A 141,655-nucleotide genomic window follows, 5' to 3' on the forward strand; every position below is an offset into this window, starting at 1 on the left:
GCAGCATGGATGCCGGTGTTTCTCACCTTCTCTCTGCCTCTTACCCCAGTGGGTGCTTCTATTCTCTTCCCGTCCTGGGTTGGGGGATCCCCTCTGAGGGCAGAGTGGAGAAGGAATCACAGGAGGACAGCTCCTACCAAGGGCACGATCCTTGAGTTGGGTGTCAGGGGTATTCCTTCTTTGCTGGGACCCATTTCCCCTCCCTGGGGTGGGTTTCCTCCCACCTGGATTAGGTTTTGGGCTCTGGCCCTTCAAGTGGGATACTTCCTGTGCCAGGGTCCGAGGAGGGTCCCTGGACATGCCAGCTCTTCTTCTGCAGTCAGCCCACAGGGAGACCCTTGCAGGAGCCAACAGTTTCCCTGGGGGAAGTCTCCCCTGCCCCCCCAACTGCCACGGTGGCGTGTCTGGGACCCCACAGCCAGTGTCCTGGCTGCAGAGCCTGATCGCTTTTCATCTACCTGTGTACTTAGAATCTGCAGAGCTGGCAGGGCCAGGCCTGGGCCCACAGAGGTGCAAGACGGCGGAAGGTGTGCCCGGTCTCGGGACAAGTTCACGTCTCCCTCTTTGCCCCCTCCTCCCTTAGGAGACTGGCCTCCTCCCCACCCTCCTTCTTCCCCTCCATCTCCTGCTTCTCCCCCTCCATCCTCCCCCCTCCCCACTCCTCCCCCGCAGCCCCCGTTAGACTTTTGGGAACCGCGGGGACGCGGAGGCCGGCGGGGTCAGCCGTGCGCGCCCAGGCTGAGCACGGAGAAGGCGGCGCGGTGCTTCCGGAGCAGCAGCCGGATCTTCTCATCGTCTGAGTCGGGGTCCAGCGGCTTGTTGTACTCGTCGTCATCATTCTCCGAGGCCGCGCGGTCCCCTCCGGAGGCCCGGGGCGTGGAGGACGAGGGTTCCAGGGCACTCTTCTTCCGCCACTTGGTCCTCCGGTTCTGGAACCACACCTGGGAGGAGAAGGGCCCTGAGGATCACGCTGGCACGCAGCGTGCACAGGGCCCCTTTGGGGAGGGCGGCTCCACTCGGTGGCAAGTATCCCCCTAGCCTCATCTTTTTTTGTGTGTGTGTGCGGTACGCGGGCCTCTCACTGCTGTGGCCTCTCCCGTTGCGGAGCACAGGCTCCGGACGCGCAGGCTCAGCGGCCATGGCTCACGGGCCCAGCCGCTCCGCGGCATGTGGGATCCTCCCGGACCGGGGCACGAACCCGTGTCCCCTGCATCGGCAGGTGGACTCTCAACCACTGCGCCACCAGGGAAGCCACCCCACCCCACCCCCCCAGCCTCATCTTGATCGTAAAATAAATGGTTCAGCAATGGACTAGGCTGTCATAGTCACACTAGTTTTTTTTTCTGAGGGGGGCAATAAAATAAAAATGAATGTGAGTGCAGCAGCCCTTTCATCTTAACTCTAACCCTCCCTGCGGTGTATCTGCCTCTCCTTTGCCATCTGAGTACTTGGGTGGAAGGGTCTGACGTGCTTTTAACCTCACAGACCTCCACTGAGCTTCATGAATCATTGCCCCCCCAGCTATACAAATAACACATGCTCATTACTGGAGACAGAAGCGTGCAGAAAGGACCCAAAGAAGCGGAGTGGTACGGAAAGGGCTTCCTCTTAGACTCGGCGCTTCCTCTCCTTGGGAGTTAACATTGGCTGGAGGGAGCTGCGTGGGGGGGTGGCCGGCTGGAGATGCAGCGCCCTGAGGGAGCCCAGGCCAGGGTCCCCGGCTGCCCCTGTGCTTCCTTCTCCCCTCAAGCCCGTCGCCTTGTCACAGTGCCGGGCAGTTACAGCATAGCCCAGAGCTTGCTTCTTTTGGTGCCCCCCGCCAGAGCCCCTCAGGGAACAGTGAGCCTCAGAGTTGCCAGGGGTCCCCCCGGGAGCCTGAGGGGACAGAAGCTGCCTTACCCACCGAGCTCAGGCCCGAGGTGTGCAGTATGAGAGGCAGCCTTGCCCCGAGCTGAGCAAAGAGGCTCAGACTTCATGGGCAGGCGTGGGGGGGAGTTATCTTCACTTTCGAGTTTGGTGAACCAAGGTGGGCTCGTTTGCCTGGCTAACGGAACAAGCCTGAAGCCAGCTCTGATCCGGCCCAGAGGCTGCCATCAGCTCTTGAAACTTCTAGCCTCGACCGTGCGGAGGAGGGGAAGGCATGAGGTTAGAGCCCTCTAATCCAGGGTACTCACTTACCAGCCGGTGACCTGGGGCAAGAGGCTCGGCTGAGATTGTCTCTTCACCTGTGAGATGGGTAATAAGGCCCACCGCCAGGTTGCTGTGAGGTTTAAATGGGCTGCTACACATAAGGCTCTCAGAACAGGGCTCAGGAGATGACAGCCATTTGGCGTTAGGGTCATTATCACCGTCTCTAGGGTTAGGTGGGCAGGCAGTGCCCAAACACCAGGACGGCCTCCCACTGAGCGGCAGTTGCCAGGAGAGTGGGGCTTCTCGCTGCCAGGCAGACACCTTCTTGTCCCTCACACACTCACCTTGACCTGCGACTCGGTCATCCCCAGCGAGTATGCCAGCTGCGCCCTCTCGGGACCCGCCAAGTACTTGGTCTGCTCGAAGGTCTTCTCCAGGGCAAAGATCTGGTGCCCTGTGAAGGTGGGCCGGGTGTGCTTCTTCTTGTGAATGCTGTCGCTCAGGGGGTCCGGGGCTGGTGGGAGGAAGGAAGTGTGCGGTTCGCGGGGTTGGGGGTGTCAGCCCTGCCCCGCCTCTCCCACAGGGTAAGCGCCCGTACGGAGAAGCTGCTGAGGTTGCAGGGGCACGGTGGCACCTCTCACCCAAGCAGCATACCTCCGCCATGTCTGGGTGGGCGGGGACCCCGAGGGCGCCTGCCCCAGGTTTCAGCTGATTAGGGCCAGAGGATGCTTGGAACTGGGTCTCCTTGTGTAATGCCCTCGCTACGCAGTGATGCAGCCACACCCCGAGGGGCGGTAGGAGTTTCCTCTGGGTCTCAGGGATGTTCTTTCAGGTCACCGAGAAACGGATTTAGCACCTTCCACCCACCGTCAGGGCCCCAGGGGCCTGGGAGTTCCCCCACTTCCTTGCTCTTGAGATTCCATTTTCCAGGTTTTTGGGAAACTAGAACCATAAGCTCCAAGTTACTGCTCTCCCCTGCCACCAGGCCTGGGAGTCGTGGCTTCAACCCCATGGAGAGTCCGGACGCGGAGCCTCAAGAACTGACCCCTGCCCGGCCAGGGCAGCCTCTTGGGAGCTCGGCGGGGGGGGGGGGGGGCGGGTAGGGACCAGGGGAAGCAGAATGCCCACGTGCAGGGCCTTGTGCAGTGCAGCCGACCCTCACACCCCATGTCCTCACTTTACAGGTGAGGAAGCCGAGGCACAGAAAGGAGATGAGGCCTCCTGAGAGGCTGTCACCCTCAGTCCCCTCGCCTTGTGTTAATCCAGCCACTGACTCAGATACTTCCCTGTGTGTATACGTGCATTCAGGGTTGAAGAGCAGGGGTGTGGAAACGGGGTGCGTGTGGGTAGGGGGACATGGAAGTGAGAGACAAGGACAGCTCAAGACCTAAAGCACCCACAAACCAGGTTATAGAATAGCTTCCAAGAGATGAGGTCTCGGCCCCCTGTGGGACTCGCCATGTTTCAGGCTGACGAGGGGTGTGAGGGTCCCGAGCAGCATAGTGGGCAGAAGGCAGGTGTGCTTCGGGCTTTCCTGGGCCGCCCCAAGCCCCTGTGCCAGTGGAGGAGCCCCGCGGTGGGACAAAGTGGAGGGCCCCTCTGCCCCTGCCTGATCCGGGCCCAGGGGTGGTTCCTGCAGCCACTGTCACTCCCCCTGCCTCCCGGGTGACGTTCCCCTGCCTGTGCACGACCTGCCACCTCCTCCAGGTCTGACTGGCATCCTGGGGGCCCCGGACCAGCTCTCTGAAAACCATGGTTTGGGGATGGGTGGGTGAGGTCCCCCGACAGCAAGGGCCCAGTGGGGCTGGACTCAGCAGCTGCTTGAGGAGGCTGGGTGGTACGGGCGCTGTTGTTGACATAAACCCCGAGGAGGGAAGCAGGCCCCCTTGAAGGCAGCGGGACCGAGATGGGTTCAGGGTACATTCTGTGTCCCCGAGTGCTGCCGGCGCACGCGCGGGGGGCTCTGGGAAGGCGATGCAGTGGCAGATTCTCGCTGGGGACGGCATTTGCCGGCTTGGACGAAGTGGTGACACGGGCTCTGGGCGGGAGACGGAAGGTGAGCAGGACCGTACACAGGGTGGGGGTGAGCCGTGTGGTCTCCTGGGACCCCGGCTTCCCCAGGAGGGCAGCTGGTGAGGAGTGAGGGCGGGGGTCAAGACGCCCATCCGAGAGAAGCCGGGGTGGGAGGGGGAGGGGAGGAGCCTGTGCTGCGCCAGGTGGAGGGCCAGACCCTGGGGTCTGCCCCAGGCTGTCGGATGGCGGCCGAGGACCCCTGTGAGCATCAGTTCCCGTCCCCCGTCCTCCCCCTCCCCGTACTCACTGTTGTCACACGGCCGCCCACCTCGCCAGTCCTGGCCCGTGTCCGCCCAGCAGTTCCGGGTCCGGGTGGGGTACTCGTTCCCCGCCTTGGAGAAATTCCCCACCTGGGGACCGTAGTAGACCCCCTGGGAGCCGAGCCCACCGAAGCCGGCCACGTGGGCGTAGCCGGAGAGGAGGCTGCTGTTCGGCGCGGCCACGGGCCTGCTGAGGATGTCCGTGATCCCGTGCGGGGTCCCGGCGGGCAGCTGGGGGCCCAGCCCCTGGGCGCTGAGCTTGTAGAAGGAGTTCTGCACAGAGTACTGGCACACAGGGGCCTTCACCTCCGAGAACTGAGCCAGCGGCGCGTTGTTCAGCAGGAACGGGCCCTGCAGGTTGGACTCCATGGCCCCGCCAAAGGGCCAAGGGGAGGTGGGAAGCCCAAATCCAGACCCCTACAGCCCCCGAGCTCCGGCCCAGAATCCCATGGCAGCTCCGGAGGGTCAAAGCTGCCCGAGCCCCAGGCTGCCCTCCCACCCAAGCATCCAGCCCAGCCCTTGCCCGGGGCCGCGACCACGTCAGCCGCGGGAAGTCAGGTGCTCCCAGGGCAGGTGCGAGCCCTCTGTCCCTGCCCGGCCTGGGGAGAGGTGCCTCCCCCCGCCTCAGCTCAGGCCCCTTCTCTGCCTCAGAGTCTAGGGATCCTCCATGAGAAGTTTCAAGTTCAGAGAAGCAACATTTCCCTGATAAAGATGGGGCCCATTAGAATACAGACCCGAGACTGGCTGAGCTGCTCGAGCCGCGTCGCCATTGGTGGAAACACTCACGGGCCTCACATTGGCTTTTCCTAGACAAATTGCACTTTGAAAGATTGACTGTAAAATCAGCCAGCGTGTGTGTGTGTGTGTGTGTGTGTGTGTGTGTGTGTGCGCGCGCGTCAGAGAGAGAGAGAGGGAGAGAGAGAGAGAGAAAGAGAGAGATGGGGGGTGTGTGGGGAGACAGAGGGGGAGAAAGAAAAGAGAAAGTGCTCTGGAACCTATGTTCATTCTCAGAGGGTCCACCAGCTCCTGGTCCCCCAAGTGAGCATCTAGGAAAAAGCGCTCCGGGGGGCCCCCCCTGCGGGCTCAGGGGATGCTGTTCTGAGGTGTCCAGGCCCCTTTCTGTGCACATGCCCAAGCCTCTGGGGGAGCGTGCAGTCTGGACACGATGCTTCGCTTCCCTCCTCCGTGCTGGGCCGGGTAGGTGGGGAGGCTGGACTTTGGGACCTAAGAGCCTGGGGGTGGGAACCTGCCCGGCAGCCTGGGGCAGGGGGTGGGAGTGGGGCATCTCTGGGAGTGCTGGCTGTGGGTGCTTCCTGGCTCTGCCTCTGCCTCTGGGCAGCCTTCCCTGATCCCTCTGTCCTCCCTTTCTCCTCCTCTGAGGACTCATTTGTGCCTCTGTCATGTTCTGCCTGGCTGGGCACCTGGGATGGAAACCTCTGAGGGCTGAGATGGCCGCTGATTCAGTGGCGGCACCTGTGCCGGGCTCTAGGTTGGTGTTCAGTAAATATTTGACGGATGAGACTAGGTTGAATCGCCGAGCACCCATATGACTTTCTTTTCCTAATGAATTTTTACAACATACAAGGCTCTACTGGGGTCTCTATCCTGTTTTAGCAACAGGGAAAATGCAGTAAATAACTTGGGTCATTTCTGCATGGAACAGCATCCTTTCCTACAGTTTTTTTAAAAATGGCAATCAGCATGTCGCTGGTCTGGACATGCAAAATGACAGGAAAAACAGTGGCTGCCTGACAGATGGACTTCTGTCCCTCCTCTGCCTGGCAGTCCCAAAGCTGCTTCTGACCAGCCCATGGTCACCCTCTGGCAGGTGGAGACAAGCCTGCTCCTGGGTTTCCTGCAGGAGGCCAACGGCCCAGGCTGAGGGGAGGCTCCCCTCTCACAGAGAGCCGGCTCTCCCCATGCTGCTGTTATCTGCTTGGGCCGGAATTGGCCACGACCCTGTAGCGTAGATGACGTAGGTTAACACAAGAAAGACCCCACCAAGGCTATGGACCTTGTTTTTCTGGAAGTTTGGATTAAAAATGAGAAAATTTCTTTTCGGTCTAAATTGGCCGCACTCCGAAGCTGCCCATCACAACCATTTGGGAAACAGCTCCAGTTCCCAGTGTTGCTGCAGGAATCACCTAGGCAGTTGTGATCCTGAACCTGTGCTTTACAAAAGCCTCTGGGCGAGGCCAGTGCACAGCCATGGCTGGTCCCTTGGCCTGGATGTCTTTTCTGATGCTGAGAGAGAAGCTTCACAATCAGAGTGAGGGCGGGGAGTGCTCCTAGGACCCTGTGACTGTGATTTGGCCACCCCCCGACCCCCCACCAATGATGGGAACTTGTGAGGAGGAAAACCTGCAGTAAATAATTTTATTCTTATTTATTGCCAAGCTTGACAAAGGCATTTGTGTTCAGGACTCCCAGGATGACAAACTGAAGAGACTTTCGCAATCACTTAATCCCTTCCCCCATTTGACAGATGAGGAAACTGAGGCCAGCTTGGTGACCAGCCTTGCATGAAGTGTTAGGAGCTAGTTAGGAACAGGGTGATTTTCTTGGAAGTTCTTGAACTCTGAATGGCATTGCCTGCAGGGGCCAGATGCCTTCACAGGGAGCACTGTGGGGGAGAGTCCCCCTTAGTGTATGCCCACTGTGGGCTCAGCCACGTACCCTGGTGCTTGTGGCGCACCCCCCTCCCAACATCTTGGACTTGCCCCATCACATGGTTCTCAGGTGGGACAGAAATCTGCTCTACCATCTGCGGGGTGGGGAATGCCTCTCCTAGAGTGGGTGGTCCTGATTAAGGGGCTATCCAGGTTTCCAGAGAAGGTGGACGCCTCCCTGCAGACTGATCACCCCCAGACTCCCCCAGCGCCCCCTCTCCACACTCCCCAAAGATGCGCCGGGAAGGAGAGATGGAGGCCTGTGCCATGAGTCGAGTTCTTTATTAATTTTGACATTTGTTCAGCTGGTGTAGGGAGAATGGTCTATACATCAGAGTGGAGTGGGGTGTGCGGTGGGAAGTCCCTCCCAAGAACAGAGCGAGTGGGAGTCAAGAAAAGAATCATTTTCATAACAATTTAAAAAATCAAGGTGATTCCAAAACGTCTAAACAGCGTCTAAGGTGCAGACTGCAGCATTCTCTAGGCATTGTGTGGCGACCCCAAACCTCTCCCCTACAGCTCCTACTAGCAGCGAACGCAGCATGCCGCCGAGGCCCGCGGGCCGGCGGGCCAAGCAAGACAGAGCGACGAGCCAAAGCGCAACCGGGGCCGGGGCCGCGGCTCTACAGGAGCTACTGGGTCGGCGGCGGCAGATCGCGGCGGGAGGCGGCCCTGCGCCTGTCTTCCTCGGCCTTCACTGAGTCCGGCCGGCCGCGGCGGGGCGGAGGGACCGGCCGGCGGGGATGCTCTGCGCGCGGCCCCCGCGGGGGTTGGGTCTGGAGCTCGCGGGCCGACGCGCGCGCTCAAGCTCCCACTCCCCGCCCGTCCCTCGGGGAGCCCGGCCAGCCCCGCCCGGACCCACCAGAACACTTGTGCGCCGGGGCCAGCCGGGGCCTCGGGGGTTGGGGGCTCTGACGTCGAGGGAGCTTCTGTGCTACTTGTAAGGTTCGGATGTGTTCTGAGGACATCTCGGCAGAGAAGCAGGGAGAAAGGTGACGGGACATCCACACACAGTGGCCCTCAGGCGGGCGAGAAGAGCCTGCAGTCTCTCCCCTGGCCCGGAGGGTGCCGCGCGGGGCAGGCGCGTTGTGCTGATTCGGGCCTCCCCCTGCCGGGGGCTCTGGTGTAACTTAAGGCTCTTCCCCGATGGCACCGAGGCGAGGAACAGCCAGCCGCCGTCTCCGTCCGGCCCTGACGGGGCCCTGGCCCAGGAAGGTCTCCTTCCAGCCGTTTCTCCCCCTGCGGTGCCTCTCCAGGGGGTTCAGGGTGGGGTGTTGGTCAGATGGGGGCACTGAGGCTGCCCAGCCCGGGCCCCGCATCCCGCGGCTGCCTGGACGTACAGCACCAAGTTCGCTCTGGGAGACCTCGGGGCGGCGGCTGACCTGAGAACAGGCAGGTGCATTCCCTAGGCCTACTCCCTTCCTTCCTCTTTCACTGAGAGACAGGCTGTGCTCCTCCCGCAGCCCGGAGAAGTCCTCAGGAGCTGAGCTGTGAGTGCTTTGTACATACTGCTAAAGTGTTTCTATTGGTTTGCATAGTATTTATTGTTTTTCATATACACAGGCTGATTACTGTACAGCTGACACTTTGAACACGGACTATGACATAAGTGCTTGAAGATATAGAAAACCTCTTCTCTATTGAACATGCTGGTGCAATCCTGGGACAGCCACCGGCCTTCCCCCAGCTGAGAGTGAAGACCCTTTCGGATGGGCACTGGCTCCCTTGGAGCCCTACAGCTAAGCCTGGGGGTCCTCGCCTCAGAGTCTTAAGTCCCTAACACGAGGAACCCCGAATGCACTCTGAAGGTAATGATTTTCCATTGGAAGATGATTAATACTGAAACTGGCAGAGAGAGAGAGAGAGCGACAACATAAAAAATTTCCAGTTTATCCACAGGAGAGTCTATACAACTTCGGATGTCACAGTAAAATCTGTGTGTATACTGAGCAGAGGGGAGAGGGGTGTGTGTGTCTGTGTGTGTGTGTGTGTATGCGTGTGTGTGTCCTGACGCCATGTAGAGCGTTCTGGAAGGTTCGGTCCACGGGGCAGCGGCAGGGCTGGTCACACGTGGAGCGTGGAGGTGTGGGGAAGGCTGGTGGATGAGGGTAAGGGATTAAGGTGTGGAACTGATTTCATGTCTAGTTTTCTTTTTTTTTTTTCCTTTCCAGGAAGCTCACATGGATTTCTTACAGATGAGGTTGAAAAAAAAGTACCCTGTAACAAGTCGAAATTGAAATGATTTAAAAAAAAATCTCATCCCAGCCACAAAAGAGCCCTTGTTTGCTGTTGCGTTCCGTGCTCTCCTGCGCTTGTTTTACGTCCCCCTCTCTCTCTCCCCCCTCTTGCTGCTTCCGTTCAGACTCCAGAAAGAGATCCACCGTCGCCAGAGGCAGGATAGAGGACTGTAGGTCATGCGTCTACAGTCGGTCGTTCATGCGAACAGGTGACTAAAGGACGTCCCTTACAGAGGTCATGCCGTAAGCCTCCAGGGACGTGTGCGCGGCTTCCGGGGCCTCGGTCCAGCTCTCGGGTGCGTGGCAGAGTGTGTGGAGTTCAAGGGTTGGGTGTCGAGGTGTGATCCTGAGGGACACACAGAGAGGAGTCACTTAGAATTTAGAGGCGCAACTCCCAGCCAAAACCCACGATGCACGGTTTTGTGCTGGCGGCTCAGGCAGGGGTGAGTCAGGAAAAGCAGCCTCCCTAAGCCAGGCAGGAGCTGAAAGGGACTGGGCTTGGCCTGGACCTTCCTGAAACACCAGCCATCCTTATCGCACTGCCCGACGCAGAGGCTGCCACTAGCTCCGTGCCCATCGATGAGCTCCCCGGGAGACCCTCCTGTGGGGTACTCTGTGCCCGCGCAGTCACCTGGGGAGATGTCCCCGTGTACCCAGCACCTAGGAGAGGGGCCATGTGCTGGAGCCCAGCAAGGGCCAGGCTAGGCGGTGGCAGCACCCTGGCTTGTTTGGTTTGGTTCAGCCAACATGCATTGATGTCTCCTGTGTGCCAGCCTGGGGACCCGGGGATGGAGCAGACATGGCCTCGGGAACTCACGGCCTCAAGGGACCTTAGCGCCTCTTTGGCTCTGGTCCACAGCCCTTACTGTCGGGGCCTCGGGCTCCTCTCCTCGTGCCCTTTGGATGGACAACCTCTATTGGGGGCAAAGAGATCTTTGAAAACCAGATGGCTTCTCCCCAGGGGACTACGTATGTTAGGCTGGAAGACAGCAACTTTGCCAGAGTGAAGTTCAACTCTGCAGCCTGGGAATCACAGCAACACGGGGCTCCTGCCACCCCGTGGGGCCTGCTCTTCCAGCCTGGGGGAGATGGGGGGACAACCCCATCTCCAAGCCCAGCCACCCAGGGTTCTGTCTGCAGGGACTTAACATTAAGAGGAGCTGACAATCTCCTGGGTGGGGTGGGAAGTCATTTGAGGCACAGCTGTGTCCCCGGACAGGGAGCTCGTCGTGGGTGCTACAAGTGCCAGGGCTGGGGAGGAGGCTGGAGGTGATCAAGGGGAACTCAACCCTGAGTGGTTCCCCAGGGATGGAGGGTGGGGCTAAGCTCCTCCCCAGAGCAAAAGGCCAGGCCTTCTACTGCCAGTGGCTTGAGCGAGCAGTTGCCCGGGAGGGGACTGTCCCATCACTGCCAGCCAAGCCCCTCCTCCAAGTCCAAAGCCCGCACGCCCGCCTTTGTCCTCGGCTCCCCCGTCAAGGACACCATCCAGTCTCCACTTGGCTGAGGTTCTGCCCACCACCCTTCAGACCTCTCCTCCACAAGGCCTTCCTGAAGACTTCAGCCTCCCCTTCTCTGTCCTCTCCTGCTGCTGCCTTGCGTGAGTGCAGTTAAGAGTATGAACTCTGAAGCCGGTCTGCCGGCGTTCATATCCTGTCTCTGCCAAGTTCCTGCTGTGTGGCCTCGGTCAAGTTACTTACACTCTCTGGGCCTCAGTTTCCTCTGCCGTGAGACGAGGGCAGGAGCAGGACGTACCTCGTTTGTCTGTTGTGATGCTGGAGCGCTAACGACCTAGGAAGCGCTCAGGATACTGAGCGGTACTGGATGCCGCTGTGCTTGGGCTCCAGAAATGCCCTGTCCTGTCTGTCCTCTCTCTTGTCTGCTTACTTCCCTGGCTAGAGTATAAACACTCTGAGGGCAAGAGCAAAGCCCTTACCCTTCCTACCAGTCCCACAGCGCCTACCCCAGCACTAAGCACGCCACATAGGAGATGTTATGAAAGCTTGAGCCTGGGGAAGACAGGCTACCATCTCCCTCCCACTCTTCTGCCCGGACACAGAGGAGAGGAGAAGGTTCAAGGCTGCGAGATCATTCTAGCATAACCGTTCTTCCCGTCTCTGGGTGAGCTGAGGTTCCAGGAGGAGCAGGGCCGGGCCCGGCGGGAGCACCCGGGCAGCAGCAGGGGTGGGGATACAGTACGTCTCTATTAGTCTCTAATAGAGCCGCAATCTCCAGCTGCGTCCAGTACCCTGCCACCGCCCTGGGTGCCCCCGGACACGGTCTCACCCTATAAACGCTTAGAAAATAGCCTCCTGCCACTTCTAGTGGCTGTGCCGGCTGGGCTTTTTTCCTCGTGTCATCTCTCTGTGCTGTGCCACCTGCCCCATCCCCCGCCAGCGTCTGCGGCTCTCGCCTCTCTCCCCTCTCCTGCAGCCCCAGACTCTGATACACCTGCCGGGGCTGGCGAGTGAGGGTGGGCTGTCACTTAAAAGAGCAAAGTAAAACACGACCCCTGGCCTCCTTGCCCCTCCTATTGAGATCACTAATAGACGAATTTTCAAATTTGCTAGAATACTCTATTTAGTCAGAGCCAACACAGGTCTTGCAATCACAGTGCCTAAATGGAAAGTGTCTCTTAAAAAGGGAAACAAAACAACAGCAGCCGTCTCATGGGTGGTGCCACCCAGCGCCCGGCCAGGTGCCTCTAACCCAAGGACACAGGCTGCCTGCTCTCCACTGTCCTCTGGCAGCACTGACACCCTGGTTCTTGGACCCATGTACTTGGGCACAGAGCAAAACCCACCAGCTGCTACTGTCTGCTGCACCCCATCGGGCTTGACTCCACAGCTATTTTCTAACTGCTTAAGTACAACCAGAAAGCACCCCTCACGCACACGCCGGGCCTCCTGCAAAATCCTTCCCGAGGTTGGGCGTGATTGCGGGGGAATCAGAACAGGCGCCTAGGATTGGGGTGTTCGGCCCTTTGGGGCGTTCCACGGCTTTGAACACTGTCACCATCACTCATCTCTGCTCACCCTTTAGGTGTAAATTCTACAACTGTGCCACGGCACCTCTGGGAGGTTTGGGAAGGAAAACCAGAATTGGTCCTAGTAACCCACTCTTCAATCGGCATCAAAATCACTCAAGCTTACGGCCAAATCCTGAGTTCCAGAACTGTCACGCAGCAGGTGTGGGTCAGGGGCCAGGAGTCGGCATCCTAACCGGACTCTCGGGTGACTGTGATGCGGATGGCACTTTGAGAATTGGTGGATCAGGACTTGGCAATTCAGAAAGCCCTCTCACGAAGAGAAACCCATCATCGATCGCCGTACGAAGGGAATATCAGCGTTACTGCCATTTCACAGCTGGGGCGCCTGAGGCTTGGGAGAGGTCAGCTGACCCGCCCCGGGTCACGCTACAAGGAAGACCTGCAATTGGTTGAGCGCCAGACACCCCGTTCTCCTTACCCCTCTCAGCCATCCTCACAGTGACCCAGGTTCTTTTTAAGCCTTTTTACACCAGTGTGACACACAGAGGGACTAATTTCATCCTCCCTCGAGGAGAGGGAAGCTTAGGGAGTGAGACAACAAGGTAACCTGGGAACTGGAGGAGCCAGGCCTGGACCCTGGGCCCCAACCCACTTTCACTCTCTCTGAAACAGTCAATTCCCCTTGTTCGCAGGAGGCGTGTTCTCTCGAGTCGCCAGGAGCCCTGAATTAGCCAATTCTGGGACCACTGCTCCCGAGGAAAGTAAGTGCAGGGTTCCTGCCAGCCTCTGGTCACAACGGTTTTGTCAACCAATGAACACACAACCTCGTGTGTCTCTCTTTAAAGACAACGTATTTCATGGACAATTGGCCCTTGAACGATGTGGGTTTGAATTGCACGGGTCCCCTCATACCTTGTTTTTTTCCAATAAATACAGTATCTGCGTTTTCATTTTACAGATCTTTAAATGAACTAAGTGTGGGGACAAGTTTGTATTGGATTACAGATCACAACACATAGAAATAAAAGAACTAGAGTTTGAGCCCAGGATTCTATCCAAGCTGTTTCAGCTTCCCGCCCTGGGGGTGAGTCATTCATCAATTCCTTTACTTTTGAGGCAGAGAGAGCAGTGCTGGGATTTTCAACTGCCTGGGGGTTAGCGTCCCTAACCCCCGAGTTGTTCAAGGGTCAACTGTATACTGTTGCTTTATTAACACTGAACTCACGTCCGACAGAGCTATAACTCGTGCCTGAACGAAGCTCCTCGAATCACGACTTCCCACGCACGGCCCATCACGGCCCTGCCGTGAAATAGACAGCAGGGCCATTTCAAACAGCGAAATCACCAACAAACAGCATAAAAATGCAAAAAAAAACCGCGACACTGAATAGACACTGAATAGACCGCAAAAAGGGCAATTGTTCAGAGTGTGAACTGAAACGGGGACAGAGAAGGCCTCCTTGTTCGACCTCAGCTGGGAACAGGCACGCAGGGCATTCAGTGCTTCACCACTGTGCGCGCGTCCCTGAAAGGCCACGGGAGGGAGGCGCTGGGAGTGCTGCGTTTGGGGTGACAATAAACTGTAGCTAGTAGGCGAATTTGCAAGTTTGCAGTCATTTGGAATCCATCAATGCTGGGGGCCGTGCATGCTTGCGAGTGGCAGGCAGTGCGTCTGGAGGACCAGAGAGCCCTCGGCGGTCTTTGTCTTGTTCAGAGGGTAGAGCACGGCAGGCTGTCCCCTGGGCTGTCCCTCCCGAACGCTGGCTTCCGCACCATGGTCCCCACTGCACGCTCCCCTGGCCTCTTCCTGGCAGAGGCCCCGGCCCTGTGCTACAGCCTGGCTGCTCTGCTCCGCGTCCCCTAACACCCACGCCCGGTGGTCTGGAGCCACATCCCCTGGGGTGGGGGGTTCAGCCACTTCGCAGATCACCTACAGAAACATTTTTTGAAAAATGTCTGGGTTCCTCCCTTCCCCTCGCCTGGCTTCTGGGCTGCCTCTCTCCTGTTCAGGAACATCAGCAAAACCTGAGCCAAACAGAAGCTGGAATTTAAAGCTTCAGTCTCTGCCCTAAGGAAAATAAGGCCCAAGAGTGTACTTTTCCTTCCACTCTCTGGTTTTTCAAATTACTTGCACCTTTGGACTATTTCCAGGACTGATCACAGCTGATGTCCTAAACCAGCAGCCCGGCGGACCCCTGGCAGTGCGGGGGTTAACACTGTGACCTCCTTAAGCTGCTGAGAAGTCAGGTCTAATTTTATCCTATAACTGGATAGGCCAGACCTTTTTCTTTTGCCCGAGTGCTGAGGGAAGCCCGGAGTCAGCACTTCTGGGGGCTCGGGAGGCAGTGGCCCTGCTTTTTGCTGAATGCGGAAGGGGAGGCTGCTGGCCTCGGGCCCAGAGCCAGGCCCTGGGGGTGTAGGTGACAATAACCCGGTGCGAGCGGGAGCTGGGGCCGCGTGCTTCCTGCTTCCGGCCGACTCCCACCCCGACGCGCCCGGTACTGAGCTGGCCCGAGCTGGGCACAGCGAAGGGCCTCGGGGCAGCTCAGTACAGGACCCCTCAGGGAGGACGGAGGTCCGAGCTGGCCCCGAAGCCCCCAGCGCTGCTCAGCCCGCTGAAGAGCCTTCGCCGCGTCTTCTCGGCCTCCCTCCCTCCCTCACTGCACATCACGCCCCTGCCCCCCAGCCATCAGTGCTCCCACAGCTTCCTGTTAACTTTGCCTCTTCCTAGAAAGCGAGGGCGCGCATGCTTCAGGAAATACCAAGGAGGTTGGGAGCCTTGGGTTCAAGGTTCAAGGCACAGCTGGGGTCCAGGCCTCTCCCTGTCCAGCTCTTCCTGGCCACGTGCACTGAAACAGCACAGCCTAGCAGACCCCACTGCACCCTCCAGGGCCCCGCCCCTCCTCCTCCAGACCCCCTTGCTGGGCTTCCAGGATAACGTTCCTACTGAGATGTACCGAGTGCTTCGCACTCACGGAAGCACTTTTTCAAATCTGTATTTTTGCGCTTGCCGAGGAACAGGTCAGCAGGTGCTGCTGTTTTCTCTCGGAGGCAATGGAGCTCAGAGGCACTGTTAGCAGGTGGGAGTCTGTGCTTGGAGCCCGCAGCGGTGCCTGGTCCTCCTGCGTCATGCTGGGCAGCGGGGAGGGGCTGGGAGGGGAGGGAGTTCCAGGAGGAGGCGGGTAGGGGTGCGCAAGTCCGCAGCCTCTCGGCGGGGCGTCGCGGGGGACCAGGCCATGCAGAGAAGATGGAGAATGACGGCGTTACCTCCAAAGAGGCCATTCCACTGGGAGGGGCTCGAGATCACTGTTTCCCCCTTTTGAGGCTGGCCCGCTTCACTATCTGAGCCCCCTTCCTGCCCTCTATCAGGTCCGGCTGCAGGCTACTGTACCCTCTCAGCTCCACCTGGAGACAGCATTGCAGACACAAGGCAGGACAGATCACACACAGAGATGGCAAGAGAACACAGGCGCCCTACGGAGGTGGGGGGAACAGTGCCACCAGGGGCAGGAGGCTCGAGGGGGAGCAGAGAGGTGAGAGGTGAGCCCCAAGGGGGCTGGCGCAGAGGGCAGCAGGAGTCATGGGCTGGCCCCTCGGAAGAGCGAGGGCCTGGGAGGCTGCAGCTCGGGCAGTACCTTGGCGTGAGTCATAAAGTAATCAACATCGGCCTCCATCTCACTAGGGTCCTCCAGGGGCCCCCCAGAAATCACCTCCTCGGGCTCCTGGGTGCCATCGGCTCCGGATGGATCGACGTGGAGAACGACTTTGCGAGTGATCTGCAGAAGAGAGGGAGGGCAGAAGGGGCTGGGGAAGCCGGCCAGACAGCTTGAAAAGAGCAGGTCCCGGAGTGAGCTGGGGGTTAGAAGCAGCCTTCGTCCCCAGGTGCCCTTCCCTGAGCGGTCAAGATCGCGGACGGCCTCTCACCCCCCATCGGGTGGGGAATTCGCACTGGGCAGCCTCAGAGGGGCTGGAATTTGCGGGGGGTTCTTACTGAGGCTCATGGATGATCGGGGTCTCGGCACCCCCCCCCCCCCCGACTTCTATCTCTAGCCCAGGGCGGTCCATCCCGCCTTCTGGTGTGCTGGAAGTTTACGCCCTCCGTCTTCCCCTTAGGACTGGGAGCCCCCGAAGGGCAGGGCGTTCCTGTCCCTGGGGTCCACCTGTTCCCTATTCACGCATCCAGATATTCCAACGACAGTCTGCTCTGCACCTACCGTGTGCAAGCAGTGGGAGGTGAGAACACACACAAGCAAGAAGCTCCCCGTGCAGGAGGGAAGACGGGGTCCTGCTCTGACCTAGCATGAGCCCCGGAGCAACACAGGTCTGCCTCCTGCCCACACCTAGCACCGTGCCCAGCACCTGTTAGGCAGAATCACGTCTCCTGGTGTACACCTACTGCCAACCCCATGCATTCCCACGTCCTTTGATCTCAGGAGCCCACAGGGGCCCCCGTACGGCTGTCACCCAGCTGTTTTCAGGGCCAGGCACCACAGGACTAGGTTTGGGGTGTTCCACGGGGCCCGGTCATTCTGGACCCAGTCGGAGGAGCTGAATTCAGGCTGAATCAGGCGAAGTGGCTGTAAGGAATGTCACGTCCGGACTGTGACGGCTGCTTACCCCTCTGCTAGGGCAGCAGCAAGAAGCTGGGGGTGAGTCCACCGCCTCTGTAAGCTTCTAGCCCGCCTGCCTCTGCCCAGCTCAGGGGGACTCTGCACCCACCTTCTTGGTGACGACGTTGCCCTGCTCATCCGTGAAATGCTCCTCTGTCACCTGCTCCCCTGGAATATCCTGAAGCTCATTCCCCTGGAATTAGAGAAAGGGAGAAAACTTGAGATTGATAAGCGGGAATTTGGGAATAAGGACAGAGGATGAAGAAATAAAGTAGCGCCCGCAGTAGCCACAGTCCCACAAGTCCCCATCCTGGCAGGAAACTGCAACTCGGCCGCCAAACCAGGCTCTGCATGAGGGGCACCCCGGGGGGTCCTGGGCCCGAGGACAGGAGGGAGCCCTGGGCTCCCAGGAGCGCTGCCACGGCAGCGGGGCTGGGCAAAACAGGGGCGATTATGCGGGATTTACAGAGACGGAGGGAGGCCCCCGATTTCTACTCCAACAGCACTTGACAGGAAAGAACCCCCTGCCCCAGACGCCTTTACCCAGAGGGTGACTTGCTGCCTCACTGGGCTGGCTGGGGACAGAAGCAGGAGGGGGCCGGCTTCCTAAGTCCCGGAGCCGAGCTTCCTCTGCCATGTCGGGGAGTCGGGGGTGGGCCGGGCAGGGAGTGCCGCCCGAGGCCCGCCCGGCCTCTTCCAGCAGGCGTCCTCACCAGCGTCCCGCACATCCCGGCGCTGCCCCCGCCTGGGTTACCTTCAGGAGGACCCGGCGCCGGACCACCCTGGTGGAGATGGTCTCCTCGTCGTCGCTCAGGCCCTCGCTCTCCCCCAGCTCCTTGTCCAGCTCCTGGTGGACGTGCTTCAGGACAAAGCACAGGGAGCCCCGGACGATGTGCATCACGTTCTGGCAGCTGACCAGAAAGAAGCCCAGCAGCACCAGGGTGACCAGCAGCTGGGTGATGAAGGTCCACATCGTCACCTCCTCACGAGTCTGGCCCTCCAGGGCCTGCGCAGCCAGGGGGCCACCAGGCGGGGGGCCAGCCTCTCATTCTCCTCTGGGACTCTGGAGGCCCCCTGGGACACCCTCCATTTTCTCCCCGCGAGGGAGGCTGCAGGGCCCCTAGTGGAACTGCCGCCAGAGTGCCCTCCTGCCGAGAGCCCAGCTCTGCCCTCGGCCCGGGTGACGTCAGGCTCCAGTAATTTTAGCTCCCAAGCCAGCTGCCGGGCTGTCCGGCAGGGCTAGAAGGAAGCAGGCAGGTGTGCATGTCCTGGGCGCTGGAGGCGCGTGTTAAAGTCACCGTGTGCGACACCAGCCCTGAGAGCCGGTGGCCCTGTGACAGCTAGAGGCAGCTCCGCCCAGGAAAACTGTCCCATTCGGACTTGGGAAAATAAGATGTCTCCAGAACGTGGCTACTTGTGTGTGTCCCTGGGCTGCTACTGCCATGATCAGAATGATGTCACCCGGCTCGTTCATGGGATGGGGCCGGCTAACACCCTGGAGGGTGCAGGGTTTGTTTCAAAAATAGCCCCTGGTGAGTGATTTGCTCAGGCCCAGCTCTGGGAGTGCAGGCGTCCAGGGAGGGGCCTGGGAGCCCGTGCAACTCCATCAGCCCCTCCGGCCTCGGTCCCCGCTTACGCGGCACAGCAACCCCAAATGCAAGCGTGTCACTGGTGTGTCTATTTAAGGCCTGTCCTTAAAGGCTCTTCCCAGGCTGGGCTGTCAACACCAGGGCAGGAACCATGCGCATTAAACTCAGCTTTGCAGAGCTGACTCCCTAATGCAGCCCAGCAGCTGCGGCTGAAAGGAATTCCCCTCTTGGGATCAGGCCGTTCCTCTCTGGCCTGCAGCCGGCGTGGCAGAAAGAACCAGGAACTGGACCCGGCACGCTGACCCTACGGCTTCCCGCTGAGGGGCTCAGGGAAGCGGGGCGCCTTCTCTGGGCCTCAGTTTCCCCGGCGGTCAAACAGGGGCAGGTTCAGGAGCTCTCCTCCCGTTCTGAGAGTGCCGGGGGGTCGCACGGTTTGTGAGCCCACCGCTAGGGGTGGTGACAGCAAACACCCCACGCAGCCCGCTGCCCAGGAGGGGCTCTGTGTGCGTTTCACACACTAACGGTTACGCCTGCAGCACCCCCCACCGCGTCTCTGATTTTCCCATCTCACACAAAAGAAATGGAGGCACAGAGAGGTTGATAACTTGCTACGTGAAAGAGTAAGGAAACGAGGGTCAGATTTCCAGCTCCGACCCCGGCACAATCCTGCCTCATCTCCACAAGAGAGCACTTGGGACACAGAAGCCACACGTGCGAGGGGGCACGAGAGCCCTGGGTCTGAGCCCAGCCTAGGAGTTCAAGGTCAGATGCTGCCCACCGGGGCCGCAGAGAGGGACTGGCTGCCTTGCAGGTTCAGGCCCCCAGTTATACCCCACTCCCCGACCCCGTGTTTTTTGAGACTCACTAGAAATACTAGCAAACAGGTGCTCTGCAAACCGTCACCTTAAACAGGGCTCATTATGATCCCCTGGAGCCCTGGCAGGTGATTAGGAAACAGCTCACCTACCCTCCCGTCCGCCCTAGACAGGGAGGTGCTGGCTCACTGGGACTGGGGGTCAGGAGGTCCCAGACTCTCCTGGGCCTGACGTCGGCCTCCTGGGCCTCAGTTTCCCCATTTGTAAATGAGGCAGTTGGGCCAAATGACCTAGAGGGTTTCTCTCGCGGTCCCCTGGGGAGGTCCTGCTTCCTCTCCAGGCCTCCCCTCACCAAAGCCAACCGCAGAGACGCTCCTTCCCCAGGACTCCGGGCGGGGGGCGGGGGCACAGACCCGGAGTGGGGCCATCTGTGCTATGGGACAAGCGCTCACTACCGGGAGAGGCAGCAGAGGCTCCTGTGGAACAGCCCCTCGGCCAAGAACGCACGGGGTGGCCGGGGGTTAAAAAATGGGTGCAGCCGCCCAGCCGTCGGTGGTGCGGGTTCGGCAGGGACGCCTTCTAAATACCACCCTGTTTAATTCCTGGCTGCACTTGGCAGCCAGCAGCCCAGGTCATCGTGGAGTCCGCCTGGTCCTGGGGTCCTCAGAGGTGCCTTCGAGGCTCGGGCTTGGACAGGAGCGAGGGGAGGGGAGGAGAGGGCAGTGGAGGGGAGGGAGGGTGAGGAACCGATGCTGACTGAAGAGAAGAAGCCAGGGAGGGCGGAGCACATTGTTACGTACGCGTTAAAGCCACACACGCACAGAGCAGCGACGCGAACTTTATAAGAACGCACGAATTAAAAATACACGTTCGTAAGATGTCCGGGATTAACGTCAAGATAACGTGGGAGGACCCCTCGGGGGTGGGGGGGGGCGATGAAACCAGGGGGCCGCCAGCAGGCAGTGGCAGCGCCTGGGCACTGGGTGCGCGCAAAGGTCACAGACTGTTCTGTCTGGTTTGGTATCTATTTGCAATCTTTCATAATAAAACTGTTTCCAAAGCCACATTAAAATGATGTCTATGGGAATGGGGAGGGAAGATAAAAGCAAATAAATAAGTAGGGAGGACCGAAGGGAGGCCAGGAGGGCGGAGGGTGCAGGCAGCTGGAGCCTGCGCTGGGATCGCGCCCTCGGTCCCAGCCTGTTCCACCCAGGGAGCCCACCCGCACGGGCAAGGAGTCCCTAGTGAACCCTGGCGACAATCCTTTCTCTACCTTGTTTACACAAGGGAACCCGGGGCGGGACAGTGGCTGGTCCTCGTCCCTACAGACACGGTGGGACCCGAGTTAACCTGGCCTCCAGGTCTCTGGTGCTAAGCCCTTCTTCCTAAACCACGACGGAAAAAGAAAGCAAACAAAACTACGGCTTTGGGGCTTCCCTGGTGGCACAGTGGTTGAGAGTCCGCCTGCCGATGCAGGGGACACAGGTTCGTGCCCCGGTCTGGGAAGATCCCACATGCCGTGGAGCGGCTGGGCCCATGAGCCATGGCCGCTGAGCCTGCGTGTCCGGAGCCTGTGTTCCACAACAGGACAGGCCACAACAGTGAGAGGCCCGCGTACCGCAGAAAAAAACCCAAAACACAAAAAACTACGGCTTTGGCAACGGCCCTGCAAAGCCAACCTCTGACCCTGTGACCCTGGGCATCTGGAGGGCAGTGGAGGGGAGGTGCCTGGCAGTCTCATCAAGGTGAGCCTCTCCCCTCCCTCTCAGGGATCAAGGAGGCAGACACGTGGAAAGAGAAAAAGACAAGCCACTGCCGCAATTTTTAAAGCCGGAACACACGCCCGGCTAGGGGCCTGGGCAAGTAAGCAGCTGCCCCAGGCCTGGCCCTCTGGCTGGAGAATCAGTGGCGGCTCCCCGCGGGCTCTCACCTTTACGTGGTGGGAGAAGGTGCTGACAGCCTCCTGCATCCACTCGCTGGGGCCCTGTGGTCTCCGGTCGCTGCCGGCCTCGGGCTGCTCCGTGTGTGCGCGCTCCGGTGCAGAGCCCAGGACCTCTTCGTGCTCCCAAGACCTGCTGACGGTTCTCTGGAACAAGTGTGGGCCTTGCAGGGCCTCCTCCCCCCAGGAGCCTTGTGTGGCCTCTTGCAGATAGGAGACGATGGAGCCTTCCGCATCCCAGTCCTGCAGTCTGGGGCCCAGGAAGAGACCGAGGACACCAGTCACCCCCAGTCTCCGCTCTCAGAGACTCTCCCCCTCCAGAGCCCTGGCCCATCCAGGACGGGTCCTGTACTGCCCACTGGAGGTCGGGAGGGCGTGAGCTATTGCACAGCGACTGCCCTGTCCAGAGAGGCCCGCGTGGGCCATCCTTGCTGTCCCGGTGGAGAGGGCCACGGACACCGGTGGCGCTGGGCCCCACCCTGTGAATGGATGGCTCCGCGCTCTGGGCTCCCGAGGCACGTGGCTCACGGTCCCGTCATCGGGGTCCCCACACCCGTCATCCCACCCACCACCCTCCAGCCCCTCAGGTCACTCCCACCGCACGGTCCTCATGCCTGGGCTGAGCTGGCAAAATGATCACCCCTCCCCCTTGAAGCAGGCTCTTCCACGGCCTCCGGGACACATTTGCCTGTTTTTCCCTCCCTCTCTGGCCGTTCCTTCTCAGCATCCTTTGCGGGATCCTCCCAATTTCCCTGGCTTCTGACCCTGGAAGGCCCCAGACTCAGTTCTTCTCTGTCTATACCCACGTGCTCTGCAAGCTCATTCAACCCGTGGCCTTAACCCCAGATGTGGGTCCCCAGCATCTCTTCCTTGAACTGCAGGTGTGCGTGTCCAACTGCCTCCTCAACGTCTGTCCTTGGGGTTTCTGATGGGCATCGCATGGGCAGCCCGGCCAAGTTCACACTTAGGGTCTTCTCCCCGGACATGTTCCAGCCGTCCTCCCACTGCAGTAGATGGCAACCTCGTCCCTCCAGGTGTCAGGCCAAGGACACCCGTGTCGTCTTGGACGTCCTTCTTTCTCTCACACTCTATATCTTATTTGCCAGGAAACCCTTTTGGTGAACACGACCACTCCTGGCCACCATCTTGGTCCACGTCACCATCGACTCTTGCTTCCAGTTCATCTTCCTGCCTCCACCCTTGGCTGTGGCCGGCCGTGGCCAGATCACCTCGCTCCTCTGCTCAAAACCCTCCAACGGTTCTCCATCCCACCCAGGAAATGCCGGTCTTTCCAGGACCCCAAGGCCTGACATGTCCAGCCCCATCACTTCCCTGACCTCATCTCCCGTGATCACCCTGCTCTAGGCACGGGCACCTTCCCGCCGCCCCTCGAATGTGCGGGCCGCACTCTGCTCCGAGGCCTCTGCCCTGGCTGGGCCTTCTGCTGGCTCCGCTCAGGTGTCCACATCGTTCATCACCTGCATTCCTTTATGTCTTTCCCGCGAGTCACTCTCAGGTGTCCCCGCCCGCCCCGTCCATGATTTCAACCACCCCCTTCCCTGCTTTATTCTTCTGTTTAGCACTTAGCATTAATTAGCATCTCTCTCTTAATTACTTTTAATTCCATTTACTTTATCTGCTTTTATTGTCAGTCTCCCCACTAGAACATAAACGTCTTGCACGTAGAGACTATCTGCTTTGCTCAATGCCACACCCATGCTCCAAGGCACTTCATACAGGGGCCTGGCACACAGTAGGCATTCAATACACACTGTTGAGTGAGTGAATGAAATTCATCTGTCCCCATGGGAGAGCTGCCCCAGGTCACAGAGCCATCCTGTAACGTTCTGAGGTCCGGCCCCCAGGCCTCTGGCCCCTGTCTAGGGACCCTGCTGTCACAGTGGGTGGCACACAGGAACATCCAATCAGTGCTTGTTGAGTGAACGGCCATCGCCAGAGGTTGGAAGGTTGGATTTCACTTTGAATCCTCACGGCTCAGTGTGCCCAATTTTCCCGAAGCATCGAAGGATTCGTTTGGGACGCTAAATGAATCCTTGCTGTCTTGTCTCCTAAGCGACTTTGTTTTCCCTCCTGCTGGGGGATGCAGGCCACACCGAGTAGAGCCTGGGGAAGGGCCGTCTGCCCGGGCTTCTGGGAGGAGGATGCGGGTGGGAAGAGGAAATGAGAATAGATTTCCCACGGCCTGGCTGGATCTGAGCTCCCTGGGTGGCCACAGCCTTCTGGGAGCACAGGAACTGTCTCCTTGCTTTAGGGAAGTTCAGGCAGCAAAGCGACACAGAGGAAAGGGCCTTTGCCCCTCCCTTCCTGTGCTAGCCCCGGAGGCCAAGGCGATACCTGTCACTGTCTGTCTCTCTCGCTCCAAGCCCCACTCTGCACTCAGCCCAGCGCTGGAGCGTGGCAGATGTCCACTGCAGGCACGTGGCCTGGGGACTCTGTGTCTCAGAGGGGCATCAGGCCATCTGCCTGCACTGCCAACAGGCACCCTGCTGCTGGACCTGTCATCACAGGCCTTCTCCTCGCAGGAAGGGTGGTAAGGAGCTACCCAGGAGAATAACCGTCTTCAACAGCTGAAGCTCTGTCCTGCCCCTGATAAGCCCGCTGGCCTCACTCCTTCAAAAGGGTGTAAGTAGAAAGGGCAGCGTTATCAGCTCTGTCACACGCAGGCTGTGTGACTGCACACATAGCTTCCCTGGGCCCTGCTGCTTCTAGGTTTCCAAATACGGTTTGATTTCAGCAATCAGCACACAACAGCGACAGGGGCCCAGAGCACCCAGCTCAGCTGTACTTCAGGGACGTGGCTTCTCCCAGCCTTACAATCTCTCTCCCAGGGATGCTCTCCCCTCTCCCAACACCCTCAGCCTCTCTCCTGCTGGCCAAAAGATGGGGCTGGCGAGGTGGGTGGGGTGGGGGGTGGTTCTGGGGGAGGGACTGGCCTTTGCAGACACAGCTCCACTCTCACAAGACAGAGGCCTGAGCGCGGGCTGGGCGGCTTCAGAGGCGAGCTGGCGCCTTACTGAATTTATTTGCGCCAGTGTGTTTAGAACACAGCGTCGGGGGACAGCAGCGCCCGAGTTCCCTCTGTACTCGCTGCCAGAAGCCCAGGACGGTAAAAGGCATCCCGCGCGGCGGCCCAGCCCTTACCTGTCCTGGCTGGAGTCCATCACCCGACTCACGGTGTGGGATTCTGTGATGTGGGCTTGTACCCTCTGCTGGCCTGAAACAAGAGACACTTCATTCCCTGAGCCCTGCCCTGCACCTGTCGAGTCCTCCTGCCTCTCATGACCTGGCAGCTTCTCTTCTGACCTCTGACCTTCCTCCTGGTCAAGCAAATCGATAAGGCCATTTGCGGCATCTGAATCCACTGTGTCGTCCTCCACGAGGTCCAGAGAGCCCAGCATGGGGCCCTGGGGTCCCTCGGAGAGCGCCCCCTCCAGTTTCCACTCGTGGCCAGTGGCGTCCGAGTCCTCGGCCTTGCTGCACTCCAGAGAGGAGTCCTCAGCAGTGACCAACGAGGGCGTGAGGCCCGCGGACCACACCTGCATGTCAGACATCTCCAGCATGGCGTCATGCTCCGTGCCCGCCAAGGGGATGGCGTCTAGGACGGCCACCTCGTTCCAGTACTGGTCTGCGCGCAGCGGAGAGGGGAGCGCGTAGTGCAGGGAGGCGGGGGACAGCAGCTCGTCCTGCAGCGAGGAGTAACCTGGATGGGCAGACAGAGGGCGACATGCTCCAGCTGTGACCTTCCATCACGCGCGCTCACGTGCCGGTCACGCGCGCACAGGCACGGCCACTGACGTGCATGCGCATTCCGGCGGTGCGGGCCTTCCCAAGCCTTGTGGCTTCTGCCCAGGCACCCGGGCAAGAGAACAAGGCTCTGGGGGCTAAGGAAGAGGGGGCAGCCAGGGGTGAGGGCGGGGAGGGGGCTCCTTTGCTGGACGCAAAGAGAAGAGGTTGGAATGCTTTCTTTTCCAGTCCAGAGCGGGGATCAAGACGTCTTGATCCAGAGGCTGGAGCTCGAGCCATCCTCAATCAGGTGAAAGCCCCACTGCTCAGCGGCCGCACGGAAGGCAAGGCTGCTGTCTCTTTGCACCAGCATCTCTTGGGCACAGCCCTTGGGGGCTCTGTTAGGAACGCACCTCCAAGGGAGGGGGCAGCCCCAGAACCAGGGTCGCTGACCAAGCCCTGGCGGGGCTGGCGAGCACACTGAGCACCCACAGACCTCGGTGCGGTGGTCAAACAGGAAACTGCTCGGTTTGGGATGAAGTCGCTTAGCCGCAAGCAGTGTATGGGGTTCCCGGAACTGTGAATGAGCCAAAGTGGCACGAGGGAGGGTCCTCAGGGCGCACGAGGTCCCGGGCACAATGCTGTTTCCTCAGAACTCTGCCTGCCGATCCCCCCAGGTCAGCTGTGACCCGGGGGAAGGGAGCCAGTGGGCCCAGGCCCCTACCGCGCAGCCCTGTGGTCAGCAAAGCCTGTTCCCAAGCCTGTTCCCTGGGGACGGGCTCGGACACGAGTCGGTGATAGTCTCCTGGTTGGGTCTGGTGTGCAGACCAGGATGCTGAGGGAGCAGCAGGTTTAAGTGTGGGATTAGTGTGCGTGTTCTGGACGGGGTTCCCTTCGGTGGGGCCTCTGCTCTCCTCCAGCTTGTGGGGAGGCGGTCCCTGCAGCAGGGGAAGAGGGCCTCTGCCTCCCCTTCACAGCAGGTGCCAGTCTGAGGGGGGCCTAGAAGGCAAGATTCTCCACTTGGCCCAGCCTGTCTGGGGACCCGGGGGCAGGTGTGTGCCTACAACCTCTGAATATCCAGCAGAGCTGAAGGGGACCCTGGGCATGGGTGGGGCTGCCCCTGCAGGGTCTCCAGGGACCTTCCTGCCACGTCCCGAGAGGCCCCTAACCCAGTGCCCGCAATCTTCATCCTGCCATTCAGCCCTCACTGCTCCCCACCCCTGCATCTGGCTTAACCTCTCTCCTGGCCAGACGGGCCCTCGTCACTCCCAGCTGGGCCTCAGCTCCTGCCCTCCAGCTTCTCTGCTTCTGATAGAACTCAGCTGTCCTCCTTCACTCACTTTTTCAACCAGAAAATATGAAATGAGGTCTGCTTCCATGCCAGGCACCATACATGCTAAAGGGTTGGGGATTATAAACACACACAGACACACACACACACACACACACACGACAGGTTCTCTTTGTCCTCTTTCTTTCACAACGTTTTCCCAACGACTCCAGCTCACCTTGGATTCCCCCATCTTTGAGCCTGTCCTGGTTCGCATGACTGTCAACTCCAAGAACAGGGAACCTGTCTATGCTGTCCCAGTGCAGAGCTTTCAGATGTGAGGGGGACACGGGAGCCAGAACCGATGACCTAGCCCATATGCAGTGAAACCGAAATTGCCAACGATTACAGGTGTTCAAGGTGCCGGCAATCAGGCCACGTGCTTGACATTCATTCTGCCTTGTAATCTTTCCGGAGAGCTTTCCTCCTGACTGATCTCTACAAGTCTACGTGGTTCCAGATTCCAAAATTAGGAGAACGAGAAACAGACCATGGCGGGGGGGTTGGCTGGGGGTAGGGCTGTGCAGTGACAGGGACCAAGGGACCCCTCCAGCTCTGGCCAAACGAGGAGGGACAAAGAGAGGAGGGTGGTGGGGGAAATGGGTGGGTCAGATCTTCCCACGACAGTAACACCAAGTCACTGCACGTGAAACTGTGACCTAACTGGGAAACCAGGGCAAATGGCCTTCCAACCCTCTACAGAAATCTCTCCAGATATCTGCGAGCAGAGCATTTAAGAATCACATAATTTTTTTTCTTCTTGAAAGCATTATTCTATTATTACCATTACTAATTGAGCTCTCTTTCATATGAAATATATCCAACATGTTATTTTTAATTGTCACGACAACATTATTCCTACTTTATAGATTAGGAAACTAGAGATGGAGCAACTTGCTTAAGGAACACAGTGAGAGTGGTCCTTTCACTAGATTTTGCTATTAATATATTTTAAAGATAGCGTCACGGAGGTATAGTTGGCATACAACAAATCCACATATTTAAAGTAGATAATCTGATCATTTCTGATACAGGGAAACACCCATGAAACCATCACCACAGTGAAGAGAAGGGCCCTTCATCATCCCCGAAAGGTTTCCTCAGGATCCTTTGTACTCCTTCATTCTGCCACACTCCCAGGTAACCACTAATCTGCTTTCTGTCACTATACAGTAGCTGCATTTGCCAGAATTGTATATAAATGGAACTATACAGTGTGGAATCTTTTTTGTCTGTTTTTTTTTTTTTTCACTCAGCCTAATTTCATCCATGTTGTTGCAAGTATTGTTAATTCATCCATTGTTATTGCTGAATGTCTAGATCACACTGTAGGTATATGTTTAACTTTTTAAGAAACAACCAAAGTTTTTCCAAAGTGACTGTCCCATTTACATCCCCACGAGCAGTGCATGGGCTCCCAGTTCCTCCACATCCTCAACACTTGGTATGTTTTTCGTTTTTTATTCTAGCTCTTCTTATAGATGTGTAATGTATCTACTTATAGTTTTAATTTGTATTTCTCTGATGACTAATGATGCTGAGCATCTTTTTGTGTGCTTATTTGCTATTTGTCTATCTTCTGGGTTAAGTTCAAATCTTTTGCTCACTCTAAAACTTGGGTTGTTTTCTTATTATTGAGTTTTGAGAGTTCTTTATGTATTGTGGATACAAGTCCTATATCAGATGATTATTAGCCAATACTTTCTCCCAATCAGTAGCTTTTTTTTCTTCTTCATTTTTTTAAACAGTGCGTTTTAAAGTGCAGAAGTTTTAAATTTTGATGAAGTCCAACTTATCCATTTGTTCTTTTATGGATTGTGCTTCTGGTGTTGCACCTAAGAAATATTTGCCTTATCCAAGATCTCTAAGGTTTTCTCTTATGTTTAACCAAGAATTTTTATAGTCACAGGTTTTACATTTAATCTGTGATCCATTTTGTGGTAATTTTTGTATGTGATGTAAGGTGTGAATCCCAGTTCATTTCTGCATATGAATATCCAAGTGTTCCAGCACACATATTGTAAAGATTATCCACTGAATTGCCTTTGCACCTTTGCTGAAGATCAGTTTTTCCTATATGTGTGGTTTTATTATTTCTGGATTCTATTGTGTTCCATTGACTTATCTGTCTTTATGGCAATACCACACCGTATTGATCACTGTAGCTTTGTAATAAATTTTGAAGTCAGTGTAAGTCCTCCAACTTTGTTCTTTTTCAAAGCTGTTTTGGATGTTCTAGGTCTTTTCCATATGAATTTTAGAACCACTTTGTCACTTTCCACAGAAAAGCCTACTGGGATTTTGACCGGGGTTGCATCAAATATATAGATTGTTTCAGGGAGAACTGACAAAGTATCGAGTCTTCTCGATACACCCATGAACACGGGTGTATCTCTACATTTATTTAGGTCTTTTAAAATTCCTCTGGGCAACGTTTTGTAGTTTTCAATGTGTGTCTTTCACATCTTTTATCAGATTCAGCTCCAACTGTTTCAATTTTTTTCAGTGCTATCTTAAAGGGTATTCTTTTTTCAATTTCAATTTCCACTTGTTCATTCCTAGTATATAGAATTCAATTGATTTTTTTAAATATACTGAAATTGTATCCTGCAACCTTACCAAACTCATTTTTTAGATTCCATTGGGTTTTTATATATATCATGTTGTCTGTGAACAAAGACAGTTTACTTCTTCCTCTCCAATCTGGCTGCCTTTTATTTCTCTTACTTGCCTTATTGTACTGGCAGCACCTTTAGGACAAGGTTGAACAGAAGCCGGGGGAGAAGACATCATTGGCTTGTTACTGCACTTAGAGGGAAAGCACTCGGTCTTTCACCATTAAGTGTAATGCTAGCTTCAGGTTTTTTGTAGGTGCCCTTTTAGGGCTCTGCTATCAGACTCTCCAATGTGGGGGACAGCGATTTGCCCTAAGTCCTCACTTCTCTTACAGACCCTAGAAGAGTTACTGATTTTTCAAACCGTGTAGCTTTTTACTTGTTAGCATGGAGTGGTGACATCCAAGCTCCTTACATGCAGAACCAGATACTGATTTATTTTATAATATTCAACCATTTTGCATTCCTTGGATAAACCCCACTTGGTCATGATGCACTTTTATATAGTGTTGGATTTGATTTGCTAAAATTTAGTTTAGAGATTTTTGCGTGAATGTTCATGAAGGATATTTGTCTGTAGTTTTCCTGTAATGGATTTCTTTTTTTTCACCAAAAATGTAATGCTGGCCTCATAGAATGAGTTAGGAAGCATTATGTCCTTTACAATTTTCTTAATGAGTTATTTCTTCCTTAAATGTCTGGTAGCATTCACCACTTAAGTCCTCTAGGCTTGGAGTTTTCTTGGTGGGAATATTGGTTTTTTAAAAAATTTATTTTATTGAAGTATAGTTGATTTACAATGTTGTGTTAATTTCTACTGTACAGCAAAGCGATTCAGTTATACATAAATATACATTCTTTTTCATAGTTTTTTTCTATCATGGTTTATCACAGGATATTGAATATAGTTCCCTGTGCTATACAGTAGGACCTTGTTGTTTATCCATTCTATACATAATAGTTTGCATCTACTAATCCCAGCCTCCCATCCACCCTTCCCCCACCCTCCCTCCCTCCCCCTTGGCAACCACAAGTCTGTTCTCTATGTCTGTGAATCTGTTTCTGTTTCATAGATACGTTCATTTGTGTCATATTAGATTCCACATATAAGTCGTATCATATGGTATTTGTCTTTCTCTTTTTTTAAATAAATTTATTTATTTATTTATTGGCTGCATTGGGTCTTCGTTGCTGTGCACGGGCTTTCTCTAGTTGCGGTGAGCGGGGGCTACTCTCCGTTGCCGTGCGCGGGCTTCTCATTGCAGTGGCTTCTCTTGTTGCAGAGCACAGGCTCTAGGTGCGTGGGCTTCAGTAGTTGTGGCACGCAGGCTCAGTAGTTGTGGCTCGCAGGCTCTAGAGCGCAGGCTCAGTAGTTGTGGTGCATAGGCTTCGTTGCTCCACGGCGTGTGGGATCTTCCCGGACCAGGGCTCGAACGCGTGTCCTCTGCATTGGCAGGTGGATTCTTAACCAATGTGCCACCAAAGAAGCCCCCTGTCTTTCTCTTTCTGACTTACTTCACTTAGTATGATAATCTCTAGGTCCATCCACGTTGCTGCAAATGGCATTATTTCATTTTTTATGGCTGAGTAATATTCCATTGTATATATGTACCACATCTTCCTTACCCATTCATCTGTCGATGGACACTTAGGTTGCTTCCATGTCCTGGCTATTGTGAATAGTGCTGCAGTGAACATTGGGGCGCATGTGTCTTTTCGAATTATAGTTTTCTTCAGTCTTTAGTGATGTTGCCTCTCTCAGTCTGGCTGGATGCTTATCAATTTATTGATCATTTCAAAGAATCAGCTTTTGGTTTTATTAATTTTCTCTAGTGTTTTCTGTTTTCAACTTCATTGATTTCCGCTCTGATCTTTATTATCTCCCTTCTGTTTACTTTGGGTTTAATTTGCTCTTCTTTTTCAAATATCTTAAGATATTATAAAGCGGAGGTCACTGACTTGAGAACTTTTCTCTTTTTTAATGTGGACATTTAGTGCTATGAATTTCTCCCTAATACTGCTTTACTGGCATACCATACATTTTGATATCTTGATTCAAAATACTAATTTCCCTTTTGCTCTCTTCTTTGACCCATGGGTTATTTAGAAGTGTATGATTTATTTTCCATGTTTGAGATTTCCCATGTAGCTTTCAGTTATTGACTTGTAATTTAATTTCACTGTGGTCAGAGAACATACTTGGAATGACTTGAATTCTTTTATATTTATTGAGACTTATTTATAGTCTATAACATGGTCTATATTGGTTTGTTCTAGGGGCAATTGAAAAGAATGTGTATTCTGTTGTTATTGGGTGGAATGTTCTACATTTTCCAATTCCTAATATCAATTAGGTCAAGACGAAGGACAGTGTTGTCAAATCTTCTATATGGTTACTCATTTTTCTACTTGCTCTATCAATTATCAAGATGGAGTATTGAAATCTCCCACTGTAGCTGTGGTTTTGTCTATTTCTCATTGTGCTTTTCTGTTTTTGTTTCATGTATTTATAGCTATATTACTGGTGCATAAACATTTAAAGATTGTGATGCCCTCTAGATGAACTACTTATTATTATGAAATTATTGTCTTTATCCCTGGTAATATTATTTGTTCTGAAATCTACGTGTCTGATATTAATATAGCCACTTCAGTTTTCTTTTGATTAGTGTTAGCACAGTTTATATTTACTCATCTTTTTACTTTTAAGGAATTTGTGTTTTTATATTTGAAAGGCATTACTTATAGGCAGTATATATTTGAAATTTACCTTTATATCCAGTCTATCTCTGCCTTTTTTTCTTTAATTAATTAATTTTGGCTGCATTTGGGTCTTCGTTGCTGTGCTCAGGCTTTCTCTAGTTGCAGTGAGTGGGGGCTACTCTTCGTTGCTTTGCGCGGGCTTCTCATCGCGGTGGCTTCTCTTGCTGCAGAGCGTGGGCTCTAGGTGCACGGGCTTCAGTAGTTGTGGCACGTGGGCTCAGTAGTTGTGGTTCACGGGCTTAGTTGCTCCGTGGCATGTGGGATCTTCCCGGACCACAGATCGAACCCGTGTCCCCTGCATTGGCGGGAGGATTCTTAACCACTGCGCCACCAGGGAAGTCCCTGTCTCTGCCTTTTAATGTGGGTTACTTAGGTCATTTACATTTAATGAGATTATTAATATGGTTAGGTTTAAACCTCTCATTTCTACTTTCGTCCCATCTGTTCTCTTTTTCCTCTTTTGGATTAATTGAAATTTTCCACTTAATCTATTTTGGTTGCTTATTAGCTATAATTCTTTGATGATTTTAGTAGTTACTTTAGGACTTTTAGTATACATCCTTAAACTATCACAGTCTACTTTTAAGTGATGTTATATAACGCTTGGCATATAGTATAAGAACCTTATAATAATATACTTCCATATTTCTCTCTCAAATTTTTTGATTTCTGTACCATTGTTGTAATATATTTTACTTTTCTACATACTATCAACCCAACATTATATTGTTATTTTTGTTTAAACAGTTATCTTTTAAAGAGATTTAAATAACAAGAAAATTATGTATTTATTCTTATAGTTAACATTTTTGGCAGTTCATTCCTTCACGTAGATCTGTATTTCTGTATGGTGTCGTTTTTCTTTGGCCTGAAGGATTTTGTTTTTAAACTTTTCTTGTAGCAGGCACCTCCTGGTGATGAATTTCCAGGTTTTGTGTGTACGGAAAAGTCTTTATTTGCCTTCATTTTTGGAAGTTATTTTTGCTGGATATAGAAGTCTACGTTACTTTAGAGATGTGTTTCTTTCAAGATGTGTTCTACTTTAAAGATATTGTTCCACTGTCTTACTTCCATTGTTCCTATGAGAAATCTTATGTAATCCTTATCTTTTTCCCCTTGTATATAACAGGTCTTGCTTTTTTACTCTGGCTACTTTTAAACCTTTCTCTGTCACAGGTTCTGACCAATTTGTTTAAAATGTGCCTTGGCATAGTAGATTCCATGTTTCATGCAGTTAACTGAACTTCTTGGATATGTGTATTTACGGTTTTTGTCAAATTGTAAAATTCTGGGTCATTAATTCTTCAAATACATTTTCAGCCCCCCTCTCTGCTGGAAACTCTAATTTCACAAATATTAGGTCACTTGATTTCCCCACAGCTCACTGATGCTTTTTATTTTTCTTCCTGTGTTTCATTTTGGAGTTTCTATTGCTATGTTGCCAAGTTCCCTTCTTCTGTAATGTCTAATCCCATTCAGTGTACTTCATTCATCCTATACCTTATAGTTTCATCTCTAGGAGATTGGTTTGGGTCTTTAAAAAATATCTTCCAGGGCTCCCTGGTGGCACAGTGGTTAAGAATCTGCCTGCCGCATTGGAGGGGACACGGGTTCGAGCCCTGGTCTCGGAAGATCCCACATGCCACGGAGCAACTAAGCCCATGCGCCACAACTACAGAGCTTGCGCTCTAGAGCCCATGAGCCACAACTACTGAGCCCATGTGTCACAACTACTGAAGACCGTGAGCCTAGACCCCGTGCTCCACAACAAGAGAAGCCACCACAATGAGAAGCCTGCGCACCGCAACAAAGAGTAGCCCCCACTCGCTGCAACTAGAGAAAGCCCATGCGCAGCAATGAAGACCCAACACAGTCAAAAAAAAAAAAATCTTCCAAGTCTCTACTTCACTTTTTAAACATCTGAAATAGTTATTAACTGTTTTACCATTCTTGTCTGCTAATTCTAATATCTGCGTCAGTTTCAGTCGATTGCCTTTTCTCCTTATTATGGGTTGTGTTTCCCTGCCTCTTTGTATGTATGTCTGGTAATCTTTAATTGGATGTTGTGACTTTTATCTAGTTGGGTGCTGGGTATTTTTGTATCCCTATAACAATTCTTGAACTTTGCTCTGTTAGGTAGTTGAGTTCCTTGGAAACAGTTTGATCCTTTTGAGTTTTGCTTTCAAGGTTTATTAGGTAGGAGTATTGATCAACCTAGGGCTAATCACTCTCCATTTCTGAAACAGGACCATTCTGTGTTCCCTATGCAGCGTCTGTGAACGATCAGTCTGCCTATTGGGAACAGATGATTAATATTCAACCAAAACTTGCGGGGAACCTTCTGGAGGTCTCCAGAGCTCTCTCTGTGTGCAGCTGTCTCTCTAGGGAACTCTAGCTGCCCTGGTCTCCTTGGACTCCCAGCGACTTCTCCTGAACCAGGAAGTCTTCTTGGATTTCTCTTCCTTCTGCCATGACTTAGAAACTCTTTCAAGGCAGTGATCTAGGCAACCGTAGGGTTCACCTCATTTATTTTCCATGTCTCATAGATCACTGTCCTTTGCTGCCTGATGTCCAATGTCTCGAAAACTGTTGTTTCGTATAATTTGTCCATTTTTTGCTTGTTTCAAGCAGGAGCGTATATTCAGTCCCTGTTGCCTCATCTTGGCCAGAAGTGGAATGCATCACAGACAGTCCCTCAGATACGGCCGGATAAACATGTTCACTCCTGGGAATCTCAGTAAGACTTCATAAAGGCTGGGAGAGGGTAACTCTGCTGGTCACAGAACACCCGGGGCTCATTCTTGGTGACTTTTCCACCTTGAAACTTCCTGGGGTTCATGTGAATAGAATTTCACCCAAGCAAAAATGTGTCCATGAAGAGAACTTGTGCAACCCTCCCCCAGGACTTCTTTCTGCCTTGTGTTTTGTCCTGGAGGCCCTCCCCTGGTCGCAGTGTTTCTCCCTCTCAGTCTCCAGAAGACCCCGCTGACCCCACTCTCACCCCCGAAGCGTGGATCTGGGGCTGTAGGTGTCCATACTCAGTGGAGTGGGGATTACTGCTGATAGGGGCCATGCTCAGCGGGGGCCATCTCACACAGTCTGGGGTGGACCACAGCACAGGAAGGTTTGCTGAGTCCCCTGGGTTGAGCTCCAGAAGTGCCTGTCTCTCTGGCAGTCTCACGTGGCCCTGCCATACCTGGGTCACCAGCCCATCCCTCAGTCTAGAGCTCTCCTCTCTGGGGTTGCCTTTTGGGGAAATCAGGTAACAGGCAACCAAACACACAGCTTTGGAGCAGAGCCGTCCAGCAGTGGCCCGCCCCCCAGCCTCCCCTCATCTGGGCTGTCACACTGGGTCTCTGTTAACCTAGGCCTAACGCTGCCCCCACTAGTTTGATGTCAGCAGCAAACCAGACAAGGGTGGACAGACAACCCTAACTCAGGCAGCAGCCGCACTTCACTAGCTGTGTTCACTAAGAGTCCGTAGAAATGAGACATATTGTATTTCCAAGTAGACATTGTGTCCAACTCATCACACCAAATGGAGTTGACCAAACAGGATGTGAGATGTCCATTTTTTCCTTTTACATGAGAAATCTGTTTTATTTTTAGGAACATGCTTTTTTTTCGCTCCACGGGCAATTTTTTTTTCATGTTTATTCCAGGGGCCTGGGGTAGTTCCCTCCTGTGCAAGAGAAGCAAACTGGCTTTTTGACTTAAAGCCCCTTCTGCTCTGGCCAGTCCAGGCAAACACAGCAAGAAGAGCCAGGAAGGAAGGACAAGAGACCTCAGGTTCCTATCTTCCTGACACCACAGAGCAACCAGTCACTGCCTCGAGTGCCCACAGGGAGGCTGAGACGAGCAGAGAACGAGGTAAAGCACAGAGGAGGCAAGGTGCCGCCGTGGCCATCGGCGCAGAGGCCTGGGCCGGCCCAGGACAGAAAGCCAGAGGAAGCGCGGGAGGCTGCTGTCCCCCTGTCCTTCCACCTCTGATCCCTCCTGCTCCTTCTCTCTGGGCCAGAAGGGCACCCACATGTGGGATGGTCTTCCTGGGACTGCAAAGAAGGCAGGAAACGTACACAGAAGCCAGCTCTGGTGCCCAGAAAGGCAGGATGGACCAAGCGGGCGTCTGTTTCTGAGCATCTGCTCCGGCCTGGGGGAGCGTGCACACAGGGCACACGGCCTGCGTTTGCCGGGACACCTGCTGGACGAGGGGGTTCAGAAGGGCTGACAGGCGACAGAGCAGCCAGGAAGCACAGAAGCATTCAGAGTGTGACGTCTGCAACCAAAGCAGGGGAGGATCCCTTGTAAACTTGTTAGATCTTGTGACCCCTCTGCTCCAAACCTACAGCTGCTCTCCATCACTCTCCCAGTAAAACCAGTGTCCTCAGGAAGGCCTGGAAGAGCCGCCCTCCTGCTACCCCTGCCCTTTCTTCCTCCCCTCTGGCCCCTCACTGTGCTGTGGATGCACCAGGCACGCCCGCTCAGGGCCACTGCCCGGGATGCTTGTATGGGTGCTCTCTCCCGAGTTTGCACACCCACTCCCTCCTCTCCCTCCAGCCTTTGTTCAGATGCTACCCACTCCCACCCCACTATTTAATCCCCCAAGCCCAGCACTCTGATCCCCCTTGCTTGAGTCTGTTTTTTCCCAGCATCTACTTGCTAGCGCAGTATACAATTCACTTACATATTATATTTTTGTTTGCCTCTCTACACAAAAGGTAAGCTCCATGAAGGCAGAGTTTGGGACTTTTCTTTCTTTCTTTCTTTCTTTTTTTTTGTCTGTTTGAGAACTGACTTATCTGCCCCGCTTAGAACAGCCCCTGGCATGTGGCAGGTGTTCAGAAAATATTTGCCAAGTGAGCTGACCAACTGCACAGCCTTTCCACAGTCACGGAGCACAGGACCCAGGCCCACGGGCGTTCGAACTCTGCTCAGGCGTTAGATGAGAGTCTCCAGGCCCAACTGGAATCCAGAGGCCAGCGGAGACGTTCATAAACACCTGGGTCCGTAACTGCCCTTTTAAACAGTGTTTTTTATCGTGATAAGAACACTTGACATGACTTTTTGATTGTTGTAACTGCCTTGTTTATACTCATGTAATTTTATGGGCCTGGTGTCCGTAGAACTGGGGGACAAAACCCCCAAAACTTGAGTTGACTTGATTGAAACAGATCTGGGGATGTTAAGAAACCCAACCAAGTCACCGGTTATCACGTAAAAAAGGGAGAAGTGTTCTGTCACTTGACTTCTCCCAGTTTGCAGCAATCAGCCCCCTTCCCTCGCTCCTAGTGAAAGGGAGTTGGTCACTTAGCAGTCCCTGCTGTGTCCGCCTAGTACCCCAAGAGCGGAGAGAGGGCCAGCCTGGGAGCCCTCAATGCTGGGTCTGAGGGGCAAGCCTCCTCCATGGGAACAGCCCTGAGGGCACACAGGTCCCAGCAGGCAGCGAGGGCGCCCCAGCGTCAGGCCGGGGGCCCTTGGTGACATGCATCAGTGGAGGCTGAGGGCCCCTGAACACCTGGCCCAGGTGAGACAGTGGAGACAGGCAGTGGGGGAGAGAGTGGACTTGCAGGCCAGGTGAGGTCAGAGGCAGAAGAGAAAGGCCACAGCACGCGGTCAACAGATGAGCCCTGTGCCCAGGGGCCCTGGACGGCATGTTTCAGGAGACACAGGATGTGGGAGAGTCACCCGTGTCAGGAGCGCAGCATCCCCCTGGACAGGGCCCCTGTCCCCACCCTCCACTCAAAAGACCCCCACCACAGGGCCCCACACGGCGCACGCACGTGCGCATGGCCAGGAAGGCTGGTGACCTAGGACCTGGGGGAGGACAGCGACGCAGCTGTGGGATGGGGCACGTGCCGGCCTCATGGAAGCCGGTTCACAGAACCGTATTGCTTTTCAAGGCCTGTGAGGAGCCTCAGGTCTCTAATCCAACTTGCTGATTTTAGAGAACAGGCTGATGGCTCAGCAGTGGAGTCAGGAGGAAAGGGGATAGAAGCCAGCCTCCCGGCTCCCACTGCAGGGTAGGGCCTCCACCCTGCTTCTGCGCCCCTGGTCAGTGACAGAGATGGAGGGGCAGAGGGGGTCCCGGCCCTGCTCCTCACTTGGCCGCTTCCCCTGCTAAAAGGAAGGTGTCCTCAAAGGCCGCAGGGGTGGGTGCCGGGGGCAAAGGTCAGGGCCCCCCGGGGCCCGGTCACATGGGGGCTTCTTGGCATAACGAACCACATCAAAACGAGTCAGGGAAAGAGATGGGGCGAGAAAAAAGGGAGAGAAAAGCAGAGACCGGGCTGAAGAAAAGATCCCGCTTAGTCTCAGAGAAGGGGCGGCAATAGGGCTTCAGGACGCCCCCTGGCTGGTCCCCACGGGACCTGCGCCAGAACCTAGCGCCCTTGCGTCTCCCCACCGACTGGGTCGTCGATGGGTCCGCGCATGCGCAGAGCTGGGGGGCGTGCGGCACGCGGGGTGTTGAGCGGGGCCTCGGCTCCTCCCGTCCTGCCTGGGCCCCGGGCGCCCCCCACCACCTCTGCGTTCACCACCGCCCGTCCAGAGAGAGACTGACCTCCGGTCACCGGGAGAGAAGGTTCCAGGGAGGGTCAGGAGGCGGCGGCTCGGCCCCTTCGTCCAGGAGACACTCACCATTCATCTGGGAGGGGTACGACGAGTAGTCCCGGTCCGTGGGCCGGCGGTCGGGCTTCAGGTTGCGGCCCTGCCTGCCCGAGCCCTCCAGCATGTTCACGATCTCGCCGCGGTCGATGTGCCGCAGGGCCGCGTACAGGTTCTCCACTGCGGGCAGAGGGGAGGAAGGAGGGCGCTGGGGGGACCACTACCCATCGCAGGGCGCGCGGGACGCCCGGCTCTGAACTCTGGTGGGGTGGGGGGAAGACTGCGAGGAGGGGAATTGCAGGCCTCCGCTTTTGTCAAAGTCAAAGCAAACTACCTCTTTGGAAAAGACGGCAGATCTGGGGACACTGCGGTTCCCGTCTGGCCCACGCAATAAAGCCAAAACCGCGGTAAAGCGAAAACACGAATGTTGTTTTCCCAGTGCATATAAAAGTTATGTTTACACTACACTCTAGTCTAAGTGTGCAGTAGCATTCTGTCTAGAAAGACAAGGCATCTACCATACCTTTAAAATATTTTATGGCTAAAAAACGCTAACTGTCCTCTGAGCCTTCAGTGACTCTTAATAGTCACATAAGGATCACTGATAACAGATCAGCGTAACAAATGCAATCATAATGAGAAATTCTGAAATATTGAGAGAATTACCCAAATGTGACAGACACGAAGTGAGCAAATGCTGTTGGAACAGACCTGCTGAATTTGATTGGGAAAAAAACACAGTATCTGCGAAGCGCCGTAAAGTGAGGTAGACTTGTGTTTTGTTACCCTTTAACAGATCTTTCCCAGACCCTAACAGCGGCGAATTTCAAGGCATGGGAAGTGTTTTTTTGTAACCTAAGAGGAATACTACAAGAAGATGAGTGAGAATGATTGGATTCTGTCTTCTGGAAATCCTTGGTCCTTGCCAGTTGATTTGCCATGCAAATGTAAACACTCAATTTCCTCTTAGCGCTTTGTATTCGGGAATGGGGTGGAGGAGGGGCTGAAAAGAGTGAGACAAATCTTCCCTCCCCCGTTAGAGACAATCCTGGAAGAAGAACTCCATCCGAGGGGGGACTCCTCACTGGGCTCTGTCCCGAGGGGACAATCCTCATTTGTTTGAGAAATTCAACCGGAAGGCACACACCCTACACAGATGCCGTCTAGGGGTCCTGGTGCGCTGTGAACTCATTCTGAGGATGGGAAGAGATCACGGCCAAGATTCTCCGAAATCCCCTCCCGGCAGCCTTGCCCAGAAGACCAGGGATCCTGAGAGGTGCATGTGTGCGTGACTGTGCGTGTATGTATGTGTGAGACAGAGTGTGCAGAAGAGATTGGTTCCAAAGGCCAACACCACCCAGGGAATTTGGAGGGAGAACTACTTGGTGAGAAGAGGTCCTGGCACAGGCTTTGGGGAGAGAAGGCTCCCCAGCCCATCGGTACTGACTCTTTGCATCTTGGCCTTCACGGATGACCCAGAGGTTCAACAAGGCCACGCTCTGCTCCAGCAAGGAGTTGGGGTTCTCCACGCGGATCCTGTTGATGTCATCCACGCTGAACTGCAGCTCGCGGGCCAGCTCTGCGCACAAAGAACCAAGACCGGGTGTGAGCCCAGCCAGAGCCCAGCCCCGGCCCCCGAGCCCGCGCATGGAGTGGGGCGCCCGGCAGGGACCAGGAGATAAAGAGCAGTCTCCCTCTGGATTCGGTATTTCTTCTTCCCAAGGAATACCTAGTGAAATGCTGACACTTACACTGTTGTATCCCCAGGGAACGAGCCAGGAGGAGGCATGTGCCCAGGAGAGTAAATAGGTATTGAATGAATGAGACTGAGCCACTTATCCAAGGTCACAGGACAGGCTGCGGCCACAGCGGGAGAGGGACGGACCCACTGACTCCCTCGGTGCTGTCGGTGCTGCGCTGCATGCCACTGCCTTTCCCGGGAGAAGCAGTTATAATGGAAATGCATTACTGTGTTTACGTTTCTTCCCGGAAAGGCGGTATTCACATTTAAAATGAAAATACAATTTCCCATCTAAATGCAAGGCAATAACACAGAATGCTAGCTCTTCCCCTCCCGTGATTTTTATTGTTATTTCTCGCAGGTGCTTTAGATGAGAGAACAGCATCGGAGTCTCATTTCAAGGATGAGGAAGACTGGAGGGGAAAGTGATGGTGAGACTCAGCATATGCATGTACCCTCTCCACACACACACACACACCACACATACACACCACACGCATCACATACACACCACACGCATCACATACGCACACCCACACACAACACACAAGCCACACACACACACCACACATACACACACTCACACACCACATACACACCACACGCGTCACATACGCACACCCACACACACCACACAAGCCACACACACACCACATACACACCACACGCATCACATACGCACACCCACACACAACACACAAGCCACACACACACACACACCACACATACACTTACACACACCAAATACACACCACACGCATCACATACGCACACCCACATACAACACACAAGCCACACACACCACACACACACACACTCACACACACCACATACACACCACACGCATCACATACGCACACCCACACACAACACACAAGCCACACACACGCATCACATACGCACACCCACACAGAACACATAAGCCACACACACACCACACATACACACACACACCACACATACACACACACACCACACATACACTCACACACACCACATACACACTCACACCACATACACACCACACGCATCACATACGCACACCCACACACAACACACAAGCCACACACACACCTCACACACACCACACGCATCACATACGCACACCCACACACAACACACAAGCCACACATACACACACACATCACATACACACACCCACACACAACACACAAGCCACACACACCACACACACACCACACGCATCACATACGCACACCCACACACACACAAAGCCACACACACACACACCACACATACACACACTCACACACACCACACGCATCACATACGCACACCCACACACAACACACAAGCCACACACACACACCACACATACACACACACACACCACATACACACCACATGCATCACATACGCACACCCACAAACACACAAGCCACACACACACACCACACACACACTCACACCACATACACACCACACGCATCACATACGCACACCCACACACAACACACAAGCCACACACACACCACACATACACACACACACCACATACACACCACACACATCACATACGCACACCCACACACAACACACAAGCCACACACACCACACACACACACTCACACACACCACATACACACCACACGCATCACATACGCACACCCACACACAACACACAAGCCACACACACACCACATACACACCACACGCATCACATACGCACACCCACACACAACACACAAGCCACACACACGCATCACATATGCACACCCACACAGAACACATAAGCCACACACACACACACCACACATACACACACACACCACACATACACACACACACACCACACATACACTCACACACACCACATACACACTCACACCACATACACACCACACGCATCACATACGCACACCCACACACAACACACAAGCCACACACACACACACCACACATACACTCACACACACCACACGCATCACATACGCACACCCACACACAACACACAAGCCACACACACACACCACACATACACACACACACACCACATACACACCACACGCATCACATACGCACACCCACACACAACACACAAGCCACACACACACATACACACACACACCACATACACACCACACGCATCACATACGCACACCCACACACAACACACAAGCCACACACACACACACCACACATACACACACACACACACACCACATACACACCACACGCATCACATATGCACACCCACACACAACACACAAGCCACACACACATACACACCACACATACCACATCTCTCACACACACCACATACAAGCTACACACACAAACACACACAAAACCAAGAAGCAGCAGCAGATGTGCTTTTCGGGCTTAAAGGAGGAGCCGTCTCTGAACTTCTGTTGTGAGCTCCGCCACGCCGCCTTCCAGGAAGTTACTGCTAAGGTTTCCGAGCTTGTCTGAAGCCCTCTCTGCAGGTGGCTGAGTGAAGGGGGCCTGTTCATCCAAAACCTCACAGGAAAGTGGGGATTCAGTCACAGGGCCTGCGACTGAGTAGAACGCAGCCTGAGCTGTCACTGCCTCAGTTGAGTCAGGTCTCCCCTCGTGGTGGACGGGACTCGTGTATGACTTCAGCCACGGCCAGAGATGACAAATGAAAAACGTCCAGACTTGATCTTCTTCCCTCCCTTCCCTCAGCAACGCCAGCCTGTGGGGACGGCGGCGTGTACGGTGCCGGGAGCCCTGGGCAGGCAGTCGGGATGCACATTTTTTGTTTGCTTGTGTGTGCATCCTTGGTTTGCTGGCTTTGCAGGGCTCTGTCACTAACTCACTGCACAACTAAAGTCACCCCAGTTATCTAGGTCTCAGCCTCCCCATCTGTAAAATGGGCAGCCTGGATCCATGCTAAGGTCTCCTGTAACGTCCGAAGTTGAGTTTCTAAAAAGGAAAACCAGAGAGAAGTGGGGGAGGGAGGGAGCCCCCCTCTATTGGTAAACCATGGCGACAATCCCAGATCAGGTGCACACCGGTGGTGGGAAGAGGTTTAGAAATGCCTTCACCAGCTGGCCTTTAGCGGAGAGGAGGTGTAGAGGTAGGTGTAGACAGGCAAAGTGCTCTTCTGCCCCAATTGCCCCACTCACCGGCCCAGCTGAGGCCCAGGTGCTCTGATATAATAGCCATCTTCATGTCAGCCCGGTCTGCGCCGCTGAGGAAACCTGGGGGGAAGCATCGCATTCCATTTAGTAGCCTTGGCGGGACACAGAACCGACAGGCGTGGGCGAGGGACCTCAGAGGGTGCTCGGGGCCCACTCCGTGTCCACCCGATTGGTGGCTGAGCCTGAGAGGGTCAGTGGAGACCCCAGCCAAGGGCTGAGCCAATGGTGTCAGCTCGGAGCTCCCGTCGGGCTGAGGGGACGCTGCCTCCCTCACCGTCCCCGGGAAGGGAGTGAGCACAGAGAGTCACAGAGAGGTTGGTACCCAATGTGGACTCGCTGAGGATGCTGTATCTCAGGGCCAGCGGCGTCAGGGTCCTCCTCCGGTCATCGGCTCCACTGCCCTGCCGGAGAGAGACCAGGAAAGGGTGCTGTGGGTGCAGGCGGGGAGGACGCCCGGCCTGGCAGACGATGGGCAGCTGCACTGCCTGGAGCCTCGACACACAGGGTAGAAGTGTGGGCAGAGGGGGGGCAAGAGGGAGTCTCATGTACTTTATTATTATTATCATTAAGGATAAGCTCACATGGCCCTTATCACGTGCCAGGCCCTGATTGATGGACACAATCCCCTATGAGGTAGGTACCGTCATTCCTCCCATCTCACCGGGGAGGAGGAAACTGAGACCCAGAGGGCGGACTAACCCGCCCAAGTTAACTCAGCCAGTAAGTGGGTGGAGCTGGAGTTTGAATTTCAAAAAAAGTTTTTCTTTTTGGATTCCTTTCTGCTCAAAAGACCGGTTTTTGATGCCCAAGCCTTCGCATGCTGTGGCAAAGCACTGGGATGCTTGTTCAAGGCTGTGGGAAACCCGCCTGTGAAAGAGAAGTCGGTTCTCCCTAGTCCTCAGACAGAAAGGAGAAAACGAGCCTCGGACGTCTGGATGTGACCTTGTTTGTCTAGTTCGGCATGAAAGGCTGATGATGAAAACGACAGGACGACACCAGCAAAAGAGACCACCCCCTCCAGTGCAGTGGAGACTCAGCTGCTCCCAGGCACCAGTGATGCTTGGTGCTCACACCTCTGCTGACCTCAGAGCCCTGGGCGAGCACAGGGCTGACACCAGGCTTCCCTTCTCTGCGGGCCTGGGCAAGACAAGTAAGTAGAGGAAAAAGAGGCTCCAAAAAAGCCCTGACGCGGCTGGGACACCTTAAGCCACCGGCCACCGGCTGTCAGGCCTCGCCTTCCAATGTCCTGGAAGGGCGTCCTGGGGAGCTCGGGGCCTCAGTGTGAACACGCGCGTCACCCTCACAGCCTGATGTCTGTCCCCAAGCTTTGCGGGAAGGGCTGGGCCACAGCCCGTGTCGGGGAAGAGCCCAGGGCCTTTCTCCACCTGTTCGGCTGAGAGTCCCAGCAGGGCGCTCACCTTGGTGCAGGGTGGCATGGTGACGTTTAGGTGGCAGAGGATGTGCTGCGTGTCCTCGTACTTCATCGCCTTGCGCAGGAATGACAAGGACCCTGCTGGATCTCGACTGCTGTCCCTCACCTAGACTCGGTCACACAAAAGGGAGAGTCAGGGGCCGCCCCACTGGCCACCAAGCCCAGCTGGCTCAGAGCTCTCCGCCTCCCGGACTTCTAGACCCGGGCGAGGGGTGGGCGAGAGGAGGCCGCACCTTGACAGGAATGGCCAACCGGCTCTCCCGGAAAGACTGGAAGAGGAAACTCCGCTGCTGGGCGGCCTTCTTGATGGGCACCAGATTCCCGGAGAGCTCTGCGAAGAGGGGCATTCCTTCCAAAACCTGCAGGAAAGGGAAAGCAAATGCAGCTGGTCAGTAGCAATGCCCAGATGCCCAGTCCCGCCTGTCAGCTCCCGCCTCTGCTTCCCCACGACCCCCCACTGGGTGTTTCGGAAAGGTTATGGTGGATGTTTCCTTACTTTAAAGGAGTTTATAATAAGCAGAACTCTTCATATATCCCTGCGTGGTTGATCAGCGTTGCTATCAGAATACTCTAGAATTCCACTAGGAAATCATAATATGGCTTCCGAAAAACATTCATCTCTTTGAACACCATCCAACAATATTTACTTTATATGAGTGCCAGAAGGACCATGTTGTGGTTTAATCTCACCCATAATATAATGATCCCTACGGTGTATATAATGCTTTCAACTGAGAAGTTATCGTGAACCCATTTGACAGTGGAGGAAACCGAGGCCCAAGGAGACTGGTTAGTGCCCCAAACAGCATTAGAGGCAGGTCCCAGCCCTGTGGTCCTTCTTCCGGGCCCTCAGAGCCCCCAGAAGGCTCAGCACAGCCTCTGAGGCCAGATCTTCAGAAAGGTCCTGCTCTGTCACACATCTTAACCTAAGTGAGGACCCTGGGACGGGTAACAGGTTCAAACCTAGTCCCCGTTCTTTACTGCTCCCCCATCTGCCCAGTCCCTCCCCTGCTTCCTCATCTGGGTGCTGCCAAACCCCCGGCGTGGCAGGGAAAGTGGCTCTGCGGTCAGACTCCTGGGACAAATCCTTTCTCTGCCATTTACTCAGCTGTGTGACCTTGGGCAAGTTGCTTAACCTCCCTCAGTCTCGGTTTCCTCATCTGTAAACGGGGGATAACAAAAGGACACACAGTTATGAGAATCAGGGGAGATGACGCCACTCAAGCACTTTTTGCTTTTGGGCCACACGGTGCGGCACGTGGGATCTTAGTTACCCGACCAGGGATTGAACCCGTGCCCCCTGCAGTGGAAGTGCGGAGTCTTAACCAGGGGATGGCCAGGGAAGTCCCACTCAAGCACTTTTAAAAGTACCTGGGGTGTAAGAACTTGAATAAATGTCAGCTCCTAGCACCACAAATCACTGGGCTGACAGCCTGTTCTCTCCTTGACCCACATGGTGTCCCTCGGCTCTGGGGAAGCTTCCCGCTGATGCTTTTTAAAGGGACATGGCCCAGGAGCCCCTCTGCAGAGGCCGCCCTCCTGACAGCCCTGGGTCCCAAAGGCACCGGCTGCCTGCGAGGCGGGAGCCCAGGGGGCCCAGGCCCTACCTCTGTGTCCCTGCTCCGGGCCACGAGGCGGGAGCCCAGGGGGGCCAGGCCCTACCTCTGTGTCCCTGCTCCGGGCCACGAGGCGGGAGCCCAGGGGGGCCAGGCCCTACCTCTGTGTCCCTGCTCCGGGCCACGAGGCGGGAGCCCAGGGGGGCCAGGCCCTACCTCTGTGTCCCTGCTCCGGGCCACGAGGCGGGAGCCCAGGGGGGCCAGGCCCTACCTCTGTGTCCCTGTTCCGGGCCACGAGGCGGGAGCCCAGGGGGGCCAGGCCCTACCTCTGTGTCCCTGCTCCGGGCCACGAGGCGGGAGCCCAGGGGGGCCAGGCCCTACCTCTGTGTCCCTGCTCCGGGCCACGAGGCGGGAGCCCAGGGGGGCCAGGCCCTACCTCTGTGTCCCTGCTCCGGGCCACGAGGCGGGAGCCCAGGGGGGCCAGGCCCTACCTCTATGTCCCTGCTCCGGGCCACCTCCACGAAGTTCTCGTGCTGCTCCAGCGTCTTGTCCACCCTGTCATCCGTCGTCATGCAGTAGCAGCGCAGTCGCCCTTCTCGGGGGTCGTTCATCTTGGCGAAAATGACAAACTTGGCCATGTAGGGCACCGCGGTGAGCTCCTTGTACAGCAGGGTGGCGAAGTTCACAGCTTCAGCCGTCCGAGGGCAGTCCGACAGCCAGAACCTGAAAAGGGGGCAGCCGTGAGCCTGTCCCTAAATGCCTGAGGGGGAGCGTCTCCCCCATCCAATGGCCTGTAACCCGAGTGGTGGCCTCTGACAGCCCCGGTGGTGGGGTGGGCAGGTGACGGCCTAAGCATGGCCACCCATGGGGATGGCGCTGCCCCCTCACGCAGGGCCCGGGGACCCGTGGCACCGGGCAGGCGGGGTGTCACCTGGCAGAGACGTTGGTGGTGAAGGTGGCGCACTCATTGGCGTACATAAGCTTGGTGGTCCCCGTGATGTCTTCCCACTGGGCCTGGTCTGTCCCTCCTGTGACAGCAGTAGAAAGGGCTTGGGGGACCGTCTCCAGAGGCCAACGTGGGACGTGCACACCTGGCTGTGGCCCCGAGAGCACACCTACCCCTCCGCCCCTCCCTTCGGAGCAGCCCTCCTCTGGGGTTAGAGGGCTCTTCGGGGACAAGGCAGCTCTACTCGGACACAGCTGCTCGTCCCTCCGAGGAGCCCATCACTCCCTAGCTGTGTCCTCCCGTCTCCCCAGGTGTCGGTGGAAGGAGCTGCTGCCCAGAAGGCAGGGCGGGGCGGGGGCACCGCTCACCAATGACGCTGCAGAGCAGCCGCAGGCTGGTGGTGTCTCCCTCCCCGCTGTCCCGAGGGTTATCTGTCCAGGAGGGAGGGAGTGGGACGCGAAGCCCGATGGGGCGGTGGAACTTGCGGCGCCTCGGCTCCACGGTGACAATGGGGCTGAAGGTGGCCTGGTTGCCCAGGAGTTTGGTGACCAGCTCATCGGGTACAGGCTGGGCCTGTGAAGTGCCGAGGGGGTACACTCAGCCCCGGAGCAGCAGAGGGGCTCATGGACGGAGGAAGAGAGCAGCTGTCTGGGCAGGTGCGAAGGCTCCCGGGGCGGGGGGCGGGGGGGGGGGTCCCGCTCCTGCTGACGGCCAGCCCGGCTCTCCTCTCTGAGCCCCCATCCCCATTTCCTTGCTGCTCCCCACTCCCGGGGGCCTTGCTCTGCATCAGGCACCTCTCCAGGAAGCCAAGTGGCTTCCCCTCACGCTAAGCCTGTGGTTTAACACGTTATCTGGGGTTTTCTGCAAGTTACCAGGGCGACTGCCCTATCTCACCCACCCAACTTTCTTCTGAGCTTCAAGGTCAGGGCTCTAATGGGACTTTTCAGGCCCTAGACCAATGGGTGGAGATGTCCTGGGGAGGAGGGTCATCTCTGAGCGCCCTGACGCCTTCCATCCCTGAACCCGGTCCAGGTGATGGGGCCCCAGCAGGTAAGGAGAGGCTGTGTCACCTGCAGGGCCAGCTTCACTTTCTTGGTGACAGCATTTTCTGGGAAGGTGGCCTGCACCAGGGGGACGAGTGTGCTTTTCAGGGAGCCCCCCTCGGGGCCGATGGTGTCGTAGTCCTGGTAGAGCCTTGACATAATCACGAAGTACAAGGGGAAGTCGGTGGTAACGATGCGGCAGACCCTCTTCTTCTCCAGCTCCTCCAGGCTCCCCAGCTCTGCAGCCACAGGCCCGTGCGCACCCGTCACCATGGTGGCTTCCCAGGGCCCCTGATCCCCACTCTGGCGGCCCTCCCCAGGCCCCGGCAGGGGCAGGAGGCTGGGCCACCTGGAAGGAGAAAGGTCCTGGCCCAGGGGGTCCTGCATAGGACACCAGGCTGCAGGGGCCCGGGCGCCGGAGCTGGGCCACGTCTAGCCTCTCAGGGGGTCCCACACTCCGGGAGACCCCGAGAGCCCACCCCAAAGTGCAACCCCAAACCCCGTCCTCCAGGAGGAGGGCCGTGCTCCGGATCCCTGGGGCTCGCGCACCTTCGTCCATCCCGTTGAGGATCTGATCCAGGTAGCTTTCTCCGTAGCGGTTCTTGTGTTCCTTCCACACGGAGCCGTTTTCACTCCGCAGCACCACAAGCTCGCGGTCCCCACGGCCTTGGGAGGCGAAGTGGGGGACCTCCACGATGACAGGGCTGGGGGGACAGGGGACAGTGGAGAGGGGCCCGGACGCAGGTGTGCATGCCATGTGGGCGGCAGCCATGGGCTCAGTAGGGAAGAGTAGCCGGGTCCTGCCTGGAAAGAGGCTGTCCCGTCTGCAGCCTGGTCCTCACAGACGGACAGACCTGCCTCAGGTTCCAGAGAACCCCCACCCCCGGACCCTCTAGCTACCCACCAGGCCTCAACCTGAGTTCACAGGGGGCTCTCCTGCCATGGCCACACAGCCGAGGCTCAGCAGAATAAAGCTGCCCCTGGACCTGACCCCGAGGGCCCGCCTGACATCCTAGATGGGGGACCCAGCCCCTCTGAGCCTCAGCTTCCTCCTGTGTCAGTGTGTGAAAGGACATTTCCTTGGGAGGATGGCTTTGAGGACTACATGTGAAGGGGAAGTCAACATGAAAGCGTTTTACAGCTGCTTTACAATCGGTGGATGAAAGCTTGGCAGCGGGGACAGGCTGTGGACGGAGACGGGAGGGCAGGGCCTCCTGGGCAAGACCTGTTCCAACACAGAGCCCGTGGCGCCTGAGGGATGCAGAGCTCCAAGGAGAAGCCCTTCTGCTGCGGGAAAGGTGAGGAGGGAGGCTCTGAAACCATCAGTCCTGTCCTTGGGGGCCATGCTGCAGGGCCGCCTTCTAGGAAGACCGTTTCAGAGCTTAAATAATCAAACCCTGGGGGCCCCGAAAGGGGCCATCTTCATCCCCCCTCTAGTGTCATACAGGCGCTGAGGGCATTAAGTTCCCCCTGGGGAACAGACTCCTATGTGTACCTAGAACAGGCCGTGGAAGGAACACATGGACCCCTGGCTTTGACCGGTCAGGACACAGAGAGCACGGGTGCGGGCTGCAGGCCTGCCTCCCCTCTGCCCGGGCTGGGCTGGGGCTGGGTGGTCGCAGCGCAGCAGGGACAGGTCGGGGGCATGGGAGTGACCTCTCACCTCAGGAATTGAACTCCTGTGGGGCCCAGGGCGATGACCCTGCTGGCCAGGCCCTCCTCCTCGGCCAGCGGGGGCGGCGTGGGCAGCTTCTGGGGCTTCACCAGGCGGCAGGTGATGCGAGTGGGTGCTGCGCACGTCCGGGGCGGGACCACCACCCTCAGGCCGTTGTGCCTGCTGCCCCGCATGGAGCCCCCGCGGGCGTCCACCATGAAGCTCACCAGGAACCTAGGGCACAGCGGGTCCGTGTTGGCTTCTCCTGGGTGGGCGAGCAGGGCCAGAGCTGCCAGCCCCTCCCAGGCCACTTACCCTGTGTGCACAGGGCTGGCCACCGGGCTGATGTTGTCTGAGGTCTCTGTGGCCGGGCTGCTGGGGATCAGTGAGTCTTCATCATACTCCTTAGATGCCTGCAGAGGGGAGAAAGGCCAGCTGTCCTATCACCCCCGGGCCACGGCTGATGGTCTCGGCCAAGGTCGGGGAGGCTCAGCCGTGAACCAAGGGGCCCAGGGTAGGAGGCGCTCCCCACTCCCTACCAACCCATTGGGACAGAGCTCACCCGGAGTCTAAAAGGAAGCACGGGCTTCCTCATACCGACACGGACGGCCTCTCCTTGGCTCGGGACCCTGGGCCAGAGCTTTGGACGATGGAGCGAGTCCTCCGTCCCATCTGGCCTCGGTCTCAGCTCCTACACCACGTGCGCTCCTGACCTGCCCGCGTCCTCCAGTTCGTCCCCACCGCTCCGCCCCTGACGCGAACCCTCCGCTCTACGCAGCTCGGTTTCACACTAGAGCTGGCGTTGCTTCCCCCACACCGTCGCCTACGAGCTGTTCGGCTCTGGGCAAGCCACGTGTCCTGGGGCATCGAGGGGCACGAGGGAAACAGACCCTCGTCCCGGGGGTTTTCCCTATTCCTCATCTGCAAATGGGACAGCCCCTTCCTCGCAGTGACGTTGTGACTTGGGGACCACGGGGCTGCCTCGCCCCAGGCCTCGTACGTGGTGAGGACTCACGAAGCCAGCAGGTCCCCTCCAGGTTTCTTCTCAACTCTGCCCTCGCTCTCGCTTCCCCGTCGGTCCAGACACCCACGTCCCTCTCCTTCGCTGGACGCCCCTGTTCATTTTTCGCCTCTCGCCTCCTGTGTGAAGCCTTCCCCTTGACTCTGATCTGGAAGGGCTCCCGCCACACAGCTGGGCCCTGCGGTAGTCACCCTCCCTGCATTCTGAGCCCCTCCCCAGCTGGACCGTCTCCTCCCACATCCTCCCACCCCACACGGGGCACAGCGGGACGCCAGGAGACTCGGGTTCATGCCTCGGCTTCATGACTTAGGCAAGGACTCAGGGCACGGTTGGCCAGGGAACAGCAAGACCCGGGTCCGCTCGGAACTTCTCACTGTCGTCTTCAGCGGCCCCTGGGGAACGTGCCACAGCAGCCCCAGGGCCACGTTTGACCGGGTCTCCCAAATGCCACCCGGGGCGTGACACCAACGTCACACCACTATGATGTGCCCGAGGGTGGAACGGCGGATTGGACGGCGTCACAGCCGCCTCCGCCTGGTGCCACTTTCGGGTCGAGGGGACGCGCGTGCCTTCAGCGGCAGGGGAAGAGACCAGCCTCATCTGGAAAACGGACAAGCCCGGCTCGGTGATCGGGCCTCAGGGTGGCCAGTCCCAACCTTCAAACACCACACTGCTTTCTTTTTACCCTAGAAAACCCCTTTGCCCAGGTGAATAAGTGCCAAATGGCCTAAAATTAAACCAAGAGGAATTACATTGTTTTAAACCATCCCACCGATCTTGGAGACAAATTCAGGTGGCATCCAGGGAAGCCACAAAATAGGGTATTGTAATCAGTAACAGCCCACGCCGGGAACAGCTCTCCTTGACGTCCTCTTTCCATCTGTATTGGTATTTTAAGCACCCGGTAATCCCTTGAGGAAGGTGAGGCAGAAACTGTCCCCTTTTTTTATGGACGTGAAAGAAAAAAAGTTCAGAGTTCCAGAGTCGCCCGCAGCTTCACAGAAGAGCAGATGCAGCCTCAGGCTCCCTCTCTGGCGCCGGGACCCTTGGCCCCAACAGGTGCATAAGGCGTGTGCTCAGGGGCTGTGGCCCCGAGAACATGGGCATCAGAGCCAAAACTTCTGGAGTCAGTTCTCAGCCCCACTGAGACCAGCGTGAGGGTGTCCCACGCGCCCTTGGGCTCTCGGAGACCCAGATCATCAATAGCTAGGATAAGAGCACTGACAGCACAAGTGCCACCAAGAACACGTGGAATCTGGGACCTGCGGGGCTTGGTAAACGCTGCCAGCTTTCAGCTATGAGTTCCTATTGTCCTGCAGGTCGTCTCAAAACAATCACTGTCCAGGGGACCTGCTCCCTGCCGAGGCGAAGTAAGAGAAAGGATGCTTCTTACCTGCTCTGGCTCTTCAGATCTGATCACCACTGTCTCGGGTGTGACGCAAGGAATCCGAGGGATGGCTGGGGATTCCACCCTGTGTGCCGAGAACATTGGGACATCAAGGGATGATCCTTATGAGTAGGCCCCCTCTCCCATGGAAGGCCTTAGTGAAACACTTCTGTACCCCCAGGATCACCTATCCGATCGGACCGCTCGCCACCACTTGAACCCCACTGGCACATGTGGTACACCCTGGCCTTCACACACTGACCAGCCTCCTCCCTCTGCCCCCATGCCTGTCCCCAGAGCCTGACTGTCCTGGCTGAGCGAAGGACCTGCCTCCTCCAGGAAGTCTTCCTGCATGCACCACCCCTGTTCTGCAGCCTTCGACCCCTTGGTGAGGGAACCCTCGCTCTGGCCATTACATCTTATTCTGCGCCACGATCTGTCCACTGGGTGTGTGTTTTGATTCTACCAATATATCTGTAGGTTCTCCATGGTCAGGGTCCGAGTCTCAAGTTTCTTTCTAAACGAAGTTCAGTAAATACTAATCATAGTTTTCCTTCTCCTTGGTCCATTGCCCTATTTTGTATAAGCCCTGGGACCAAGCTGGCACACGTCTGTCTTTTCAGAAAATACCAAGGGCTCAGTGTCTCTAGAAAGTTGTCGCTTTTAGATTCATCCACAAAGTCCCCGGGTGTGGCGATGCACCCACATCGCAATAGCTCACAGCATCTCAGGGAGGAATGAGAAACACCGGCAGACACAAACCCTCCGTGGGTCTTCCCTAATGGACAGGCCGACGGAGGGACGTGGCCGGCCTCTGAGGCCAGCTTGGCAAAAGTTCCTTTCTTTTTTTTATTATTTAAATTCTTTTAATTGAATGAAAGCTTTTAAAAATTCTGTAGTGCTTTGCAATTTTCAAAAGTTTCCCACACATGATTTCATATAATCCCACAATGACACACACCCCCTTTTTTGGCAATGGTTTCTAATCGCAATCTCCCTTGGTGGATTTTTTCTGGTGAGAAGCTGAGTGTGTGAGAGGGGGAGGGGTATGGAGACTGAGCGAGGAGAGAAAGAACAGTGGTGGGCAGGGACCCCTGAGAGGGTGGCTTGCGGTAGGAGAGACCTCTGCGCCTGTCTGGCACCCCTGGTGCAGGGCTAGCTCATCCTAAGGTGCTGGACCAGCACTCCGTCCGGGCTCGGCCTTCCTGGAACCTTCCAGCTCTGGAATCTTCCTACTCAGTCCCCGGGGTGGACCTTGACCTGCCCCGGCGTGAGCATTACTTACACTTGGTCCAGCTTCGGCACAAAATCCAGCAGCTCTTTCTCTTCATCTATATCCCTGGAATCCTGCTTCTCAGCCTTGAAGCCAACAAGTTCTTCCCCTGAAACCGCACAAGTTTAAGTGAGTGACAGGACGGAGATTCCCTCTTTCTTTTTCAAAAGAAAAGAGGGAATCTGCTGCTCTTCTCAACGCTCACCCCCGAGGAGTGGGGGAAGGTCTCAGATGCTCCAGGAGGACCATAGCAACATCTTCAACCAGCCCTGACCCTGTTCCTCCAGCCCTGGTACCCGGAGTGGGGCAGCCAGCCCCTGATATCTTAGTCTGCACCAGGCTTTGGAGAAGAAAACAGTTCCCTCAAAAAAAAAGAACTTTTTTTGCCTGACAAGTTCCACTTCAAAACAGCCCTTGTGGCGTGTGCAGTGACACCAAAGAAAGAGGTGCTTCTGTTCTTTTCCACACCACACGCGACAGAAGAATAAACGACTGTGGAACCAAACCCATCCATTTTGAGAGGCTCTAGGAACTTTAATAACCATGGCGGCTGAACCCTCATTATTTCCTAAGCGCATCACCAGGAGGTTCAAAGTCTGTCTGCAAACCAGACTGCCTCTTTGTTTCTCTCGCCTCCTTGAACTGGAGTTGGAGCCCTGGACCTTGCAGGGTCCCTTACTGCCCCTCAGCAGTGTGTGTCCTGGCGTTGTGATCTGGAGCCGACAGGATGGAATCACAGCAGCTCATGCAGTTATGATCACAGACACAGTGGCATGGGCACAGACACAGACATGGACAGGTTGGAGCCGCCCGCCAGGGCAGGGATTTACGGATGGAAATTTCCTGTTTTAGTCAAGCTCTGATTGTTATGAAAACCAGGGATGGATTAGTGAGATCTTGGATTGCTTAGAGTGAAATGCACTTGTGAGAATGGACCACAGGGAACAGAAAGTGTTTCATACCCATTATAGTTATATGAGCAGTTCCTGGAAAGCAAAGAAGAGCCAAGTTTAAGGATGGATAGGATTGAAGTCACTTAAATTAAGAGGCATATCATCAAAGGGGATACAGGAGAGCTTTCATCGCCTAGTTGACAAAACTACATGACCCCTGGTTTACTGATATGCAAGGGGCCAGAGAGAAATCTGACCCAGCCCCACCCTTTTTTTTATCACGATCTTTCTCTTCCAAGTTAAGTGGGAAGACAGGCTTGCCTGGGGCAGGAAAAATGCCATAAGTACCGGTGGCCACAGAAGTTGAAACTATAGTCATTTCATAATGACTGACTGTCGACCCAGCGGGTGGTTAGAAGAGCAGCTTATGAAAAGCAATTCTTCCAGATTTTAAATGAAACAAGCTTTGTTCAAAGCACAAGGAACACACCAAGTGGAATTTTATGACAGTTCCTTACAGCTCTGAGAGTTGACTGAGTTGAATCACAGTCCTTGTATGATATAGGCAGACACACACGTATTTGTGAAACTTTGTGGGATTTTATATTTTAATGCCTGCGATGTAGATTTCCTTCTTCTAAAATCACATTAAAGGGGTCTTTTGGATAATGGACAGCATCTTTAGAGCGTGGTTCTGTCCAGCTCCGACTAGGTCGGCAGAGGTGGGCATGCTGTCAGGTGCCCCGGGGCGGCAGCAGGGGGTCCCCCCCACCCGGAGTGTTCAGAGCCCCGACCACCCCTTTCAGCCTGACTTGACCCGGACGCGGTGTTGATCCCAGCCTGTACCTTCATCTTCAGAGACGTCCAGGATCTCATCCACCGTCTCGGGGAAGCTCATCCGGTGCTTGTCGCTGACCAACTAAAAGGAGAAAAAGCAAAGACTTCAACCCAAACACAGCAGTGGGCCCTTTCACCCATTCAGCAGTTACCTGGTTATGAGTGTGGAGACAGGAAGGAGACGGCAAAGGATGTTTGTCCCAAATGAAGAAAATGGCAGCTAAGAGGGTCTCTGGGGTCTGGCAGGAACCGCAGAGGGATGAACGGAACCCCAGCTTCCCGGCGCCTGGTACCTGCCCCCAGTCCCATCCAGGGCTGCCCGCTCCGGTCTGGTGGCGGCCCCTACTCCTCCGGCCGCTAGGTGGCAGTAAAGACCCGCCTGATGAAGGAGGAGGCCCGCCCCCCCGTGCCCCGTCCCCAATTCTTTTGGCTCTGAGCTTCCCGCGGGAATCCTAGGACACCTAGGCTCCCTTTCCCGGGGTACCCCAAGGGGCGCCCTGCGGCCAGGCTGTGTGTGTCCGGGGTAGGGGTGCAGGGGAGGAGCAGACGTACCGCGACACTGGTTTCATCGGTGACAACCTTGAGCACGTCTGTTACAGAAATGTAGCCCAAGCGCTTGGCTATGGCCAGAGGTGTGGTTCCATTCTGGGGAGAACAGTAGAGGGAGGGCGAGGTCAGACCGAGCTCACGCCCCAATCGTTCATACCCAGAGCAAGACCCCTGCACACGCGTGGGCCCAGATGTGTGTCGCCGACGCCCGCAGCGACGCTGCAGGGTGAGAGGAGGCCACGGTGCGCGAGCCTTGAATGGGAGCAGGGGAGATCTTACCACCAAAGTCAAGGGTGGCCAAGAGGAGAGCCAGAGGGAAGGTCAGGGTCAGGGGGGCACCAGATGCAGTTGTAGGAATAGGAGGGCACCGGGCAGTACTGCCCATGGCTCCCAAGGCTGGTTCTTTGGGTGTCAGTTACTGAGCATTCAAATAGTCAAAGTAATCCACATACTTCAGTGAACTCTTCTCAGGCCAATCAGAAATCACGAGTCACCAGAAACAGGGGAGGGGCCTATTTCTACTCTGATTTTAAAAGGCAGAGCTAAGTGACACTAAACGGATACTGAGGCTTTCTCTTCTTCTAAGTTCTCTGGTCCCAGGGTGTGCCCCGCTCCGATTCAGCCCCATCCACAGTTACACGGTTTCAGCAACCGCACCTACAATCAAAGGCCTGCATGCTTGCTGAGCTGGAAGCGGCCGCGGCGATAACCTAGTAAAGCTGACAATCGCGTTATCCAGGGCAGGAAGTTCACCCTGAACTGTGACCACGGACATGGCTGAAGACCCCGAGGCCCCCAAACCTCACACACCACTCAAGACATTTGGCTTTGTTCACTCCCACAGATTTCAGAAAGGGTTTTGACAATATTTTAAAAAACATAAAAAGGGGGAGGGGAAACAGTGCTACCAGGATAACCTTCTGTCTTCCAGAAGGAGGAACTAATCCCAACAGCCCACGCCCTGGGGAGCCCCAGGCCCCAGACGCACAGGAGGATGACCCGAGCTTCCCTGGTGAAGGGATATCGCATGGGGCTGCCCGTGAGAGCAGGTCTCTGAAATCAGGAACCGGGCGGGTACTTACCGAGCTGACCTCGTTTGGGGAAGCACCATTCTTGAGAAGCAGTGTCACGATGTCTGTATGGCCTTGTTGAGCTGCCTGGTGCAGGGGACTGTATCCGAGCTGTAAAGCAGGCAGACGTTTGGCAGGATGAGCTAGCTACGAGAGAAAGCACTGCCCACCTGCCACAGAGCGAGTGCGTCTTCTGTGTGCACCGTAGAAAGGCATTTTCCCCATTTCCTCCTCCAGCGTCAAAGCTGAAAGTTGTGGTGGGGCCCCAAGTGCGCCCGGAGTGACCCTGGCTGCATCTGAACTTGGCACTGCTCTCAGGCATCCCAGTACCTTAGTCTTGGCATTGACGTCCGCCTGGTGCTGTAGCAGGAACTTCACCAGCCTGATATTCCCATAATGGCTCGCCACGTGGAGTGGAGTGTAACCCATCTGGAAAGCAAGAGAGGAGACAGGGTGACCAGCAAGGCTTCGGGGGACACCACGAGCCATTCTGAGCTGGACGGGAATGAAAGTCTCACGACAGCGGTGACTGAAAGAGAGGATGGACGAGGAGGCCCTTTGCAAGGTCGGCAGTGGGGCACCACGGGCCTGGGAGGGACAGGGCTCGGTGTCAGTCAAGTGCAGTGTGAGATGACTAGGAGAGACCCAAGTGGAGAGGTTAAGTAGGTGACTGGAAACCCGACACTGAGCCCGGGGAAGAGGGCAAGGCAAGGAGGCACCTGAGGGGAGTTGAAAGTCTTGGAGGTGAGAGAGGTCCCCCAGGATAAGTGTGGAGAGAAAAAGTGGGGCCCATGGACTGAGGCAGTACTTACAGGGAGGTCAGAAAAGAGGACGGGGAGGGAGCAGCAAAGAGGAGGGAGGAAAGCCAGGAGAGGCCCGTGTTACAGAAGCCAAAAAGGGTCACCCCCAGAAGGAGGGAGCCGCCAGCAGACCCCGGGGGGGTAGCAGACTCAGACGAGCACAGACAGCAGTGCAGAGATCACTGCCGACCCAGACAAGACCTGCCTTGCACACCTATTTCCACTAGAAAGCTGAAATCCCACTGAAAACCTCCCCAAAAAGCTGTCTAGGTTACAGAGTTGTACCGTAATGGAACTTATAGGAACTGGCCATGGCTAGATATCGGTGGCTTTGGGCATTTATTCATTTGACTTTTGTCTGCAGAGGAGGTAATTGTCAAGAAAGCCATTCTGCTGACTATTTTAATGCTCCCTCCAAACGCCAACAAGCCAAGGCTCTCTGGGCTCCTAAGTGTCCCTGGGGAGCCCGGTCCCAGAGATGATCTGGACCCAGACTCTGCAGGCTGGACCTGGAGTGATGGGATGGCTTTGGGACCCCCAAGTTCTAACCCACAACATAAGATCTCTCAGGGCAGGACCCCAAAAGACTAAACCAGGCCCACAAAAGAAGCCTCAAAGATCCAGAACATTCTTGAGTTTAAAGCAGGTTCCTTTTGAAGCTATAGGCAGCTGGGGATAAAATATGTCCCTGGATTTTTCTCAGGGAGGCTTCAACGTCACACTGCTGCCCGATGTGCTTGAGGAACACTGGAAGGGGCTGGAGCTACAGGGGCGTCACTCTGTCCCTTCCTTTGAATACAGTTGCCTTTTGGTGAAAAGGAACAAAATGCCACTTGTTCCAGGAAGCCTCTTCCTTCCACCAAATGGAAACACCCTCTCCTCCCTCTGTGCTCCATGGGTTCACGAGAAGCCCCCTTGCACCACATATCACACCGGCTGTCCCTTCCTGCCTCTTATGTCATCTGCAGATGCCTTGAGGCTCACTGCACTGTGCGCTGGGCACTGGGTCATCCTCCACCCAACCCCCACCCCCGGAGCTCCCTGCACACACAGAGGCTCAAAGAATGCTGACCTGCTTTAAGCCAAATGCCGGAGTAGAAGGGGCGGAATTTTCCAGCGCATCCTGACATTTTGATACCTTGCTCATGTAAGACAGGGCTTGGAATCATGATTAAACTTCTTTTCACTACAGAGGATCAAAGGTCTAGCCAACTTTTTAGACTCCCCACTGGAAAGTGAGCCCATTGGCATGGGGTCCTCAAACTCCACTGCCGCCCCTAGGAAGTGGCAGACAGGAATGGGCCACTGGGTCCTCGGGGTATCAAGTATCCTCAGATGGACCAGTGACGGAGGCCGGAGTGGGGAGGCCTGTGGGTGCAGGGGGAAGAGGGGAGTCCCCGTGGACAGAGTGCCGGCTGCTGGCCTTACCCGGGTGGTGGCATCCACCGTGACACCATGTTTGATCAGCACGTCTGCCACTTGAACGTGACCTTCTTGTGCGACCAGATGAAGGGGAGTGAGTCCACTCTGGAAAGGAAAAGCAGTTCATCAGCTTGGAGCCAGGAAAGAATTCCAGGCGACACTGAAAGAGCACTGAGGTTTGCGAGTCGAACTTGGCTTTGCACGCTCCAACCAGTTGTTTGACCTTAGACAAGCTCTTCTAGCCCCGCCCCCCCCATCCTTAACTAAAATATGAGGTGGTTAGACTGAATCAGAGGTCAGCAACAGTTTCTGTTAAGGGCCAGATGGTCAATATTTTAGGCTTGTGTCTCTCTTGCAACTACCCAGCTCCGTCAGTTATAGTGAGAAAGCAGCTATGCCAACACGTAAATGAATGGGCATGACTGGGTTCCAATAAAACTTTATTTGTACAAACAAGTGGTGGGCCAGATTTGGACCCCAGGCCGTAGTTTGCTGATCTCTGAACTATGTGAACTTTATGATCCTTTCCAGTGGTAACATTTCCTATTTCCATGACTCGAGATGAGCTTCAAAGCCTTGGTTTGCTTATCGAGAAAATCGGGATTATAACTGACGAATCTCAAGGGCAAAGGAGGGCTCACTTGAGAAAACAGACGAAAATGCATTGTAAACCACGACGTGACATTTAAACGCAGCCTGTGATCAGCACATCCCAGCCAGTAAACAGGGTGGAGGATCCTGCTGGGACCGAAACCCCCAGATTCTTGGAGTTTTCATCACAGCTTTCTCACGAGGATGGTGATGCTTCAGCGATCTTGACTGACACGTGCGCATTCACGCAAAAATGCCAGGAAAGGCTTCCCTCCCCCGGAGCCCGCTCAATACACCTTACTAACCGTGGGGCAAACAGGGCTGCAGCTCCTCTGTCATCGGAGCCAGTGGGCAGGGCCTGCCCCCTCTCCAGAGACTCCACTCGCCCTCCCCTGCCGTCTGCGCTTCCCCCCAGGCTGATGGGAGGCCCAGTGGTGCGCCTGCCTAGCTGAAGCCTGCGCAGGCAGGTGGGGCTGCCCACATAAGAACAGGTCCTGGGTCGGTCACAAGCGTCCGGGTGCCTTGCCTGATCCTTGGGATAACACAGTAACCTGACTGGTGAGTGTGGATGTGGATGAGTGGGGATGTCTCAGGGCAGGGCACCCCCATTCTCCTCCTGGCTCATTTAAATGGCACCAGCAAGGAACCAAGAGTCCTGTCCAACATAATGGTCCTGCCCTAACAGTTCCCTCCTGGGGGTCACCTGTCCAAAGCTGTCCAGATAGAGCCAATGGATCCACACGCTTTTAAGAAATCTTAGGTTACCCTCAAAATGCTTGCCTTTCTGAAACTGTATTATGTTCATTTGTCGTCTAAAGAAGTGACTCTTCATATCGTATGATTCCATTTGTACGAAAGGTCCAGAACAGGCAAATTCATAGTGACAGAGAGTAGATTAGTTGCCAGGGGATTGGGGTTTGAGGGAAATGGGCTGTGGCTGCTAATGGGTCTGAGACTTCCTTTGGGGGTGATGGAAAAGTTCTACAGTTAGACAGTGGTGGCGTTTGTCCAATTCTGCAAATATACCAAAAAAACCACCGAACAGTACAGTTCAAAAGAGCGAATTTTATGGTATGTGAATTATATTTCAATAAAATTGGTGTTTAACAAAAGAAGTGACTCTTAGTCTTTCTTGGGTCATGCGTTCTTTTGAGAAGCTGACGAAAACCATGAGGGTGTCCCCTGGGAAACAGCTCCCACGCCCATCCTCCCACATGCCAGGTACACCACATAGAGGGTTTCCTGCTCACACGTCAACAGTCCCTGGACTGAGACTCCATTGAAGGGACAGGTTGGCACTGAAAACAATATCTTCCTCACAGAAAAAGAATATTTAGTCCCAGCTTACTTAGTACATTCCTGAATGTAGACACTGGCCTATACTTGGGAAAGCATGCAATGGATTTCAGTAGCGATCTTTTTGTAGATTCTTGAGTCAACCTCTCTAGAAAGGACCAGCCAAAGCTTTGGCATCAGGTAGGCTGGGGGTCCTGCAATCTTGGAATAAGCAACCTTTCTGAACTTGTTTATTCATTTACAAAATGGAGATAAAACCTACACAGGGGGACTTCCCTGGTGGTCCAGTGGTTAGGAATCCACCTTCCAGTGCAGGGGACGCGGGTTTGAGCCCTGGTTGGGGATCTAAGATCCCACATGTCACGGGGCAACTAAAGCCCGCGAGCCGCAACTACTGAGCCCATGCGCCACAACTAGAGAGAAGCCCACACACTGCAACGAACACACACACACACACACACACGCACGTGCGCGTGTGCGTGCGCATCACCTGATTCAGAACCGGGGCACACAGCAGGTGCTTGATCCTGAGATGCAGTGTGTCGTCAGCTGACCCCCCAATGTGATTGAGTCTGTAGGGATATTTGCAGACACGTGTTTACCTTGTTGCCCAGGTTGCCGTTGGCCTGTTTGGAGAGCAGGAGAGCCACCATGTCCGCGTGACCCTCCTGGGCCGCCAGGTGGAGGGGTGTCACGCCTTGCATGGACTCTGCGTTCGCCGAGCCCCCGTACTGCAGCAGGTTGTGGGCCACCTCCATCTGGTTCTGCTTGGCAGCGATGTGCAGAGGGGTGTAGCCGTTCTGAAACAGAAGGGGCCACCAGAGCCTGGTTACAGGAGTGCTGAGTTGACAAGCTTAGCACATGCCTTATGTTTTAGATCCTCTGAGGAGGGGCCAGGAGGCCTGGTTCAGGGCTGGTGTCACCTGGGAGGGCCGTTTCAGTAAACAAACCAACCAACCGAGTCCATTTGGTTTGGAGAGGCTCCCAGAGCCAGCAAATGCCCTACCCGTTCTCTCCATCTATCTTCTGTGCACAAGGTGCTCTGTCCCCAACAGATGCTAGGATTCAGCCAGGCAGCAGGCCTATAGAACACCCAGCAAGCTAGGCACACAAGTAAATGAAAGGCTTCCATGCCCTCTTTCCTACAGTAAGAAACATGCCCCCCAAAGCCAGTTCATAGAGGAAAAGGAACAGAGCCCTTCTCTCCTCGTGATGTTGGGCCAAGAGCTCCCCCTGGGCCTGGTGGCTTCAGGCAGGTGGTGTTAAGAGTACATGTCCCCAGCAAGGGACCTGGGGCTGTGGAGTCAGTCCTTGGTCCACTTTAACCGGCCATGTGACTAGGGGCAAGATGGTCAACTAGACTTCCTTTCGTATTTTTTAAGCCATTGTAAGAGGACAGTAACATCTACCTTGTTCTTAAAGTTGTTGAATGGATCACATATGATAATATATGTGAAGGTGCTTTCCAAAATTGAGATATAAAATTAATAAAACCTTTGTATGGTTTTGCAGTGCCCTGGTTCACAAATCTGTTAAGTCCGTTATGAGATGAGGAGATTGGTCCCACAGTAAATCAGCTACGTCACTGTGCACTCTCTATGCAGCTGGCTTTCCTTTCCCCTTTGTCTTGGGAGGAAGACTTTCTCAATGAAGGAAGCAGTGCATGGGAGCAAACTCCATACCCCACTGCAGGCAGCCTACTTTGATTATCACTGTTGGAAACCACTTCCACCTACATTACCCTTTTTGAGCTTCACTGCAACCCACGTACAGCAAGTAAGACAGGCATTTTTATTACTACCCTGCTTTCTGGATAAAGAAGCCAGTTCTCGGAGAGGTTAAACACCTTTTCTAGTGTCACATAGTAAGTGAAACAACAGAGAACCCAAGTCTGGTCTTGTGACTCCAGATTCCAGGTTCTTTCAACTGGAGCAAGATTCCACTTGGAATCTCCGTAAAATGCAGATTCTGACTCAGACGGTATAGGGAGGCCCTGGACTCTGCATTTCCAACAAGCATATAGGTAAGGCTGATGTTGTCGGCCACAAAGCATTCAGGGCTAAGGGGGATGCCAGGCCTGAGGACCCCTGTGCCGGACCCAGGAGTTTCCAAGCATATGCCCACCCAGTCCCAGAGCAGATGGCATAAGGCATATGGTCTCCTGCCACGGCCAGCATCCTTCTGGCCATCCCACAGAACTGAATCTCCTTTGCCAGCCACTGCCTTATTGTGGAAACCAACATTTCTGATTCTGCCAGGATCCACTGATCAGGGAAAAGAAACAGAAAAAAAGGGGCCGACCAATACAGTAAAATCCCAGTTTAAAGCACTGGGGGACAGGGTGAGATCCGTCTGTCTGCAAAGTAGATTTTGGGGAAAGGAAAGTTGTCATCTACCCAAAGAATGAATTGAATAATAAAAATCATTCTCTCTGAGTAATTATGTAAGATGATTCATCCTACTGTTCCTCCTTTTAAATTTGATTATGTTATGAGAAAACATTAAATTCTTTGTAGGTTGTGTTCCCCTGACAAGATTGGCATTTTGACTGTAATAAAATTAATTAAGCAAAATGAGTTTTGTACTGTATCAAAAGGGAGCAAAGAAAAGAGGTATGGTTCAGTGGATCAGGCCTGAGATTTGGAGTCATCCCCAAATGGAGATCCTTCTCTCTGAGTATCAGAGAATCTTCCGACTCCAGAGCCCAGGTCTTTTAGCTGGAGCTGTGCTTCTCAAACTTGAATGTGTATGAAATCACTTGGGATCGTGGCAAAGTGCAGATTCTGACTGGGGGGCCCCAGATTCTGCATTCGTAACAAGCTCCCAAGTCAGGATGAAATGGGGTGAGGCTGCTGCTCACCTAGGGTGCCGACTGCAGCTTGCCTTCCATTCCCTGCACGGAAGCAAGGACTATTAGGGCATCTTTTACTGAACAAAGGACAGGAACTTGAGTACTTATCACGTTAGCATTATCAGGAGTCCAGGCCCCTTGGGCAATGGAGGATGTCCGCACTGGAAGAACGGCATCCCGTCCAGGTCAGGCTGCCAGGTGACCCGCAGTTAAAACCAAGACACAAGAACGACCGTCAGTCTCAGATCAGGGACCAACCCCTGTGAGCTTTCTCCAAGCTGGGACTACAGGGAATGAATGACCTTCTGTAGGTGACAAGGACGAGGGGCAGGGAGGCAGGAGAGTCAGGGTGGTGGTGGGGGGAAGATTCAGGAACAGTGTGAGCCAGTAAAAGGCTCCTCTTTCCCAAGGAAATGAGCTCGTCCAGAGGAATGTGCACACTAGAGAGAGATCTGCCTAAACATTAAAACAACATTAGCATCAAAATTAGAAAGGGGTGGGTTTGGTTTGGGTGCAGAGAGACTTGCATGTGAGATTCTACAAAATTGCCAGACTGCTTTGGAAACTATTTTTTGCCATGCAAACAAAACCCATCTGTGCAGGGTTTGTGCTTGGATAAAGCTCCCTTTAAATACCATGAGCCTGGTTCTGATTTCTTTTATATAAGGAGCGGTGTGAGTCCAGCGTTTTATTTTTAGAAGCAGGAGTAAGTCATGTCCCAGCAGGGCTGCACGCTGTCTACACAGTGATGTGGGCTCTGCTACAACAGCGCGGGACCAGAGCCCAAGGAGAAGAGGTGTCTGGGAGATGCTGCGTCTGCAGGAAAGTGAGGCTGTAAAATTCAGATGAGCATCCATTCTGAGAGGGGAACTGAAGCCCCGCCCTGACTTTCCCTGCGCCCCCATGGACGTCAGCAGGTGTCGGCTGGAATCACACTCTGACCCACCCATGGCTCCCTCCTGCCACAGGGCTGAGCACTGTGGTACGCTCAGGGACCGCGATGTCCTTTGCACCCGAGCCCTGCCCCCTCTCCTCGCCCCTCATCTGCGTGGCCACCAGCCCCCTCGGCCCCCCTCCCCTCACAGACCCTGCACACCTTCTCACCCACAGGAGACGGCCTGTCCCCCCAAAATGATCCTCGCGCCCAGCTTTATCCCTGTACCTCGTACAGCGTCTTCTCAGTCCACTCTTACATAAGCCCCATCTACTCTCTACACTCCGGGTCCCTCAGGGGCGATGCACCACCCATGGCTCTGAGCATCTCAGGGGCTGGTGTGAGGGTGCACGCCGGCCACACCTCGATGTGTAACGTGTGTACAGAAACGGCACCATCTCAGAGCCGGAACTCCAGAGAGAAACAGATTTGGGGGGAGACTCCGCATTCAAGACTGGTTCCTCGCTCCAAGGTTCTGGTGAGTTCACCCCCAGCCCTGAATATTCTCCAGGTGTGGCCCTGGTCCCGGAATCCACGAGCACACTGTACATGCTGACCTCTGACACCAGTTTGGGGTACACATTAGTTGTGTAAAACGAGCTCCACATCTGCGAGGTGACCTGTGGCTGAGAAGTGTTCCCCACTTCCCGGTCCGCTCCGGTTCCCAGTCAGCAGCCATCGCACTGCAGGTAATCGGGCTGCACCTGAGGGGTGGCGGCCGGCTGCTGTCCCGGGGTGGGGACAGGGTGGGGACAGGGTGGGGACGGGGTGGGGGCCAGGAGGCTTACCCAGGCCAGGCTGTGTGGGGAGCTGCCCCGGGGCAGCAGCAGCTTGACAATGTCCAGGTGGTTGTGGTGCACGGCCACATGCAGGGGCGTCAGGCCATTCTGCAGGGAGATGGACAGGGGACAGCCTTCACTCAGGGGACATCCCACTGGCCATGCCTGTGGCTCCAGGCAGCGCCACATGGGGATCCGTATCACTTCTGTTACACAGGAAATCTGCTTGACACCATTTCAGAGCCAGTCTGGAGCTGAAGTCACTAAAGAACACACCAGCTGGACCTGGGCCACCTCCGCATTCCTGGGGTCACCTCCTCAGTCCTGGCGTCACTGCCTCATTCCTGGGGGGGTCACCTCCTCAGTCCTGGGGTCACTGCCTCATTCCTGGGGTCACTGCCTCAGTCCTGGGGTCACCGCCTCATTCCTGGGGTCACTGCCTCAGTCCTGGGGGGTCACCGCCTCAGTCCTGGGGTCACCTCCTCAGTGCTGGGGCCACCTCCTCAGGCCTGGGGCCACCTTCTCAGTCCTGGGGCCACCTCCTCAGTCCTGGGGGTCACCTCCTCAGTCCTGGGGTCACCGCCTCATTCCTGGGGTCATCTCCTCAGTCCTGGGGCCACCTCCTCAGTCCTGGGGTCACCGCCTCATTCCTGGGGTCACCTCCTCTGTCCTGGGGCCACCTCCTCAGTCCTGGGGGGCCACCTCCTCAGTCCTGGGGGTCACCTCCTCAGCCCTGGGGTCACCGCCTCTTCCTGGGGTCACCTCCTCAGTCCTGGGGTCACCTCCTCATTCCTGGGGGGCCACCTCCTCAGTCCTGGGGGTCACCTCCTCAGTCCTGGGGTCACCTCCTCAGTCCTGGGGGGCCACCTCCTCAGTCCTGGGGGTCACCTCCTCAGTCCTGGGGCCACCTCCTCAGTCCTGGGGTCACTGCCTCATTCCTGGGGACACCTCCTCAGTCCTGGGGTCACCTCCTCAGTCCTGGGGGTCACCTCCTCTGTCCTGGGGCCACCTCCTCAGTCCTGGGGGTCACCTCCTCAGTCCTGGGGTCACCTCCTCATTCCTGGGGGCCACCTCCTCAGTCCTGGGGTCACTGTCTCATTCCTGGGGTCACCTCCTCAGTCCTGGGGGTCACCTCCTCTGTCCTGGGGCCACCTCCTCAGTCCTGGGGTCACCTCCTCAGTCCTGGGGTCACCTCCTCATTCCTGGGGGTCACCTCCTCAGTCCTGGGGTCATCTCCTCAGTTCTGGGGCCACCTCCTCAGTCCTGGGGTCACCTCCTCAGTCCTGGGGGTCACCGCCTCATTCCTGGGGTCACCTCCTCTGTCCTGGGGTCACTGCCTCATTCCTGGGGTCACCTCCTCTGTCCTGGGGCCACCTCCTCAGTCCTGGGGTCACCGCCTCATTCCTGGGGTCACCTCCTCTGTCCTGGGGCCACCTCCTCAGTCCTGGGGGGTCACTGCCTCAGTCCTGGGGTCACCGCCTCATTCCTGGGGTCATCTCCTCAGTCCTGGGGCCACCTCCTCAGTCCTGGGGTCACCTCCTCCGTCCTGGGGGTCACCGCCTCATTCCTGGGGTCACCTCCTCTGTCCTGAGGCCACCTCCTCAGTCCTGGGGTCACCTCCTCATTCCTGGGGGTCACCTCCTCTGTCCTGGGGCCACCTCCTCAGTCCTGGGGCCACCTCCTCAGTCCTGGGGTCACCGCCTCATTCCTGGGGTCACCTCCTCTGTCCTGGGGTCACCTCCTCAGTCCTGGGGTCACCTCCTCAGTCCTGGGGGTCACCTCCTCAGTCCTGGGGCCACCTCCTCAGTCCTGGGGTCACTGACTCAGTCCTGGGGCCACCTCCTCAGTCCTGGGGTCACTGACTCAGTCCTGGGGTCACCTCCTCAGTCCTGGGGTCACCACTTCATTCCTGGGGTCACCTCCTCAGTCCTGGGGGTCACCTCCTCATTCCTGGGGTCACCTCCTCAGTCCTGGGGTCACCTCCTCTGTCCTGGCGCCACCTCCTCAGTCCTGGGGTCACCTCCTCATTCCTTGGGGGCCACCTCCTCAGTCCTGGGGCCACCTCCTCAGTCTTGGGGTCACTGCCTCAGTCCTGGGGTCACCTCCTCAGTCCTGGGGGTCACCTCCTCAGTCCTGGGACCACCTCCTCATTCCTGGGGGGTCACCTCCTCATTCCTGGGGGTCACCTCCTCAGTCCTGGGGCCACGTCCTCAGTCCTGGGGTCACTGCCTCAGTCCTGGGGTCACCGCCTCAGTCCTGGGGGTCACCTCCATTCCTGGGGGTCCTAGGGGCTGATGGGGCAGTGCAGCAGCCTCGCTCAGAGGGGCCACCGGGTCTTTGTAGAAGGGCAAGGCCTCTGTCAGAAAGATCTGTCTCCCCAGAGGCCATTCTTCCTGGACGGCTGCCCATTCGCAAGGGGGACACAGTCGGCTCAGGCAGAGATGACCACCCAGGTGCAGCTGCCCCTCTGCCCCGGGTCCACCCTGGCAGGAGGGAAGGTCAAGCTCACCTTCCCGGCGGCGTCTGGGTGTGCGTCATGCTCCAGCAGCAGCTGTGCCACGCGCACCTTCCCGTACTTAGCAGCCACGTGGAGAGGGGTAAATCCTTTCTGAGGAGAAACACAGGCCGTCAGAACCGTGGGGAGGCCTGCCATCCTCCCTGGAGAAAGGGCCCACGGCAAAGGAGGTGTCCCACCCCGACTGGTGTGGAGATGCCAGTAGAATAAAGGGCGCAGAAGGTGTGATCCTGCTGAGACTCCCAGAGCCCAGGGGGCTGCCACCTGCCCCTCTCGTGACGGAGTCAAAACCACTGGTGCTGTTATTTGACAGCCAGCTAGTTGCGGGCAGGGCCTGGGCCACCAGCCTTCTCGCATCCCAGAGCCTGTCTGGTCTGGCCAGAGCAGATCCTGAGCCATTCCATGATAAACAGACGAAGGCTGGTGGCTGGAAGAGAAACTGCAGTTCACCTTCCTGGGGAAGGACGGGACACATCCAGCTCACAGGTGGCGGCCAGTCCTGTGGGTCCATTCCTCCCAGCAGCCCTCAGCACAGTCAAGGCAATACAGAGGACCAGATGGGAACGCCCTCCCCTGCCCCAGGATCAGCTGGGACCAGCCTGCCGCTCTGGAGAACGGGAGGAGGAATGCTGTACCTTGGTCATGCACGCCTGGGACGCCTCCTTTTCCAGAAGGGCCAGGGCCGTTTCCACGTGGCCCTCTCGGGCTGCGATGTGCAGGGGGGTGTGCCCGGCAGTGGTGGCCAGGTTGGGGTTGGCGTCATTTTCTAGCAGGAGCTTCACCATGTTTGTGTGGCCAATGCGAGCTGCACAGTGAAGTGGGGTCTGGTCATCCTGGAACCCAAAGCAAAAACAAAGAACAGGGAACGCTAAGGTTACCTAACCCAACTCTTCATTTTATAAAGAAGGCAGGTGAGGCCCAGAGAGGTTAAGTGACTTTCTCAAGGCCACACAGCTAGTAAGAGGAAGAGCTGAGGTTCAAATCTCTGAGTTATGGGAACCAATATGTTCTATATTATTTAATCCTTATAACAACCTTTCAAGTTAGTTGTTATTCCTACTTAATTGCCCAAAGGCTCAGCCTTCCCATCGGTAAAATGGGAATAATGGCATTGACCTCATAGGGCTATGGTTAGGATCAAGCAGACAGCGTGTATAAGATGTTTCACACCACGTTTGGCACAAACTATACATTGTGGTTGCTCTTACGGGCAGACCTCGGAGACATTGTGGGCTCAGTTCCAGACCACTGCAATAAATTGGGTAACAGAGTAAAGCGAGTCACATGAATTTTTTTGGTTTCCCCGTGCATATAAAAGTTATTTACCCGCTATTACACTCCATTATGTGTGCAATAGGATTATGTCTAAAAAATACACTTACCTTAATTAAAAAATACTTTACTGCTAGAAAAATGCTATCCACCTGACAACACGGGGTTGCCACAAAACTTCAAATTGTAAAAAACACTTTATCTGCAAAAAACACTTTATTGCAAAAAACACTTTATCTGCCCACACTAAGTGAAGGGCAATCAAACAAGGTGAACTGCACTGTCTCCCGAGTCCTGTCTAAGAGTCCACTTGTCTTTCTGTCTGAAGGCTACTCTGGTTTTCTCTACGCCAGGGGCAATGGGAGGGTCAGACCTGGGGAAAGATGACTTTTCATCCCAGCTCCCGCACCCCCCCCCTTCCAGTTTCCTCCGGAAGCTGAGGGGGTCAGTGGGCAGGGTCTCTGTGTTACTGGGCCCAGCTAGGGGCCTCCCTCACGTGGCTCAAACCCAAACCACAGTCCTGACACTAAACAGAGGCTCTGTGGTCTGTGCGGTAAGAAAGCCTGATCCTGGCCAAAGCCAGATTGCAAACTCGGCAGCTCTTCTTACCCTTTGCTCACTCAGTACCTCAGAGATGCCTTTTACATCGCGAGGGCATCTTGATTTTCACCGGCAACGCTTTCTTCAAAAAGTTGCTTCTCTTCTGATACTATGACTGTAACCACCACGCAACCTTTCAGCCCGCCCCGCCCCCCGCCCCCCTCCCCCGCCGCAATACTGTTTCTTGGCCTTTTGTTGGTGCCAACACATCTCTGGGCTTCTCAGAACCCTTGCAAAGCAGAACCGGAGTGTGTGCTGCAAACAAGCAGGTGTGACAAGGAATCTCGGCGCCATGAGCCCTGCAGCCCGGTCTCCGGTCAGGGAGGATTGCTCCTCCTACTCTTGAATTGCTTCCGTCTGGGATCCCTCCCACCTCCAGAACCCACCTTGGCCTTGGCATTGACTTTGGCTTTGTTCTGGAGCAAATATTTGGCCACTTCCGTGTGTCCTGCTCTGGCTGCCATGTGTAGCGGGGTCTCCACTTTCTGTAAAATAAAATTATGGAAGTGTTAACACCTGCTGGGTTTGCAAAAGGGCACACACAGAGCTCCGCAGTGCCAGCCTGGAGTAGCTTGGTGGACATTTATCCAGGAGGTGGAGGTGCCCCAGCAAAAAGCAACTTCAGCCTTTAGTCTGCTGATGCCTGGTGTGTGTGTGTGTGTGTGTGTGTGTGTGTGTAAGATACACTTAAAGGTAAACCCCAGAGCTAAGGAATGTTTAAAAACATACATGTATTCCCAGATACCACTCACAGAAATTCCCAAATGATCGTCCAAAATAAAACCCCCAAGACTTACACATGGGTGACACATTTAACTGAGAAAGCGTCAGTACATACAGTCATCTCCCCAAGTCTGAAGTGCCTGCTATTCTGAGAATTCTACCTCTGTCCTCGAGAGGAGCGCTTGGGATCGCTGGCAAACGCTCGCCTCTGAGCCCTCCGTCCACAGGAAGGGCCTGCTCTCCCCACGGACTCACCACATTGGAGACGTTGGGCGATGCTTCCCGCTGCAGCAGGCTCTTCACGATGGGCAGGTGCCCCATGAAGGAGGCCACGTGGAGAGGTGTCAGGCCAGACTGGAACAGACCAGACAGGAGTGAGACGGGGGAGACTTGCCCACTCCTCCAGACACATAGCCAGATGGAGCTTAAGCTTTCCTGCCTCTAGGGGCTCCAGAAGAGTCTTCCAAGGAAAGGGAGTTCTATGAAATGGGTCTGCTTCTAGGAAAATGGCCGGAGGGGGAAAAAAAACACTGCAGGGTGATTCCACCCACATGTACAACTCAAAACATTTTGCATCTGACCTTGGACAGCTCCCTGAGATCTGACATCAGCTCCCGGTCTTAGCGACCCCTGATGTATTCCTGAGAGTTCTAGACTAGCACACACACACACACACACACACACACACACACACACACACGCAGCCACAAAGAACAACTCTCAAGATGGCTGTTGGAAGAAGGCCCGCGGAGACCGTCCACTCGTCTGCGGAGTTTCTCCTACCTCAGTGACAGCATCGATGGAGGCCCCCGTCTTCAGCAGCAGCTCCATGACGCGGATATGGTTCTTCTTGCAGGCGATGTGTAAGGGGGTAAAGCCATTCTGCAGCCCCACACAAAGGGAGACAGGCAAGCAGGGGCTCACACTCAAGCCCAAGGAACACCCAGACCACCCTGCTGATGAAAAGGCAGCCCCTGCCCAGCCTAAACGTCAATCACTATGCATCACGGAAGAGGCGGGTGGCTCTCACTATGCACCAGGCGAGGTCCTGGATATGTTGTCTGTAAACCCTTTTTCCAAATTTAGTCACATTTTTGGACGCACTGAAAGAGCCTGCCGTTTAAAGTTTCCTTAAGGGGAAATTTACAGTAAAGAGAACTGCTGTGAAGCCCAGCAGGTTCCCTGAAACCGCCGTGCGTTTCTAGTCAAGTGGATTTCTGCACCTCAGCCCTGCTCCAACACGATACGCTAGGATGCAAATTCCACCAGGGCAGGGATTTCTGTTTGTTCGCGGGGTTTTGCCCGTCTGCTTGTTTTTTCAGTGCTTTAACCCCTAGGGCAGTGGTTCTCAATGTGAGGGGAGGGGATTTTGTCTCACCACCCATCCCCCGCCCCGGGGACACTTGGCAATGTCTAGAGACGTTTTTGATTGTCACAAGGAGGGGAGGAGTGCTATTAGCGCCTAGTGGGCGGAGGCCAGGGATGCTGCTAAACATCTACAACAAAGAACATCGGGCCCCAAATGTCAGTAGTGCTGAGGTTGAGAAACCCCGACTACCCCAGACAGTGGCCGGCAAGCGGGGACTGCTCGGTGAAAGCTTTCTGAACAAATGAATGAATAAATGAATGAACGAGCCAAACTGGCGGCCTGGAGGCTGTCCGGCCTTCTAAATTCTCCTCCTCTGGGAATGGGCAGAGGGGAGATGGCGGGTGTGGGCAGGCTCCGTGCAGCGCTCCGGCCCCGCCAGCAACTTCCCCGGGAGCCCCCGGCCTGGGGCGAGCGAAAGGAACCACAGTCCCAGGAGGGAATTTGCTTTAGGCCTGAACTCACCTCTGCTCAAGCACCATGACCACTGTGAGCCCCTCTGCAGAGGAAGGATGCTTAGCTGAGCCCATTTCACTCGCCCCCAAAGCAGGTCAAAAAGCCAGGCAGTCGCTAGAAATCACCAACCCTCAGCTCTGGGCACGGACGGGAGTGACATCCCGCATACCTACCGCACACACTGCTTGTGAGCCAGGTGTCCTGGGCCCAAACCCACCCAGACCTCAGCCCGTTACGGGGTCTCGGTCATTATGTGTGGGACGCGGCAGGGAGTAAGGTCACATCCGCCTGTGCGCTGCCACGCCCCGCGGGCCTCAGCGCCCCGCCCCCCGACACTGTCCCCGCCCTGAATCTCCAGGGCAGCTCCAGGCACCAGTGGGTACCTCCCTGGGGGGCTCAGCCATGCAGCTCTGGCCCTAGCCCCTCTGGCACCTTTTCCGATAGCCTCCTACTCACCAGGGCTCTGGAGTTTGGTTTGGCCCCTTTATCCAAAAGGACCTTGGCCACCCTGTGGTGGCCGCAGTGGGCAGCCACGTGGAGCGGGGTCAGGTGGTCCAGTGTGATGTCGTCTATCTCTGCATTGTATTGCAATAGGAGTCGGACACAGTCAAGGTGGTCTCCCTGAGCCGCCATGTGGATTGGGGACAAGCCATTCTGGTGAACAGGGAAAACAACCAGTTGCAAAGGAAATGAACATGGAAATTCAAGGCAGGCAATGATTCCAACCTCACTTCCCACCTCCTCCCTACACAGGGCTTCCATGTGGCTCCCGGGTGAGCCTGGTTCATTCCGGCCTCCGCATTCCTGCTGGTCTCTGATTGCAAACTTTCTTCTCACAACGCCAAATCCTCCAGTCCAGCTCTAGCCAGGCCCACCTCTTTCACGAGGCCTCCTCTGGCCACCTTTGATTCCTGTGGGCTTTTCTCATCTGTACCCCTCACTCGGACCGTACTTATATACTTGCCGAATTGTTTTCATAATTAACTTTTCAGGCGTATGTATCTTCTCTCCTTCCTTAGAAGCTTCTTAAGATCAGTGACTGCGCCTAGTATCTCTTACACGCCCCACGCATGCATGTAACACACACAGTGGTCCTTAATCAGTGTGGTCTTGAATGAATGAATGATGCTAAAATGGAATTTGGATCTAAAACCCTCCGTTCTTTGTCCTTGACAAGTGCACATCACTTTAAAAAACTGTTAAGGATCCTCGCTGTTTCTTAAATAGCAATTTCTTTCAAACAATTAAAGACAGAGAAGACTCACTCACTCATTCATTCAGACACAAATTCAGCAAATATTAAGCGATTAACGTGCGCCAGGTATGGGATAAGCTCTGGGGAAACAGAACAGACAGAATTCCAGGCCAAGGAAGCTGGCAGGCTAGTAGGTTAAAGATGGGAAAAGAGATACATGGTTGCCACTCCGTGTGGTGACATCAGGAAGGCCTGATAAAGCACAGAGGAGCAGGGGAGTGTGGAGTCATGATGCGGTCGGGGGGACATGGGGAGAGAAGGCTTCCCAGGGAGGTGATCCCTGAGCTAGGATCTTGCCAGGAAGACGACACAGGAAGAGCATCCCCGAGAAGGGAATGGCGTGTGCAGTGCCACAGAGGCAGCCGCCCTGGGACCCAGGGAGCTCCATGCAGGTAAACACGCGGGAGGCCAAGGGCATAGAGCTGGACTCCAGGGGCAGGCAGGAGCTGCATCATGAAAGCCCCTGAGCGAGGAAACTGGGACGTTAGGTTTTAGTAAGAGACAACTGAAAGCAGGATTTTCAGCGAGGAAGAAACACAATCAAGCGGCATGATGGCTATTGTTAGTGATTGAATTGAACTGTGTCCCTCAAATTCACATGTTGAAGTCCTAAAGCCCAGGACCTCGTGATGTGGCCTCATTTGGAAACAGGATCATTGCAGATGTAGTTAGTTAAGATGAGGTCACTGGTGTAGACCTTAATCCAATATGACTGCTGTCCTTATAAAAAGGGGAAGTGTACACACACACACACACGACAGCCTGGGCCGTGAACATGACCCAGATTTCAGAGAGCTCCACTGAACTCTCACATAACCCTCGGTCAGGGAATAAATTGCTCTTATGGTGTAGAATCTTATGACAGGGAGCTACGCACAGAAAACCTCGGGAGTGGCCATGGGTGGGTCTGGTTTCTGCCTTGCTCTGCTCTGACCACCTTCTAAATTCACCCCAAGAACGAGGCAGTGGGCCTGGAGGCGGTGTAGGCAACACCAGGTAGTCTGACAGCTTTGGGCCCAGTAAGACTCAAGACCTCTTGTTAGAACTGAGGGCTGGGCTTTTGCTCTGGCCCCGAAAGGACCTCGAGAAGAACCGCTTTGTTTTCTTTTCAATATCATCCAGTCCGGCCCAGGCTCTGAAGACTCCCCGAGTGCTTAGGTCCTGTCTTTTCTGGAGCCAGGGTAAAAGAGATGAGGCCTGATCTCGAGCTGTACAGACAAATGACAGCCCATGGGACAACTCCAGCCTGCTGCCTGTGCTTGGCAATAAAGTTTTACTAGAACAGGGCTGCTAGTTTGTACATTATCCACAGCTGCTTCCCCATTACAGTGGTAGATTTGAATTGTTGTGACACTGACCAGGGCCTGCAAAGCCTAAAAATATTTACTATCTGGCCCTATAGAGAGAAAGGGTGCCAACCTTGATCTAGATAATAATTAGAGCTGAGTGCCTCCTGTGTGACAGACATTGGGGTCAACGTCACACACACTGGCTGAGTTAGTAGAATTAGCATCTCTGTTTCTCAGAAATGGGATTCGACCCGGGTCGGCCTGACCTGGAGCCCTGCCTAAGAGATGCTCCTTGCAGAAAGGAAGCTCGCACCTTGGTTTTGGCTTGGATGGGCGCCCCGTGGTCCAGCAGGATCTCTGAGATTCGCAGGTGCCCATTCCGAGCTGCACAGTGGAGGGGTGTCAATTCATCCTTTAAAAGACAGTCAAAAAGAGAAAGCCCCAGAGGCACCCATCAGAGGTCGCTGGAGAGAAGGCACCTGTGGCATCATTCCAGCCGGAGAGGCACGAGAAGGCTTCCTTAAGGACCAGCTCGATGGAGCAGTCTGGTCTCCAGCTGCCCCTGTGTGCTGTTCTAGAGGCTGGACGCCCTTCCCTAGCTGGTCACGGGGAGCCCACTACCTGGGTGGAGGCCTGGAAGGCAGCCCTCGCTCCCCTGGCCTTGCCGGGCCGCTGGCTGGCACGCACCTTGGTCCTTGTTTCTATCTGGGCCCCGCGGTCCAGCAGAAGCCGCACCATGATCACGTTCCCCCTGCGGGAAGCAATGTGCAGAGGCGTGATGCCGTTCTGGAAGGGAGGAAGGGACTGGTCAGGGCGTGTATCCTTGTCTGGGAGGCAGCTGCTCTGCGCCCTGCTCCTCTGTGGCCCTGCCCCAGCCCAAGGCAAGCGGCCACTCGGAGCCCGCTGTTAGGACTCTTCTCGCCTAAGAAAGATTTCAAAGCCTCTAAGGACCCGCCAGCCTCTCAGTTCATCACAGCAAGCTGGCTGAGCCCAGGTCCCCCAGAATCAAAAACACAGGCTGCAATTTCTTAGAAACCCATCCAGGGCTGCTTCACCCACAGGCATGTCTGCAGTGCGGGGATGTCCTTGGTGCCACAAGAGGGGGGCACTGGATTCTAGACGCCCAATCCCCGCACGCATGGGCGGCCTCACCAAAGGGCCTCACCTGGGGCGTGAAGTTGACACTGGCTCCCCGGTTGAGGAGCAGCTGGGCCACGTTGAGGTTCTCGTAATGAGCTGCGATGTGGAGGGGGGTGAATCCCGTCTGGCACACAACAGAGGGGGACAAGGTGTCACAAGCCACGTACTGCCATTTCTACCTCAGAATCAGCCTGGGGTTCTGAAAAGCCGGCAGGACCAGAGGACCTCACACAGCAGGCAGATTCAGAAGGAAGGGGTCAAGAGATGCCCCACGTCAATTACATCCAAAAGTGAGGTGCTACCTCTGGGGACACCCAGTCTCCGTGGTTCACATGGACAAACCATGGACCAGGGTCGCCTCCCACCCTGCAGGCAGGGCCCGTTCCTCTGGACGGTTACTTCTGAAGACATTTTAATGAATGAGTGAGAAGTGTTATGGGGTCCATGACCTTAATCCTCGGGATGGTTTCAGCCCCCATAGGGGTGCGGTGGCCCCTGGGTGGCCAGCTGGGGGGGTCCCTTGTCATCCTTCTGTGCCCAACCCCCGACCACGCCTAACAATCCAGGCAGCAGTGTTCCTGGCGGAACCCCGTGACCATGGGGCAGGGGCCTGCGGGACTGACTTACTGCAAGTGCGTTCGCAGCGGGAGGGAGACGCTAAGTCTAAACTTACAGGGAGCGGAAACATCGGACAGCGTGTGCAGATGGCGGGCTGTCCAGGCCCCTGGGAGGCCCCTCTCCGGTCCCATCTCCATGTGGGGACCCTTCCCGCCCTCCCTCCGACCGGGGGGAAGCTGGGGAAAGAGCTGGAATAAACTTCTAGAACACCATCTGGGTGGGGGGGATGGACTGCAAAGTCCTCCTCTGGCCAGAGGCCCCTCCTGCCCCGCCTGGACGCTGTTCTGGGTGACCTGGAGCCACAGCGAGCACACGTCCTTCGGCATCGCCCGGGGGTTTAAAGGGGGGCGTCCCCCGTGGCGCTCAGCTGGCTGGTGGAACGGCGGGCGTAGCGGGGCGGGTGCTTGGGGTGCACGCTGGCGCTTCTGTGGTCTGGCTGGTTCCAGGTAACTGCCGGAATCGGCGGAGACCCCGAGGGCCCCCGGCACAGGCCCCGGCACGACCCCGGCCCCGCCGGCCGCCTCACCTTGGAGAGCACGTCGGGGTTGGGGTCGTTCTGCAGCAGCACTGCGGCCGTCCGCGTGTCATCGTTGCGGGCCGCGATGTGCAGGGCCGGCAGGCGCACCTTCCCCCTCGTCCCGTAGTTGATGAGGTGGGCCACCACGTTCTCGTGGCCCTGCTGCAGGGCCACGGCCAGAGGGGTGAAGCCGTCCTGACCGGGGAGGGGGAGAGGAGAGACCATTTGCTCTGCCCGTCCCGACCACTCGGTCCTCAGGGCAGGACACGCGCTTTCAAGCTCAGGGCTCCTGCCCTGTGCCCGAGAGGACCTCCCTCCTCCACAGCCTGCGAGCCCGGCTGAGATGCCACCTCCTCCCCGACGCCGCTCCTGGCCCTGCTTTCGTTCCTTGCCGTCTCACAGCACCTCCAGGAATTTCCCTTTGGCGCGTATTTAACTTTTCCTTTAGGACGTGCTCCTAGTCGGAGCGTTGATGAGAGTTTTACTGCCCTGTCTGTTTGCCTGCCTCTTACCCCATCACCCGGTGTCAGGACGGTGCCGTGAACTGACGGCCGACCATTATTCCTTCATTCATTCCACAAATATTATTGAACGCCTACCAAACGCTGGAAACCACACCAGGCACCGAGGTTTCAATTGTGAGCTACTGTTATTAATCTCCTCGGGCCCCCTGAACTGGCAACGTAGATGCCATCTGATGCTAAGAGTCAAGAGAAGCTTTGGTTCCATCTAGTCCGATTTCATCATTTCACCAGTGACCAAACTCAGGGTCGAGTGACTTGTCCAAGAGTGTACGTGGGTTCCCGGCAAGAGCCTTTCTCATTAAGGTCCTAGGCAGACCTGTCACACACGCACGTGCGCGCGCACGCACATACACACACACACACACGTGCACGCACGCCTCCCACCCCAGCCCGGCCTCCAGTGTTTGTCACAGTGGGAATGACAGGCTCACCCCTGCTGTCACTTCTCTGGCACGTGTCTGGGCATCCCTCAACGACCATAACTTTGTCTCTTGCCCCCTTGCAGGGTCCAACAGCACCCAGGACATTGATCATGGCAGAGAATGCATCCCGAGCCATGTCCCAGGAACACACTCCCCTGGGACCGTGTCCTCCCCCCGAGAGACATTCAGCCGTGAGGCCGCATCCCCAAGGTACTTACTTCTGTGGCTACATTCTGATTAGCTCCGTTTTCCAGCAAAAACTTAACCACCTCCAAGTGATTCTCTTGTGCTGCCATGTACAGGGGTGTAAAGCCTTTCTGTAAGCCAAGAGAAAAAGCCATTGGCCTTCACCCACGTTAGTGACAGATGCTGAAACCAATGCAAGATCCTCCAAACTCGCAGACAGCTCTCCCTGCATCCTGTTTCCACCCAGCCCTCGTGGCAACATCCCCACCTGTGTCTCCAGCTATAATAACACACGGACACTCTGCAATGGTGTAGCGGGGTTTACTGCAGAAGGCCACCAGGTGGGGGTGATCCTCTCCGGAAGTCTGTTTCTGCCCCTCCCAGAATGGTCAGCCTCTTCTGCACACCCACCCCCTGCTAATTTCACTCCTTTCCTCATCCGCCCTCATGTCCCCCCCCGTACACAGATGAGCCACAACTAAATATACTATTCAGCTAAAGGAACAGAGATGGGGTCCACAATGACCCACCCCATTGCGCTTAGAACGTCCACTGTGAAGCAGGAAAAAGCAGGAAGGTGCTTGGAGACATCTGAATACGTTTGGACTCGGCCACACAGCGTGTCCACCCGGGTGAAGGGGACGGGCAGCCCCACCGCCCGGGGCCCTAAGCATCACCTGTGACTGGGCGTTGACGTTGGCGCCATAGTTGACGAGCTCCCGCACCACCTGGTCCTGACCCGCCAGGGCGGCGATGTGCAGCGCCGTGTTCCCCTTCTGAAACACGGGGAGGGAAGACAGGAGGTTCCCAGGGGCCCGTCATGGGTACAGGGCTGTCACAGGTGCGGGATAAGGGTGTCGTCTGCGGGGAGGCAGCGGGCTTCCTTTATGGCCCCAAGGGGTGGACTACACACACTTGTGTGCCTGACCCATCAGACATCATGAACAGCCCTGGAAACCTATGGAGGGAAGTTCTTCCCGTTCTCCTGAAAAAAGAATGCCCCAGAACAAGAAAGCCAACTTCTCAGCACGGATCTGCTGCACTTGGGCTCGGCGTCCTGACATCGGCTGACGGGCAGTCAGAATTCCCCAGGCCACCTGCGGAAGGGCTGCCAGGCAAGATGGCTCCTTGGACGTCCGGCTCCTCCCGGGCTGTGGCCCTGCAGGACGGGGCGGAGGCCCCGAGCTCCAGGGAAAAGGAGGTCACAGATCCCGCGGGCCCAGCTCCCTCGCGCCATTACAGCAACACGCACCGGCCAAAGGCTGGACCAAAGGGGGCACTGGGTGAGGGGTAGTCAAGCATCAGATAGAAGTGGGAAGGGCAGAAATAGGTAAAGGAGTTGGGGGGAGGGTTAGTAAAAGGAACTATATAATGTACGTAGAAGAAAAGAAAAATATGAAACCAAGTGCAGAAAAATAAATAGAATAGAACCTGGCAGAGGAAAACACAAAGGAAGAACATGAATAACTAAAATACAGTGAGTCAGAGTTCACCAAGTCAGAGAGGAGAGGAAGGCCGGAGAGAAGAAACATTAGAAGCAAATGAGATTCACAGCTGTTTTAAGGTAAACTTTTCAGAAGCTGAGAACTGGTAACAGAGACTAAGACGCCAGGCAGGCTCTGAAGGTGGTGGTAGTGGCGGGGACGCGTGAGGTTTCTTGTCTGGATCCATCCTGGGCATTTAACAGCACTTCCTGGACGGGCGGGGTCAGGTCCGGCAGGTGGCTTCCGTTTCCGGGATGCACCTCCCTGCCAGGCTCCTTCCTGCCTCCCTCCCAAGTCCCTCTCCCCGAAGTGATCCCAGGGGCATCCCTGCTCCGGGAGGGGCAGGCGGGGCAGGCCCACTTGACAACGTCCATCAAACAGGGACCACAGCTGGACCCATCTGTCCCTCTGCTACTTGAGGCGCACAGATCTCACACGACCTCACATATTCTAGTTCAGACGGCATATAGTTTTTAACTAAATTACATGAACACTTGCCAATCCATCTCAGGAAACCCACCAAACAGGGACTTCAAATCTAGTCTCTGCGCTGGGGCCACCGGCCACTGGGAGCCAAGCGCCTCCCCCAGGGGGGTCTGAGCATCACAGGGCCACCCGACGCCCCAGGGCTCATGTTTCTGTCTCTAAAGCGTGGCCTGTTTCAAGCAGGAGGGTCCTCTCGTTACCCCCCAAATGTGTCTTTCTGATTTCTCCTTAAGTCCCACTTGATAAGCAGAAGGGCTCTTCCTCAAATATCCATCAGAGAATAAGTGTCAGAAATGAGTATAAAGATGCTGAGTAATCTTTTTTTCTTCGAAGTCCGAAGAGCCTCCACTTAGACACCTTGGCACCTGGGTCCAACTCACTAGCTGTACCAAGTGGAACGGGGCTGCTGGCACCAGAACCTTCTCTAGGAATCAGGACTCAGACCTCCACGCCTCCCCACCTAGAAGGAGGCGTGCCATGTCCATCCATCCACTCACCACACGCTGAGCACGTCTGCGTCAGGCACTGGGCCAGCTCGAGAAGGAAATTTCAAACATTTCCTTCCGTCTGCCCCTTCCTGCCTGAAATCCCACGACGACAGGACTCACCCCGTATAAACCCCCGTGGAGGGAAGCTGGCCAGGGAGAGATGTGGAGGCCTGGCTGTGGGACTCGGCCCGTGACGTCTTCAGAACCTGGGCTGAGAGCAGCCCTGGTGAGGAATGTATGCCCCCCTCCACACACACCGCACACACTGCACGCGCCGCAAGGCTCAAGAAGACCCCCAGCCTCAGGTCCGGAGTCACAGGGAGATGGGTTTTTCTGCTCCTCCCACAGCATGAAGGAACGTGCCCTCAAAGAAGCAGGAAAAAGTACTTAGCTATATTTGGATCCACAAAGACCCAATTTCTCCATTTCCAGGGAGTCCCAGAGCTCACGGCAGGGAGGGTGGCTGCAGTGGGTGCTGAGTGAGTGCCCGGGCTGGGGAGGGGGGTGCAGGGGGAGGCAAAGAATACATTTGTTTCACACTTTAAAATTTTCTAAGCACAGTTTAGGAACCTATATTGGTTTTGGCTTTTTAGTCTTTTCTTTTTTTAATCTCGCTCCTGCTTGCGAGACCCATTGCAATTCCCCAATCTGTTGTGACTCTTGTTTTGCCCACGGTTTCAGCTTCACCCTTTTTTTCCTCCCTCTGTTGGGCCCTCAGAAACCACGTTGGCTTATACAATTTCTATAAATAACAGAGACACACCAAGCGTTCGCTTGCAGAATACCGATCCAAGGGGGAAATTCGGAGGGAGTAAACGCGTAGTGTTTCTGCAGCTCTTGTGGGGATGCCAGGGCGAGGACAGCCACTCTGGCCACCACAGCCCGTCAGACGGCACCATGCTTGCGGCCAGGCAGCTGACAGCATCAGATGAGAAATAACCACATCCCTTTCATCCACAGAAGAAGCCGGGTGGAAACAATTGGTATTTGTCATGGGGTTAGAAAAGAGATGCCCTGTACACGTTCAGAAAGAGCAAATCAGTCTATTTCATCCGTGAGATCTTTTCACCTTTGGGAAATGACATGAAAATTACAGAATTTTACCTCGAGAGATGAGTCTACCTTCATAATATTTTGGAAGTTCACTTCATAACCATAAATTATATCTGTTCTCTACCTGTTGTTCTTCTGGTTCTCTGCTCACGAGGTGGTAAAACGTTTGCTGCGTGGAACTGAAATCGGGGCTGTGCATGAGACCACGCTGAATAAACAGCAAATGGAAAATAAGAGGCTGCAGGGACCAGCCCAGGAAGAAAACCATGGGATGTAACAAAGGAGGGGGGAGAAGGGGAAACAGTACTTGACACAGTAAACAGAGGTGATTTTTTTGGTTTAATTTTGCTTGTTTTTAAACGCTGGCTGCTTGTTGCTTAGTAAACAAATAAGATGCATAAGAAATGAAACTGATTTTGCAACGTGTAGGTGCATCAATTTCATGACTGCAGTTTCTGGACTTAAGTCACTGGTGTTTATAATCTACTGCTTTGGGGAGAACCGTCCTGCTGTGAGAGGTGTGACATCACATAAATGCTTGGAGTAAACAGAACACTGTTCACTGTTCAAGGGACCCAGTAAGGAGAGGAAATGGGTTTGGGGCTGACCAAGGAAGACTCAGGGTTGGAGAAGGATGAATGAGAGGGGTGTGGACTCTTCCACAGCCCTCATGAACGACACAGTCACCAATATTTATTGATTTCTTCCTATATAGGCATTATATATTCACTATCACATTTGATTTTCATACCAATCCTGCAACTACATATTATAATCTCCATTTTAAAGATGAGTAAACTGAGGCTTCTCACTGGCTGAGTGACTTGCTTCAGGTCACAGAGTATGAAACATCTCAGCGAGGATTTGGACCCAAGGCACCTGCCTGTGGACCTCTTAGCTTGGGAAAGCATGAAGCCATTGGGCAAACGGTTTTATTTTTAGCTTTACAGTCGAGTGATGAGGATAAAGGCCCCCTGAATCCTTGTGGAAATGGGGTCCTGTGTTTTTCAGGTGACTTCAGGGGTTCACAGGGCTAGGAAGTGACTGGAAGGACGAGAGGAGTTCAGAAGCAGGCTTGGGTTTCTGTCATGAAGGGCTGGTTTCTATGTCTTTAGGGTTTGGGACAATATGTGAATTTTGATGGAAACCTCCCGCCCCACCCCCCACCCCCCGCCACCAAGAGACGTACCTTGGTTGTCGTTTCCAGGATGATCTCTTTGTGCAGAAGTTCGACCACCATCTTCACGTGGCCTTCTTTAGAGGCCAGATGTAAGCCGTTCAGCCCATTCTGTGAAGAGCAGAGAGGCAGGGACGGTGGGGTTAGAGGGTCCGTGTGTCCTGCTGGTCCAGGCGGCTGGACCAAGGTCCCTGACCGCGAGGGTCTGTGCAAAGGGCCCGAAGGGGAGACCCCGAGTGGTGTCGACATAGGCGCAGGGCAGAGCCAGCCTGTGACCAAAGCTTGTCTGACAGTTAAATTTTAGGGGAAAAAAACCAAGCAAACATTTTTCAGGGCCAACCATGAAGTCCACAAAAGCAGAACTCTCACTGGGTAGTTGAAGTTCCAGCCGCCCGGGCTCTAAAGAAAGCAGCCAGCACAAGGCTCGCTGGTCCCCTCCTGCTTCGGACCCTTCTGACCCTTGCACTTAGATGTCTTGAAACTTTCTGGCAAAAGTTGCCTTCAAAGAGAGCTACTCAGAACACAAATAACTGACTACACGATGGAACTAGCTTTCAGTTCCAATGGAGAAATAGATCTCGGCTCCGCACAGAGAATGATTTTCATCAGTCAGTGACCTCCACCCCGCTCCCTCCCCACCAGCAATCTCCTCTCTTCCCATCTCCACCTTCCTGTCTCCTCTGCCGGTCAACTCTGTTCTCCCACGTCCCCTTTCAGGGGGTGCCCCAGGGCCACCGTGGGCTCTGGCTGACAAGAAAGACCCTCATCACCAAGATGGAGGGGCTGGTTCCTGGTGGTGTGAATGGAGGGGTCCCTGGCTCACCCAATATCTCTGCAGCCCCACCATGGGGTCCTGAAACTCCCACTCTCCCTTTGTAGCAGGGCATCATTTTCAGGAGATTCCAATTAAAGCACAAATATTCTGCCTGGGAGTTCTAGTGCGTTAACCCATTAACAGATTAGCCCTATTGCTTTGCTAACACCAGCACTGGAAAGTACTGAGTGATTACTGCCGTAACGCGACACACGTGCCTTACGATGGGAGAATGGAACGTGTATAAGACCCTCTTTACGTCGGGGGCCTTGGACGGGGCAAATATAACAGGTGCCTTGGGTGTCAGAGAACAGCCCAGAGTAGGCTTGAAGGGAACTTTACCTACTTCCTATTTAGACCGGACCCGCCCTGCGCCCCAAACCCACAGAGTACAGCTGGCCAAATCTTTGCCCGTCAGCACAGCCAGCCCTGCCAGGGTGGGTGTGTGTGGAGGGGATGGGAGAGCCCGCTGCAATATTTCCTCTCGCCAATGCCTGAAAATCTCCGTTAGATTTCTTCCTCTTGCAGACTTTGGACACCGTGAAAATGTAGGGTCCAAAGAGGTGTGAATAATCCACACCCCAGTGTGAATGAGTTTCTCAGATAAAGGCTAGGTCAGAGCCCGTTTTGATAACAGAAAGGGAGAAAGTGGTTGAAGGCAAGACAGCAGGTCTGTGACTGCAGGAATCTGAGGGAGGGGAGGAGCTCGGGGCTGAAGCCAGTTCCCCTCAAATCATTCTGCAAAATACAAACTTGCAGAAAAGCCTTTGTCAGGCGACCCGCTCGGGGGGCCTGGAGCCACTCTCTCCAGCTTTGCGTCCTGACTCTACCCCGGGGAAGGGTCTGCACCGGAGGGAGCCCCTCCTTCCCCAGCGCTGCCATCTGCAATCCCCTCTTCACACCCAGCAGCGCCTTGTCTGGAAGGTTCTGGGCGCTGAGCGCAGGCACCCTGTGGCCACGTGGGAATCCGGGGTGGGCATACCGCTGTGGGAGTCACAGTCTGCTCACTGCAGGGGACTCGCCTGGGGCTTCGAGCATGCGTGTAATGACTGCGGGGCTTTCAGCGCTCCCAGGGGGTGCAGTCACTTTCCAGGAGCAGTCGTTGGTCCTGAATGCCTCAAAGCTGGGGAAGTGGCCAGTCTACAAGGAAAACACTAACGTTTGCTGCTAACACCCCAGGGGTGGCTGTCCCTGCTCTTTGGAGCCAGAGTCAGGATCTCAATCCACAGGGATTCTAGACACACAGTCTGCCCAGAGGATGCTGGCGTCCAAAGGGTTATTGGAGATCCCTGAATGCTGAGGAAACCAAGGCCCAGAGAAGTCAAATGATTGGCTCAGGTCACACAGCCTTTCTAGGTCACAGCCACATATAGAACCAACCTGGATGCCCCAGGAAGAAAGAGTTTGGGGCTTTTTTTTTAACCTGAGGAACTAGTATGTTTCTTTTCATCAGCTGATGAAAGCACAGGTTCCCTTTGTGACTACCAGGCAGCTTAGAGGGACTGCTCAGTCACCATACCCATCCGTGTGGGTCTGGTCACGACCGCTGTAGGTGGTCCCCAGGATTTTACTCGCTGCCCTGGTCCCTAGGAAGCCCCTCTGCTTCCCTCCCTGGGTCACATACCCCCCTCCCAAAGCTGAACTCTGGCAGAAGGCAAGGGACCGTCTAAATATCAATAGATCTGTGTCTCTAATAGTTTTACTCAGCTTCCACCTCGGATCCTGGTTCAAAGATCTCTTTCTTCTTTACGACTTTATTTTTCTTACTTTATCTTTGATTTGTTTCCAACATAGTCACACTAAGTTACTTCCAAGTCCATTACTGTGATGATCTGAATCCAACTCCCTCACCAGGGCCACAGAAGAAGCCCATGTGGCACAGCGATGACGGGTGTGCAAGAAGACCCAGGAATCTAGTGCAGAACAAAATCACACAGGGGCACGGCTATGACAAACTCTTGTCCCAACTACAGTTACCTCACGCCGAGCATGCAGTAAATCCGCTTCGGCAAACATTTACTGAGAAGCTATTCTGTGCCTGGCACTACGCTAGGGATGCCTAAAACACAAACCCTGACCCTCGAAGAACTCAGTTTAAGACAGAAAGGAGATGCATAAAAATAAATGCAAAATCACGTGAAAAACGCCCAAAATGCAGGTATAAGACTGAAAGTAGCACAGAGGAGAAAGGAGCTCCTTGGTTAAGGGGTCAGGAAAGCTTCGCAGAGGGCTTTTCGGGGCAGTCTGCACACAGCCAGGGGTGCAAGTCCATTAACAATGGCAACGTGAGTTTAAACATGTCTGAGTTTAAATTCTAAACCCATGAGCTCAGGTTTTAGAAACTATGCTCCCGGCCCTTCTCATCAAGTGCCCTCCTCTTTCTTCCATGAAGCATCTGGATTCCAGGAACGTACAAACATCCACTGCAGCAAGTTTCCTCCAGCAACTGGCCTCAGCAGATGGATGGATAGCCACATCCAGCAGCTGAAGTCGCTGAAAGCCTGAAAGCAAGTTTAGGGCATATGTACCCAAAGGAGCTTGTACAACTGTCTTATTAGAGGCATAACTGGTCTAGGCAGGAGACCACTTCCAGTATTTCAAAAGAGCGTTTCATGGATAAATACTACATTTCATACTTTCTTTTTCTTTAAGCAGACTTGTTATTGCTCAGATCTGAAGGGGGGAGGGGTGCAAATTCTGGGAGCTACTCGTTCTTAACTAAAACTATGGACAGAGACAAACTGCAATCTACCACCTCTTTAAAATCAGGATCTGTGTGGTGTGTTTGAGTCAAATCAAGTTTAAGTTATTGGCTGAGAGTAAAAGGCAGGCCGCTGAATCTTCCTGGCACCTTTGCAGCTAGTCCCGCTAACCTGACAGCCACTCCACTCCATGCTGAATGGCAGACAGAATACTGAGGGGGATTATGGGGAGAAATCACATATTTCCTCCCCCAAATAACTGGGTGTAGAAGATAAACAAGAAGGAGCTGGAGGGATATTAGAGGAACTTCTTCAGCTAAATTAGAAGCTAGGGAGCAAAGCAGTAGCTACTTGTGGGCATTTTTTTTAGCCACAGGCTTTTCTCAGGGAAATGCCAGCTTGCCAAATTCTTCTTCCCGAAGACCCGCTTCTGCGTCTCCAGTTACGCGCGCGTTAGACTAACTGATTTTGTTCCACAGCCCTTGGCTGCCTTTCCTGTTTTTCTTTCATCACTCTTTTTCTATTTTTTGTTTCAATTTTGATCATTTCTACCGACATGTCTTCAAGTTCTTTGATTCTTTCCTCAGCTGTGTCCAGTCTACTCTGGAGCCTGTTGAAGAAATTCCTCATTGCCATGAAAGTTTTTAAATTTTTCTAGCATTTCACTGGGCTCTTTCTTACAGTTGCCATCTCTCTGCTGAAATCCCCTATCTGTCCATGAACAGTGTCCACTTTTCCTACTAGATCCTTTAACATATTAAGCATAGTTATTTCAAAGTCCATCTGATAGTTCCAAAATCCAGGTCATCTCTACGTCTGGTTCTGTTGATTGCTTTGTCTATTGACAATTCTTTGTTGCTGTTTTCTTCTTACTGTGTGTATTGTAATTTTTAATTGAATGCCAGACACTATATATAGAAGAGCAGTAGAGACTGAAATAAGTTGTGCCTGGAAATGGACATGCCTCTGCTTCTGTGAAGCTGTTAGCACAGGGCTGGGGATGGGGGCTGAGTCAATCTAGTCAGGAGTTGACCTGCGTCTGGGTTTTGTTGTTACCACTGGTGCACACAGCCTTCAGATTATTCCAGAGGTAGGCTGCTGTCACCCGGAGCTCAGAGTAGGAGCTAAGGTGCCAGAGGGTTGTTCTGTGATCCTGATTGCCGCTCAGCTTCCAGCCATCCTTATGTTGCCTGTGCCTCAGTCAGGGTCTTTCTCCACGCTCTTGCCCCCTCCCAGCAGTCCTATGCTCTTCCTTGTTTCAAGGTAGGAGCAGAGCTTCTCTTTTGTCCTGCTCCAGCTTCAGTCTTAGGCAGGCTTTGCTCCTGGGCCTCAAAGGTGGGATTTTTTTTTTTCATCATTTTTCCCCTCTTCTCTGCAGCAGCAAAACCTGCCTTGTCTCTATACTTGGTGCTGAGTGAGATTCCCTTGCTCCTCCCCCAGTGGCAGCAGACCTCTGCTTTTTATTGGTATAAGGCAGTTAGTTATTGGCCCCAAATGGCTTCCCGCCCTCCCTGGGAGTACAGGGGGTGTGCCTCCCCCTTTCCTGAAGCAGCACTGGGTCTCTGCCTATGTCCTGGGGCTGGAAGGTTTCCTACCCTCCCCAGGGGCAGAGGGAGTTTGCCACTACTCCCCCTCTGGAGAAGGGATTTTGCCTGAGGTCTGAAGGGGAGAGGGTCTGTTTTGGTTTCACACAAGGGAAGAGTCTGGGGCCACGCCCCAACCCCACAGTCACAGGTACCACCTGCTCTCCTGTGCTGCCCATGTGTGTCCTCTGGTCCCCTGATTTACCCCCCTATTTCTCAGGAGCACCTGCTGGAGGCCTGGGGTTCCAGACACACTCAAGCCACACCGGCCTGCAAGAGTCCGTTACGACTTCGGCTTGTATGGCAACTGCTTTTCTCTCCTGCTTCTGCCAAAGCTGAAATGGTGGCCCTCTCCTCAGAGGGCTCAGCCCTTTCTGGAGTTCAGCTAAAAGTCCATTGCCTTGTGGCCTCAGCCCTCTGATGGGCTCGGGGAAAACTGTAATTCTGTAGATTATCCAAGCTTTTCTCTCTCTGTTAGGGTGGGAGCAATGTTCTTCGAAGCTTTTTACATCCTAGAAACTCCCTATCCTGAGCCCCTGAGGCCACCTGGTCCCATATGATCTCGTCCCACATGGTCTTAACACAGCAGACAACCATTTTAGGATCTTTTGGGCAAAAAGGTTCATGCCAAACATGCACACCTGGAGTTTCTCATCTGCCTTTGCTCTGTTTTTTTCAGGTAAAATGTAGTCTAGAGAATCCTTCTGAGCAGCAATCTGTCTGATGGGAGGGGAGGAGATCTCAGCCAGGCTGTGTTTCTTTTAACATTTTTAAGAAGAAGAAGAAGAAAAATAAAGTCTCATTCAGCCTGAATGATTTAATTTGGAGTATTTTCTTGTACCAACTGTGAGAAATTCCACTGGCAAAATAGACAATCCCAGACATTTGTTCTCAGTAAATGATCCCTCTGTTTCACGTCTCCGATTGCCCCAATTACACTAATTGATTTCTCAATGTACAAATCCAGTAGACGTGTCACAGGAAACTAAACTCTCATCCTGTCCAGAGCAGAGGACGATTTCAAACCGAGAGGCCTTGGTGTCCGGAGATCCTCTGCCTCTTTGAAAACTCCAAGAACACCTCCGAGGCTGCTGCTGGCGTTCTCGTGTGGACACGCTCCGTTCCACTCCTTTTCTCACACCCGGTGATTTCACGCACACACACACGGGTGGCCCTGGAGCAGCCTCAGGCTGTGTCCTGAGGACCCTCCTGCCCACCTGCCCCTGCCACCCCACAGCCCCTGAACGTCATGATCCCAGGCCCTACGCCCTTTGAGCTAAGCAGTGTGTGTTCCTGTAGCAGCTGGGAAGCATGGCCTTTTTATTCATAAGCACCTACTACCCTGTTATTGGCTCTGCTTAGCAGATAAATTGGCTGCCCTATTATCAGAGGCTATGGAGCCTTGGGCAGGGGAGGCTTCCTTCGATGGGGAAGGAGAGGAGTGGAGTCCTGGAAGAATAAGCCAGAGCAGCAGCGGCAGAGGAGGCCAAGAAGCCGAGGGCCCCAGAGGGGAACAAGATGCAGTGGGGGAGGAGTTTCTAGGTAACTTGCCTTCAGGCCACACCCACTTTACCCAGGCAGTCAGCCAGGAGTGAAGGTCTCGCCCATAAAGGACAAGGATGTATACACAGAGGATCATGCACCTAGTTCTTATATTTTATATGCTACTTTCCCATCCAGTCCGGATCCTCTAGTAGCTTGTTACATCTGTCCAGGGAAGATGAGGATTACACTCTACGTCACAGAAGCTTAATTCTCCGAATAACAACCCGCCTGTACATTCATGACCTCTAGCTTTGCCCTATTATTGGTTCCTATCTGTGGGGCACGATCACTGACATCTCGTATTTCTGGGTCTGCAGCCCTGAAACAGAGTAGGAAATAAGAATCTAAACAGGGCTATGGAGAGAGAAAAGGACTGAAATGGTTGCCATCCCGACTCCGAATCCTGAAATTGATGAGAAAGAAAGAAAGAGGGAGGGAAGAAGGAAAGGCAGAGACCATGGAAACCAAAGACAGAGGGAAAGACGAGCAGCAAAGGTGACGGGAAAGGAAAGACGGAGCGACTGTCACTCTGGGCTCAACGACACGAGGGCATGAATGAAGCTGCTGGCAAAGAAAGCGCTACAACAGTATAAATCTTGGGTCCTCTCCTCAAATTGCCTGCATTAAATTTTCAGCCCAAACAGAAATGAAATCAAAAGGGAACAGGGGTTTTCCCATCTTCCCTTCTCTTCTTGTTCCCGTCCCTCACCTCCCAGCTGGAAGATGCTGGCATCTGAGGAAGCAGGACAGGGAACCGGAGGGGTGCCCTGCAGAGGCATCTGAGAGGGAGCAGGGGGCCGCTCTGGAGTGCTTGGGAGGTTGGCACATCGAGCGAATAAACAAACACGTTAAGGATGATGTGAATCCGTGGAAGTCAGATTTCTCGCTGTCTGAAGGGATTTAAAACCTGGAAAGAGGAAAGGCTAGGAAGAACCCTGAGGTCTTGGACCAGTATTGGCTTGATCCCATGGGTCTTTAAAAATACACATACACAGATAGATGTAGAAATAGTTACAGACGTGTCTACACACATGACTAGCAGTAGCAGTGGGCACACCGAGTGATCAGATTTTGGTGTCTACATACCAGCCTCCACTAAAAGGAAACAGGGGGCCTTGGAAAAGTAGCTGATCCAGGGTTGGGGCAGGGCAAGTACAAAATGCCACTGGGATAACTTATGCCAGAAAGTCAGGAAATCAAGAATGATGCAAACACGTCACATAACACAGAAGCCCGCTTATTGAAAGGGCTCCCAATGGCCTGGTGTACATCTGAACATCAAAATAAGTCATGAGAGTATCAGATTACAACCCATCAAATAAAACAGGAATCCATGAGTCTGAAGAGACTCATTATAAGTAAATAATGAATAAAAAACAAATCAATGAGGGAGAAGGGAAAGTTTATCCTGAATGCCAGCTAGTAAACGTAGAAGAAATGATGGAGATGGAGAATCACTCCTTGGAACCACCATAGTGGTAGTGATGCAGGCAGAGGTCATCCGTGTATGTGCCAGGAATGGTGGCTGGGAGTTTGATGAGGGACAGGATATTGGCACTATATAGGAATATTCCTCCCCAAGAAAATACTGATCAACTACAGAGGGAAAAATTGATGATATCACAGTAGAAAAACTTGGCAGACACCAACTTCAGCAGGTGATCAACGCTAAGGTCCTTGGAGTGGAAAGGGAGCATGATTTCTATGGGATCCTGCTAGGAATGCTCTGCCTCTGCCTGGCCACCAGGAAACATCAGCAGACGCAGCTGAGGTTCAAACTACGGAACGGAAGACGGTCAAAAAGAGTAGAATACAGGCCAAGGCTGAGGAAGCATTCCAGGTTGAAGGAGGCCGATAAGACATGACAAGTGATCCCAGAGGGGCTTCTTGGAGAGACTCTGTGTCATGTGGGAAAGTGCCCTGACTACTGGGTGGTACGCACCGGCTGTTTAGGGGTGACGGGGAACTCCATCATCTGTAGTACATATTACAGAGCAATAGAGAGGAAAGGTCGCAGAGAATCTGGGTGAGGGAGATGTGGGGATTCTTTGTACAGTTCTTGCAAATTTTCTATAGGTTTGAAATGTTACAATATTAAAAAAGAAAGTGGGGGGTAGGAAGGAGCCGTGTGGGAGGGGTAGAAGAGGTTGTCAGAGAAGCGGACGCAGAGCTCTGCGTTACTCTGGGCTCTGGCTCTGGTGGGAGAGGACGGGCAGCCCGTTGCGGTTCCCGCGCCTGTAAGGATCAGAGCCAGAGTGAGAGGCTGAGCACACACATCCCTCCTACTTTACAGGCCCCGCGAGGGGCGACCTTTACCGGAGTTGAGAAGACCGTTCCAGGCTGGAGACCCCGGAGAGCAGCCGAAGCCCCACGTGGGAACCAGCGGACAGGAGGGCAGGGCAGGGCCCCCACACACCTCACTGCAGCCTCCTTCTGACCCGGCTGTCACGTGGCTCCCTGGAGACCGCTTGGTGGGAAAGGTCTGCTAAAAATATATGACCCGGGGTCTAACACATCGGAAGCCAGAAAGAGCTGAAGCGATTGCTGTCACCCTGGCGGGAAGTCAGCCCTCGTCTCCTTTGCCATCCTGCCCCCGGTCCAGGGCCAGGGAAGGCAGAAGCAGCTCAGAAACAGAGAGGAAGGCGTACGGTCAGAGGGAAAGGCACAGGACCAGCTCTGCATGTGCCCCTGCTCTGCTCTATTACAATCGAAGTTTACCTCCTTACCCAGGCAGAGCTTATGATTTAGAGGTTACTGGATATTCACAAGGAGAAAAACACTTGAATGCTTTCATTATCTTAAGAAAAAAAGAAAAGAAAGAAAAAACTAGAAACCCACACCTCTTTGGGAGCTCCGGGAGGAGATGCCTCGACCCGGTCCCCTTCCCTCTCCTCTCCGTACACACCTGGGCAGCTTCCTTGTACTCAGAAGCCCAGCGGCCGCAGGGGCTGGAGGCCCTTGGGGACACAGAGGAAAGCGTGAGCTCAGGTTAATGAGACAACGGGACTAACGGGACTCTGAAATTCAGCTCAGCAGCTAAGAATATCTCCTGTGGACTAGAAAGAGAATCTACATCCGAGATCTCAGCATTCCTTTAACAGGATAAAAAGAACCGGCTCTTCAGAAGCAGGGCAGTGGGGTTTAGAGGCAAGAACGTCGGACACGGGACGAGGGCCTCTACACTGTCCTCCTGATGTCTAGACACGTCACTTCACCTGCCAGGCCTCAGCCTGTCAATCTTCAAAATGACAGGCCTGCTTCTCTGAATTCCGTAATTCCAGAATCAGTGTACGCACGCACTCTCAGAAGACAACTAAAATAGGGGAGGGCGGGACGAATTGGGAGATGAGGTTTGACATAAATACACTACCATGTGTAAAACAGATAGCTAGTGGGAACCTGCTGTATAGCACGGGGAGCTCAGCTCGGTGCTCTGTGATGACCTAGATGGGTGGGATGGGGGATGGGAGGGAGGTCCAAGAGGGAGGGGATATAGGTATACATACAGCTGATTCACTTCACTGTACAGCAGAAGCTAACACAACATTGTAAAGCAATTTGACTGCAATAAAAAAAACATATGTGTTTCTGCACATAGAGATGCAGAAACACATACAACAAGACTCCTGCCAAACAGTGGTCTGGGGGGGTTGGGAGCAGAAGGGGAGACTACCAGAAGACTGACTTTCTGTGTTTCTGTAAAGTGTGAGTTTTTCAACAACCAGCCTGCATTCATTTTGCTGTTAAATGAAAGATCTCAAAACACACTCAGGGACATGGTTGTCACAAATGACAAAAACGGGCCTGGCACACCCCGTGCGTTCCCTAAGAGTCGACGGAACTGAATTCACACCCATGCAACCTGACACACACACAGAGCTATCTTTCTTCTTCGTCTCTCGAGACTAAGAATGCCACATCTAGTCTTCACGTTGTAAATTCACAGCAATCCAACCATGAAGTGGACTTTGGAGGGTGTGCTTTCCTTGTAATATGTTCCAGATCCTTCCTGACGATGCTATCACTCTTTCTAGTCCCTCGGATCCCAGAGATGTCCCCGTCGTTGCTACAAGTGGACATTTTTATATACCTGAAGCAGTCAGTTAACTCTCCCTTCACCAAGAGGGAAGGGAAATGAACATAAAACCAGTCAGCCCGTCCACGGGGTTCGGTGCACAGAGGCCAGGCTAGGGGTTGGGAGGCCCCGGCTCCAGCTCAGGAAGACTCTTTGCCTCTTCACCGACCTCACTTATCAAGCACCTGCTCTATCCACTCCACAGGGGTGATGTAAGCCTTCAAAGTGGCCATGCCCGGAAGGGCCTGGGAAAGCAGAGACACCAGAGAACTGAAATCTGTGATTCTTAAAACACCGTGGGTCACTCTGATTCATGTCAGGCAATCAACTTCCTTTCCAACTATAAATTAGCCACTGTAATTAGCAAGAGGAACCCCAAATAGCTCATTTCTGCCACGATGCACAAGTCATTTACCTATTTAAAATAATTCAGCGGAAGGAGGTTTTCAGGTTCTGTCTTTTTCACTAGTACCTTTTCTAGCAGGAACCGGAGCTCCAGAAGAGTCCCCGGAACCAGGCTCTGGGCGTCTAGTGTTCCCCTTGTACACCTGCACGCCCCGGACCACCACTCTCCCACATGGGGGGGGGCTGCAATCACACACCCTTCCCCTGCTTCTTCACTCTTCCAGAGCTGCGACAAACAGCACATTTCCAGAAGCCTTAATGCTACCCTGTGATCGTATGGTATACCATGTATCGAGAGGCTTTCTGTGTGAGCTGGGGGGTGCAGGTAGAATTAGGGAACAATGTAGTTGAACATGACCTCTACGCCTGTCAGCAGTTCCTAAGCAAAAGAGGATGCCAGAGGGGACTTCCCCGGTGGTCCAGTGGTTAAGACTCCGACTTCCCCTGCAGGGGGGTTCGATCTCTGGTCAGGGAATGAAGATCCCGCGTGCTGAGCAGTGCGGCCGAAAAAAAAAAAAAAGATGATGCCAGAGAAGACTAACAGCCTCCATACTGGCCCTGATCCAGATGCATCCTCCTGATCGCCCCATCCTCCCCTCTTACATTTCATGTACCCCAAGCTCACTGACCTCCCCGCTGCCTGTGTCCTTGGCCACCCCTGCCTCCGCACAGTCCGCTCCTTCCCACTGCAGTTCCCCGTTCCCAATTTCCCTGGCAAACTCCCACTCTTCCTTCCAGGGCTTTCTCTGACTCACCGCAGCCACCACCCCCAGACTAGAAGTGATAGCAGAGCACTCACTGTGAGTGGCTCGCACGTGGCTTAGTAGAGCAGCTCAAGAAATGCTGAGTGAATGAATGAGTGAATGAGGGCAGCCTCATTCTGGATGGCGCTGGATTTGTAACCTTCTATTTACAAGCTGGACTTCTTTCCTGGCCTCCAAGTTCTTTGAGAGCAGGGAATGGTTGAATTTAGTGTTTCCCAAGGTCCTGGGGGTGTTCTAAGTGCTCAATACATGTTTATAGAACTATGGTATAGAGAACGGGGAAGGAACAAGGTCCTGCTGTGTAGCACAGGGAACTATATTCAATATCCTGCGATGAACCAGAATGGAAACGAATAAGAAAAAGAATATATATGTGTGTATAACTGAGTCACTTGGCTGGACAGCAGAAATTAACAGAACATTGTAAATCAACTCTACTTCAATAAAATAAAATGCATTTTGAAAAAGGAAAAAAAGTGAATTAAAAGAAAAATGTGAACATACATGTTGTGTGAGTACCTGAATAAGCAGAGAAACTTCAGGGGGTCTTTGCCAGCCCATCTCTCCAAATCCAAAGTTATAAAGCTCAGAAGATATTCAGAAGTAACCTCTAGACCTCAGCTCTCTGAGCTATAAAGTGACACAGAGTTGAATGCCAAGATCTCCTCTAAGTTCTAAGACTATAATTTGGAAAGGTAGCAATTATCACAAATCCTGATCAAAAGACTTGGCATTTGGCTGCTGTAGAAGACATTATTCTGTAGCTCTTGTTCAGGTGCTCCATTTATTTGAAATGCTGAAAACCCTTCACCTTCAAGATAAACAGGTACCCAGCAATGCTGGGTACATGTGGAAGGCACATGTGGAAATTTAGGGAACATCAATGGAACTAGCATGGTTTCACAAGCTCTCGTGGGCTGTGTCGGAAATTGTTTATGTTTCGTGATTGCTCAGATGGTCGAGCTTCTGGATACAGCAGCAAACACTGCCACATATTTGATGAGTGTGGCTGGTGCCAGAAGTACCATCATGCAGGACAGTCATTATCCCAAGAGGGACTATTTCACGCTGCTCTTAGAAGTGGCACTGCTTACGACGACGTGGATGGACCTAGAGATTCTCATACTAAGTGAAGTAAGCCAGACAGAGAAAGACAAATACCATATGATACTACTTATATGTGGAATCTAAAAAAAAAGATACAAATGAACTCACTTACAGAACAGAAATAGGCTCACAGACATAGAAAACAAACTTATGGTTACAAAGCAGAAGGGAGGGAGGGATAAATTAGGAGTTTGGGATTAAAATATACACACTACTGTATACAAGAGAGATAACCACCAAGGACCTACTGTATAGCACAGGGAACTATACTCAGTATCTTATAATAAACTATCACGGAAGAGAGTATAAAAAAAGAATATATATATGTATAACTAAATCACTTTGCTGTACATCTGAAACAAACACAACATTGTAAATCAACTATATTTCAATAAAATGTTTAAAATAAATAAATAAATTTTAAAAACTCAAAAAGAAAAAGTGGCAGTGCTTAGATGGAGTTCCTACATGGGCTAGGCGTCAAATAAATAAGGTTTCATCATTAGTGGTTACAGCAGACTGGAGAGCTACTGACTGATTTTATGAGCACCTACTACGTGCAAGTCAGAATCCTGACAAGGAGCGCTGAATAAAGCAAAGTCCCCTCCCTTCGAGGTGCCTCCACTGTAGCAGGGAAGACAGAGAGTAAGACACAGACGCATAGCAAGTCAGGCAACAGTAAGTACCATGGAGAAGAATAAGACAGGCTAAGGGGATGGAGGCTGCCTGGGATGCTCCAGAAAACCCTTCTTCTAACTCTTTGCCTTATGCCAGCGCTGCAGACAAGGCTTCTCCTGTCGGAGTGAAATTTCCTTTATTCCTATCAGGAAGGCCGATGAGCCAGGGTTTGTGAGCGTCATAAGAACAGAGCAGAAACCTAAAATAGTGAGGCTTTTCGCCCCTGGAGTTAGAGCTGGCCGTTCCCAGTGGAGCCCCACGTAGACCCAGCAATTCTAGGAATTCGGGAGAACAGAGGCTCGTGACTTGCTCTCCTCTCGTTCTCTTTTTATTGGGCTAACTGCTAAGCACGTAAGGTCGATGAGTGCATCCCAGAGAGTATGTTTTTTTCTTGCTATGGCCTCCATAATAAAATATTTTAATTTGATATAAGTAATCTAGCAATAATTCTGGAAATTGGACACATGAGGCTGCTGTTAGTATGTGTCTAATTATGGAGCCATTTATTCAAGCCAGTATCGACCATATGACACGTCGTGTGCTGGGTGTTGAGGGGCAGAGGCAGCCATGGGCTTCGCCACCAGGTCGCTTAGCATCTACTACGACAGATAAGACGACTTTGCTATGCTCTACGGTCGGACACGGCCGAGCTGTGAGGGGATCGGGGTGACGACAGCGGACATTGCTTCAGGCCCTGGGGACAACTGTGTCTTCACAATGGCTTTTGAGCTGAGACATGACCCAACCAGCCCACCGCCATGTGCGAGAATGACACGGTCCCAGGCTGAGTCAGGGCCCCTGGCCCCCAGATGCCCTGTGCCGTGTGTGCTGAGACCACCACAGCCAGGGCGACAACCCTGTGAGCCTGGTGGGGGCAAGTCCCTGGGCTTCGCTCCCAACCTTCTCCCCCCCTTATTCAGAGCCCCCTCGGGATTCTGCCTGGTCCCCTGCCTCAGCTTCCCCGCCAAGTCTCCCCGCTTCTGTCCCTGTGCCCCAAGTCGATTCTCCACACGGCAGCCAGGGCGATCTCTTAAATACCTAAGTTAGATGGAGTACCTTCCAGAGGCGTCCCATCACCCTTGAAGCAAAATCCAAACCCTCACCGAGGCCTGAAAGCCCTTCAAGATTCCGCCCCGGCAATTTCTCCCACCTCCCCGCCTACCATGCCTCCCTTCCATCCTTCCACTGCAGCCACACTGTTCCTGTTCTTCCCCAAACAAACCAAGCTCACCCCTGCCCCAGGACCTTAGCACATCCCCTCCTCCAGGAACACTCACCTCCAGAAAGCACATCGTTCTCCCTTACTTCTTTTTAAATCATCCCCTTAGAGAGGCCTGCCTTAACTACCCTCTAGATGAGGCCCCTTTCCCTCCCTCCTTCATGGGATGTCTCATTAGCTGATGTTATATATCTGTTCCTTTTCTTGCTAACTCTCTGTCTCCTTCACCAGCGATAAATGTCACGAGGGCACAGACTTTGTCCCTTTTGTCTATCTCGCTCAGTGCCTGATACCTGGCACAAACAAGGTGTTTAATAAATACGTGTGAAATGAGCCCCACGAAGACACTGGGGGATTAGATTCAACACACCTCTCGGCCCTGTTCTCATGCGCCAATGCCAGCGTTCCACTTCCTTGAGTGCTGAGTGGCTTCCGAATCTCTCTCTTTGGGTTGGACCTCTTATCTGAGTCCCAGGCTCAAATACAGCAATTGCTTACTGTATATTTCACTGGATTCCTCAAAGACTCCCTAAGAAGATGCCCGCCCAGCCCTGCACACACCGAGGCTGCTCCCGCTTCTTCTGTCCGTGAGCGGTGCCAGCCTCCACGGCCCGCACAAGCCAGACACCCTTCAGCAGGGTCCCTGCTGAAGCCTCCTTCCCCTCTCCCAGCCCCTTCCAACTCATCCATCCCCATGGCCACGACCCTGATCCAGGCCTCCGACGTGTCTCTCCTGCACTACTGCTGTCATCTTATAACCCAGGGGTCCCCCACCCCCGGGCGCGGAGCACTACTGGTTCACGGCCTATTAGGAACTGGGCTGCACAGACGCTCCCTGTCGCTCGCATTACCACCTGAACCGCCATCCGTGGAAAAACTGTCTTCCACGAAACCGGTCCCTGGTGCCAAAAAGGTTGGGGACCGCTGTTATAACTGGCTTCCCTGTATCCACCTGTGGGCCCTTCCACCTGTCGTGCTCACAGTGGGCACCTGTGGCCTTGTCCCTCCTGTGCTTGGATCTGTGGTCGCTCCCCTCGGCTCTTAGGATAAAGAGCAGAATCCTTAAGCGGGTCTCCAAGCCGGGTGGATGCTCTACCAGGACACACGGATGCAGCTGTGCAGGTGGTCAAAGGCTGAAATCCCTCCATCCTTCTCGGTCAGTCCCCCTACTCCTGCCGTCCTTGTCCCTCCCCAAGACCCTTCTCCTCACTCGGCAACCAGAGGGTCAACGTGGGGCTCGGCAGGAAACAGTGGCACACACGTGCCCACACTCGTGATGCCCACGCACAGGGCTCAGGCCCTGGGGAACGCTGACCCCGTTGTTGGCCGCTGTTGATCATTGCCCCTGCCTCTCGGGTCCAGCACAGCCCTGAGGTCACCTCTCCGGCCTCATCTGGTCCCCGTTCTCTCCGCCTGCAGCTGTTCTGGCTGCCACTAAACTCTCCAGGCTTTTCTCTGCCTCTGGAATGTTCTTCCCTCCCCTCCCTCATTAACCCCATCTCACCCCTCAGCTCAGTATCTCCTGTTCTAGGAGTCTTCTCTGACCTCCAGCCCTACCCCACATCTTTCTTACACATTCTCCTAACACCCCCTGCCTTTCCTCATGGCTCCTAACATAGTTTGGTCTGCAGATCCATTTGCGTGATTACTTGATTTAACAGCTCTCACAGCCAGTAGACTATAGTTCAGAGACGATGAGGATGATGGCTTTTTTCTTTTTTTAACCACTAAATTCCTAAAGCCCAGCTCTACACGTGAGGAGGTATCCAGGAAGACACTGGCTACCCGGGTCTGAAGGTGGAAAAATGCTTGGATCAATGAAAGACGCAGGTATTCATGGAAAGATACTGGCGTAGGCACATGTAGACATGTGTCCTTGCGTGTGGACTTGTTCTTTTCTATAGCTATAATCATGGTGATCAAAATCAGTAGACATAATCTATGCAATAAGAAAGCTGCCCTGAATATTCAGATGTCTCTTAAATAAGCCTCTTTTCACACTACTTAGCGTAATTATTTCTGAGTATGGCAAACAACTCCTATTCTTTCCACGAGACATACTCTTTGAAAGCGTGTTGCTTATATAAGGATCAGCATTTGCCGTATTACTGCTATCATGGTCCACTGGCTCCAAAGATTCAAGCAAAAGCAAATTCTGGAGCCATGACCCCAGGACAAGAGCCTGTTTTTATCTTCTCAAAACAGTGAACGCGTGCTTTAAAAAGAAGAAGCTCTCATCCCGTAAGGAGGACGGGTCTGTGCGCATCACAGGGCAAGGGCGTTGCCCGGATGGTGTGCTGAGGTTAACCGAGGTTCAAGTTCTGGCCCCGCTGCGCCCCACCGTTCAGTCCTCTCCCCCCTCCCCCGCCCAACACACTCCACTCAGAGCAAAAGCCAAATCACCCGTTAACAACAGAAGGAGGCTCCAGCGATGCTGGCACTCCTGGGCGGGTCTGCAGCTCTGCCCCTGCGGCAGCACAAGACAAAGAGCAGCGGGGCCCAGATCTGGGGGAGGGGGTGAAGGAGCCGCGGGGCTAAACCAGTAGGAGGGGCTGTGCACCACGGGGAGCCCTCCTTTCACACACCCGCCCCCCACATCATCTCCTCGCCTGCAGCAGTTAGCAGTTTCCTCTGGCGCTAAGCCCATCGGAAAGCGTGTCCATGAAGTGCAAATACTGCCTCATGCTCGTGGAGCCTGAGATGAACCGAGGAGGTGCCTTAGAGGAGCAACGGCAGAGGGACAGGCCATCCACACGCCGGGGCCTCACCACCAGCAGCCCGATCAGGACCGAGCCCCTCCCGGTGTCATCAGAATCTTCCAATTTCACACGGAAAATCAGCTCTGGCTCAGGGCTTAGGGACATGAGGTTGACCCCATTTCTGCTAAGTGGCTCCTTTGAGTGCTGGCGTCTTAACCCTTGGAAGGCCTCTGAGGGGCTGGTGCGTCTCAAGTGGGCGCACTGCGGGCACTCAGCTGGGTTTCTGGGCCTGAACAAAGGAAGCCAGAACTCGCATCCCTGCCGCCCAGAAATGCATCCGCGGGTGTCCCCACGGGGCTGGGGGGTGGTTGGCGACACCACAAGGACAACTCACACAGCCCCTCTCCTGAGCCCTCTGATCTCAGGACTCTCCCTTGGCCCCCAGACTTTGCTCCTACTGTCTCTCCCCATGAAAGAAATGGGTCCAGAGTGTCAACCTCTCCAAAGGCGACCTTTAGGGCTGTATGTTTACTTAGAATCACCTCGAATGTCCTCAGGCCTGTGGACGCGCGCAGGCTGGGATATTTGGGTGGAGGGATGACATCTAGTTTGCACCCCCAAGTCTGTCCACACGCCTGTCTCCCCTCTGAAGTTCACGGCCATGGCTGCTCCTTCATATCACACGCCTACTTGTTTCCCATCACACCACCCCCCGCCCCCGCCCCATCCTCTCTGATCTTCCAGCTGTGGATTTAGACCACAGAAGACCAACTGGATCCAAAAGGAGTCTTGGCACAGGGTATTGTACACCTTAAGTAGGATGAGGGCCAGGAAAGTGAAGCTGAGGGGCCGGGGCCAGAGGCACGCCGCCAGCGTAAAAGTTAAGCTGCATTCCTGGTATTTCCCCTGCTGGCTTGTAAAAGTCATCCAGTCCAGCACAACACGGATGGACCCTGAGAACACCGTGCTCCGTGAAATAAGCCAGTTACAAAAGACATACACTGCATGAGTCCACTGTTATGCGTGAGGTACCTGGAGCAATCAGATTCCTAGAGGCAGACAGGAGGTTGGTGGTCTCCAGGGGCTGGAGAGGAGGGAAGGGCGAGCTGCTGTTTAATGGGTGCAGAGTCTCAGTTTTATGAGATGAAAAGAGCCCTGGGGATGGAGTGTGGATGTACTTAAGGCCACGGAACTGTACACTTACAAACGCTTAAGATGGTCGATTCTATGTTATGTGCTTTTCACCACAATTAAGAACAATTTTTTTAATGGTTAAGATGATTTTTTAAAAAGTCACAATCGGTAACTTGCTTCTCAATCAGAAACGGAATCAGCTGTGTACGTGAACAACTGGCAGAAACAAACAAACACAACAGAAGTCATCCATCCACGGCCCTGGCCACACCCCTGTCCTCCTCCTTGGGAGTAAGATGCTCTCTATTCAGTCAATGCCTAGATTTCTGGCCCCAAACCTGACTCTCTGTCTTCCAATCCATCCCGCACACTTTCAGTCCCCTCCCCCTCTCCAAACCAAGCCCTGTCACTCAGCACCAGAAACATCCAGAGAAGCCCTTTCAGCTGCACTAGTTCTCAGTCTCTGTCAGCATAGGACAGAGCAAGTCCTCAGCACTGTTTCCTTCTCAGCACAGCAGCACACCCACAAAGCCCGCTGGTGGACAAAGGAGATGAATGTCACCACTGACACAGCATCCTTCAAAGGCCCTTCCTCCAGCCCACTTTCAAAGGCCACAAATTTTAAGACCGAGCAGGGACCAGCCGGAGACTTCTAAGGGGAGAGGCCGCAGGGGATGGAGCTGGGTGCAGCCCACACTGTTCGGGGCCCTGGGCCGCTGCAGGGCCACAAACTCCAGGGTTAGGGCCTTCAGCGGGTGGGAGCCCCGAGGGATGTTTGAGGCCACTGGGAAAAGGTGAACAGAGGCAGATTCAAGCCTTCAGGAAAGGGCACCGGGCAAGAGCCGCTCTTCAGGGACCACATGCCTGCCTGCACCCTGCATCTCGCTTACCTGATTACAGGTGTTAATGTCTACCCCATTCCGCAGGTGGTCCAAAGCTTTGTCCAAGTTACCTGATCTTGCTGCCCTCAGAAAGCTGGTAGCAGCATCGGCCTGTGAGGAGAAAGAGAAGCTGTGAGTGGGTCTGCGTGACAAAGATCTCACTATCCACTCAAGCCCAGAGCTGTGAAAAAGGGCCAAGGTCACGGCGGCAGCCAGCACACCCTCCTGTTCAGGTGCCCACCATGGTCCCCAGGCGTGTACGGGCCTGGAGCCCCTGGACAGACCGCTCTCCGCCCACGTGCGGGGCAGCCTTTAGAGCTCAGCCTCCCTTCCTGTTGGTGTTTTTATGAGCAAGCGATCTTGGCTAGGACCCGGGAGGGGCCGGCCTTCGAGAGGGTTCCCATTCCACCAGTGACCACTCAGCAGGCCTGGCGTCTCACTGCCTCGATGCTTCCACGGGCTCCGCCTTCCCCCTGAGGAACCCAAAGCACACTGCCCGGCCCCACCCACTGAGTCACAACTGGAGGCACCACAGGAACCAGACGCAAGCTCTTTGGTGCTATTCTGTGGTTTTGTTTTTAAGTAAATAGCGCGTAGCACTTACTACGTGCCCAGAACCATTATCGGCACTTGACATATAATATGTATCAACACACACACACACACAGATGCATTTCGTCATTTAAAATATCCCCAAGAGGTAAGTACTATTGCCGTCCCTATTTTACAGATGAGGGAACGGAGGCCCAGAGAGCCCAAGTGACTTGTGCAGGTTCACACAGCAGGGAAGAGGCACAGCAGGCAGTCTGGCTCTGCCACCTGACCCGGCAGGTGCCCCTCGCCAGTTTTCCTGAATGACAATAAAGCACTTGGGGTCTGTATGCTGAGGCTCAGCCACCTACAGGCACATCCAGACCCTGCCCAGGACATTGGTTTGTATTAGAGATGAATGATGGCCAGAGAGTGAGAGCTGGGGGGATGGAAGACAACTGCAGGGGCTCTGAGCAGCTCCCCTGCGTCTAGGGGGGCCCTACAGTCTGCAGGTACCTCTGCTCCTGTGTTCTTATCTGTAAGCCAGGGAGGGAGGGGGACAAGGCCTGGCTGTGAAGCTGAAAGGAAATATTATACATGACTATAATTATTACATCAGCACAAGCACGGAGCACGGTGCTTGCACACGGTGTGCACTCTGGGTGAGTTTAACAGGTGAGAACTGTCAGGTGACAAGCCACGTGTGAAGTGGGGGGAGGTCAGGGTTGGGGGGCTTATGCCGTTCCTCCAGAAGATCCACCCAGGGGTGCTCTGTCTCCTTCCATGCTCCCCTCATCCAAGAACGTGCTGTACTGGGCTGAACCGTGGCCCCCCAAGATACCCCCTGCACCCTAACCCCTGGAGCCTCTGAATGTGACCTTACGTGCAAAAAGCGTCTTCGCAGATGTAATTATGTTATGGGTCTTGAGATGAGATTGTCCTAGATTACCTAGGTTGGCCCTAAATCCAGTGATAAGTGTCCTTACAAAAGACAGAAGAACACACTCACACACACACACACACACACACACACGAGAGGTCGGAGTGAAGCGGCCACGAGCCAAGGAAGCTGGCAAGCAGCAGAAGCTAGAAGCTAGAAGCTAGAAGCGGTCAAGAATAGTCTCCCCTGGAGCCTCCGGAGGGAGCGTGGCTCTGCTAACACCCTGATTCAGACCTTTGGCCTCCACGCTGTGAGAGAAGATATTTCTCCTGTTTTAAGCCACCGAGTTTGTGGTACTCTGTTAGAGCAATCACAGGGATGATGGTCCCTAAACATGTTAGATTCAAAGTCTACAGCTGACCATCTCAGCGCCCTACAATGAAACCGAAGCAGGCCTGCACACCTTCACCCATTAAACAGTTAATCCAGGGCAGGAAAGATTCTCCAGCCTTACAGATCTTCACACCGGAGGGCTGCCCCGTGCCCCCGTCCCTGCCACCTCAGGCGAGGATTAATCTGTTGGTTCCTCATGAGCTGGATTCCCAGAAAAATCAGGCTCAAGGTTCAGTCCCTCCGAAAATATCTGTCTGTGCCTGCTGGTTCAGAAAGCCTGTCTGGACTCAGCTGTCTGGAAAAAAATATAGTACATTATTTCCCCAAAATGAGAGCATTAGAGAGAGACACATCTCCCACTTGTCCAAACTGTCTTCTGCAACACAACCACAGGATGTGGGAGGAAAACCTAAGCATGGTGGATACAAATAGAGGCAACACCAACTAGGGACACTGTCACTATTCAAAGCATCAAACCTAGGAAGCAAAGGAGAACATTTATGACGGACAGACAAGCAGATACACAGAGGGCTGGGGAAGCCCAATCTGGATGAGGCTGAAGAAGGCTCGATAGTTTCTGTTGTGTGTCTAATTGAACCATGAAATTATAATACTAATATCAATCAATTCTATCTTTCAATGCTGATCACAAACTGTGAGGCAGGTATAATGATTATGTCCATTTTAGAGGTGACAAAACTGAGGTTTGGAGAGGTTAATAACGTGCCCAAGTTCTGTGTTAGTTAACACTCAGGGATTCAGCCCAGGACTCCCTGAATCAAGCCAAAACCTTCCTACTGCCCTTGACCCCGAGGTGCATTCTCAGCGATTTCAAACCTGAGGGTGACCAGAAAGCCATGACAGGTGTAGGGGCTGGGAGGGCCCCCATGCCTTTCCCAATTAAACAGTGAATCTATGGCAGAGAAAGGGTCTCCGGCAGGTCCTGGCTCTGACCCTGACCTGCTGCGTTGAGGCCGAGACAGGCCTCTAGGAAGGAATCATCCAGTCCCAGGCCTTCCCTTCCCTGATGATAAAACTGATGGTAAAAATAAAGTGACCGGTTAAGGTCACCTAGATAGTTAGAGGTGAAGTTCAATTGCTAAGGCTTTTTCATTTTCTTTTCAGTCTTCTCTGGGCATAGAGTCGTCAGGACCCAGGTAGGATCCTCAGGGTATCTTACAGGTGGATTGCAGGTAATAATGGTGTCATTCCACTGTGTATCCCCCAGTTTTAATTCTACAACTTATTTCCTGAGGTCCTGTTTCAAGTCCAGAATCCTGCTAGGGCAAAGAGAGAGAGTAAAAATCCTGACTATAGGTCTCTGCCCTCGTGACTTGCAAAACAAAGTGACAGAGTTAGAAAGTGATCCATTCCACAGGCATGCAGTGGGCACCTCCTAGGTGCCGGAGAATATTTCAGCTGCAGAGCAAATGGCCCTCTTTGGAATGTGAGACCCACTCTTGCCATCTTGTTCTGCTGAATCTCTAACTCAGTTTCCTGCAACTTAATGACCTGTCCTAGGTGCCGTTTCCTGGTGCGTCTAGGAACAGCCTGTAACCCAGTAGGGCAGAAAGAGAGTCAAAAGAATCCAATATGCTCCATTCAGAATATTTACCTGAGTAAATACCAACCAGAAAAACAACAATAATGACAAAATACGAACCAGACTATCTCAGCGCTAGGATAAATTGGAGCAGAGTCCCTGGCCCTCCCTGAGTGCCCCGTCCCTGCAGGGCAGCCTCAGAGAGGCCTCTCTGTGTGGAGAGACCAGAGGAGCTAAAGAAAGCTGCTTGTTGCGTCCAGAAAAATCAGTCCACGCTGGCCCTAAACCCTGTACCACCACCGAGAGCTGTCACCCCTCTGAGCACCCACACCAAGGCTGCCCACTTGCGCCTTTGCCCCTTCCTCACCTTGAGCTTTATTTTAACCTAATTTTACCCTTGAGGAAACTGCCGGCACTGAGGGGAGGAGGGGTCGCACACATCTCATTGCATACGCGGCCCACATCCCTACAGATTAACCCACGTGATGTCCCCGAACTTCTTTTCACAATGAAACAAGTCACCTTTATAAAGCCCTGCCTATGTGTTAAGCCCTCTGCACCAACGACTTCACTGGCTCCGCCCAATAATCTCCAGAGGCAGGTACTTTCATTGTCCCCTCTTCACAGATGAGGTAAATGAGTCACAGAGACGTTAAGCATCTTGTCCGAGGTCACACAGCGAATCCTGGCTGGGCAGGAATCTAAGTAGTGCTTCCTCACTAGCCATGTTCTAGTGCCCAGAGATTCCACTCCAGTTCAGCTCTGGCTGGAGAGAGCCTTCCGCCTCTCAGCACTCAGAGGCTGTGCCCACTTCAGCCCTCGCTTCAGGAGGAAGGAAGCAGAGGGGAAAGGAAGGGAATGGAATTCCTCTTGGGACTCAAGTTCTCATCAGGGCTGCTCGTCAGAAAAGGGAGGTGAACCCTTGGTTACCTGAGACGCCCGACTATTATTAAACTTGCACTTCCTGAGTGGGGCAGCTACAAATATAGCAATAGATAAGTAGCAGAGGGGACTCCAGTGTCCGGGGAGGGAGAGCCGGAAGCAGGGAGCTAAATGTCAGCAAGCCTGCACCCAGGGGCAGGGAAGGCTGCCGAAACACCGGAGCCAGGTGGAGTCTAGGTTTAGACCAGGTGGGAGAACCCAGGGCCTCCTCACGCCTTCTCTGGGGCTTGAGATGGCCTCAGTTTTCCCAGAACAAATCATGACTGACTTTTTCAAGGTCTCCCAGTGCAAAATCTCATCTCAAAAGATGAATGGAAACTGAGCTCTCATTAATTTCTGTAAACAGTGATAAGACAGTATCTCCTTCCCAAAGGGTCTTGCTTGGACAAAAGGCAGAGTCCCTGTCAGAACTCCCAGTAGAGGTTCTGGACCTTTTCCTGAGGGGCTGCAGCACATCCAGAAGACCAAGTACAGCAGGCGGTGTTTGGCCTGTATATGGGGGGTGCCCTTCACATCTGAGAGTGCCTTCATACTCAGCGCCCGGGTGTTCCTTGGAGCCCACGTCGGGCCTCCAAGAAAGAACAGGCAGTGCCCGCCCGCACACACCTGTGTGGCCCCTGCATTAGGCTACTGACGACAGAGACACAGAAGTGAACCCTGGGCCCCAGTGTGCGCTTTCATTAGGTTTCTTTCCAGAAAGTTGTGCTATTAAAGGTGTCACTGAGGAAACGAGATGTGTAAGCCAGAGTCCCGGGTCCTCTTATGACCTCTCCGCACAAGTACAAGGCCTTGGGGAAAACCCCGTCCGTTCCTGCGCTCTTCCAGCCTCGTGCTGGGAGGCTGGGTGGTGCAGGATGTGAGAAGAGCCACAGTGGACCCTGACGTTGGACAGACCTGGCGTGAGGCCCCGCTCTGCCACTTGATGCTGTGCCTCGCACAAGCTCCCAGACCTCGATTCCATTAATAAAGTGGGGACAGTGCACAGCTCGCCGGGGGGTCCCCCGGCTCCCTCTCACCCCCATTCATTTCCCGCTGACTCTGGACCTCTGGGCGCTCGTGTTTCCAAGGTCTAGGGCTCAGGCGTGCCGCGGCCGCCCGAGGCGGCCCTTCTCCGGCCAAGGCCAAGGCCGGGGCATCCCCGCAGGTCCGAGTTGGTCCCCGCGAGGGGCGGCCGGTCGCCCCGCACCGCAGAGTCAGCCCCGCGGGACTGTCCTCCAGGCACCTCCGCGCGCCCGCCCGGCCGCCCGGCCGCCCGGCCACGGGTCCGGCCGCCTCCCGGCACCAGCCCCTCCGCGGCGGCGGCCTCCAGGCCAGAGGAATTTTCCTCTGGATCCCGCTAGAAGCCTCGGCGCCCGCGGACGTGAGGCAACAGTAGGGCGGCTGGCGCGCGTCCCCGCCCGCGCCCGCGCCGGGAAAGTTGGTGGCCGGCGCCCGACGAGCCCGCGGCAGGGGGCGCGGCGGCGGGGACCCCGCCCGGCGCGGGCCGGCCTGGCACTCACCGCGGCGTCTGGACCCGACCTGCGCGGTCGCGCTGCCATCGTCCGGCGCCGGCGCGGAAATCCGAGCCCGCGGCCGGCTCCCCTCCCCCGTTATCTGCTCGGCTGCGCGCGGAGCGCCAGCAAGTTAAGCGGCATCAGGCTAAAAATACAGGCGCCCGCCGCTCGCCTCGGCTCGGCTGGGCTCCGGCGCGCGTACCCTGGCGCCCGCCCGCCCGCCAGCCGCTAGTGGGGCCTCTTCATTTCCTCCTCATCCTCGCGTCTGACGCGAAAGGTAACGCGGAGCGATCTCCGGAGACGAGGCCCCTGCGGCCGAGCCCCGCGGCGCGGGCGCGTGGAGGGCCGCGTCCTGCGGCGGCAGGCGGGTGGTGCACACGTCCAGGCGAGGTGAGGAGCTCCACGCTGCATGGCGCTCCCGCCCTGCCTCTTGTCTCCCCGACCGCCCGGGTGAGTGGGCCCCGGGGCCGGCGGAGACGGCCAGGGCGAGCTCAGCAGAGGCTATTTATGCCCCATCACCGATCTGCATGTTTCCAGCTCTTGCAGCGTGTCCTGAGATGCCAGCTCATCAGCCTCTTCCAGCTGCTGCCGGGAGCCACGAAGCGGAGTGAAGCTGAGACGCGGATCTGTTACTACGTCTCCCTCATCCCCCCAGTCTGACGGTGTTTTAGGGAATGTCACCCAAGGCCGGAGGAAGCTCCCAGATTCTGCTCCGGGACCACCCTCACCTTTTCGTGTGGTCATTTCGGGGACAGATGTCAAGAGCGTGTGTGGGGGGGGGGGGGGGGAGGTGACACCAGGGATTACGCTGAGTGATGAGCAATGGCTAGCAGAAGCAGTGACAGAGATTGTCACAGCCGCTGGCGATACTGCTTGTCCCAACATGGATGTTCTGTATCGTGAGCCCAGCTTCACGCTCTCTTCAAATAGCAGTTTAGACGCGACACCAAATGCTCTTTTCCCACCCCTCCTGCCCCGAAGCGTGGGGGGCACCAGACAGCTACCTATTAGGTGAAGGACATATTTCGTTACCTCATTTAACCGTCGCAGGTGCCTCTTGAGGTAGAAGATGCTATTGTAGTTGTGTGGATGGAGAAGCTGAGCCCAGGGAGGTTAAGGTCAGGACCAAGGTTACTACCGGTAAACAGAGGGGCCAGCTGACCCAAAGCCCTTCCATTAGCAACACTGGCAAGATCCCCAGCCCAAGTGTGCCCAGTGCCAGGAGGGGACAACGCGCGGGATACCCTGAGGTTAGAAAAAACTGAGTGTTTTCCACGGTATGGTACTCTTGTAAATTGGTGGAGCCACTGTGGAAAACAGTATGGAGGTTCCTCAGAAAACTAAAAATAGGACTACCATACGATCCAGCAATTTCACTCCTGGCTGTTTATCCAAAGAAAACAAAAACACCAATTTGCATGCACCTCAGTGTTCATAGCAGCATTATTTACAATAGCCAAGACGTGGAAGCAACCTAAGTGTCCATCAACAGAGGAATGGCTACAGAAGATGTGGTACATATATACAATGGAATATTACTCAGCCATGAAAAAGAATGAAATTTTACCATTGGCAACAACATGGATGGACCTGGAGGGTATTATGTTTAGTGAAACTGAGTCAGACAGAGAAGGACAAACACTATGCTTTTTCACTTATATGTGCAAACGGAACTGTAAAACAAATGAATATTAACAGAACAGAAATAGATTTACAGATACAGAAAACTAGTGCTTACCAGTGGGGAGAGGGGTGAGGGAAGGGCAAGATAGGGGAAGGGAATTAAGAGGTACAAACTACTGGGTATAATATAAATAAGATATGAGGATGTAATGTACAGCACAGGGAATATAGCCGATATTTTATAATAACTTTAAATGGAGTATAATCTATAAAAATATTAAATCACTATGCTGTACACCTGGAACTAAAAACGAATATAATATTATAAACTATCTCTACTTCAAGTAAAAGAAAAAAGTAAGGTGCTCTTCAAATCCATTCGACAATTAGGGGAACGTCCCAAATAAATGGAATAAATAAAGATCAAGAGAGAAGGACAGGATGTTGCCGAAAAAGAGTGATCTGAAGTGTATAATGCAACTAACCTCTCCCATGCGGATGAAAACACTGGAATTTGAAGACAGCGGCATCAGAATTTTCCAGGCCTGAGACCCTCAACACCATCAGAGGACAGGCAACCTCTGAAAGGTGGAAAACGCCACACCCCTGTACCAAAGGCAGGCGTCTGGCTGGGGGAGTCACCATGGCCCCTTCTCCAAGCACAAACATGCACACATTTTAAAGACACGGGTTACCCTCCAGGTCTCTTGCTCTGTGCTTCTTAAAACTGCTTCTCAGATTTGCTAAAAGCCTCTACGTAGAGAGCTTCAATTAATAAATTATGGTTACTGGAACAGCCCTGATCATAGCCCAGTGCAATATCTCAAGGGATTCCAAAGCACCGTTCCCACATTAATATTTAGAGAGAGAGAAACGCCCTACTCAAATGGCAGATGAACAATATATAACAGCTTCAAAAGCACTAATTCAATTGACTCACACGATGAACTGAAAAATAGACCATTTTTAACAGCTGCATTGAAGTGTAACCAACACACTGTAAACTGCATATTTAAAATGTACCATTTAGTAAGTTTATATATATATATATATAAAACCATCTCTACAATCAAGACAATGTACCTCCAAAATCACCTCCAAAAGTTTCCTTCTGCCCCTTTGTAGCCCCTCCCGTTGGCACCTACCCTCGCCAACACTTGGTAGAGTTAGCCTTAATTTAGACATTCTAACAGATGGGTAGGAGTATTTCATTGTGGTTTTGATTTGCATTGCCTCATAACTAATGAGGCTGAACATCTTTTCAGGGGCCGACTTGCCATCCACATAACTTCTTTGGTGATGTATCTGTTCAAATCTTTTGCCGATTTTTAAATTGGGTTGTTTGTTTTCTGATTACTGAATTTTGAGGGTTCTTTCTAGACCAGCACATCTATTTTAAAGGTGAGATGAACTGAGATCTTACACGTAAAGTGAAATGTTCAAAGTTAAATAGCAAAAATTCCCAACCCAATTCTCATACCCACGTAGTATAACTCCTAAGCCCCGGGTTCTTTATGCCATAATTGCTATGGGTTATATACAATCACAAAGAAAAAGGATGAACTAGTCATAGTGGACCAGACGCTGAATACAACCCATGGTACTGTTGAGAGAATGGGAAAGGGACTGAGGTATTATCAGAGGACTTGAGTACTCAGGACTGCCAAAAATTCTGTTTGTTTTTTTTTGGCCGCGCCGGGTCTTGGTTGCTGCTCACGGGTTTTCTCTAGTTGCGGCGAGTGGGGGCTACTCTTCGTTGCGGTGCGCGGGCTTCTCATTGCAGTGGTTTCTCTTGTTGCGGAGCACGAGCTCTAGGCAAGCGGGCTTCAGTAGTTGTGACACGTGGGCTCAGTAGTTGTGGCTCGCAGGCTCTAGAGTGCAGGCTCACTAGTTGTGGTGCAAGGGCTCAGTTGCTCCGCAAGGACTGCCAAGAATTCTTGACTCTGGTTGTGACCTCAGTAGGGTTGACGTTTTGCAACTTAGATATGCAGAGTCGGACAAAGCCCAAGAGGAGAAGAAGGAAGCAACTTCAGGCACGTTACCCAATAAGGCCTGAGGTTAAAGGACCTGGGATGGTCGACATTAAAGAAGAGAAGGCTCAAGGAGATAGCCCTTAAGATGTAAACCCCTCCAGCACTAGAGCCTGGATCTCAGATTGGGACTACTTCTATGGTACCCCTTTCCAGGTGCCATAACCACCATGATTCAATTATAAGCTTCCTACAGGTAGAGGCAGCTTGGTTCACGTGTCCTGTATTCCCAGTCCCTCTGCTTCACTTTTCCCACCTGCTCCCCTATGTGACTAGCACAGACCTGAGCAGTGGTGCTGACTGCTGTATGAACATTTCCTCAGGTCATAAGGAAACTGTAAATCATGGGGTTAAATTGATGTGGAGAAGGTTTAGATCAGAAAGAAAGAATTTTTTCCAGTGGTAAGGGATGTGACTTAACAGAACTCATTATTCAGAAAGAGCTGAATCTTTGCTGGGGATCTTCGGGGTAGCAGAGAAACGTAACTCATCATTTGATATGGTGTAGAGAAGCGCAGCATAAACTAGATGACTTGGAAGGGTTTCTTTGGGCTCTAGGGATTCAGAAAGATAAGCCCTTATTTTTTTTTTTTTTTACCATTAATTGACTGTCCCTCCTCAACCCTCCATCACTCCCATACCCTTTGACAACTGCTCCTTGCCTGTTTCCTAATTTTTTTCATACCTTAGGGCTACGCTTTTATTATAGGTATTTAGTGTACCCGGGAGATTGCCTGTGAGAATCACTGAAACCAAAGCAAACAACCAAGGCAAAGGACCAGAAAGGAATTGATGGGCTAAAGAAAAAGACGAGGGGTGCTTGGTAAGGACCCCTTGTTCTATCTTCCAGGTTCATGGCGTGTGCAGTTTTTTTCCATCGTGCTAAATATTTTACCAGCTGTCTCTGCAGTTCCTCACAGACAAGCGTAATGAGGTGCTGGAGGCTTCAGCCGTGGAGTTCTGTCCTCCAGGGCACATCAGCTACATCAGAAGGAGACAGTGTGGGGAGAAGAAAGGGATGCAGCATGCAGAACCCCCGGATGGAGTGGGAGCCTGGCACGGCTCTGGGGCCCCCCTGCCACGAACTCCCCCATGAATCTCTGGCTCTTCCAGAAACTGGGAGGATGATGCTTCTTGCTCAAAAGCCTGAAGCAAAGGATCCCAGGTGTGCGGGGCTCTCAGATGAACCCCAGGATGCTTTGGGGGAACAGAGCCTCAGGCAGCAGCCAGCCTGGACCCAGGCTGGCTCCTCTCTACAGCAACGTCAAAGCTAAGATTCAGGGCAGACCCGGGATTCCAGAGCCGGGCCACCTGGCACCTCATGCCCCGAGCAGTGACCACTTCTCTGCCCCTGCAGGTCACTGGAGGGCACAGGGCCTCCTGCTTCTCTCATTTTAATCCTCCTCTGCAGTCAAGTCAGACTTGGGCCTCACCGAATTGCAACGTCATCATTTGCTTTTCCGGGCATCCTTAAAATACTCACAATTAACGGGCCGCCAACAGTCGAGCTGTGTAACTTCTGATAAAGGGAAGTAACTTTTCTGAGCATGGGCTTCCTCATCAGTGACATGAAAATAACCTTCCCCTGTCCCCCACCCCCAGGTATTGTGAGGATTATGTAAAAATGCCCAGCACCACTGCGGGCACGTAGTAGGTCCTCAGTAAACGACAGGGATGCTCTTTTGTCCTCCGCCCCTCCCTTCCTTCACCAAAGCTTGGGTCAAAGGTTAACTCCGGCCGCCCGCTCCGAGGTAGGGGGTGTGACTGATTTTGCTTCTACGCTGGAAAATTAGGGCCCCGTCACCGCTTCTGCAAGGTCAGAACACCCACGGCGGGATACAGGCCCCCAGGCACCCCCAGCACGCTGCTGGAGCCACTGGACCTCTTGGGCTCTCTTTCACTGCATCATTTTCAATTTCCATTGTCTCTGCAGTGGAGAACCAATTCTCAGGGTGCGTGTACAGCTGAAGCCTTGCTCCCGAGCCCAGCCCGGGTCCACAGCTCCTCCCCTGCTGACAAGGCTCGCTTTGCCCCCCGCCATTCTTCTATCTGCGTCGCCCCGCGCGCGCTCAGGGAGTTGCCCCGGCCCCCCGAGTCTCTGTACGAGGCCGATAAGGGCGCGCGCCAGGAGCCCCGCCCTTTCCTCAGAAAGGCAGGCTGGCTTATCACCACCTGAGGCAGCGGTCAACCACCCGGGGAGTCTGCGAACCACCTAGAGCATCGCCGGGCGGGGCCGGGGGAAAATGTCTTTCGTCGTGTGTGCCCTATTGCACCCTCCTGCCCTAACCCCCTCCGCGGTTAATTAGGAAGGAACTTCACAGGATAGATGCTCCAGCTGGCGTGATGAATGAACCAAGAAATCCGGTGTGACTCCTCCAGACCTTTGGTAGTGAGAGAGGAGAGAGAGGCGAGGAAAGAGAGCCTGGCTTGTTTTTCCATTTAACGCTGTGTGGTGAGCTCCGCGCCAGTTCAGCTGGCACAAGGATCCCGAGCGCGGCGCCTATTTAGGGAAGTGATCGGAGCCGGGTATCAGGTGCCACGGTGCTGGCACTGGGCTCTATCGTGTTCCTCTTAAGAGGGTTCGCAGGCCCGGAGTCTATTTTTAAACCTATGAGAAGGTGCTACGTGGATTCCACGGAGGGCCAACGTTAAACCCGAGATCACACCGGGGAGGCGGGGAGAGTGCAGCTGAATCTCGGATTTTCTCTTCACGTACACACAGGGCTTCCCCTTAGCCCTGGGACCAGATACTGACGGTCCATCGAAAGGATCTCTTTAGTTGCAGGCCCCTCTTGGACGTGACCTTGTGGAATTTGACTCTTGACCATGAACGCTTGAGCTACTCGCTGGGACTATGTTTCAGTATTGAGATTTTAAAAATATACCCCTCCGCCCTGTGAAAAATCAACATGCCTTTTTATATGTCTGTCATCTCTCTTCTGATTTTCAAATCAGAAACCCGCACATTCCGCCCGCCCCCCAGCACTGCACGCCCACAGTCAAGTTTGCCGATGCAAGGAAAGCCTGACCTCTGCAGGGATCTCTGTGCCCACCCCCCGCCCTGGAAATCTCGTCCCTGTGCTGAAGAGAAGGGTGGGAAGGGGGCTCGAGGGGCAAGTCTGCAGGGCACGGGATTATTCTCCCAATAGTGAGAAGCTAACAGGCACCAAACCTCAGTTTCTCATCAAATAACCAGATGACGAGAACACAATGTTTTATGTACAATAACAGGTTTCAGCTTCAGTATCCATTTCTCTCTTTGGATAAGAAACAGACCCGGGATTCCTAAGGAGCAAAGTGCCCTGAGAACAAGCTTGTGCTTCTGCTGAGCAGTTCTGGGACCACCTGGGACCACCAGACGGCAGTCAGGGTGCGATGAGGCATCTTCTCCTGTGCTTCTCAGACTCCCCATGCCCAGCACAGAAGCCACTCTCAGTAAGTGTCTCAACTGAATGGGAGCTGCAGCCAGGCCGGGTCAAAACGAGTGTTGGCACGATCCTGGCCACACACCAGAGGCTCAGTAAACGTTAGCCAAATTGGAATCTGAATTGATTGATTCCGATTTGTAACTGTCACATCAGTGAAAAAAAGATCAGATGTCCAGGGCTGTTTGACAGACTGTTCATTTCCCCAGAAGCCATGATGGTCCCTGCGGATATAGCCTTGGAACCACTGTAGTTTCCTAGGTGGGGAGGTTACGATCCTAGGTGGACTGGGCTGCAGGCAAGGACCCCAGACCGCAGCCTGCACCTCCCAGCTCTCACCCACAGCCTCCATGAGCTGCCAGCCCAGGCCCCACAGAGCAGCTCCGTCTCCTCACTCCCGGGACAACGGGGCAGACAGGTCTGCAGGAGTTCATACCTCTCTGCGGAGGCTGGGAAGGTGGTGAGCTTTCATGAGAGGCGTCAGTATCCTGCCAAGAGCGTCCCCCGTCATCAGGTGCACTGGTCCACATCGAACCATCATACTTCGCTTTCCCCACAGTGTGAGGCGCTGGCTACGTTCAGAACTGACGCTTCAGAACACGTTGCCGCACTGCTGACTGCGGAGCCCAGACGCAGGGCGGAAATTACACACATTTTGGAAAACGTGTGTGAGATGCTGTGTGCTGCCGGGATGGTCCCGTTGACTGAACTATGCCCGCCCAGTGCTTCCACACCTCACGGAACCTGCCCCTGTAGCCTGCTGGCACGGGGAGAAGAGTGTGATACCTGGAGAAAATGCACAACTACACTCACCTCTCACTTGCACATGCTAAGATGGAAACCCCTTTTTTTCTTTCAAATCGTCCAATGGGCTTGCGTATCGGCAATGAAACCCATGGTTCCAGAGTTTCCGAAGGATGCTCAAGTGTCACTTCAGACAGCCCTGCGTAGCCACCCAGTAGATCCTTCATTTGAACAGTTCTCCCTAAAGGGACAGAGCCAGGATGGGTGGTGGCCCATTGCCAGCCACCTGGAGACTTTCCTGAAGAATCCCAGAGGGGCCCCAAGTTTGTCCAGCCTGTGGACAAACTTGTTTGGACAAGCCTGGACAAACAGGACAAAAGCCTGTTTGTCCAGGCTTTCCCAGATTGGCAGAGGTGGCCTTCGGACATCCACTAGGAACTGGGGCCTGGGAAGATGATGCTGGGTGACCCCTTCCATGCCCTGTGGCCCATAATACTTTACGGTAGTGACAATGCAATACAGATGAGAGGGCAGGAGAAGGAAACGATTCGAAAATAATAATAGCTGAAATTTACAAGCCAGGCACCATTCTAAGCAGTCTAGATGTCTTAACACCTTTAATCCTCAACAACCACCCTATGAGGTAGCTTATTGTCCCCATTTTACAAAAGACAAAGTGAAGGCACAAAGACATTAAGTAATTTACCGAAAGTCACCAAAGAGTCGTAAGATGCTTGGGGTGGTGTATGGAGCGGAGTGAAGGTGATTGCCCTGTATTTTGCTCGATTACGTGAGCCTAAGGTATTTTTAGGGTATGCGAGAAACGTGAAGTTCAATATTCTCCAGAAAGAATTGCTCAGCCTTGGAAATTTGAGTGCAACTAGGGCCTCTCTATTCATTTGGCCATTCTCTCTAGTCAGAAAAGACCCCAGCCACTGCTCCAAGGCATGTTGAATGCAGAAATGTTAGACCACTGTTTCTATGAACCCAGGCCCTCAAGTGTTATTTGTTTTGTTTTTAACTGAAATATAGTTGATTTGCTGTATTATATTAGTTTCAGGTGTACAATGTAGTGATTCAATATTTTTATAGATTATACTCCATTGAGAGTTATTATGACATTTAGCTATGTTTCCCTGTGCTGTACAATATATCCTTGTATTTACTTTATACGTAGTAGTTTGTGTCTCTTAATTCCCTACCCCTACTGGTAACCACTAGATTGTTCTCTGTATCTGTGTCTGTTTCTCTTTTGTTATATTAAAGGTTTAATTAGAGATGATTGAAACTGTCCTTCCCAGAGGGTTGGGAAAGTGGAGAGTCTTGAAACTATATGGTTGACCTTAATCCCAGGCTACCCCAGTTGAGTTCTCTAGAATCATAACCGTGACTTCAGTACCAACCCCTTCTGAACCAGGCGAGGAAAGGTCCAAGAAGCAGGTGCTAAGCCTGCCCAGCTGCCATGGGTGCTCAGCCCCAAGGCAGTGGAACACTTAGGGACCCTCTGCAGTGGAACCAACTTCTCTCCCCTTTCATTCGGGCCTCGATGGTCAAGGGTGGACCCAGCTGGCCAGTTGCTGACTGAAGAGGTTTCCTCTCTCTTCCCGGAGCCAAAACATTTCAAGGCAATCAAGCCCAATTAAGCTACCACCCAGCCTACCTACGGCCCCCTGAAGTTTGCCATTTTTCACAACTTGACAACAGGAAGGCAGGCTCTTTCCTTCGAGATGCTCTTAAGCTCCTTTCAGCAGGGTACTTAGTGGCTACCACAGAAAAGCACCTTGGCATCTGCCTTCTACTTCTTGGTCCTATTTTCTCTTTACGACCAAGGCAACAGGGCAGATGCCACACATAATATCTCACACAGGGCTCATCACAGTATTCTTAATAATTGAATAGAGACCATTATCTTTCTATTTAATCCTCTTGTGAATTCTGGCTGGCTTCTCTTTCGAATATCTTTTCATGCAGTATATTTATCACCCCGTTTATAATTATTTAAATGAAAAAAGGTGAGGAAATAAGCTATAAGTCATCAGCCTGATCTACATTTCTCTACATCCTGCTTCATCTGCAGAAAACCCCACCTACCACAGGTGAATCCTGACGTATGTTTCTCATTTGGACATTTCAAATCTAGACAATGATGAAGCATGACTAGATGGTCCCTCTCTGAAATCTTGGCTTCATATCTTTTGAAAGAAATAAAATGTTATAAATGTATTGATGTTCTTTCCATCTCGAAAATGTTATGACTTTATGAAGACCTCATTTTTACTCTAAAATCACCCTTGACAACCACTCCCATGAGGTACCTTTCAACATGACTTTTCTTAGCACCCTGACTTTGAACTCCTAAATAAAAGAAGGATAAGTATTAGAGAAAGAAAGTGAGAAATGGGCAGTGAATCAATTGTCACTGACTGAGCTAGTCCTTAGCCTTCAGAGAAAGGCATTTCCAGGATTTCTGAAATCAGATACCTAGAGGCCAATCAACATTTCCAAGGGAAAATCATTGTCAATATTCACATCGACCTTTAGCTCCACAAGCGCTTTTAGGGTGGCGGTAGCGGAGGTCAATTATCGACACTGCAGGACTTAGTGGTACTGATAGTCTGCTTCTCCTCATTCATTTACCCTTCCAGTCAAACTGCCGAATTGCCATGCGCAATCCAAGAACACGATGGCAGACGCGAATAAGCATATTCTGTGGTTCCTAGCCTTGGGAAGATTGCAAACTAGTAGAGGTGAAAGATGTAGTTATATGGAAAATACATAGAACAATAAATGGGTTAAAGATTCAGTAAGACAATAGCTCAAGAGATGAGTGTATAATCTCTTGAGTATATGATTAAAAGGAAATGAGGGACTTCCCTGGTGGTTCAGTGGTTAAGAATCCACCTGCCAATGCAGGGGACAGGGGTTCAAGCCCCGGTCCGGAAAGATCCCACATGCCACGGAGAAACTAAGCCCGTGTGCCACAATTACTGAGCCCGCATACCGCAACTACTGAAGCCCACGCGCCTAGAGACCGTGCTCTGCAACATAAGAAGCCACCGCAATGAGAAGCCTGCGCACCGCAAAGAAGAGTAGCCCCCCTCGCTGCAACTAGAGAAAGCCCGCACGCAGCAGCGAAGACCCAACGCAGCCAAAAATAAAAATTAATTAATTAATTAATAAAAAAGGAAGAAATGAGAATGCCCATCGACAGAGGAATGGGTAAAGAAGATGAAGTACATATATACAATGGAATATTACTCAGCCTTAAAAAAGAAGGAAATAATGCCATTTGTACCAACATGGATGGACCTAGAGATTATCATACTAAGTGAAGTAAGTCAGACAAAGAAAGACAAATATCATATGATATCACTCATATGTGGAATCTAATTTTTAAAACGATACAAATGAACTTACAGAAACAGACTTAACAGATATCTAAAACAAACTTATGGTTACCAAAGGGGAAAGGTCAGGGGGAGGGATAAGTCAGGAGCTTGAGGTTAACATATACACACTATTATATATAAAATAGATAACCAACAAGGACCTACTGTATAGCACAGGGAACTCTATTCAATATGTTGTAATAACAGCCTATATGAGAAAAGAATCTGAAAAAGAGTAGATATATGTACATGTATAACTGAATCACTTTGCTGTACACCTGAAACTAACACAACATTATAAATCAACTAGCCTCCAGTAAAATTCTTTAAAAAAAGGAAATGAGAGTTTCGAACAAGAAGTTCCAGGAATTCAAAGGAAACGTTGAGATCAGAGGGGAATATGGCACTCGGAGGAAATCTTTTATTGAGCAGTGAGATTTGAACCAAGCCTTAAGGGCTGCCAGTTCTTAGGGAGTCACCGGGATCAATTTCAATGCCACGGATGCTTATTTGGAGCCCCCTGTGTTCTAGGTGTTTGGTTCTAGAAGATAAAGGGAATGCATTCTTCCAACAGAAGGCGGGGATCCAGAAACAAACTCTTGTCAATTAAAAACACGTATGTTAGTCAACAAAATAAATATGCCTACTCTAGGAAATGGTGTGAAAATTACGTACAAGAATAATTTATTTCTAACGATAGTACAGCCTTTAAAGTTTGAAATGTCTCCCATCATGAGGTTGAAGGGAGTCTCCATCCCTCACAAAGATGGTTATGCAAAGAGGAAGATGAGATGATAGTTGTTAGATTCAATTCTTTCCTTAAAAAATATTTGTGTGCCTGTTAGGTGTTGGGCCTGTTGAGGACCCAGCATGTCCACAGACAGAGAGAAAACCTGCTCTCACAGAGCTTGCCTTCTGATGGGAGAAGGGAAGTGGTTAGGGCAGTAAGTAAGACACAGGTACACGTCTCCTATGGGGAAGTGATAATTGCCAAGCAAGGAAAGGGATGGAGAGCCATGTGGGATGCAGCCCTAGACACACGTGGCCTCTCTGAGGAGGTGACACTGGAGCAGAGGTCTGACTGCAGGCAGGGATGGACATTGTGTGTCTGGAAATGCAAAGTTCGTGAGAGATAAGCTTGATGCAGTCAAGAAATGCTCTAATGCCCTCCCCACCCCTCTCCCATCACGGGATACACCTCTTGCCGGGTCTGGAATGCCCTCCCCTACACCCACAGATTCTATGTGTCTTTTGATGCCCATGGGACCAGAAGAGGTACTGGTAGAGAAACCAAAAGAAAGAAAAAGAAGTAACATTTTGGGGGTGCTTACTGCATGCTAGGCACTGTTCTAAGCATTTTACAAGTGTGAACTCATTCAATCCTCACAGCAACATTGGAAGGTAGATGCTCTAATTGTCCTTATTTTCTGAGCGGAAAACGGGGGCACAGAGAGGTTAAGAAACTTGCCCAAAGTCACACAGCATATAAGGGGTAGAGTCAGGATTTGAACTCTGCAATCTGGAGCCAAGTCCACTGCTGTAAACATTGTGCTCTAGGGGACGATGAGACTAGAAGCATAGAAACCCTGGGGAACTTGGAGAAAGCAATAAATAAGAGATGGCAGTTCTGGCTGGGAAAGAGAGGAGAGAAAGCCTGGGAAGGTCTCTGTTCTCTGAGGGCAGCTTGGTGTGTTCTATGGCCGTGCAGACTGCAGGCACTTGCTCTAGTGATCATCTCTCATTTGCTAAGTGCCAACTCTGTCCCAGAGCCCATCAGGGAGGCTGCAGTCACAGACCTTCCTGGGTCTTCCCGGGACCTCACCTGGAACACAGCTGGCTAATCAGACCAGCTCGGAGGCCCAAGTTCACCTCCTCTTCATTTTGAACCAGTATCTTTCCATGATTTCCTCTTGGACTCTGAGTTCATAAATAGCATGAACATTTTTCAAGTGTCTGTAGGAGTTTGTTGAGTTAACCTGCGTGACTCATTGTGAAAGCATCCAGCTTCTTCTCCTCCCTGGGATGGGATGACACGTCCTCCTACATCCCAACACCCCACCCCGGCGGCAGGGGGGGGTGGAGCAGACTCCTCTGTTTTACTAGATTCTTCCCACCCATGTGATTGATGCTTCTCGGGCCACAGGGGGTGGTTTTCCTAGACTCCAAGGCCGGAGTGGCTCCAATACTTGCCCAGGGAATGGCTGTTCATCTGTGTGCGTGTGTATGCACGCGTGCACACGTGCGTGTGTGACTGTGTGTGAGTGCGTGTGGACCGTCACTGTTGGGGCAACCTCAGACATGGAGACAAACGGTGGGTCAGAGGGCGTTAGACTCCGAGGCTGGGGGCTGGGTGGGGGGGAGGGTGCTGAGGAGGGCAGTGGCCTGCTGGGTTCACCGTCTTTTCTGTGGGTGGATGTGTTACAGTTTTACTAGAGAGGTTACTGGAAGAGGGTAAAGGCAGGTGGGCTGGGGAGGAGGCTACACCACGTGTAGGTTGGAGTGTTTTTGGCATTTAACGTCTCACCATGTCTCACTAGAAAACGGGTGAAATCCCTAACCAGCAATGCTAAAGAGAAATGTCTCTGCCCTGTGCTTCTACATTTGTGGGAAGTCTCCCTCTCTGGGAAAAAAAAAAAAAAAAAAGTCATCCTTTTATGTTTTAACTGAGAGGACTCCGTTTGGAAGGCTCGAGAGAGGAGAAGAAAGTCATTTGGAGGTTGTGATGGGGAGTGGGGTTCATGTGTGTCCCTTGCCCCCGAGCCTCGTCGGCACCTCCACCTTCCCTGCTCTCTGCAGTTTTCCTAGACGGTCAGCAATCTTTGGATCGTCCACATACAATTAGGGGAGCTTCCCTAATTGCTTTGGAATCCCCCTAATTTTTGTGTGATCCGAGAGATCCCCTTCAGGCCGGGTACCACAGGAAGCATCCCCTCCCAGCAGGGGTGCCGCCTGCCTTCTGCTTGGGGACCACACCCCAGGGATCCCGGCAAGACCACCTTCCCAGGCTCCCTGACCCTGGTGCTCAGGCTCTGCTCTCGCCACCTTCCCTCCCCGCCCTCTTTTTACTTCCACCACACACACCGCTCTTGCCTTCTGCAGAGGAGTCAGCCTGCAATCGTTCCTAATTTCAACCAGAGTGGAAATCAAAAAGCAAATTCGGAGTCGCACGCTCTGAGTGCAGATGGAAAGGCACAGATCTTGGGACCCGGGAACAGCCCTTCAACTCTGGGTCTGGAAAGATGAAGTGATGGGCTCAAGGTCACAGGTCACGGTGGAAGTAGGACCAGAAACCAAGTCATCTGTCCTCTGGTCCAGCACCTTCCACACCCCTGGATGGCCACACCCCTTCTCCCTACCATTCCTGGGTGGGAGTGTGCTCAAGACATAGAGCTAGAACCAACGGGCCCAGGAGAGGGGAGCAGGGGAGGGGAGGCACAAGGTCCCCAAAGCCCACAGGGTCAAGTTCAGGTCCCATCCCAGAGTCCAGGGCTCGGCAGGTGAGAGCAAGTGCTGGGAGTAAGGAGCAGATTGAGTGGGGGCTGGGGGCCCATGGCTGTTCCCAGCTCACTTGCATGAGCAGCTGGGGAGGCCCCCCTAAATGAAGGCCAAGGACAGAGCAGTCGGAGACAGCTCTGGCCAAATGGGGAATGGAGCTAAGCAACCCAAGGATGTAAATCATTGGTACAAAACAGGAGCTCAGCCAGTATATGCTGAGTCCTTGGTTTGGAGACGGTAGACCCTTCATATGCCAGATACCAGCTTCTTGTACCTGGCACCAGCCTCAGGGCGCCAGGAGCCCTCCAGCACAGGGATGTGCCTGCCACGCCCTCATCCCAGACAGGAAGTCACCCCCCAGCCCACCCCAGTTCCGGCAGAGTCTACCCCTGCTCTGAGGCTGCCTGAGGGAAGGAGGAATATTTCCCGGAGGGCTGTTAAACTGGACATGCGCACGCCCCAGCCCAAATACAGAGCCAGAAAAAACAGAGTATGTTGTAGAAATGCACATCGGTGTTGATGAGGATGTGCCTGGCGTTCCCTGGTGGGTATTTCAAACTGGGAGAGCAAAAAGCTGCCATCCTTCAGGCTTCCTAATATCACCCCTGCATGTCTCCCTGGATCTGTTTGCCGGCAAGCAAGTCACCCAACCATTCCGCTCTGTCTCCACCTCCGCGACATGAGACCTTATTTCCCAGCGGGAGTGGCATACCGAGTGAGTCACTTCTGCGTCCTGCAGGTCTGTCCCTAAATATCCGTACCACCCTCCCACCCCCCAGGTATTTCCTAATGCCAATGGGGGAAAGGTGCTGCCTGCTGAGAAGATCTCAGGGGACATCTCTTGGATCCTTAGTGAATCAAAATCTGAATTTTATCTGAATCAAAAGATAGCACATCACATAAATTAATTTTTATTTCATCTTACATGTTTGGAACTAGGACCTCTCTATCTCTAATGACCTATGCAAATCTAAGTAAATAAGATGTAACTCTGGGACTTCGCTGGTGGCGCAGTCGTTGAGAGTCCGCCTGCCGATGCAGGGGACACGGGTTCGTGCCCTGGTCTGGGAAGATCCCACGTGCTGCGGAGTGGCTGGGCCCGTGAGCCATGGCCGGAGCCTGTGCTCTGCAACAGGAGAGGCCACAACAGTGAGAGGCCCGCGTACCGCAAAAAAAAAAAAAAAAAAAAAAAAAAAGATGTAACTCTGGATCCCAAATTAGATGAAAGAATTCCATCCTATTCAGCTTATAAAATTTCAAGGATTTCATCGACTTGATCATTAGACACCAGCTAATCAGAACGTCCCGAGATTTTTAACTGCCGTATATACTAAATGGTAGAGGCATTCCTAAAATACCCACACTGGAAAAAGCTCCTTTGCTCATCCCAAATCCATTTCCCCTGATTGAATGATTTTCTCATTTCCGCAGAGAGCTGTTAAACCAGCCATGCAAGTATCAAGGCCCCACAGACCCAGCAGGAGAAAGAAATTAGAGGACGTTTAGATAAGTCAACCCCCTAACAAAGTAACTGTGCACCGAAGTGAACGCAGCACATGGAGTGTTTGTTAACCGAACCCTGCTTCCGGGCTGAGTCATGTATCTTATCATCACGTCATTCAGGGCTATCATTTCCAAGGTCATCTAAGGTCATCTAAGTCCTCCCCCCGGTCCACCTAGCTCCTCTTCCTGACCTTCTTGACAGGCCTCTGATCAAATCCTTCCTTCTTTGGAGAGTTCTAACCGTTGGAAAGTTCTTTCCCATTCAAAATTTGAACCCTACATATGTACTCCAGCGATCGACGTCTGCCCTGAAATGAAAATCTGAACACCATCCTCTCCATGGAAACTGAGACTCCATTTCCCAAAGTGTGTTCCCAGGAACACCAGCCTTGTGCAATGTCACCCACTGCACCCCAAGGGTGCGCTGGCCAGGTAAGCGTGGGAAATGCAAACTTTATCCTTAGAGATTCAAAAACAATGGAGCATATTAAGGCTCTGAGCCTTCTTGGGGAAACCCTAATCAGGGGTGTTTAAGCCCACGTACCCCCATGGCATTTGACTCTGTTTATTTTCGCCCACGTGAGGAAAGGCTGGTCATTTCACTCTGACTGATGTCCAGCTAGTTAAGCCTTATAACACTTCATTGCTCTGTTGCCCTAGCCTCCCCGCTTGACCCCCGTCTCCTCGGCCCCCATGAACTAATAACATAAAAACAAGAACTGCAATAGCAAACTATATTTAGTGGATTCCTTCCTAAGGCAGAACATCCCTTGCGGATGTAATTAATCAATTCCATAATTCTCCTGTCTGGGACATGTGAACTGGATTACATCTTCAGTTCTTAAGACCTGTAAAACAGTTCAGTGCTACCACATGGATACGTTTTTTAGGTGATTGATGTTTGTCATTAAATTCACTGACAAATATGAAAGGTGAGGAGGAAATTGGAAACATTTTTAGGTACTTTCAGCATGTACAGTATATCCGAGTCTATTCAGTTAAAGCTTTTTATTTCCCTTTTTTTTTGCCTTCCATGGAAGTTTAATTTTCCTATGCACTTTTATAATAGTAAAATTTTATAATTTATATTAATTATAATATTATAATTATAAAAATTTTATAATTTATATTAATTATAATATAATTATAATATTATAATTTTCCTATGCACTTGGGAGCTAGCTACTTAAAGAAATCCCACGGTGAGGCTTTTGCAAATTAGGTAAACAACCTGCCACACACCTGGTTTTTGAGTTCAGATGGGTACCTGCTTACTGAGGTGGTCCTGCTTTGGTTTATAGAGCACAGGGGGCCCAATAAGCCTGGGCTGAAGGAATGAGTAGAGGGGGTGATGCGAAGGGTCCAAAAGCCAGGCCTGCAGGATCCCGCCACAGAGCCACACACTGGCACCCTGGAGTCAAGCACTCAGCCAATGGGCTCGAGAGTTCCCCATGAAATGCCACCACAGGACCCGGCAAGATGGATGCCAGCCGTCCCCAGCCCCTGCCTCTCCATTTGAGCCTCCTGCTTCGGCAGCTCACATGAAAGCAGAATAAGGTACTGCCTCAGAAGCCAGGCTCTGGGGCCAGCTTTCCTGGCCACTTATCCTACTCCCACTGCATGCTTGCTGTTGCAGCCGTGGGCAGATTCATCTCTCTGTGCCTCTGTGTCCTCAGCGTCACACGCAATGACCTCACAGAGCCGTGGCTGGGATCCTGTGTATCCTGAGAATAGAGCCTGCAGGTCATCCCCAGGCCCTTCCTGGTCCCCTTTCCAGCTAAGCTTCCAACCTGACCTCATACCTCCGTTCCTGTCCTGCCCCGAACCGACTGAAGATGAGCTGACCACTCAGGGCTGTCCACACACTCTGTTCCCTCCCTTGGGACACCCTTCCATGCTCTCCTCTCCCTCCACCCTCGACTGTCTGCACCAAACCTGTCCCTTACAGCCAACTTGTACTATCTCTGTGGAACTTCCCTTGATTTGCTCTGCTCGACGGATTCTCTCTCTTCTGAATTTCCAAAGACTTTTATCCCTTGTGGCAGGTTCCTTCCTTCTTTAGAACCTTGTGGTTTCTGTACCCGCCTCCTCTCCCCTTCCCGGCTGCAAGTGCTTTTTTTTTTTAAACAAATTTATTTATTTTTGGCTGCATCAGGTCTTCGCTGCTGCGCACAGGCTTCCTGTAGTTGCGGCAAGCGGGGGCTACTCTTCTGTTGCAGTGTGCAGGCTTCTCTTGTTGCAGAGCACGGGCTCTAGGTGTGCAGCCTTCAGTAGTTGTGGCATGTGGGCTCAGTAGTTGTGGCTCGCGGGCTCTAGAGCTCCGGCTCAGTAGTTGTGGTGCACGGGCTTAGTTGCTCCGTGGCATGTGAGATCTTCCCGTACCAGAGTTCGAACCAGTGTCCCTTGCATTGGCAGGCAGATTCTTAACCACTGCGCCACCAGGGAAGCTCCTGCAAGTGCTTTAAGAGTGGCCACCCCAGGCTTAATGTCTGCAGCTCCCCAGGACTTTCCCCATCTCAGGAGCTCAGTAATCACTCACCAGCTTGGGAAATGATCCAGAATAAGACTCTGAAGGAACAGGAGGGAGGGCAAGGCCTGCTGGGGATGAGGGAAGGAGGAAATTTCAGAGCAAGGTCTCCATGTGGGAAAGGCATGATGGAAGGGAGTCTTCAGGCAGCTCTGCATGCCACCCTGGGCCCTGGCACAGCTGCCTCAAGAGTAGACCCAGTAGATCATGGGGGACCCCAGAGGCAGACTCCCCAGCTCAGCCATCAGCAATTTCTCTAAGCAGGGCACACCTGCATTGTTACACAAACAAAATTAGACACCAACAAACAAAGACTCTGTTGACTTTCAATCAACAACTTGAGACTGAAGACATGGAAACAACCTAAATGTCCATTGACAGATGAATGGATAAAGAAGATGTGGTACATATATATACAACGGAATATTACTCAGACATAAAAAAGAATGAACTCATGCCATTTACAGCAACATGGAGAGACCTAGAGATTATCATACTAAGTGAAGTAAGTCAGCAAGAGAAAGACAAATACCATATGATATCACTTATATGTGGACTCTAAAATATGACACAAATGAACCTATCTATGAAACAGAAACAGGCTCATGGACATAGAGAACAGACTAGTGGTTGCCATGGGGGAGGGATGGAGTGTGAGGCTGGGGTGAGCAGATGTAAGCTATTACATAGAGAGTGGATAGATAACAAGGTCCTACTGTATAGCACAGGGAACGATATTCAGTATACTGTAAATAACCATAGTGGGAAGGAATATAAAAAAGAGTGTATATATTACATGTAGAACTGAATCACTTTGCTGTACAATTGATTGTAAATCAACTATACTTCAATTAAAAAAAAAAAACAACCTTATGGCTGCTCTATGTACTACACACTCCAAATATATCCCATTTATTCAACGGGAGACGAAGTTCCCAGTGGCCACTTTGGCGATGAATGGGGTACGGAGAAAGGGTTCGGACAGGGATCCTAATCCCAGAGCATCTATTTGAGCATCGCTGTGTGCCCGAGACGTGCAGGACAACCTACTAACATGAACTCGGCGCCTGACACGAAACTCCTTTGTGGTCCTCGGTACCAAGTGCATGTTTTCAGGTGGAGAAACAAGCACGTTCAAAATGAAGTGGTTTTTCAAAACACTACAGGAAGAGAGTTTAGATGGCGACTGAAAACCCAAACCTCCCAGCTTGTCAGTTCACCACTCCATCTGCAAATGTTTTTTAACCAAATCTGAGAAAGGCTGCAATTCTCCTTAAAGGCTGTTTCAACGAGGGAGGGGTCCATAAGGAGAAGAACAAAGGCAGCGGTGGAACACGTGCCACTGACTTGTCATTCAGTGTGACAAACTCCACACATTGTCGTATTTCACACACACACACACACACACACACACACACACACACACACACACGTCAGAGGTGGTGTTCAATGGTTATTCACTTTTTTCACACCGTAAATACTTATTTATTTGGTCCAGAGCCATCCCAGTGCAGAGGTGCGTCGCCTGCTAGATGAGGACACAGCCTGGGGAGGACAGGAGGGCGGCACGGTCATGGGAGCTGGCGAGGGGGGACCATGGGACCCTCTCCGGCCCAGAGGAGGGTGGCATTTGGATGGGCACAGAGAGATGGGGGTGCAGACAGGCCCGGCCCAGAGGCCAACAGTCCTGATTTGTTGGTGATTCTATCAAAACTTTGGTTGGGGATGTTGGTCTGGAAAGCTCCATTCTAACAGGGACATGCGTGGCAACTCACACATGTGTGGCGATGAGGCAGCCTCCACTGTCATCACTTCAGTGCCGGGGGGCAGTGGGCTCCATGTTCCCAGAGACTGGGGTCTGCGCGTGGACCCTGCCACTTCCTGGCTCTCTGACCTGAATTTAACCCCTGAACCTGACAGTGGCAGCCAGGAAAGACATGTGCTATAATCTCACCCTCTGAGAGTTAACCAGCAAAATCAATACCCAATGCACAGCACTGGTTCGCTTCAGACGTCTACTTGACAGGTTGGATGTCTCTCAAATAAATAGCAGTCAGAACATGGCTCATCTGAATACGTCTCAAACAAAGAAGGAAAACAGAGGGAAGAAAAAACAACGATGGCCAGAAATGGCTGCTATTAACACCCCAACCCTCCCCCACCTGGCGCCCCGGAAGACGCTGCTAATTTATCACACATGCTTCCCCACGAGCCTGAAAGTGGCTCCAGAATCTCTCATCACAGCACCCCAGGCAGCCGCTACCAATCGGATCTGTGTTGACACAGGCAAGGAGACCCATTTTCTATTGCAGTGTTGTTTCACAATGTGTAACGAGTGTGATGCTCTCGGCTGTGGGGCAAGAATAGATCATCAGGCCTCACCACGGTCTCGATGACATGTTCAAGATGATTTCGCCCCTGTTCCTCTGACTGCACGCTCACCAGACACTGCTATAACTGACTGGCCATTTAGATTCTCTTAAAGGGACGAATGCACTGACCAGAGAACACAAGACAGCAGGACACCAGAGGACCAGAAAAGCCATACTTCTCCTTGTGAAGCTGGTGAGCCAGTGCCCACACCAGACTCCTGTGGGTTGAATTAGCATTAAGTCACTTCCCAAACCTGCTTGTCCTCTGGTTGTGCCTCCAAATCAAGTTGCTGAGACTGCAAGCTGAGGACTGGATCCCAGACCACAGGGGCACCCTTACGATGCCCCAGACAGCAACCTTATTTCCTCGCCCTTCCCGGCTACAGCAAGACCCGGTTTCCTCGTCGGTAATGCGGGTAGTGATTCCTGGTGGGGCTGCTGTCAGCACTGCATGAGCTGAGGTGTGTGACCCGCACAGCGTAGCGGCTGGTACCCTCAATAATGTCAGCCGTCCGTCATCCTCTTCATTAGGACCTCAGCCAGTCTCTCCTGGAGAGGGCGACATTTTCCTAACTGGTTTCCATTCCCCACCACTCTGATGGCCCCTCTTCCTCTCCCGGCCAGAGCCAGCGTTCCAGTCGTGACACTGTCCCACCCAAAGCCCTTTGCTGGCTCCCCAGCAGCTGTCGAAGAAAGTCCAGAGTCTGAAGCTGCCGCTCAGAAACCTTCACACTCCAGCCTCTAGCATTCTCTGCATCCTCATCCCCTACCACGGTCCACCACCTACCCATCCCTGAGCACCGGGCTCCTGCCCTGGCCACGCTCATGACCATGCTTCCTCCGATGCCCGCACCTTCCCAACCTCTGTGAAGTTCTACTGGTTCTGCCAGGCCCGTGCAAAGTCCTCTTCCTCTGGGGCGCTTCCCTGATCGACTCCCTTGTTCTCCCGACAAGCGGACCTAATTCTGCCTCATCCCAGTCCCCCAGTAATGGCTCACTTACCACTTCTTGAGGGTTTTTTAATCTTGTTTCCTACTCAACAGACTCTGTTGACTTGAATTGAAGATACACTGAAGGTAGAAAGATTTTTTTTTTTTTTAATTCCCAAAGTTCTTGGCATGTTGGAAGTTAGGGGTCCAGAGCTGAACGTGTGATTCTCCCAAAATCGTAATAACCAACATTTCCTGGTACGCCAGCCTCCGATCTCATGTACAACTCCAGGACAACCACCATTGTCTCCAATTTACAGAGGAGAATATAGAGGTACGGGGAGGGTTTATAGCAATTTGGGTATATAAACAATTTGGTTTTTTCACCAAATTGCTGGTAGAACAACACCTGAATAGAAAACGGGTCTCCTTGCCTGTGTCAACACCGATTGGTTGGTAGCAGCTGTCTGGGGTGCTGTGCTGAGGGTTCTGGAGCCACTATTAGGCTCGTGGGAAAGCGCGTGTGATAAATTAGCAACGTCTTCTGGGCGCCAGGTGGGGGAGGGTTGGGGTGTTAGTGGGAGGGTCATAGCAGCCATTTCTGGCCATCGTTGTTTTTCTTTTTTCTTATCTCTGTCTTTTTCTTCTTCCATTGAGCTGTAATCAGATGAGCCATGTTCTGACTGCTATTTATCTGAGAGACATCCAACCTGTCAAGGAGACATCTGAAGTGAACTAGTTCAGGGTGCCACCTAGAAAGTGGCAGAGCAGGAATTCTAACAGGCGGCAGAGCTCAGAGGCTGGACCACTGCAGTCACAACGTCAGCCTTTAGCGATGCTCGTGTGAGACCCCTTGCCCTGCACAGCTTGGGCACTGGGGTGCAGACCAGTGGGGAGACAGGCACAGAAAATAATGATTTCAGCATGACCAGTACGTGAGGTGAGGAAGGTTCGCACCCATGAGCATCGTCTATAGGGTGTTAGGAAACAGACAAGAGCCGGGAACCTGGCTGTGGGACTTGGGCCAGTCCCACAGAGGACCGCTCAGCCTCTGCTTCCTCATCTGGAAAGTGGGGATAATAATACCCACCTCACGGGGTGGTCTCAAGATCCCATTCAGACGAAGTATGCAAAGCAAGTGCTACATTACTCTACGTAGATTAATGTAATAATGCAAAACTACATGACTCCGCACAGCATTTCAAAGTCTAGTGGAGGGCAAGAGATAAAACCCTGGGCACCGGGGCTGAGAAGCCCAGCCGACTCCTGGGCGGACAGCACAGCCACCTGGATGGCATGTGCGTGAGGAGGGGATTCAAACTCCACGTAACTCCACCACTGGTCCCTACTTCCACTTTTAGTCCAATATCATTTATCAAACTCCACACTGTGACAGGAACCCAGACCTCCTGGAACCCACATCCTAGGACGTGTGAATACCTAGGAAGGAGTCTTGGGCCCAGTCACTGTCCTAAGCAAGGGGTGAACTTTTCCTCCCTTTAGCCCCTCTATCCTCACCTCATCCCTCTCCATCCCATTCCATGAACCTGCCCTAAATCCCACTCCCTGCTTTTGCCTAATCCTCGGCTAATCCCACAAGATAAGAATTAGATCCTTGCATCTGCAGATTCGAGATCCTATTGGAAAGACTTAAGTGTATGCAATGAATGGAAGACTTTCAGCGATGAAAATCCCTTTAAGAACCTACGGGATGCTTTCTAATGGTGGAACTTCGGGCTTCACAGCTGAAGGGTACCTTAATTTTTATTTATTTATTTTTTGCGGTACGTGGGTGTTGTGGCCTCTCCCGTTGCGGAGCACAGGCTCCGGACACGCAGGCTCAGTGGCCGTGGCTCACGGGCCCAGCCGCTCCGCGGCATGTGGGATCTTCCCGGACCGGGGCACGAACCCGCGTCCCCTGCATCGGCAGGCGGACTCTCAACCACTGCGTCACCAGGGAAGCCCCGAACAGTACCTTTAAATCACAGCACTTAGACAGACATGTCAGCCAGCCCCGGGGGGTGACATACAGATGACAGCCCCCCCCCACCCGCCCCCGAGCCATTCCCTTCCTTTGGAGAAAAAGAAAACCACAGGTACACACCATGACCCAGCCCACCGGGGAGGTTGCCACAGTGGAAAAGGGAGTGGAGCCCAGAATGGGTTCTCAGAGCAGCTGGAATTTGTTCTGATGTTTGCAAATCATCATCCCCTTCCATCAATGGCTGGACCAAAGCCAGCTTCTTTTCAGCTTTTATAGGCATGAGTTTTCCAAAGGAAACTGAAACCAGGAGCTCTTCCTTACAAATTATGCGGCTTCACAATCCATCCATCCTGGAAGGGCAGAGCGGTATTCTGACCAATACGGTCTTGGGGAGGGGGGCAAGACAGGCTTCCCGCTGCGCGCTCTGTATCCTGGCAACTCTGGTGCCTGCAGCTTCCTTAGGACAGAACCGAGTTCCTGCCACCGCCCCTGAGCAGGAGAGAAGGGCTGGAGGGCAGAGGGTTGTTTGCTTGTTTTGTTTTCACTCATCTCTCCATAAGAGAGTTTCCCGTCAAGCCATCCAGGCAGCCTCCATCCCGCCCGCCTTCCCCTGCCGGCTGACAGATTTCAGCAGTAGGCTCAGGCCCATGAGCCGTGGGACCGCTTCCTCCCTGAATGCGCCTTCCTTCCTGGGCCGTGACAGTAAATGCAGGAGATAAATCAGCCTGGACTCAGAGAGCAAGCCGCAGAGGGATGGTGGTGGTCAGGGGTGAGCGGGAGGCAAGGGAGAAAACAATTCAGTTTCTCACTGGAGCTCTAATTGGTTGTCACTGCCTGTCGGGAAATGATGACAAACTTCGAGCCTGCCCTGGGCCAACTCACATGGACCTCCATCCACGCCGGGCATCTCAGAGAAACCGGGCTGTATGGCCTGCTGGGCACCGGGCTGTGACTGCGGCTTCTGCATGGGGTCTGCCGGAGATTGATTTTCCAAATAAACGCCCCGATATATTCCTAACACTCAGTCAGGGCTCACAGTGTGGGTAAGTGAAGGAGAAGCAAGAGTCCAGGCTCATTCATTGGTTTTAAACGACTTCATTGAACAAATATTTTTTTTTCAGACCCACGTTCAAGACCTGGGTTGGTGCCTGGGAACATAAAGTGACTCAGACATGAGTCAGCTGGGCTGTTCCCTCCTCCTGCCGCCCTGGCCTGTGGGAGATGATACCCATGTAAATAAATGAAAGACGTCGAAAATGACAAGTGCCTCAAGGGAGGTTCCAATAAAACACAAGGAGGCTTCAGAGGAAGGAGAAACTATCTTGTGGGTTGAAAAAAAAAAAGTCCCAAGAGCAGAGTATCTAAAAAGTCACACACACAAACCACTAGAGCTCGGACTGCAGGTTTGTGACCAAACTAGTGAGCAGCAATCAGTCGTGAGGTGCTTTTTGCAAGTAATTTTTTGTTCATTCATGCATGCAATGGTATTTCATGAGCACCTGCTATGTGCTGGGCCCTGTGCTATGTGCCGAGGAAACAACAGTGAACAAAGCAAGCACAAGATCCCACGTGTGAAGTTTACAAATGTAATAGAACAATTTCTAAGTTTGGAGGAGCTGACAGGTCTGGAAGCACAGAGTAGGAAGCAGGGCGGGGAAAGATGGGCGGGCAGGGCGGGAGGGGTCCCAGGAAGCAGTTTGAACTCCAATCTAAGAACAAGGTGAAGCCATAGAAGATTCACAGCAGGGCAGTGACAGGGTGGGATGGGCTCGCTACAGAATCACCTTGGTTGTGTGTAAAGAATGGATCCCGGGGGTTTCCCTGGTGGTGCAGTGGTTAAGAATCCGCCTGCCAATGCAGGGGACACGGGTTTGATCCCTGGTCCGGGAAGATCCCACATGCCGTGGAGCAACTAAGCCCGTGCACCATAACTAGTGAAGCCAGCGAGCCACAACTACTGAAGCCCGCGCCTAGAGCCCGTGCTCTGCAACAAGAGAGCCACCTCAATGAGAAGCCCGTGTGCAGCAACAAAGACCCAATGCAGCCAAAAATAAATCAATAAATTAATTTATTAAAAAAAAAGAAGAAGAAGAATGGATCCCGGGGAGCAAGGCCTTCTATAGGAAGTAGACCATTACTACTTTTCAAAACTTAGAGCAAATTCAAGCTTCCCCCTCTGGCAACTCTGCTTCCTCATGCTTACCCAGTAAGCTTTCTGGGCAGCCAGAGCTCCAGAACCTCAGTCTGCTCCATCCACACAGAGGTCCAGAGAAAACAACGAAGGACCAGCAGCGGGGATGGCAACTTGCTGTACTGCGTGTGAATTGTGATTTTATAGTGGCTTCTGTTTCCTTTTTAATTTTACCCATGGCAAGTTTTTAAGTAAAGAGCATCTGTGGCACTATTTATTTTCTCATTAAATTGCATAGTGTAAGGGAAAGGGGGTTATCAATACCCGGGGGGTGGCCGTGAAATCGATCATCCGCAACTATGTCAGCAGTCAGCCTTGTGCATCCCAGAGGGAAAAAAAGGCTGAGAACAATTGCACGAGAGGTCAGAGATAACTCCATCCCTCGGAGTTTGGTTTCAAAGGCGTCAGAAGGTCATGGGTCAAGGGATAAGTCGGATCACACCATCTGTCCGATCCCAAGCCTGTCTAACGTCTCTTATCTTGCTCAGGGTAAAAGTAATGTCCTTCTGATGGCGCACGAGGCCTCACGCGTTCTGTACCACTGCCCCTGCCCCTGCCCCATCATTCCCTTCTGCCACCGCTGTGACCCCACTGCCTCTTACTCTGCCTTCCTCTTGCTCCAGTCATGCCTGCCACAGGCCTTGGCATCTGTCATTTTATTTTTTTAAATATTTATTTATTTATGGCTGCATTGGGTCTTCGTTGCTGCGTGAGGGCTTTTCTCTAGTTGCAGCGAGCAGGGGCTAGTCTTCATTGTCGTGTGTGGGCTTCTCACTGCAGTGGCTTCTCTTGTTGCAGAGCACGGGCTCTAGGTGCAAGGGCTCAGTAGTTGTGGCTCACGGGCTCTAGAGCGCAGGCTCGGTAGTTGTGGCACATGAACTTAGTTGCTCTGCGGCATGTTGGATCTTCCTGGACCAGGGATCGAACCCGTGTCCCCTGCATTGGCAGGCGGATTCTTAACCACTGCGCCACCAGGGAAGCCCGGCATCTGCCATTTTTTCCAGAGCCCTGCAGGACCTCCCTCACCTCCTTCAAGTCTTTGCTCAGCGTTTTTTTGTTTTTGTTTTTTAAATAGGAGGTGTAAAAAGTAATATTCTTTGTTCTTAAGAATATTCTTAACCAAGATCATTATGTTTGTTGGTGCCCATGACACATCTAACTAGCCACGCTATACAAGTTCCCCACCTCCCCAAATCACAACGGGCAAATACAGTCATCAGCAGTTTGACGTGAGAAATCCTGGCAACCCAGAGACAAGAGGCCTAAAATGCCATCCATGCAGCTGGGCCAGCCAGAAAGGTGAGCATCCAGCCTGGGACCACCGGAGCCTCACAGGACAGCATACGCAAGCATCACAAATTCTGCTGGTGTCTAAGGGGACCCGTCTCAACAGTGATGATGTAACTGAGAAATCTATAGCTTCTGACAATCAACACAGTCTGATATTTAAGATTCTGGACAGCAAATTACAGTCCTTTATTAATAGTCCTGTGGAATCTAGCTTTGAAACACAACAGCCAAAGTCAACCTCCCTGAGGCCTGCTGAGTGCCTTTTTTTTTTTTCTGTACGCGGGCCTCTCACCGTTGTGGCCTCTCTCGTTGCAGAGCACAGGCTCCGGACACGCAGGCTCAGCAGCCATGGCTCACGGTCCCAGCCTCTCCGCGGCATGTGGGATCTTCCCAGACTGGGGCATGAACCTGTGTCCCCTGCATCGGCAGGCGGACTCGCAACAACTGCACCACCAGGGAAGCCCCTGAGTGCCTATTTTAATGGCATAGGTCCCCATGCATCTTAGCCCCTGCCTGCTCCCTGCCTCATAGCAACTCTCATCTTTTAATAAATGAAGACTCATTTATTTTGTGTTTAGTCTGTCTCCAGACCCTGCTGGATCATCAGTTCCACAGGGCAGGGATGTGTATGTTTTGTTCACGGCTGTGTCCCTAGGGCCACACCAGGACTGACACAGCGGTACGTGAGGAAACCTGCTTAAATGCTGGACAGACTCTGAAGACGGCGATTTTCTGTTACTTTGCCTTTGTCTTTGCCTCTCTTACCTTTCTTACTTTCTCTCTTTAATTTTTCTAGCAACAGCAACAACGAAAAGCCTGCCTTTCTCAACGTGTTCCGCTCAAGATAAGTCAGCTGATTTTGCAAAGACACTGGGGGGTGAGGGGTGGCAACCTGGGTTTAGAAGCTCATAATCACTGACCCCTGAAGTCAGGGGTCAGCTGAGTTTAGACAGCCCTGCTTATAGAAACCACCCTCAAGACTTATTTCCTTTCCTAAGGTTGTCACATTCAGCTTCAGAGCAGACCCAGTTTCCAGAGAGAGAGAAACACACAGAAAACAGTGACTCGCACAAGGCAGTGTGGTCGATGAAGGTGATCACGCTGCTTTTAAGCATGCGGTTCATAAGCCGTTCCTCATTCATTCCTGCAAAACGTCGGGCGTGTATTTGGCTCTGGAGATAGTCCCTGTGTCCTATGTGCCACAGCCGCTTCCCTGCGTCCTGAGGTCCGGAGGGAGCGGACCTCCAAGGACTCAATGCGAACCTGAGGCCCAGGTGGCCAAGTAAAAGGAACAGACTCCGGTGACCTTAACCTGACTCGCGCTGCTGTAGAGACTAAAACGGGGTCCCTGGCTTCCTCCACAGACCCTCCCCCTTCCTGGGGGGGGGGGGGAAATCAATCATCAGAAAAGCAAACCGTGAAGATGCCAAACCACTAAAAAGAAATTCCCGCTAAGTATCGTTTCCCCCGCACCCAAAGACTCTCAGACGAGGGGAAGGGCAGATGTCCTTCCTGGAGGCTACTCCAGGGCCCCTCTCAGCCTGTGGCCTGGGGTCCATCTCTGGCCTGAATCCACCACCAAAACCAAAGAACCTCACCCTGACCCAGGACACCTTACAAACGGCACAGCTGGAGGTACTGTGACACGGTGATACGTCCTATCATCACTGGGAGAATCAGGGGTGGGGTGACCCCTGTAACGCTCTGTGGCCGCTTTAAGAGCACCCTCATACCCTCTATCCCAGAGCCACCTTCAGCCCTTCTTTCTTAGACATTTTCCCTCTCCTTTGTCAGCAACATGAATCCAAAGTTCAGTGTTTCAACAACGGAGCAGTCGTGACAATGAGGTGACTGGCTTTTGTGGGTCTTTGAGAAAACAAGCCCCTTCCGGACAGGGGTGACCCGGCCCCCTTCAGAGCACCCCCTGACAGGTGCCCTTATGCTCCCTCAGGGCCACAGGCCTGTGACCACACACCTGGCAACTGCACGGCTCAGTAACATCAAAGGAGAGCTTCTAGAATCTCCACAGACAGACTGAAGAAATAGAACCCAAAGATTCTTCTTCCCAACCCCTAATGCAGAGAGAACATAATTCAGAGACCCAGGTAGGCGGAACTCAATGTGACAGCAAATTTCGGGCTGTAAAAAATATGAACTGGATTAATTGAGTCAAGCAGAGGCCACCTGCTACCTTCGGCAACGAAGAGAATGAGTGATGATGCGATTGTAAAGCTCAGAGCCCAGGGGTGCGTGCCCTGGGTGAGCACACAGGTCCGCTCCTTCCGACCCACTCCTGCTTCCTCATCTTTCCCGAGCACCCTCTCCCCTCAGAGCAGCTGCTCCAGTACTCACTTTGCTGAAGCCCGGGAAGTGCATCCCTACCAGGATCTCTGAGTTCAGTCACCACTGGCTGCGGGAACAGCTGGGGCTGCTGCAGCCACGACACCTCTGCGGGGCCTGGTAGGCTGGAGCCTGGGGACTTTATCAGCGGCAGAGGCGCTATCGGGCCTCAGAGCTGCGCAGAGGGGAGGCGCCCGCCTGGGGCGTGCAGATTGCAGGGGTGCCCTCGCCCGCGCGCTCAGCCCGGAGGCCTGACCCCACTCCCCCAGGCCCCTCGGGCTGTGAGCAGAACGGGCAGCTCCTCCAAGAGCTGGGAGCAAGGGCACCCCTTGCCCACCTCCCCCTGGTTTGGGTGCAGGAGTCCTGCAGAGACGGGGCTGCCTGGAGGAGGCGTCTGGAGAGGACAAGTCCTCCAAGTGAGGGTGGCACCCCATCCACAGGCAGAGGGCTCTCCAGGAGCTGCTTAACCAGCCCTGGGGCTGCAGGGACACGAGGTCTAGGTTTTGACCTGCGTTCACTGGGGCCCCTGTCTTTCTTCACTGCTGATTTGTAGGCAATCTGGGCCTGATCTTAATAACACTGGGGTCCAAAATAACCATGTTCCTGGGAACCAGAGGTGAGTCACCACAAACAGCGGCTGCCAGGGAAGGGGACCAGGATTCTTAACCACTGCACCACCGGGGCTGCTCAGCGGGTCAGCCATGGCCATGCTCCCGAGGCCTGGCTTGGAATGCTTCTTTTGCAAAACCTGTCCATTGCCCGATGGGATGAGGGGGCACCTGCTCGGAGTGGCTTTATCCGGTGAGGACACGGTGGTGTGGAATTGCAGTCAGTGGCCGAGGGTGAGGATGAAATGGGAGGCCTGGTGGGTGGCGTTTCCCATGGGCCTGGGGGTGGCCTCCCCTGTGTGTGGGCCGCCACTTAGGTGTTCCACATCCGTGTTTTTGCTTCTACAGGTGTATGGACACCGCTGAGTTCAGTCCTGCCTGACAAGGGTCTCTCCAGCCTCCCTCCTGTGCCCCTCGGCCTCCCTCTGGGCTGAGGCTGGTCCAGGTCCCCCAGTGGGCAGCCATCTGGCCTCCGAGCTTTTCTGCAGATCCACGCGGGCCCTGCTGTGAGGCCACAGCTGCCGTGAGAAACGCCACCGAAGGCTGCTCTGTGACCCACTGTTTCCACAGCAGCCGGAAGGTCCCCAGTGGAGGCCGGGCCATCCCCCAGCAAACCAGTAGCTGACATGGCTATGGAGGGCAAAGCAGGCTCCAGGCCACATTTAGACTAAAAATACCCACCACAGTCATTGTAGCATAGAATTCAAAACAAGGGCTGTTTGTGTTTTTTTTTTTGAGGGGCCAGAAAGGTAAAAAATGTAACAAGCAGGTCATGTGAGGCTTGCCTTCAAACAAGTCGACCACAGGACAAATGGTCTTATATGGTGACAATAGTTGGGCTAGGCTGGCTAACGGTGGCAAGGCCCTGCCCACAGCCACTGGGTGTGGGAGGACTTTGCAGTCCTAGGAATTGGCACAGAAGTGCTTAGTGGCGGTTCTGGACGGATCCATGGTTGTCACCAGCGGGGTGATGAGACCAAGAAGCCGTTTCCCCATCCGGGGAAGAGGAGAAACTGTTTTCCTCTTCAGAGTCCCTGAGATCTGAGGAGAACATGCCAGCAACACCTAAGCGCAGAGCGTAACCATGACTTAGAAAATGCCTGTAGTAGAAACTATAATTTCAGATCTTTGGCAAGGAGACCGTCAGGCAGGCTGGGCTCTGCGAGGCCCTTGAGTGGTGCTTGCAGTAACAAGATGGACCTCACAGGCCCCTGAGCCTTGAACTTCCAGCAGCTCTGGGTCTCCGGGACCCAGGGCGCCTTGGAATTTACCCCAGAACCAGCCCTGCGGGCAACGCAAGGCTCTTCTCCCAAGGATCCATCAAGAGGGAAAGGCCAGGGCTTTCCTGGTGGCGCAGTGGTTGGGAGTCCTCCTGCCAATGCAGGGGACACGGGTTCGTGCCCCTGTCCGGGAAGATCCCACATGCCATGGAGCGGCTGGGCCCGTGAGCCGTGGCCGCTGAGCCTGCGTGTCTGGAGCCTGTGCTCCGCAACGGAAGAGGCCACAACGGTGAGAGGCCCACGTACCGCAAAAAAAGAAAAAAAAGAGGGAAAGGCCAGGCGCACACAGGGTAAACCCAACAACCAGGCTCCACTGGGCTGCAAAGAGCTGGCCTCACAACACACTGAGACCCCGATTCTTCCCTGGAGCTGGGTTTCTGTGACAACCAGTCTAAGGGTGGGTGCACCGTGTGATGGGGGATGAAATGACATTGTCACCCCTGGTCAGCAGACTGCTCCCAACAGCTTTCACAATATTTCTGCCTTTCTTTTTTCTTAATCTCTTAAAGGGAGCCACAGAAGCTGTCCCAACCCATGAAATGCAAGGCCTGGTTATGTCAGGATTGCAAGAATCCCCTCAAAATTCAGCACTGCCCCCTTCCCAAGCCCCTGCTCCTTCGTTCCACTGACTTATTAATGCACAAACTTACACCTGGGGCTTTCTATGTGCCAGACTGTTCTAAGCATGTGACATTCACGCATATAATCCTTATACTTACCTGTAAGGTATTCATTGCTTTACACCCAGTTTACAGAAGAGGACGATGAAGCACAGAAAGAACAGGAAACCTACTCAAGAAACAGAGCCAGTTTCCAACCCCAGCAGTCTGCACCCGGGGCCTGGAGTCCAAGTTACCATCTTGCTTTGGGATGAACATTAATTCCATTCAAACAGCTGGCCAGTCTGTTTCCCTTAATAAGCATGGAATTCAACAACTGTCTGAATGCTTCAACGGTCCTTATCTCAGTGTTCCATTTTTAGAAGATGATAAATAAGTTGATGGAAGAGATTTTTAATAGATTTTTAATTATAAAAGTAATGACTCCTTATTGAAAATTTTTTGAAAAATGCAGGGTATCACCTATAATCTTAGCCCCTGCACCCCCAACACGACCACACCCAGATTTTGATGTATTTCCCTCCAGACTCTCTTTCTACACATTTCTTTATATATATAAATTTAATTTATTTATTTTATTTTTATTTATTTTTGGCTACGTTGGGTCTTCGTTGCTGCGCATGGGCTTTCTCTACTTGCAGCGAGCGGGGGCTACTCTTCGTTGCAGTGCGTGGGCTTCTCATTGCGGTGGCTTCTCTTGTGGTGGAGCACAGGCTCTAAGCACGTGGGCTTCAGTAGTTGTGGCTCGCGGGCTCTAGAACGTAGGCTCAGTAGTTGTGGCGCATG

At 53.4% G+C, this 141,655-nt stretch overlaps 2 protein-coding genes across 5 annotated transcripts; both read right to left on the bottom strand.

Annotated features, from left to right (window-relative positions):
- Window positions 1-719: 719 nt before the first annotated feature.
- Window positions 720-4,832, bottom strand: NKX6-3 (NK6 homeobox 3). Its single transcript, XM_032618297.1, has 3 exons — window positions 4,451-4,832; window positions 2,475-2,644; window positions 720-941 (listed from the first exon to the last, which is right to left on the bottom strand). Exons 1-3 carry the CDS (start codon window positions 4,830-4,832, stop codon window positions 720-722), a joined length of 774 nt encoding a protein of 257 aa, XP_032474188.1.
- Window positions 4,833-7,460: 2,628 nt separating this feature from the next.
- ANK1 (ankyrin 1) lies at window positions 7,461-108,599 on the bottom strand. 4 transcript variants are annotated; one of them, XM_032618509.1, is made up of 43 exons: window positions 108,526-108,599; window positions 102,747-102,848; window positions 83,144-83,242; window positions 79,121-79,219; window positions 78,476-78,574; window positions 77,321-77,506; window positions 76,202-76,300; window positions 75,724-75,822; window positions 75,350-75,448; window positions 72,949-73,146; window positions 71,454-71,552; window positions 70,926-71,024; window positions 70,334-70,432; window positions 68,711-68,908; window positions 68,070-68,168; window positions 65,570-65,668; window positions 61,599-61,796; window positions 59,116-59,214; window positions 57,218-57,316; window positions 56,900-56,998; window positions 55,821-55,913; window positions 55,278-55,350; window positions 53,551-53,647; window positions 52,272-52,350; window positions 50,173-50,270; window positions 49,867-50,091; window positions 48,753-48,907; window positions 48,231-48,442; window positions 47,529-47,733; window positions 47,146-47,242; window positions 46,706-46,937; window positions 44,892-45,017; window positions 44,645-44,764; window positions 43,549-43,627; window positions 43,212-43,286; window positions 39,808-39,939; window positions 38,394-38,540; window positions 24,640-25,029; window positions 24,471-24,543; window positions 21,300-21,558; window positions 17,075-17,158; window positions 15,991-16,131; window positions 7,461-9,715 (listed from the first exon to the last, which is right to left on the bottom strand). In XM_032618509.1, exons 1-43 carry the CDS (start codon window positions 108,562-108,564, stop codon window positions 9,689-9,691), a joined length of 5,526 nt encoding a protein of 1,841 aa, XP_032474400.1. In that variant the 5' UTR covers window positions 108,565-108,599; the 3' UTR covers window positions 7,461-9,688. The 4 variants fall into 4 exon arrangements, with proteins under 4 accessions (XP_032474400.1, XP_032474402.1, XP_032474405.1 ...); XM_032618510.1 differs by lacking the exons at window positions 21,300-21,558; window positions 24,471-24,543; window positions 24,640-25,029; ... (35 more) ...; window positions 102,747-102,848; window positions 108,526-108,599 and adding exons at window positions 15,623-15,760; window positions 17,720-18,125 and having other exon boundaries at window positions 8,658-9,715; window positions 16,066-16,131; XM_032618511.1 differs by lacking the exons at window positions 21,300-21,558; window positions 24,471-24,543; window positions 24,640-25,029; ... (35 more) ...; window positions 102,747-102,848; window positions 108,526-108,599 and adding an exon at window positions 17,720-17,938.
- Between the last annotated feature and the right edge of the window lie 33,056 nt (window positions 108,600-141,655).

Source organism: Phocoena sinus, chromosome 21 (genome assembly GCF_008692025.1).
Source record: "Phocoena sinus isolate mPhoSin1 chromosome 21, mPhoSin1.pri, whole genome shotgun sequence".
In the NCBI taxonomy this organism is placed as follows: Eukaryota; Metazoa; Chordata; class Mammalia; order Artiodactyla; family Phocoenidae; genus Phocoena; species Phocoena sinus.

Coding starts and splice junctions, on each gene's coding strand:
- NKX6-3 (XM_032618297.1), bottom strand. CDS start 4,832: ATGGAGTCCAACCTGCAGGGCCCGTTCCTGCTGAACAACGCGCCGCTG. Junction 2,645..4,450: donor TGGGCGGCCGTGTGACAACA/GTGAGTACGGGG, acceptor TCCTCCCACCAG/CCCCGGACCCCCTGAGCGAC. Junction 942..2,474: donor TGACCGAGTCGCAGGTCAAG/GTGAGTGTGTGA, acceptor TTCTCCTCCCAG/GTGTGGTTCCAGAACCGGAG.
- ANK1 (XM_032618509.1), bottom strand. CDS start 108,564: ATGGCAGCGCGACCGCGCAGGTCGGGTCCAGACGCCGCG. Junction 83,243..102,746: donor ACATTAACACCTGTAATCAG/GTAAGCGAGATG, acceptor TGCTCTTCACAG/AATGGGCTGAACGGCTTACA. Junction 71,025..71,453: donor CCATCGATGCTGTCACTGAG/GTAGGAGAAACT, acceptor GGTCTGTTCCAG/TCTGGCCTGACACCTCTCCA.